Source organism: Aythya ferina (assembly GCF_964211825.1).
Source record: "Aythya ferina genome assembly, chromosome: 21".
Taxonomy (NCBI): domain Eukaryota; kingdom Metazoa; phylum Chordata; class Aves; order Anseriformes; family Anatidae; genus Aythya; species Aythya ferina.
The window spans coordinates 2,287,124-2,409,019 of NC_140319.1; the positions used below are offsets into that span (position 1 = coordinate 2,287,124).

The window sequence follows — 121,896 nt, forward strand, 5'->3', positions numbered from 1 at the left end:
TTTTTGTTTAAGGTAGTAGTTTAAAAAAAAAAAAGAAAAGGAAAAAGAATATGTCTTTGATCTTGAATAAAGCTTTTATCACAGAGCCTTCAGTCCCGGTGAGCAAAGGAGATTATCTTTCTTTCCCACAAAAGTTCACCTCTCGGTGCAGGTCACAGGAGGAAGATTTCGCTGGAGCGGGAGGCGTTTCTCTGGGGCATTCACCCCAAGTCCGGTGAGCAGCCGCTCCTGAGGAAAGCTTTTCATGAGCTAACCTACTGCCTCAAATCCTTCCGTCCATTTCCTTTCAGATGCAAAGGGAAAGAAAAATAAAATAAACCCTCTGAAAGAAAGAAGAGGGTGCAAACTCCCTGACAATTGCCTCCAGCCTCATTTAGCAGGAGAGATCTCAGCCCAGCATCCCGCTGCCTATCCTAATTCCCCAGGAACAGCCAGGACTCAAAGACATCACCTAGGAACACATCCTGATCCCGGTGCCAGCTCGCGGGCAGCCAGAGCAGAGGCTGAATTTAGTACTTCACAGGGCTTGGTGTGGATCTGACCAGGGGTTATCACCTTGAGGCCACCCAGGGCAGCCCGGAGCCACGAGCATCGCCTCTTTCCCTGCCAGGTGAACCCAAAACGTGCACAGCACCCACGCTGCAGGCAGCTGCTCTCATTACGGATGCACAGGGCTGCTTCCCGGCTTCCAAGGCAGGACCGTGTAAAGGGATTTACAGACAGAGCCTGGAAGCTCCCAGGGGCCAGCAGAGGAGGGAGCATCCCCAGCACACTGCCCCTCTGCTCTCCTGCACAGCGCTGCCAGCCTTGGCCAGGGCCATGGTCGGGACAGAAGGGTGCGGGGCCAGGGCCAAGTTCCCGGCTCCCAGGGCATTAATCAAAGTGACAAATACGCCTTGACATCAATTATGTTGCTTTCTTGTTCAGCCAAGAAGTAATTAACTTAAGTGAAGCAATTAGGTAAACTTATCAAGTGAGGTTAGCGGTACTTTAAGCAAACAGCTAATTGGGCTGTGAAGGGACCAGAGGAGGTGGGGCTGGCTGTGGAGCAGGGATGAAAGGGGTCGGGGACAGGGATGAGGACAGGGACACCCCACCTGGAGGGGGATCGGGGCTGAGGTTGCCGTGGCTGCCAGCTCAAGGGCAGGTCCTGCAGGAAGCACATCCAAAGTGAAGCTTGCCCTCTCCTCCCTACCTCCGAAACACCCTGCACAGCACACGCCAAGAGCGAGTCATGCCCCAGCCCCAGCCCCCTGTCCTTTCTGCTCTTCTCAGGACACAGACAAGAGGAAAAGACACAGCCTCAGGGGCCTCCTAAGAGCTGGTGGAAGGAATAAAGCGATCGATGGGGAACCCCACTGTGAACAAGAGATTCACACAAACAGGCCCTCAGAGCGTTTGCCAATAATAGCGGATGAGGCAGGGGAGGGGGACGGGCACTCAGTGCTTTCGAACTCCCTGCAGTGACAGCAATGCTGCTCGGGCTGGCAAACCTGCCCGGCCCACCTCATTCCTGCCCTCCTGCCCCCAGGGAGAAAGGTTTGGGATGGGATGCTCAGGGGATGCTCCGGGAGCTGGCACTTTGTGTTGCACGGGGTGGTGTGGAGAAGAGGGAGAGGGGCTGGGGAAGGAGCTCCTGCAGCCCAGATATGCCCCCCAAGGAGCCCCTCCTCTGAGCGAGGATGAAGGGCCCATCTCATTACCAGAGATAAAACTCTGCAAAGATGCATTAAGAATGACAGAGGGTCAGCGTGGCTGTGCCAAGCTCCAGCCCCCTGTCATGCGTGGAGATGGATGCCGTCCCCTCCAGGCCCAGTGCCACCACCTCGGGCAGAGGGTGCATCCACGAGCCAGGCTGGGTTACAGTCACTTTTAGAAGACTTTCATACTTTTTATTTCTTTTCCTTTTTATTTTTATTTTTTTTTATTTTCATGGTGAATCTAGCTCATTTTCCTATCTTTCAAGCCAACGAACTACTACATTTTGAGATTTAATTTCCAGATTTCAGCAGAATACACGGCACAAGCTGCTTTTAAAGTTTGCTAAGGTGTCGAATCAAAACGCAATACTATAAATGATTAATGCACTCCTGTGTCGCAATGAAGCTGGAATATTTTAATTACTGAATAATGAAGTCAACACTCACAAATCTCAGCTGTCATTAAAGAATCTGTGTGGCTCCGTGTGCCCGGTGGGAGAGGAAATCTTGCAAATGGACAGGATTCGCTCACCAGAGGTGCAGCCAGGAGCACCACGGTGGTGGCAGGCATGAAGGTCTGGGCTTTGCAGCCCTGATTTGTGCTGGGCAGTGAGACTGCACCCCGTGTGGGATCTGTTCTTTCAGCAGGGTGACTGCTAAAGGAAATACATTCAAGCTGCCCCAGCTGGGTAGAAATAATGGTGACCTGAGCCCATTACAGATCAGACTTCCACGAACACCCAGGTGAATACCATTGCCACCATGACAGCTTTCTCCAGCCCCAGTAAGGACAGACTGGAGCTACCTCGGAGTGGGAACTGCCTGTGTACGAGGCCAGATTGGAGCTGGAGAGACCCTGGAGACAGCAGCGTGGAGCAAATTGGAAAGGGCAACTCTGGAAGACGGTGAACAGAAGGCAGAAGGGTAAAGTTAAAGCAACCTTGTGTGTGCTGGGATGTGCCTGCAGGCAGCAATAGGCACCGTGTCTCCAACACAGATGGAGCATGTGGCTTGGAGTCACAGTGACAACACCGAGGGAAGGGTGGTTTGCCCTGCCAGGGGAAAGGGGGACAGGCATCAAGCTTTACGGAGTATAAACGGCTTCCTTGACGAAAGGAGAGCCCTGCAATGACAGCAGCAGGCTGGCAAACAGCCCCGGAGGAGCTGGAGGCTGCCATGGAAGCTGGACACAAAGAGAGAGGTGCTCTCTTTGTGGGAATCTTATACACGAGGGATAACTAAAAGGGTTGGAGATGTAGGGCCAGGACCTCATGGGGACATGCTGGAGTGGTTCCTGTAGCTGGGGTGCTGGGATGGGAGAACACAGGCTCATTAGGAAGGACAGGCAGGGGACACAAGGAGCAGGTGTCACTCTCTGTGCCAGGGAGCCCCTGGGGTGCACGGAGCTCTGCCTGGGGATGGGCGAGGGGCTGAGAGTTTTGTGTTTGGTCAGGGTTATGGTGAGAGCAGGGACAGGGGACATTATATTGGGGGTGTGCTGCAGGCCCCCCGATCAAAAAGATGAAGCAGATGAGGCCGTCTATGGACAGATAGAAGCAGCCCACCTTCACAAGGCCTGGTCCTCATGGGGGACTGCAAGCACCCCAATATCTGTTGGAAGAGGAAGTCAGACAAAACCACCATGAGGTCTACAGGGAAGGGCAAGATGCTCCTGGACAAACTCAGACAGAAAAAGGAGGCCTACAGACGGTGGAAGCAAAGACACGTAGTCTAGGAGGAACACAGACATCGCCCAAGCAGACAGAGAGCAGGTTAGGAAAGCCAAAGCCCTTTTAGAATTAAATTTGGCCAGAGACATCAAGGTCAAACAGAAAGGTTCCTGCAGGAGCGTCAGTGATGAAAGGAAGACTAGGGAAATTGTGGGCCCTCTCCAGAAGGAAACAGGAGACCAGGTCACCTGGATGAGGTGAAGGCAAAGGCAGGGAAACATTCACCTAAATGCTGAGGGGGGTGCAGTGCCCTGAGAGGAATTCTTTCCCCATCAGGCTGTTACAAGAAATGTTTGAGTGCCTACCACAGGATTATCACCTTTGGAGCACGAGACTAGCTGCTTCTGAAGAGAAGACCCTAGGCGAGCCAGACCAGCATGGCAAATCCTGTTTCCTCATTGATTTTCTTGAAGGACGCCCGGGAAAAAGCTGGATGTATGTATTCATTTGAGCAAGGGATATTAGAGACTCGTGCAGTGAGATTATAAGTGACACTAAAGGTTGTTCTCTCCTAAACCTCTCTTTTCAGGCGTTCACAACTTCAAAAAAAAAAAAAATTAAAAAAATATTTGTGCTGGAGATGTCTTGGGCTTCAACACACACTAAAGGTTTCGGGGGAAAACTAAACCTGAGACAAAATCTCTGTGGATGTGTTCTGCATTATTTGAGCTTACCAAAACAAAACAAAACAAAACAACAACAACAACAAAAAGCAGAAAAGCAGGGAGAAAGTGCTTCCTGGTAATCGTTTGTCATAATCCTCTTCTTCCATCGTGCTGCCCACCTTGAGGACACCTCGTCTGCAGCACGAGAGGAAGCAGAAAGGCAACGGTGGGGAGTGAAACCAGACAAATTCAGGCACTTGGACATGCAGGCAGAGATCATTGCTGGGGGAACCTCCTGAGGCAGGGAGAAAAAAAGGGCTCTTCAACTCCTGGCATCCACGGGCCCACACAGATGCCCCTGGACTGGCCACGCAGGCTGCACAAAGGGCCAACCCCACAGAGGGGCTCTGGAGGAGGCACGGAGGCTCCTGGAGGTCTCAGAACACTGCAGAGGACAACGCCTGAGTCCTAAGGACTCAGCCAACATCTCCCTGGGCTCAGGTCCTACAGCCCCTGCTGACGCCCATCCCCAAGTGGGCGTTCAGCTCCCCGACCTGCAGCCACTGATCCCAGCTGCTTACATTTTCTTCCTGCTTCCCATCCAGGAGATGGGCTGCTTTCGCGTTTAAACCAACACCCATTTGTCCCTCCAGCCTCCAGGACTGAGTGACCTGCCTTGGGGGAAGTGATTATGGCCTGATAGGAGCCCAGCCTGCTGCTCCTCTCCCCGTGAGCACCCAGTGTGAGCAGATCCGTAGGAAATGGCTGAGGACATGGAAAAGGAAACCGTGTTGGATCACTTTGGCAAGGTGAGCTCGTGTCTGTAATGAGGGGCAGAGCCATGGTGGGGGAAAACAGCCAAGAAGCCACCAGGAAGGTGGCAGCCCCGTGGCTGCATCCTGCACCTGCCTGGCCACGCAGGGACACGACTGCCAAATGGGAGAGTGCAGGACCCTCATCCACCTTGTTGCTTCCCAGAGCCGCTCCAAGATGCTCAAAATAATATCTCAGGCGTCTGCAATCCTCCAGGTGCTGAATCATCCGTCTGCAGTGCTTGCATTAGGCATGCAGGAGAGGTAGAGTTGTTTGCAGCGAGAAGTGGGGAGGGTGGCAGGGGTGGGAGGCGAGTGCCGACACACGACCAACAAGAAGTGTCAGCAGCAAGGCTCTCGTTGTGCGACTGCCCCGCTGGCCTTTCGAGGACTGAGGGGAGAAGGGGACAGAGCCTGCCAAAGCTTGGCAGTCATGTGTGTATCCTACAGGGTTTTGGGCAAAAGAAAGCTTGGATGCTCAGCAGGGCTGACAGTTTGGTTTCTTCAGCCTGTAAGGAAGCCAGTGTGAACCCCAAAAACAAGTCCTACCTGTCCTCATCCTTCTGTACTGCTGAAGCAGACCCAAGCCAATTACACAAAGCTGCTGGCATCCTACAACCCATCACCTGGTCCCCAGTGCCATCAGCTGCACGGCGCTGCTGTTCTCTGCTAAAAAGGAAAAGCCCTCTCCTACCACTGAGGAGAAATGGATGAGTGAGAATGGTTTATTTATTTGGACTTCCAATAAGACTTTGACAGCATCCTGCACCGGGGGATATGAAATCATACAACCCACTCTGGTTATGCACAAGGACACCAGAACTTTTGTGTGTTTAATAGGTCTACTGAGATGTAGCAGATAGCAGAGGATTATCTGGGTTAGTCGATGAGAGAGGCTGTGAGGAGCTGCAGAGGGATTTCACTGCTAACAGAAACCGGTTTCACTGCAAGGGAAACGTGGTGTTGATAAATGGAAGTTCATGCATGCCACAGGGATCGTCTGACCTACTCCTGTGTATCACCGAACTCTCTATAATCCATAACCATGCTGGAAGAAGCCCTACCTGTCACTGGACAGCTCAGTCACAGCAGCTGCTGAATGCTCAGGGACAAAACAAACACCATAAGGTTTGATGTGCAATGGGATAAATGAATGTAGTATTATTACTGCATTAAGTATCAGCTGATGGAGCCCCTCTCCAAATTCTCTCTTGATGTGGCCTCCGGACTGGAAAAAAGAGCAAGCAGCACAAATTGGGTCCAGAGAACTGTCCGCACATTTTTAATTGCCAAAGGATCCTTCCAGATATCCCACCTACCTTCCACCTGGCACACAGCCTTCCCTGCAACCCTTCCAGGAGGCCAGAACAGGAGTTATTTACCAGCAACCAGAGACCTTCCAGATGTGCACCTGGGTGTAGTCTCTCCACACAGCAAAACCCTGCATGGGGCTGAGTGTGTACCACAGACCCACCCCAACCAACCCTCCCCAGTCACAAGAGACTCTGGGCTCAGTGGGAAAAGGTCAGGGAAGCACAGAGACCACCACAAGCACACATCCTGTCTGGACCAGGCTTCCCATATGCTGCAGGGCTCTAGGTATCCCTGACCCAGCGGATGACACAAATACTGTCCCGTAAACTTGACCCCCAGCTCCCCAAAAACAAGATAGGGATCAACTGCTCCTGTTAGACTTGAAAAGGTCACTGCCTAGGTTGCCCTCAGTGCTGGGCATCTCAAGGATGTTCAAGAGAAGAAGGGACATAACACAAACCCAAGCACCTGTGCCCTGTGCAGATGTACCTTTACTGGCACTGATGCCCCTCAGTGCTTTTGCTGGGCTACAGGTCACGTTCCCCTGGCACAGGGAGGTGAAGGCTTCCACCCGGTCACTCCTCAGCCATGCCCAGCAGCTAGAGCTCCTTTGCTCTCAGACAATGAGGCAGCCCTTGATTTCTGCTTGTTGTTGTTGTCTGCACTGTCTCCAGTTTGTTGTTTGCTTGTCATACACTGCTGTGGGTGAGCAGCTGTACAGGAATGACATCCAGTCACAGCGCTGCTCAGAGCATGGGGCAGGAGTAAACACCTCCGTCTTCTGCCAAAAGCAGCTACTAATGCCCCCAGATGTCACTCACAGCTCCACGCCCCTCCTGTGATGACCAGCAGTCCTCAGGATGCTTTCAGACATCACTTTCCTGACTGCAGTCCCCTCCCGTCTCCGTGAAGCCAGCTTCATCTCTTCCCAGACACACAGCCTGACATTTAGCGATGCTGAGATGCGCACAGCTCGACTGCGCCCACATGCTAGGCAATTTGGATCCCCACTGCTCCTTATTGCTCCTCCAGCCTCTGTCTCATCTGCTCACTTTTTCAGCAAGGACTTTGTGTTTCCTTGCAGGTCACAGAGAAACAGGTGCCGTCGTGCGGCTCATGGGTGCTTCCCGGCCCTGCTCCCATTTGTGGATAAGTTAAATATAGCAACTTAACAGCAGGCTCTACACAACAGCCGTGTGCCTCATATTAAATGGATTAAGAGATAGCTCACTTTATCAGGTTTGTTTAAATATGATTAGAAACCTGGACAGATTTCCTGCTTCGAGTAATCACAAATGGGGCTGGGAAGGCAAAGAGAAAGCTTCTGTTTGCACTCCCATCATGGCTGGAGAACTGATAAAAGGAATTCCTGTTTTAACAGAGGAAATTAGGCCGCACTGCAACTTACCGCACCATAGAGCAGACTGTGTTGAGGGATTAGACGCATTAACTGGTGCTGGAGAGGCAACGGAGCCCTCTCCATTAGCCAGCCAACCCTTGCCATTACCAAAGGTTGCTGAGCCCATCTCCTGGGGAAGCGCTTTGGCTCCTGCTTTCTGCAGCAAACCACGAATATTCAGGAGAGGGAATTCCCTCGGGCTGCCGGAGCATCTTGTCTTTGCCCTGTGAATTGCAGCTCAGCATTTGCTGAGCTGGAACCCGTTAAAAATACTGTTTTCCCTTTTCAGCTTTGAATTCATTGGGGGACACGCTGGCAGCCCGCCAGGCTGATAATGAAATCTGCCAAAACATCAGCATCAGCTGCAGTGCGGGGACTGGCAGGGCCTGCCTGCCGAGCAGGGCCAGCTGCAGGAGAGACAACCCGTGCCGAAGGCTTTCAGCCTGCTGCTGCCCTCTCCCTTCTCCTCTCTCCTGGGACACTGCCTGGGGTTGGAGAGGCTTCAGCGACGTCCAAGCAGGCTTCCTAAAAGCACAGTGCTCACTCCTTGCCCCCGCTACCTCCATCCCTTGCTCCCAGGCAGGGCAGCCGTATCGTTGTACATAATCATAGGTGGGTTGGATTAAAAGAAAATAATAATAATACCAGAACACAGAATTTGCACGTGCTGTGTTAAGATAACACAGTGAGGCTGCACGTTACACTTTGCATTGGGAAACTCTGAGTGAGGGCTGCAAAGGACCCTGCTGTACACCGTGGCACCCTGCCCTGTTCCCAAGGTTCCTCCCTGAACAGGACAGACACTGGGGCAGAATGAAAATTGCACAGAAAACAGACATTTCCTAACAGGCACAAGCTTCACCCTGCACCCTAAATGGCACTAATTAACACAAGGAGACACACAAGCCCACCTCTCTCAGGCATGCACCAGCTGGTAACTGATCCAGTCCAGGAACCAGCTTCCTCCATGGGACGTTACCCTGCAGGTTTCTGTCACAAGCACTCTGCCTTTTTTTCCAAAAGCAGCTGGCACCTGCAAGAGTAGGACACAGCAAGGGACAGGACAGTCTCGTGCTCCAGCCTGACCTGGCAATAGGTTCTCTCCTTCCTGACAGAGAATGGCACAAGTCAGTGCGTGAGATCCCACATGGGTCACCCAGCACCCGTGAGATCTGCAAAAATTATATTGTCCAAAATGGGGATTTTGCCTTGCAATCAGCTGATTCAGATGACACACGAAACGAGGCACTTCATTCCCTAAGTTTTATTCTTACATAGAGAAAAGGGTATGCAGCATTAGGAGAAATCAGCAGTGACTGGTACCTTTGGCACTGCACATACCAAGACAAGGCTGTGCCCTGGGAAACGTGCAGGACAAAGACGTCACTAACGCTGCACTTTGCTCTGACACGTGTATTTCACCAACCAAGAAGAAACTGGAAAGGGAAGAGGATCTGTCTTATCTCCTTGTAATGACAGAGCAGTGTCTGATGGTGTCCTTTACAGCTCTCCCTCAGTGTGTACTGCTAGCAGGACTCTGCTGGGGACACAGCCACCCAGGCTCTTGCAGGCAGATGTGCTGTGCCACTTCAGTTCCCTGGATGCCCCACAGGGCACTGGAGCTGCACTGCACCTCAGCTGGTGTCCCCAGCCAGCACCAGGCCACCCACGGGTGCACAGCTCCTGGGGATTGGTGCAGGCAGCTCTCAGATCTGGGCCTCAGACAGGAGAGATGGCCCTAAAACAGGAGACGTGAGCCTGAACAGCGCCCAGTGTGTGATTTTTGTTGCCTTACACGTCACCGAGGCAAGGCTTGGCCAACAGGGACCAAACAAATGAAAACCAAAGTGCTCCATGTGCATGCTCTTCCCTAGCCAAGCTCCCTGTGCCTTATTAAGAGGGCTATAAAGAAGGTAACTTCCCACCAAGCCCTGCTAAACCTTTACTCTTCCTCCTGCATTTTTCAGCCACAAAAGGAGATCAACTGCACCAAGAGCTCCCTACAAATGTTGGCTTCCAGATGAGGGCCAGGACATCTGCAAAGCAATGACAGGGTCTGCTGTGAGCTCCCACCTATTTTCCATCCTCTGGGGAGGAATAAAGATACCCTACAGTTCTGTGGGTTAAGCATCCTCACTGTCACGCCAAAAGCACACGCACCAGCAAAGGCTCGAGGAAAATAAGGTCACTGCAGCCACCAGAATAGCGCAGACAGCTTGCCATGGGATGGCCAGGCACAAGACAAGTTCTTGCAGTGGCAGAGGTCAAGAAGACAAGCGGTGTGCAGGCAAGGGGAGAGCGATGAGGAAAGAGTGAAGGACTGGACACTGGAGCTCAGGTTGTAGCCTAGGAAATTCACCTCCTGCTCCACAGAGCACTCACAGGACCCGTGCAAGATTTCTGTAGCAGCAAGTCCCCATGGAGCCAGAAAATGGGGATTAGCTCCCACCTCTCCAACCTGTGGGGCAAAATCCATTATATACCTTCCACACACACTTCTAGGCATGCTTGTCTGTGCTGTCTTTGTCTCTGTGCTCAGCCTGAGCACCGTGCACAGCTCTTCCTACATCCCTGTGTCTGGACAGATGCGTGATGCTCTCCAGCAGCCTCCCCTCTGCTCTGCTGCAGGGAGTGTGGGCTTCCCAGGCTTTTTCATCGCTTCACCTCAGCAGCACCTGTGTTTTGCTCTCTCCACAGGTGGGCACAGCCCAGGTTCAGGCTCTCCTTTAAGCGGTGATGTCCGGGGCTTGGTGCTGTGCTCTGCAGCCTGGCACCAGCTCAAGGTCTCTCCGTGCCTGCCAGCCCAGGGGCTGGGGCTGGCCCTCAGAGGCTCAGAGGAGCAGACGCACCTGGCCACTGGCACTACTCAAGACCTCGAGCACCATCTCCTGGTCACTCCTGGTTTCAGTGGCATGTTACCTTAACGCTTCCTCCATTTCACTGTCACTGCAAAGCCCTGGGGACAAACCACGCACACAGCTGAGGGAGAGAAAGGCTGCAGCACTTCGCAACATTTCAGCAGGGTCATATGGTTGCTGGCTCCCAAAAACCTGAAAAAAAAAAGATGTAAAGTTAGCTCCACCAAGCCATGGTGCAGTCCCCATGGCAGGGGTGCTCCTTGCTGTTCACTCCTACTCTTCAAGCTGTAACAGGACCAACAAACTGCCTTGCTGGCACAAAAGCTCCTGCTTGTCCAGCTCTGCCTGGTGGCTACGAGCAGCCAGCAGAAGATGCTGCTGGAGAAAACTCCAACCTGTTCATCTCCTGCACCCCTGGGGCTCTGGGCTGTGTGATAAACCAGATATTGCTCCCTGCAGGGTCTCGGGGTGCAAGATGTGGCAGGGATCACTGCTCAGTATGTAAATATTGCAATGGCAGAGTTCAACCTTTTGGCGTTAGGGAAAGGAAGATAAATGCTATCAGTCCCCTCTGAGCCACAGGAACCCTGCATCTATCTAATTGCACTTCATAATGGATTCAGCAAACCATTAATTATCAGATTATATTTTAGGAAACTGCAGATAAAAAGGCTTTATGAAATTTATTCTTAAAGGGCCCAGTGTGCTGCAACGAATTTGTTGCATCATCCTGGCACCAAAGAGGCAAGCTTTACTTCAGGTATCCAAATGCATTTTACAAAGCAATGTCCTGCTTTGTAAATGTTTTACAAAGCAAAACAAGGGGCCCTGGCTTACAGGCACAGCTCCTTCTTCCTTGGATGTGGCAGCTTTGTCACCTCCTCCCTGAATTAGGGAAAGGGTGGAAGGTCTCAGGGCTGTTGTCTGCTCAGAAAGAGGATGTGGTCGCCCAGCCCATGCTCTGACCCTTCTTTGTAATGCACAGTCACCTCCAAAGTGTGGATGAGATTAGACCTGCACTGCACAAGGTGTTACCCAAATGGCTGCAGAGCCATTTAACCCAATTCCCAAAGAAGACTCCACTCGAGTAGAAAAGCCCAAACAGCATCTCTGCACTAGGGGACTTTTTGCAGCTGGCTCAGTGGCAGCAAGATGGTAAAGGGGAGAGAAACAGACAAAACAAAGCAGCCCTTCCTCACCCTGCAGAGTAACAGGCATCTGTGAGAATATCACTGATTCAGCCATAAAATCTCCTTCTCTTCCACTCTAAATTCTCAGGACAGCTTTTTCTTTGGTCTCACAAGCCCACCCTACCTCAACTTCATTCTAGGCTGCACTGGTCTCCTCCTTTCCGCCCTGCTCAGGGCAGTGGAAGACCACACATGAAGAAAACCCATTTCCCATCTTTCCTGCTGCTTTATTTCTCATGAGCTAGGAGGGTTGACTGGTCCCACTCACCCAAGCCAGCAGCTGCTGGCTGCAGGGACAGTGAAACTTCCCAGGTCCTTATGAAGATCTACAAACCTCTCCTGTCCTTGGCCATGCTGTGCTTGCTACATGCCATCCAGACTTGCTTTTCCACAGAAACCATGAATCTCCCAGCTAGAGCACCATGACTAGGTATGGCTCCTGAACTAGTCCACTGGATACCAGGTGCCACACATGGGCACCTACTGCTCACTTTCCTTTGGTTTCTTCACAAATCAGACATCAAACAAGTCCTCCATAGTCGCTGTCACCAGCTCCGAGCCAGCTTGCCTCACCTGGGATTCGGGCAATGTCACAAAGACTTGGGAGACAGCAACCTGGGCTTCCAAAAGAGATGATGTGTTCTGCTGCTCCTTCCCCTGATGTCTGAATCACCTGTATAGGAGATGAAATGGAGTGAGACATTTACAGCATCACTTTCTTTGCAGTCACTTTGCTGCACACATCTTTCCTTCTTTCCTGGCCCTGTTCCGGCAATAACATTTAGCTTCACACCAGAGGACTGCAATTACAATAGGCGTGAGACTAATGGCAAACTCTAAGCTAAACACACTAATGATGCAAAAGAGAAAACAGAAGAACAATTTAAATATTTCTCTCCACAAAATTGCTATAATTTAGCTCCACAAGCAGTCATAGACAATAAACACACTATGATTACACACTAGAGGAGTGCCAGCCCAGGGGATCTTACACACTAGGCTCCCTCATCCAAGGAGCTATTCTCCACTGATGGCTGAGGTCTTAAGAGAAAGAGTCTGGGTTCAGGCCTAGCATTTGGCCTCCAACAAAACAGCTATCATCTCACGGGGTGTGTCATCTGGCTTTTAGCAGCCTCTGAGTAACCAGGCACCTCTGCACACTGTCAGTCCCTCTCCCTCAGTTCCCAAAAACCAGTTTATGAATGTGAGTTGCAGCCTGTGAAGAAGAAAGCGTGAAGGTAAAGGAAGGGACACTGATGGCTGGCATTCAGCTGGGTTGGAGTCTTTGCCCTTCCCCACACAGACTGCAAGGGCTGCAGCAGCTGAGCACTTCAGCACAGAGCACTCAAACCCTAAAGCACTCTGGGCTTAGGGGCTTATGTACTGGTTCCTTCTAAGAAGGTGAAGTCAGGGAGCAAAAGTGGTGACAGGAACCACAGAGTGGAATTTGGGGCACAACAAGAGGGTTGGAAGGGGTGGAGGGATGAATCCAGGGGGATGCAGCACAGAGCAGTCCTTACCTGCACAATCTGGGCTGTGGTGGCTCAGGCCTCTGTGGTTTGGTGCTGTAGGTAGGATTATTCCAAAGGAAATGTCGGAGTGGCTTCCAGCATGCCATGGGCCACTGTGAATCCACCACGGGAACCTATAAACGAGTGGGGTATCAGGGAGAAGGGACTCACATGATGCAGTGAGTCCCTGCTGGGTTTCAGCCCTGCACATCCTGGCCATTTGCAGCTCCCAGTGCCCTTGGGCTGACCCTGACCCTTGCACCCCAAGCTCAGAGCCCCCAGGTTCGCTACTCGTACTGCTCAGCCTCTTTCTGCTTCCCAGGGGCCCTGCAGCACCATGTCAGCACTGAGCACTTCAAGCAGACAGAGAGCACCTTCACCTGTGGGCTCTGCGGGGAACTCTTCACGTCCCAGGGTGAGCTGGAGGGGCACTACAGTGCTGAGCATCCCAAGGTGGCCACAGGTGGTTCTTCAGGGTGGAATTGGAAGCAAACTTGGCCCCACACTCCTCGCAGGAGAAGGGCTTTTTGTCAAAATGCTCCATCAGCTTGTGGTACTGCATCCCTGGGGACATCAGGGCAGCACCAGTGCCCAGCACAGGAACCCAGGGACAGCTTCTGACAGCCAGGTGCCTCCCGCAGCTTCATCCCAGCCCACCTGGGCACCACGAGCTGGCCACGAGGAGGGCAAAGAGACACAACACCTCTTACTGGTCCTGCTGTGCCAGCCACAGAATTGGAACAGCTCAGTTATTTTTGGAGGCTTTTAAATTTGCCAGTAGCCCCACTTTTCCTTGATGAGCCAAGTGGAAAACCAATTAGGGAAGAACTAATCAGAAAGTAGTTGTGTTCAGTGGGGCAGGAGAAACAAGCTGAGCTGCATTTCCCTCACATGGCACTCTCAGAGCTGCAGGGAGGAAATTTCAGACTATCACTTCATTATGTTGTCCAGCCTTCTTCACAGTATGTGCACAGGGCCCTAGGATAAACCCCTCTTTTCCCACCCTGCTATCACCAACCCTACCTGAGGCATGAGCAAACTCTCAGGCATAGATGCCACATGCCACAAGGAGACACCTCTTCTTCTTGGCTATCCCCACCACTCCATGGACCTCCAGCTGATGTTTCTCCAGCTCCTTCTTTGTAGATTTGACTTCAGTGCACCCCTTACACTGGATTTGCTTTCCTCTGGCCACCCAACAACATTTCATGTGCACCTTTAGGCGGTAGTAGAAGTGGAAGCTCTTATCACAAGCTTTGCAGATAAAACTCCTCTTGGAAGAAGCTTTCCCTTGTGGTTCCTTCGGTTCCTGCCCCATCCTCTTCTTTGTCCAGAGCTTCAGCTTGGGACTCACTGTTCACCTTCCACTTCCTGATCTCAGCTTCCTCTCTATTTCCTTCCATCAAGAGCCCTGTGTACAAAACAACAACTGTTTCAGTGGTGACCAGCAGGACTGAACACCAGCCCCCTGGTTCCTCATCTCCTGAATTCTCCCATGCAGGGAGTCACCCCTACACAGCAGGAATGGGCATGAATCAGTGGACACACTGAGACACCACAATGGTGGCACATGGCTCTGCACAAAAGCAGTTGTGGCAATGCATGGTACAAGGCACAAAGAAGCAGTCCTTTAACTTTTCCACCCACACGTACCAGGGGCTGGGTTAGGTGACAAGAGAAACATCCAGATTTTCCAAAGAGCTTGCTCCTCACTTGGTGAGGACTGGAACAATTGTTGCTTCTAAGAGTCTGCCTCTTGCTCAAGCGTGTGAAGTTATGGCCATGCTTAAATGTTTGAACATCTGAGCCTCAGGGATGATGCTGTCTCACTAATTCTGCCATTGAGAGTGGATATCCAGCTATTAATTACAAGAAACCTCAGGAACACTTCCCAAACACAAACTCTTTGAAAGAGAACACAATCTTGCTACAACCTTTTTGAGTCTTCTGGTTAGGGCCCTGAGGCATTTTAAATCACTCATTACATTCACTTCTTACAAACTCTAATGCTTTTCTGAGTCCCTGTAACACCATCATCTCAAAAAGCAAAAGCTGGAAAACTCACCTAGGATCTCAGTCTACAGAAAAGACCCACAGGGAATACACATATGGAAGAAATCAAAATACAAACAGATATATCTGGCTTCTTTGTTATAATGAGAACCATGCATTGTGTGGCCATGGAAACCACTGCAGACTTCTTTTGCCAATGCACAGGAAATTCATCCTGTATTTGAAAAGCTTCATTTCTGCCTTCCTCACTACGGGAAGAGCTCAGACAAGTTTTCTCCCTGCATGGTGATACCGCCCCGAATTTCCAAGCAGCTAGAAGCTAGTTGACATAATTCCAATGCACACTGACTCAGAAATCTGAAGATGTCAAGCGGTGACCCACCAACCCCTGACTATATCAAGGGAGAAAAACAGACCATAAGATTGTTTTCCAGTTTGCCCCCCTCTGTCAAAACAGCACTACGCACCCTTCACCTCTAAGGTCTCTTCCCACATTCCTGTGACCCACTGTCAGTTTCTCTGATCTAAGCAAACAAGAATCTTTAAACCTCCCAGAAATGTTGAACGTTGAAAAGAGTTGAATGTATGTGAAGATATGAGCTTTAAGGAAACCAGAACTGGATATGTCTAGAAGTGCTACAGCAGCAGGAGCTTAACTTGTGTCCGGCTGAAGCAAATAAAAGTTGTGCCACAGAGTGCAGTGGGCTACAAGCCAGCCCCTGGCCCTCCTGCTCTTATGCCTGTGATGCACTGTTCAGGATTACAAGGGATGTCAGCACGGTAAAGCTGTCAGAAGCACCTCACGACAAGTGACTTCAGAGTCACACCAATCTTCAAGACACCCTCCTACCTGTTAGGGGGCATGACCTTACAGGAATGTAGATTTCCAGAACCAAAACTGCCTTGGTCATGCCCATGGCTGACCCTCCGGGGAGCCCACAGATCCTGAGGGTCTGTGTACATCAGCAATGCCTGAGACAGGAACTGCTGACTGTGCCCTCCTCTGGGACTCGGGCACTTTGTTTCTCTGTGTTCTCTGGTGGCAAAGACATCCAGCACTGGAAGAAAAATCCTGCTGTTAATTATGGCGTATTTCACAGTGAGTTCTCTTTCTCTTTCATAAGTGGTCTGCTGAGTTTGTAATCCTGGTGGATACTGGAGTATGTGACTCCAGAAGCAGAGACCCCCTTGATGTATGACCAGTCTCTTCTACTTCTTAGCTTAAGCTGGAAGAAAACCCTGCCTACATTTTTGCATCTATCCCATGTCAGGAAGCACATGAAGGTCAAATGTTTGCCGACATGCATGGAGCCATGGACAAAAGTTATACAGGAAAGAACGGAATTTTACTTGCAGACCCTCCAATTTAAAAATTGTAATGGCTGACTCAGGCCTAAGTTAAATGCCAACTGCCTTTCTTAAATGCAGCATTATGCAGACAAAAACCCTCTTGTCTGGAGTTCTTGACACATCTCTGAGATCTGAAAATTACGCATATTTTGACAAACCAGATCTCCCAAGAAGTGACTCTACAGAGACCTGGAAAGCAGCTAGCTAGTGAAGAGATTGTGGAGTTGGCTGGCACAGACAAACCTTGTCCTTTTAAGCACCAGCTGCCAATAGTAAAAGCAACCCAGCTACAGAAGGGACCTGAGGAAAAAACAACAGACTTCATATTGTACCTCCATCAGAGAAGCCAAGCCATTACTTTGATGATGCTGAGTGTGGCATCAAAGGATGAAGCTTCCTCCACAGGAAGTCCTGGTGCTTGTCAAGTGGTTCAGCTCACCTACATTAGGTATCAGAAATATATTTTCTTTCTCTCTGTGATAGAGATGTAAAAAAAAACCATAGCTTTCAAATGGAAATGCAAACTGCATGTGTCTCCATGGGGCACATATGTTCTTCAGAAATGTGAGATTTCCTCCGTTTTTAGTGCAAGCTCACATCTCTCAAACATGAGGCTCTCAGTTGTCATTCACATTTCATGCTATGAGCCACATGGTTGTTGATCCATAACTGCAATCCGCAACATTCAGGGCTGGTAAGCTGTGATAGCAGAGTTAAGGAGACCAGTAGAAAAACTAAGATAAGGAAGTTCATTGTAAAGATCCCAAATGCCAAAGAAAGACTGGTAACTGGCAATTCTTCTCTGATTGATTCATACAAAAACGGTTTTACCAAATAAATACCATTTTTCCAGGGCTCTTGTTTTTCATGTTGCTTCTTGCCTGATTTTGTCTCAACTTTGGCTTGAAGCCCTGCAAAGACTCTTAGTAACAGCAGTCTGCTCTCTTTGATATCAGGGCCAGAGAAGCAGGCATCTGTCAGAGCGCTTCAGCTGACTCCCTCTGCAAGGTATCAAAGAGCTAAGGTGGTCTGCACGTTCAAAGATACATGCAATTTTTGTTGGCTTACACACTCTTGAATGTTAGGAGGAAATTCTTCACTCAGAGGGTGTGAGGCACTGCACAGGTTACCCAGAGAGGCTGTGGATGCCCCATCCCTGGAGTTGTTCAAGACAAGGTTGGAGAAGGTCCTGGGCAACCTGATCTGGTGGGTGGCATCCCTGCCCGTGGCAAGGGGGTTGGAACCGGGTGATCTTTAAGGTTCCTTTCAACCCGAACCATTCTGTAATTCTATGATCTCATGGTTAGACAGGGTCAAGAGAAGTGAAGCAGGTGACCAGAGCTTCAGTGGGGAACAGAAAAGGAATGGCAAATAAGAAGGAACCAGCTTTACTCTGGAAACCTTCATCAGAGCCATGACCAGGCAAAAAAACCACACGGATTGGCAGCAGCTCTTTACATTATAAGGGGGAACATTATAAGAGGGAACCTAAATCAGAACTGAGCACAAATAATGGATCTACAGTATAGGACATCTCTCAGGGGACCATTAAGGCTAAGGAAGTCAATACGTAGGAAGAACTTGAGGAAGATGAGCAGAGTGTGTGACCTTCTGAGCCCTATGGCTGGAGCAGTAAGCCCAGTCCTTGATTTCTTCTATGCATGCACTTCTCTGAGCCACCTAATCCCACCTACCACTCTTCAATCCCCTACCACCTTTCCCTATTGCTCAAGAATGAGACAAGCTAATGAATGGCGCCTCTCTCTCTACCCCTTCCTGGCAGAGAGAGAACATTTCCTTTGCTTGTTACTGACAAACATAAAAAAAAAAAAAGGCAAGTGTCAAAGCCAGGAGGCTTATGTTCATCCATAAAGACCAATCATGGCTCTGACTTAAATTGTCAAACCAACCAATTAAATTTCCTACCCCTAAAAAAAAGACAAGACTTTAATAAAAGCCATTTAGTCTAACTAGCAAGCAGTCTGTGAGTGTTCCCAGCCTGCACTGTTAGCTATGCAGCTCTAACACCACAAGTAAATAGGGATGGACTGAACTGAACGTGTCTGCGCTTGGATAAAAAGCACACCGTGCACATCCATCAGACTACGCAGCCGAAAAAATCCATACCTGGACAAACTGGGAAATATGATGGCATAAAAACATGTGAGAAAACGGAATAAGCAAGTCACATTTGCATTCAAGAGAATGCAAACCTGCAGTTACTTTTCTAGTTCTCTTATCTTTTCCATTAAAGCACCAAATCCTCTTAAGCGTTCTTCCTTCAAATGACGGATGCAGAGGCACAATTCAGCTCAGCCGGAAAGCATCCCACAGCTCAAGGCAGGGTCTCACACATGGTTATTGCTATGCATTTGTTTCTGGAGTTCAGGAAATTACCTTTGCCAAACTGGTACAGTATGTAACATTGCCCTACTGCTGTGGGACTCTCCTAGGGGATCATTTGCTTCGCAAAGTGTATATATAGCAAAACCAAATTAAGGCATGGTGAGACAATTAACTCAGAAAATAGTCTGGGGCTACAAACTGCACCATCACTGTCATCCTTTCACAAGATAAGTGCACTCAGATGTGAGCTTTTCACAATCGGCCTGTGAAGTACTCACACATATACAAAGTCAACAGATTATAATGGAAGTCCAAATTCATATAGATCCAACAGTATGCAACAAGGAGAATCAAAGAAACCCCACAGGTATGGATAAAAATTCTGAGAAATAGCCTAACATAGATATAAGCAATGTAAATGAGTTGCTTAAATGTCTCCAGAGCAAAGGCTAGCATGGAGAATTGCAAGCACACCTAAGGAATACCAGTATGGGGTCAGTTAGTCTCCACAACTCTCAGAAGCAGACACATTTGTCTGATTCACTTTAGCAGCAGGAGAAATTTGCACTCCAAGGTGTTTATCCAGAGATCACCCCTGGGAATTCTCCTGCAAGTACAACCCCAACATTAAGAGCAGTTCTGTGAAACAATCTCAGACCACCAGGATATTGAGGTCCGCTACAACTCAAACTACCCAAAACTCCCAGTACTGGGTGTGAATGACCACAGAAGGACGAAAGCCTGTGCATTTCTTACCCACGTCCCCAAGCTCCTGCATCACTGGCTGCAGGTCTGGGAAATATACGTGGACATTGCACAGCAGCTGACAGATCTTGATGGCCTGGACAGTCTTCTCCTGTGCTGTACTCAGAGCTGACTTCAAGGAGGCCTCAGAACTTTCCTTCTGAGCAGAAATACTCAGTAGCTACAGAAGTAAGAAGAAGAAAACATCACATGGCAGAAATTTTGGGCTGTCAAGGGATGGATGGTCTGGGAGCAAGGGCATGTTCACTTTTTCTGTTTCATCTTTTCTGCTGGGAACCTGCTCTGAGAAACCAGCAAAAAAAATCTTTCCAAACAAGTCTTTACCCTTCCACTGATACATGTGCATGAGCTGAAAGAATTTCAGGACTAAACCAAGTTCCAATAAATTCATTCTCAGACTTTCTGAATTGGTATCAGCTTACTTAAAACTACTTCTCCATAGAAATAGAGTTTACAAGTTTACCCAACTTGTAAATCTGTCTTTCATACACAGCTTTCCCTGGGCTTTTCTCTCGCTTCCAAATCCAAATCCTCTTCAGCCAGCCACTGCAAGGAGAGCCAAAGTGAGAATCTGTGTATGCCACTATGCACCTTACACTTCCAGATCTCCAACAGCAGCTAAACAGGACAGGAATGTGCAACTGCAGATTACTTCATGGAGAAAGCTCACAGCTACTTACTAATGAACAGAGACCATTTGTTTTGCCAGAGGGCAAACAGGCAAGGCACGATGGTGATACAGAATCACAGCATCCTCAGTGCATTTTCTAGGAGTATTTCATTATCGTGTTAGATAAAGTCCTCAAACAACTGACTCAGAGGGAAACCCTTTCAATCCACTGGCAGTTCTGCTTTCTCTAAGATTTCAACACCCATCCAGAACAGACACGAATTTTCTGTATCTGCATATCTGCATTTTTACCAACTGAAAAGCTCACTGGCAATTTATTTCACCCAGAACCTCCTGCAGATTTATATAAAACATGCAGTATGCTCTCACTTCAGCAGAGGGATGCCTCCAACTTTGAATGCCTTGCCTGACCTAAGTAACATCCCCTGATTTCAGTGCATGCTAGGGCTTTTCCAGATTCTGAGCACCAAATTTTGCTGGCTTCAAAAGGCAGCTGGGGTACACACTGCATCATCCCCTCATACCTCTTTTACTGCTTCTGTGAGTCCTGCTTCCCCTGGAGCCAAGCCCTCCAGGTCTGCTCTCTGCCTAATGATCTCCAAGATCAACTTGCTGCGCCGCAGGATGATCTCAGTGGCTGTGCTTTCACTGGTGGCCACTGAAGAGGAAAATAAAAAATTTAAAAAATATATTTACAAATACAAACCCCAAGGAGAACCTAAAGGCCTAACACCCATACCAACAGAATCAAGAACTGAGTGGGCTGAGTCATCATTGGTGCAAATGTTAAGGGAACACACACCAGACTTGTGACTGTACAGTGGCAGTAACACCTTCTTCTCTCCCTTACACTAAAAAAATGCAAATTCAACCTCATTCCTTCCTCTCACATCTAATTCCAAGCTGAATCTGCTGAGGCTTGACCTGATGAATCTGAGAAACAATGACTCTAGTGTAAAACCACAACCTTTTATAGATACCACAGTATGAGAATACAACAGAATAATTCAAGAAAGAAAAAAAAAAACAAAAAACAAAAAAAAAAAAAAACAAACAAAAAAAAACAATCCTTACTCAGGGTAATGAAGAGATTTGGGGAAAATACACTATGTACCAAAAATAATTGTACTTGTCCCCCAAAATTATTGTACTTGTCCCCAGACTAGTTTATAAATAAAACTGGAAATTGCCAAGTAGATGAACCTGATTTTTTTTTCCACTGCTAGAGTTACAAACTTGGAGAAGATGCATAGTGATATTTTCATAGGAGAATCCAAAATAAAAAACTATAGTTCATCCAAGACATCTGTGCATATTTTTTGTTTGCATGCTTACATTTTCTAATCATTTTGGTTCAGTTTCAAACAGAAAGATCAATTACTCACAAGGCACTACTTGGGAGGAAAGCAGTGAAAAACACACAGCTTGGTGAAAAGAAAATACAGTCCCTGGGACCTAGGAGACACACAGTGTCATGTAGGAAGAGAAAGCTCTCCAAGGTGGTGAAGGAGGCAGTGGAGACTGTGGAATAATCAAGGGATGATTTTGAGCTAGTATGAAAAACTCCTTGGAAAAAGACTTACTGGAGACATCTTGGTGAAGCTGAGGGAAACCCATCGAGCACTTTAGCACTGTAAGGTTTAGGTATGACTTGTATATGCCCCATATGGATCAGGGAGTGGTTTACAAATAAAAATATTTTTCCCTTTATCCTATCAAAATGTTTCTGATTTTATTACACAGACTTGAGTTGTCACAAATGCATTCCCTGCATCCCACCATCATACCAAGGTGAGCTCCATAACCAGAGCATATTCCCCACCACTCCTGTCTCTTAGCACTACATTACAGGACAGGCAAGGGCTACCACTAGCAGCTCAAATCGTTCCCTCCCTCTTCATTTTCATGATAAGAAATATTTGTGCTTCTGTTTGTTCAAGCTGCAATTTGAGGAGATTCAACTCTATGTAATTAAGCAATGCTCCTCCTCAGAATGGGTATTACCACTAGATAATTAACCATGTTGGGAGTCTGGTGTTTCAAGAAAGCAATCATGCTTAACAAATGACAAAGCAAACTGCCTGTCGGGAATGTTTGCTACAGAAGAAGTTATCAGCATTATGAGTGCAGTTTTGCTTTCTATTAAACAATCATTTACATTTCACTGCATATTGATTTAGCTTTTAATTTTCAAGTCACTTAAGAGCCAGGGAAATTTGCCACTCTATCTGAATTGCTCAGACTTGTGCCTAAATCCACCCCAACTCGGAAGGCTGTTCCACCAACTGAAAGCTGAGGACTCCACGTCCCAGTACCACCATAGGCAGGCAACAAAAACAACGACAAAAAAAAACACCAGAAATAAGAAGGGGACTAGCTGTCCATTGCAATGATGTCTACTGGGGACACTAAGTATGGGACACCCATCAGCACAGTCTACTCCAGCCAGGAGACCACAAGTTAATAATCATGATCTGCAGAAACACTACCTGGATCTAGGGGAGGACCAAAGCCCAGCTAAGTTTCCCTGGCACTGAGTAGATTAAAACCTCAGAACCGCATGGTCACTTTTAATGTGAATGGAAATTACAAGGCAAGAGGCTAATTGAGCAAAAATACCGCTCTAGTAATTCCCACAGGAGGGCAAAATGGTGATGATAAGATAGCCCTCAGAAACTACGTTCATATGTCAAATATAAGATCTGGAAAAAGCCCACAATCTCTGCGAACCAAAAAGAAATTCACAAAGACAGCAGCCAGGTAGGTCACTGCCTACATTCAACGTCAAGACATCTGTGAGTTTGGGGAAGTTTTAGATATATGCTTTCAAAGCCAGCCAACATATGTACCATGAGTTAATGTCACCAATGGATCAGAGTTTGGCAAAGATGCTTTCTCCTGTGAAGAGTTTATTATGTGAAAATTGTTCTGTCCATTATGGAGAATCATGCTGCTGCATTTAAGTGACTCAAACACGGAAAGTAACTTGACACTAGCAGGAGGAGTTCTCCTGTTTTCCAGACATGATAGCCTAGTTTCAGCATCAAACTCAAGGAAGGAGAGCAACAGGCTTCTGCCCAACATCGCTCATTTCATTGCAAAGCAGCAGGCTTCTTTCTGGCATAGTCCTCTCACCGCAGTGTTCCAAATCAGTTTTTATTTGAATAAAATGGCCATCTCATTCCCTGATACGAAATTAAGATTATAAGAACACAATGAAGTTCATAAAAAGCAACCAGACTTCCTCGCAATTCCCTCAACCAAGCCCCCATATATCTGAACGTAGTGCACCCATCATACCTTTGTCATCAGAGACATTTGCTGCTACCACCAAGTTGTCTAGCAGAAGGTGGAGACCAGGGAATGATGCCTTCACAACCCCCAGAAGTTTGACCAAACTTTCAGCTTTCAAGGTTTTCTCTTTTTCCAGCTTCTTGAGCAGATTTTTGATGGCTTCCCTCTGAGAGCTGCCTTCACAGCAATCCAAAACTGCCTGTGACAAAGAAACAGACAAGAAACTGCGAGTGCTTCCTACAAACTCATAGACCTGGATAGCTCTAATGAAACAGGGACAGTATCACAGTGCTAAGAACAGCAGCAAATCCATATTCACTGCTTCCTTTAATTTGATTAACTGGGAGATGTTATGGGGTGCTAGTTACAGGAGAATTTAAACACATCCCAGAGTATAAGAACATGAACCAGCAGTGTGCCAAGGAAGCCCAATGGCATCCTGCATCAGAAATAGCATGGTCAGGGGGACTAGGGAAGTGGATGTGGCATTTAGGGATGTGGCTGATGGTTGGAGTTGATCTTAAGGGTCTCTTCCAACCTACATGAGTCTATGATTCTAAGCAATTATCCCCTTGTACAGGGAACTGCTGAGACTGTGCCCTGTATACTGTGTTCAGTTTTGGGCCCTTCTCTACAAGGACATTGAGTTGCTCGAGAGTGTGCAAAAAAGAGCAACAAAGCTCACAAAGGGACTAAAGAACAAGAGATAAGAGGGGTGGCTGAGTGCACCACGGTTGTTTAGTCTGGAGGAGACTGAGGGGAGACCTTATCGCCCTCTACAACTACCCAAAAGGAGGTTGTAGTGAGGAGAGTGTTAGTCTCTTTCCTCAGTGGACATGAGGAAATGGTCTCAAGTTGCATGAGGGGAGGTTTAGATTAGCTATTACGAATAATTTCTTCATGAGGAGGGTGGTCAAACATTGGGGCAGGCTGCCCAAGGAAGTGGTGGAGTCCCCATCCCTGGAGGTATTTAAGAGACATGGGGAGGTGGCACTAAGGGATGTGATATAGTGATAGGACTTGGTTGCTCAGGTTGATGGTTGGACTTGATCAACGAGCAATAAGACAAGAGGAATTGGCCTCAAATTGCACCAGGGAGGTTTAGATTGGATATTAGGAAACATTTCTTCACTAAAAGGGTTGTGAGACATTAGAACAGGCTGCCAGGGAAGTGGTTGAGTCACCATCCCTGGAGGTATTCAAAAGATGCATAGATGCGGTGCTTAGGGACACGGTCTCATGGTAGACTTGGCAGTGCTGGGATAACAATGGGACTTTATGATCTAAGAGGTCTTATCCGACCTAAACGAATCTATGGTTCTATGATCTTGAAGGTCTTTTCCAACCCGGATGACTTTACGATTTGAAACCTTGAAAACTATCTGGGTGGTTTCTTACACCAATTCTTGCTCTTGCAAGTTGTTAACAAACAAAAATATTTCAAGGACAGAGTTCAAAACAATTTTTCATTTAATATTCTTAGCAAATACTTTTTAAATTGGCAGTCTCTTTTCCCTCATTTCCCCCATTTCTTCTGTTTGTCACTTGAAGATGAGATGAAAAAAAAAGATGACTCATTAAATAAACACTCTATTAATTGAATGATTATTTCTATGATGAGGCCACATGAGACATCTTATGTGTGAGACATAATCAGCGTAGCTTGGAAAAGCTCTAGTATGCCACTGTAACACCTCTCCAGCTCAGCCAGTACAGACAGATTTGTGGGGAATGAGAGGGGATCACAGAAGTGTGTACACACACACAGACTCCTGCACAGGGGTCTTACTAAATTTGTGCTCAAGGTTCCTACAAGGGAAAGCCATCTCCCAAATACATGTTGACCTACTCTCTGTGTTCCTAAGCATTTATAATGTAGAACTGGAAGGAACTTGGTAGGTTACCAGTCCATCTCACTGCTGTCATAAACACTACGTTATACAATCCCATAAATAAAATTATTAAGATCTATCCTAAAACTAGTTATCCATTTTGCTCACTTTCCTCTGGTTGGAAAGCTCTTCTACGGTCTCATTCCCCTGTTGATTCTTCTAATTTTCAGCTTAAATTTATTCATGGCTAGTGTATACCCACTAGTTCATGTGCCAACGCTATCTTTTAGCTTAAAAAGCTCTTCTAAACTCTGTATTTACTCTATTCCTCCTCTCCAATTTCTTTATAAGAGCATGATCATATTCCTTCTCAGTCTTCAGTATACTTGTCTAAATAAAGCAGCTTCTCTTGTAGAATAGCTTCTCCGCTCCCCTGATCTTAACAACTGCAGAACTGCCTCTACTTCAGTACAAATTCATCCTTTTTGAACACGACTAGAACTGCACACAGTATTTCAGACAAGGTACTACTCTTACCTCTTGTTACTGAACTTTATATGACTGCATCATTCAATTCTCACTACTTACATCCCCGTACAGATAATTCTTCTCCCACTTGCAGATCCTCCTCTGTGTAGGCAAAAGTTCCCAGTTTTGCTCATCAGCAAGTCCTCCTAGCATGGTTTGATATTTGTGTCAACAACATTAGTGATACAATTAATTGACTACCAAGAAAGCCACTGGTAACCTTGCTTCAACATGTCAGTCCTGCCTTCAGCACAACCTGTAGTTATTTCCCGATCAGCTACATCCTCTTTTTAGGATCACCATTTCCTTTAGTTTAACAATTTCCCCACATGAAATTCAAATGCTTTGCTCAAGTCTAGATTGAGGCAGAAAACCCCATTTTTATCTCATCAAATAAAGATTCCAGGTCAGGCAGAAACAATTTACTTGAACACCTTTGCTTCATTTTATCCCATTTCTTTACTTACATGCAGTGCTTCAATTACATATGCCTTCCAGCCTTTTCCAGTGCATATTCCTGTGCAGCCATAGCTCTGGTTGCCTGATCACTGCTTCCCACTCCTACACACATGTCCTAGTTTTAGCCCCTTTGTAGGGACTACTCCCAACTTGAAAAATGCATCCATAAACCTTGCCATAGCTCTCATAACTATGTGTGTGAGCTCCCCCACTTTGCTGGATGATGAGCCAGAATCCCCTTTGCTCTCAGAGTTGGGGTTTCACTTCAGGAAATTTCTATTCTTGTATCTCTTCACCAAAGCTCTCCTGGATTTGTCCTTTGGCTCAGCCATGAGTTTGTGGGTCATCTCCTCTCATTATCCTTTTTCTTTACTTGATCAAACGTTTGTTACTTATCTCAGTATACACTGTGATTCCCAACAGTCTGACATGCTGCAAGCCTCTCTAATTACATACATTTTCAGACCTCTAAAGTAAATTTCTTTGTCTGTCTGCTGTTCAAGCCATTCCTGGCAGGTTCTTTACTTGGCCTAATATTCCTCTTCAAGTTATACATTCACTCAGGTCTGCAACCTCTCATACAAATTCTCCTCTCTTGTTGGGGATGCAAACTTCAGACAGTTCTCATACCTTTAACATAAAAGAAAAGAACCCAACAGCTCCTCCTGAGCTCTTATGAGCAGCTGAACTCATTAATTAGTTTCTCTCATTTCGAAAAATCTGTCCTTTTATAGCCAGAACTCTGTTAGTGAACTTGTTGGTATATCCTTCCGTCTAATTCACACTAAGCTGACTTTTGGTCTCTCAGTCTGAAGTCATCTTTTAAGAGAACACAGGAGGGGTACAAGAATAGCATCCTTTTGGAGAGCACATACTGGAACCTGTTGCTGCTCCCTGGCAGGTATCTGCACTGCACTTCAACCAGCCTGTATTGGGGTTATGTTTTGGTAAGGAGGGCTGCAGGGGTGGCCTTTGTAACCCATGTTAGGTAAGGGCCAGTTTCAGATAGCTAAAAAAAAAAAACAAACTACTGCACAAAAGCAGCTGGGAGAGCCAAGAGTGAGAACCAGCCCTGCAGCGCCCAAGGTCAATGCATATCCCAGGCAGAGAATATCTTGTGCAGATATTCTTGCTTGTGTGGTCTTTAACACTTGTCCTAGCTCCAAGGCAGTTTGATTTGGGCACCAAGTTGTGTAGGCAGCGGAGCTAAAGGGGAGGTAAACGGGAACAACATAAAAGGCCAAGAGGGAAGAGCAGCAGGAGCTCATGCAGGGGAGCTGGAGAGGAGTAGAGTGATGGAGGGATGTTGCGAGAAGTAAGCAGGAGCCAGGTGTGCAAAGCAGGAAGAGGAAGGTGGGGTGAGGCAGGCTGGAAACCGTGGCAGCAAGGTCTGCAGTCACCTGAGAGCCCTGCCTTACCACAACCAAATGTGAAGGGGGAATGCCAACACTTCAATGAGGTGAGATATCAACATATAGACCAGACGGCTACCAGCTGGTAAAATGCCCAGTCCCTTCTAGAAGAGGTCTGGACAGAAGGAAAAGATGGGTGGTGTTTTTTTTACAGCCACTCTACTGCTCCAAGTTCAGGGCTGCACCATGGACTGGTGACTTTGAACTATGTGACAACCTAAGCCAAGGGACGCCATGCACAAGGGATTATCCCTCCCTTCCATTTCATCCAAATTTGTTTTTCTTTTCTTAAGATTTTGCACCCAAGCCATACCCCAGATCCTCCACTCTACCTCCTCTCAAACACTAAAAAAGACACAAAGTTAAGCACTCAACAAATGGAATTGCTAGATAAAAAGTTCTCTACAAAACCTGAGAGTTGCAAAGGGGCTTCACTTCACCATGTAGTGTTTTTTGAGCAAAAAAAAACAGACTTGCTCCATGCACAGCTTGGAATAGGCAGAGAACGATCCTAGTTGTCTAGAAAAAAAGGGTATTACATGTAGGACTCATGTTTCTCTTGATGAATAAATGTGTCACCAATGAGGCAGTAACTGCAAGAAGAAAAATAAAAGTCTCATCTTTATGAAACCTTGGAGAACTAGATCGTATCTCTGCCAGCCCAGAGCTCTTGTGTGATTCTGCAAGAATCAGGTAAGATGAAACCTTCAGAGGTGGCAGCTGAATTCCATGTAAGTTTTCCCAGTGCCACACCTAAGACACCAGAGATCTCAAGCGCACATATGCCACAGTTCCACCGTTGTAATCAAGTTAACTTTGAAATAATTATGCACATTTCCACTTGTCTAGGGAAAAAAGAAAAAAAAAACAAAACAAAAACAAAAACACAGCACAAACAAATAAAGCAGACCTTAAAATAAATAAATAAAAGACAAAAGAACCCCTAGGACCCCTGTTCCTCAGTTCAGTCTACACTTGGCAATTTGCACCTGACTTCCCTGTGCCTCACCTCCCAGTGCAGCTAAAACAAGGGCAAAAAGGGAACCCATAGAGAAGAAGAGAATTTTGTATTCAGAGCAGGGTTTGGAGGCTCTGCAGCAAACAGTCTGGGAGCAGGCAGCAACTGAAGAGGATAAAAGAAATATTGAATAACACTACCCCTTCACCAAGGCAGAAGTCCTGTGAACACCAGAGCGTATGATCACGCAATTAAATACCGGATCCTATGCCCAAGGGTCAGAACTATGACAGCAGAATGGTTTTTGTTGTGTTTTTTTTCCGCACATGGGAAGGGAGGTAAAAAATGGCTGTGTTTTAACTACCTGAATTTATGAAGGCCACACACACAAAAAAAATAAAAAGAGTGCAGGGAAAAGGTGCAGCTTTTAAAAGCAAAGGCTGGATTCCGATGTGAACAGGGGTGTGAGAAAAATTCTGAAGTCCCCACTTTTGATGCAGTTTTTATGGCTGGGAGCTCAGCACCCTTGCAGACCTCTGCTGACAGCCACAACAACCCTGGCATATTCCAAGTCCTTTGCTGCACTCACACCTCTCTCCCTCTTCTCACATCCCCTCCCAGGCTCAGACGTGCTGCTTTCAGAGGAGAAAATTCATCAGCTGCTACTCACCCCCCAGCCCATGAGGACAAGGTGGATGCTCTGCTGGCAGCACTTTCTCTGGTCCTCCTGCAATCAGCGGTAGCTATATCCAAGGCTGCCCTGTGCTGGAAACCTTGTCAGGGATTGCGTGCAAGGGAGCAAGACAGAAACTGAGGCATTTACAAGATGAGCAAGGGTTTTCAAGCAGCATGTCGTGGCTCCGGTCAGGCTCACTCAGACAGAAAGCAGACATCATTCATGTCACTGAGCACAACAGTGCTTTCCAATCCCTATAATCCTATGTCAGGGGAACTAACCGATGTGACAAACTAGGACAGGAGGTCTGCAAGCTATGTGCTGAATGCAGCACGCCAGGACACCTGCAAGTTTCAGCTGTACTGGCAGGGTACAGCCAGCTCGCCTCAAAACAAAAAAAAAAGAAAGCAGGTTTTACACTGCTTTTTTTTTTTTTTTCTCCTCTTCATGGCTTCTTCAAATCAACATACATAATGCAACTGCTTACAGGAAAGCAATAGTCCTCCACACCAACTGCTGCATTCAAGACATCAAACAATAAGCAAATAAATAAATAAAAATCAGTCAATGGGTCTGCTACACTCGCAGGCAACTGTGTGCCCAGAGTTAAAGAAAACAGATGCTGGGAGAGCCAGCTGAAAGATAACTGAGTACACAAGGACGTGATGACATGCAGGCAGCACAGGGCTGTAACGGTTCTGCTGAAAACAAACTGCACTGCAGAGTCTTCTAGAGGCTCACAAAAAGGTATTTAAAGAGACTGAGAAACACTGGGTGCCTCCTCTGCCCCAGTTGCAGCTTTTGGGGACAATCTGCATACTGGCCAGTTCACCCTGAGGCACCCTTCCCAGTTCAGCTCTCATTATTCCCACAGCTCACAAGCAGTCCATGCTGTGCAAAGGGAAATCACCCTGTGAGGCTAGCCCCTCGCTTGGCAAACCACGTGGAAAGACAGTGCCTTGCAGACACACACGTACACCCCTCGCCCACAGAGCTTTCCTTCTCACAGATTTGTTACCCGCTTCTCCGAGGCGGTCAGGAATCCCTCTTCTGCTGCCTCCAGGAACTCTATGATGGGGCTCAGCTGTGTCATGCTCTGGATCAGCTCCTCCCTGCATCCCAGCAAACGAGCAGTCAGCATCTCTCCCTCTTTCGTGCTCTCTGGGGGGAAAGGGATTCAGAAGCACAAGAGAAGAAACAAGTCAGTCTGAAGGAACTGACAGGCTCCTGAAGCGAGTGAGACTTTGTGAAAGATCTAAGTGAATAGCAAAGCTCATCCCAAGCACAAGCAGCAGAGAAAAACCACTTTATGATTCTCTTTAAACTCTGTGAAAGGAAAACGTCTCATTTATCTAACAGAGCACAAAGCCATAAAGCAAGCTGGAGGTTAACACCAGGTTTGCAAGGCCACTACTTTGTGTCAGACTCCACTAAGAAAGGAGCTTTCAATCCTGAGGCTCAGCTGTGCTCTGGCCCACGTTGGCTGTGCAGCCATCGATCCAAACCTCCAGGCAGCAACGGGGAGAGCCCTGCACTGCCTGCAACCTGCTGCTGTGGAACAGAAACACGCCAGGATCGTGGCCAGCACACAATAAGCCTCCTGTATCTGAGTAAGGATACAAGGATTGAACAAATGCTGGAGCACTGCAGCCTGCCAGGGGGACGTGACCAGGTTGCTGAAGGTGCTTTGTCTGTGTGGTTACCCACTCATTTTGCCAGAACCTTGCCCAGTTCTCTACCTGTTTGCTGCAGGGCTTCTCCACCGTCCTGTTCCCTCTCCAGCAAGGCTGCTCTCAGCTTGGGATTCACATCTTGAAACAGCTTTGGTGAGGGCACAAGGGTCTGTGCATCCTTCACTTTGCCCAACAGCTTTGTGAGCACCGACTGTTCCCCTGCCTCTGCCAGACAGGCAACCAGAGCCTACAAGAGAACAGGCAAAGCTCAGGGAAGGTTTAACAACACAGCCAACTGCCTGATACAAGCAAAAAGCAGAATTCTGGGGGTTTCCTTGAGGAGAGGAAAAAAAATAAAACATAGAAACCCATATACACATGCACATCAACAGAAGTTGAGCTCGCTGAGGCCCTGCCTGCACTGAATTCAGCCCCAGGAGATGTCAGGGCTGTGGCCACCAGCCCCAGCAAGGAGGGCAACAAGCCCTGCCTGCCAGCTCTTCTCCTTGCAGTGAGTCCTGCCGATGGGAGCCGGTGAATGGCCCCGTTCCAGCCCCAAACACACCTCTTCAGACCAGGGCTCTCCTAACAGCAAAATGCCAATAGCTAGCTGACCTTTTAAGATTGTAAACACTTATTTAAGAAGCCCAAGACTAGAGGAGGGAATACAAGGTATCAGTGCAGAACAAGGAGAGCACTTGCATAGAAAGCAGAGAACATTTTAGGTGGGACTTTTAGGAATTCCCATCCCCAAATCACAATGGAGTCGTATCTCCTAGCTTTGGGCACACGCTTTGGAGATAAGGCACACAAGTGCTGTCTGTTGTGGGCTCTCAGCACACCTGGTTATCAAGCTCAGAGCTCCAAAATCCACTCCAGTGACCCAAAAGAGCAACCAGAGGCAAACAAGCCTGTGCAGTTATGGAAATAAAAGGAAAAGAAATAAGCTGGAACTCTTGCTCCCATTTCCCTGGAGCCCTTTAACGCTGTAAATATTGCCCCTAAAGACACACGCTCCCCAGCTCTCCACAAGAGATGCCAGCCTTTCAGAGCAGGCATCCTTTATTAGAGACTCCAGGGATGCTATAAAAGCACCTTTGAAGTGGAGAGCTTAGCCCAGCTCCTGAGATAACGGCCATTTTCTGCTGTCATTGTCATTTTTATTTCTATGATAAAAAGACTGAATGTAACTGCTTGAGGCCACACCAGGGGGATGCTGGACTTGCTTTTCCTAGCAGGTGTAAATGCTCATATTTTAGGGCAGCGTGACAGTGCAATGACCTATTGCAAGGAGCGTCCACAGAGGGGGAGCTGCAGGAGTCCCAGTTCTTACCCACTAACGGCATTTTTCCTGCCAAACAGAGAGACGTAGACATGAAGGGCTCTGTTATAAATGAAATAAATAAAAAAAAAAAAAAAGAGAGAGAGAGAGATGCAGCAGATGTGCTGAAGAACAAGCTGAAAGGTATTTTTTAATCCAAGCATCGATTTTTAATAAGACTTGATAACCAGATCGTGTTTGTTCTCAAGGTTTGCATGTCTGGCCCCTACCAGATGAGGCTGATCCTGCAAAATATCTCGAGGCTCACCTTCCTAAAGGTGCTCAGCACCTTGCCATATGCATGTTTTTAATATGTATGAAAAGTAACTTGCATTGTTGTAATTTATTTATTTATTTATTTTTAATTAAGATCAGCACAGCATTACTACCTAGAGATCCACTTAACATCCCTTCCTCGGTGCATGGTTTTTGTTAATGGAAATGAGTTTTCAGAAACTGAAAGGCTCTGCTATTTATAGTCTGTTTCTGGAAGACCTTTCCTCAGACACGTTGCTCAGTGGGAGCCACAGCCTTTTAGCATTGTTTTGAAGGAGTGCATGGTGCATTTTAGACTTACTTTGAAGCACAAACAGCTCCCAAAGAACCTGGAAGAACTGGAAAAATAGTGATATGAAGCTGGAATCCCAGCTTCCATTCAGTGGTAAGGTGCCCACGTGTTGTAGCCTCATCTATCAGGCTTTCACTGCATGGGACACTTGCAAAACCCTTCATGGCCAAATCGGCACAAAGCAGCATGCAGTCAGCTTCCAGACTGGGGCAAGAGACAGGCTGAGGGCAATTTCCCTGGGGGCAGGGAAACCAAGTCACTAAGAATGGACTTCAGCTTGAGTTGTACCACCAAATGGCACCAAAGTCCACTGAGAAGTTCAGCCCTGACTGCGGGTGTCAGTCGTGGTGCCTGCAATGCCCCAGCTGCTCACAGCCCTACCAGTACCTCAATGATCACACACCATGAGAACGTCCCCCCAGTTCATCTTAGACCTCCCCAGTTCCACAGCAGCCCCGGGGTAAGAAAGACCACAGAAGATATGTCTCCGATCTCCGTATCAACTTCCACATTTGGGGGATTTCTTTCCTAATACCTTCAGTTCCTATGCTGCTACATCCCCTCATCCCGCTGCAGGATCTCTTGCTCTTCCCCACTTCTCCTTCACGCTTCAAATTCTTTTGCTTCTTCTAAAATTCCCTGGAGTAAACCAGGTGGGAAAGTGGTGAATATCCCACGTGCAATGACCCATAACTGATCCTGCAGATTTCACACAGGGATGTGGGGAGAGAGGCAGAGCAGCAGGCGGTGCAACCACAAATCCAGCTGGCTGCTAATCCACAGCCTCACCTTTTTTCTGTAGGTGGATTTTCACATCTCATCCGTGCTTCTGCTCCCACTGTGAGACATGCCTCAGGTGCAAGAGATCTCTGCAAAAAGCCACTTGACTACTGCTGAGTGATCTCCCTTAAGCAGCAGCTTCAGCACTAATGCAAGCACCTAGAAGTGGTGGGAGGGTTCTTCAAGAGACGGGCTGGAAAGCCAGGAGGCTTAGGGTGGCAGTCGAACCTTGCTTTAAACCCTTCCTTCATAATCCTAGACACACTCAGCTCCAAGACTCACCCCTGAGCACGGTAAATTCTGCGTCAATAACTCAGCCCTAGCTTCCTTCCCTGAGGAAAGCTGCACAATCCATAGCCAGCTGCAAAGTCTCCAGCTGCAGGCAGCCAGTTCAGAGATGTAACAACCAGGCCTCTGCGAATGCAGGTTGGTTTAGGTTTTGGTTTGTTTGTTTTTACAGTGTACTTTTTGATGTGCATAACATAAAGAAAATATAAAAAAGCCATCAGAAAACCACAGCCCAGCACAGACAAAGCCAATGCCTGCAATACCAATGGCATGAACAGCAGTGTCCAGCTCACATCTGGCCCACAGAAAAGCTCCTCGACTACAACTGAGCCATGAAGTCAACCAGTTACCACTGGTATAATACATTATATATATGATATATCATTGGCATACAGTAATCAGGGGAAAACTATGTTCCCACTGCTAGTTCAGCTCGCTGAAATGTTTTGTTTGTGGTTCCTCCCTCACCAAATCTGCATTTGTAAGTGACCTACGAGGGAGACTCCAGCATCAGGAAGGTGCCATGGAGGATGCTGGTTCCTGCTTGCCGTGCACAAGAATTAAAGCTCAGCCAAAACTTCCATTCAAGAAGACCAGAGCAATGAAAAAGTTTCTGCAGCTTTGCCACCAGGAAAACAGGCAAACCTGCAAGCTCGTGCTCCTAATCAGGATGCAGAAGGTAACAGCAAACCTTTTTCCTTCGCATCCAGAAATTCCTGCAGCTGCAAATGAAGGACAGCGATAATTGGACAGGCCCATATGCAGTGGAAATGATCCACAAGCACAGTGACATTTATTCTGCACTAGAGAATCAACGCTCCCCCACTTCATCTGAAACCAGTAGAAGAGGGAACAAATGAGCTGTGCAATAATTTGAATTGAGTTTCTCTAAGAGAGCACAGGAAGATAAGAGTTGACACCAGCAAAGCTCTTCTACGCTTCCCCAAATTACTGCAATTTCAGTCTTGTTCTCATTTCCAAGCAGGTTTCATCCAGGCCAGAACCAAATTAGATAGGAATAGTTTATGTGAGTTACACAGAGAGACTTCAAAACAAAAACAACACCCCAAAAACACATCATCTTAAATAGAAAACCAACTTATAAGGGTACATCTGCATTTTTCAGCCCAGGGAGCAGAAGGTAGCAACAATCTTAGAGAAAAGGAAAAATTCTGACAAAAGCAAGGCAAAAAATCCTGCAACTTAAACTTCTGCTGGAGGTACCTGGAAATAAGGCAGCAATGCTGAAAGGAAGCACAGCACAACCCTATAAAACATAGGGCAAACATGAGCAAAGGAACAGAAACAGGGAGATGTCTAAAGCAAACTCTCACTGAAACCTAAGGAGCTTAAAGCCAGACCAGCCTCTGCTCTAAAAGCAGCTGATAAAACCCCCACCAACACTCCCGAGCCCCAGTGCTGTGCGTCAAAAACCCAATACTGCTTGCATATAGGGACAATACACCCAGAAAGGACTCGTGAGCAGGAGGACAGGCACGAGGGATGGGAACGCTCCTCTGCAGCACGGCAAGCACTCCCCACCAGACCGCTCAGCATGAAGAAAAGGCAGCTCCTCGCACTGCGTGGTTACATCTACAGCCATCTCACTGGCTTCCAAATTGACTTTACTTATCCTGAGGCACCCAAGAGACTTCAAGCAAGTAACTGGTAAAATAATATGAAAAGGAAACAACAACAACAAAAAGAGAGGAAAAAAAACAATGATTTCCTACCACTGACACAATTTCAGCCCTAATTACACATCCCGAGCTGGGCTCTTCTGAGCTGAACTTACACTTTAAGCATCAAATATACCACTGTGTGGTGGCCCCCCAAAAAACACAGGGCCCTTAGGGGTAAAAGCAACACCCTCTGCTGAAAACAGAGCCCAGCCCGGTGCCAGCGCCGACAGATCCTGCTTATCCCAGCAGGAGCTCAGAGAGCAACGGAATAGGCTGAGCTGAGAGTTTTCGCCTAAGCCCTTACTTACACTGAGCTGCATCCCCCCTCCCCACTGCCTTTGGGGCTGACACTTTTCATGCTTGTTGCAGCTGAGAAGTGATTTTTCTGCAAGGCTTAAAGAAAATCCATTTCTCATTTATTCAGCATTTATTTACAGCTACAGAAAAATTGTCCAGGTGCCATTCTGCAGTCAGATACCCAGACTGTCTCTGAGCTCTGCAGCTTCCCCCATTTGGGCCTTACAGCTCATTTGGGAGCAAAACGGGCAGGGCATATGGCATATAAGGGCCCACCAACCTCATCTGCCAGGCCTGAAGAAACTCAAAACATTATAGTTACTGCAAAACAACAGAAAATGGGGCTCCTAGGCCATTACAGAAGTAAGGCAGTGTACTTGCCTACCTGCAGCAAGGGGTGTTAGCAGGTGAGGGGGACACACTGGCACAGGATGCCCCCTGGCAGCGCCTGTCCGTGCCCTGTGAGTACAGCACCCTCTCTGCAGCGCTGCTCCAGTCAAGCTTCAATTATCAATGGGTAAAACCTTAAACCTGACATCATTTTCTAATCTGGAAGATGAACAAACACACAGAAATGTAATCTTTCTGCAGGCATGCAGAGAGCAATGCACTCAAAGGTGCTCGTCAGCCTGACCAGGCTTGCAGCTGCAACCATGAATTAGGACCTACATCTACCTCCTGAAGCTCCAGCATTTTTAAATTGAACACCATCAAAGGGGTCAGCCACTAAGAGAACACAGACTTTCTTCCGGTGAACATTTAAAGGCTCATCAGAAAATAAATCTGTATTCCTCAAAGGAATTCTCCTACCTGCTGTCATACTTTTTTTTTTTTTTTTTTTTTTTTTAACCCTAGTAAAGATGTTGACTTTGGTTTTCAAAAGCAGAAAGCTGTCTTGGCCAAAACATCCCATGTCACGCAGACATGCTGGTACTGCTGGGCCCTGGTAACTGAAACCCAGACAGCTTCCCTCCCAGTGAGCTTGTAAAACCTACAGGTCTCAGCCCTCTAATCTGGGGAACATGAGTTCTCGATGTCAAAAGTCAGGCTAACCACAGAGTCTCCAAAATGTTGGCAACAAAACTGCCATGCTCTTAGTTCATTACATACAGAAAAGCTACAGAGGGCAATTCATGCAGCCAGGCAACCTGGCCTGAAAACAGCTCCATCAGAAGCAGCCCAGGTGAGCTCAGCAAATGCTTCACAGCTGCGGCTCTTCCCCAGACACTGTGCTCAAGCAGTGCCCCCAAGTCTCCCTGCATGGCCACTACACAAATACAGGAACTTCAGTAGTGCCACTGCAGATGAAACCTGCTGCTTCTTTGGTGGCTTTGAGCTACTACGATGGCTGGCATCTATTGTTCAGAGCCCACAATATCCTCCAGCACTAACCAAGCCCTAGATTCAACTATCTTCCAACACCCACCTGAGCATCATTCACCTGCAATGACTGCTTTTAAAGTGGCACGCCACCAGGAGAAGCGTCATGGGACAGCAGGCTAACATGCCACACATCCGTCCCCACCTGTGACACTCCTGGTGAACAGCCTGCAAAGCAGAGCAGAGCAGATGCTCCACAGCAAGCCTCCGCCAAGGGCTCAGGAAGTCTGTTTGGGGATCTCATGTGTCAGTCATTGCCCTGTTGATACAGTTCTCAAAGCAAATGCCATAAACAGAAGGAGTGCCAGAGCTGTCCTACCAGGCACTGAAGATGTCTTCAGGGCAGGACACCTTACCTGCTTACTTACCTCCTTATCTACACGCAGGAGCAACTTGCTCTTACAGATGCTTCTCAAGGGTGTTGTTCAGGTGAGCACGATTTGCCCTTCAAACAACAAAGCACCAGAGCCCCAGTTTCCCCATGAAAAGATTTCCTAAACAGGGCCCAAACTATTCTAGCCCTCAGCAGGGTGGAGAAGAAAAGACTTGTATTATTTTTCCAATAAACACACCTACCTCCCTTTGAGAGGCATCAATTTCTCTGCACTCTTCTAGTCTTCTCAGCACAGCCTGGGCATTAGAATGGGCCTCAGAGAAAACACTTTCATATCAGAGAAAGAAATCCAGTTTACAGCTTTTGCTCTCTGCTGCTGTGTGAGAGAAACAAGATGAGTTATTTGCTAATTGAAGGGATTCACAAAAAGCATGATGTGATTGAAAAGCATCAGTTTGTAACCAGCACATTGGCTGTAATATGAAAACTGTGACTCACAAATCCCTTCTAAAGATATCACGCAGCCTGGAGGAAAAACCAACAGTTTATTTAACACTAGTTATAAATGGAACATTTATTTTAAATCCATTGCAGCCTCTGTTTTCCTCCCATGCTGAACACAAGTTTAAAAGATAAGGTGGTATTAGCAGGCAACCCTGTGCACTTACTGTTACAAAGATTGTGTTAACACCCCATGTTCTGCACTAACACAGATCCCACTGTACATCAGATGCAATCGCATGGATAGAAAAGTTTTGCTCACTACAGCTCTGGTAAAGCACTAAGAGAGAAACAATCACGAAGGCCTAAGGAACGTGCCAGAGGAAGAAAGTCCCTACAGAACAAGGGTACACACCAATGCTGCTACCAACCCAGGGTAAACTAGAATGAAGAAATGCAGAGAAAAAGATCCTGCATACCAAGAAAGTGTAATGCAACTGGGTTGTAAATCATTAAGAGGCAGCACTGTGCCCAGACCTGTAACGTCTCACCTAAATCATTCTTCATGTCTTCTCCAGAGGCTCAGCAGGCTCCTCTTCGGCACAGACACAGATGAGAGCCTGACTCTGCCCTGAAGGACCCAGAGCTGCTCAGCATCATGTCCTGTGGAACCCAGGTGTGATTTGTGGTGAGCTCCTGGTCAGGAAGAGAAACGTCTCCCTCCATTTCTGCTTCTACAGAGCCAGGAGAAGGGGACACTCTCTGAGGGTGCAGGGTATCTGTTTTTTTCTTCTGCAGGAGTTTTTTCAGACTGGGGCAGATTATCAGCTTCAGTGCTGTTTCCAGATGACTCTGCTGTCTGACTGGAGTCCTCTCTCACTATCTGATCCTGACTTGAGCAGCTGAGGAGGTCTCTAAGGAGGTTTTTGCAACTAACAGCCACATCAAACATCTGCAGACAGTCTGACACAGAGATGACTTTGGTGAAGTTGTGTTTCCCCATCAGGAGTTTGCCAGTGTACATCATCTCCAGCAACAGCACAAACTCCTCAGGTGTCACCACAGAAGCATCAATGGAGATGGTGCCTGTGCTATCCAACAAGGATTTAAAAAGCAGACTGGCAGCAGCCAAAACAATCTTGTGCGCTCTAAAATGAACAGTCCCAATGAAGACGGTGCAATCACAGAACTGCTGCTCCTTGCAGAGTGTGTACAGCTGCTGCAGCAACTGCTTGCTGTAACTGGGAAGCTCCATGGCTCTAGGATCTAGTGGCCTCCTTTTGCCTTGGTCTCCACGCTGCTTTCACAAGGTCCAGCTAAAGAAAAAACAAAGGATCCTATTAGCAAAAGGGAGCAAAAATCATTTTTCAGTTTACACCCCCTAGTAGTTTATTACACTGCGGTTTAGTGGTTACAGCAAGAAGAGGCTCCATTCTTAACTGAGACTCCCCAAATTCAGCATCTTACCCAAAAAAGAAAAAAAAGCTGCAGAGTCCAGACACTGTTCAAACATAAATATTTCAGCAAGAGCTTAGGTGTGAAAGTTAAGTCCCAGGAGTTACAAAAAGGAGAAAAGAAACTCCCAGACATGACTCCTACCACAGAGTTCTAAGATGTGTGAATGCTCTTCAGATCAGGCACTGCAGTGCCACACACTGTCTGCACCCAAGAATTAGATGAACCAATGCAGGAAGACCTGCTCAGACTATCTATCAAATGCAGAGGAGAATGTGAAGTGTTGGTTTTGACTTACAAAGCACTAAGCAGTTTGGGAGCAGTTAAGTTTCTCCCCACATCACTGCTACGATCAGCAGGAGCATCTGAGCAGTGAAGGCAGGTGACTGCTTGCAGCTTGGGCTTGTCAGCACCTCCCTTCCTGGCACACCACAATCCTAATACGTTGATTTATCAGGGACATGACATGGTCCACGTCTTCCCCCCAGGCTTTTTCTCCGGTTCCCAGAGAGCAGAGCTCAGCTCCTACCCCTCCACTCCCCTCATGAGGGAGCTGCAGGCTGCCATGAGGCCTCCCCTTGGCCTTCTCTGTTCTGGGCTGAACAAACCTGGGGACCTCAGCCGCTCCTCATACATCTCCCAATCTAGACCCTTCACCATCTTTGTAGCCTCCTGTGGATGCTTTTTAATAGTTTATTGTACTTTTTATACTGTGGTGCCCCAAACCGTACACAGTACTGGTGTGTCCCACACCAGCGCAGATCTCTCAACCAGATGGCAGGCATCTGACCTCTCGGCTGCTATGCAAGGATTAATTCTTGGGCAGAGAGAGTCAACACTGGATGAATCCCCCAGAAGACAAATGTTTAAAACAATAGGAGGCCCCCAAAATAGGTTATCACCTTATTTTTCTTCCTCTGCTTCTTTTTGAGCTGCAAGGCTTCCAAATCACTCCGGACTCCTGAAGAAGAACTGACATCTGAAGACAGCTCTGGGAACCTGCGAAGCAGCCCTTTGCCTGAGCTGGTACAGGCTGGCACAGGCTGCCACCACCTCCAGCAACCACTGCCAGGAGCAAGCCCTACACTGCTCTGCAAGTGCTGCCACAAAGGATTTTCAAGCATGGTTTTAGCATTTGCAGGGAGTGCCAGAGAGCAGGCCATGTACAGCACTGAGAGGCAGAAGTCCACAGGCCAAATCTCATCTACTGGAGCATCTCTTTCTTCTTTTTTTTTTTTTCTTCTTCTTTTTTCCATGTTGCTGTAGGGAGAAGTGATAAGACATCTGCCAGCAGAATTTTTATCAGCAGGGTATCTAGAGTTTTTGTGTATGCTAGACAAGATAAAGATGTTACTGTCTTGTCTATACATTAGGATGCCTAACACCGGTGCTGGCAATGATGCTGAAACAGAACAGCATGAGTGCTAGAGGAAGAGCACCTGGATAAATACCATTTACATGACCTTCATCTGCTTAACATCTTTGCACCTAGCTTCCTACTCTCTCATAGAGAACAAAAATAACATTGCCTATCACCAGGGCATGAGCTTTAATGAGCCGAAGCGCATATACCACCCTTAAGCACTGCCTCGCACAGAAGCAAGCTAATAACACCCAGCTTGCACCAAATTCCTGGGGGCAGAAAAGCAGACACTGGGCACAAGTTGAGTTGGCAGCTCACTCCCACAAGGCACTGGCCCCTTTGGAGTTCAGACTTTGTTGGAAGCAGGACCTCTTGCCCACATGCAGGCAGGACTCAAGCTGTCCTAGTGCGTGGTGCTGCCTACAGCATCTGTGGAAAGGCAGAAGGAACCAGAAGACATCGCTTTTACAAAAACTACAGATGGCTGAGTAATCTGACGGGTGGATACCACCCATCCATGACAGCAACTCCGTCTCAGCCAAAAGCTCCCCCATGTTTTAAATGCCGAGTGCAATGCACCTTCCTTTTCAATCATCAGAAATTCAGGCTAAAATGCCAAATGGTTTTGGCCTCACCTCAAAACAGAGTCATCATGTTCTCCATGTGAATACCACTGAGTAGGAGCACAAGGTAGGTGGGTCCTTCTCCTGAAGGTAGGGAAACCTAAGCAGTCACTGATACCCCATCCTCCTGCTTCCCAGGACCCAGCACTCTGCTTCTCCAGGAACATCATTACCAAAGGCTGTCTGGTCTGTGGCTCATCAGCACTACTTTGCAAGTCTCAGATCCAGCCCCTCACATAGGACTGGCCACCTGCACCTAGAGCCTATTAAACACACAGGCTCTGTTATCCTCCCACACTGTTGTAAATCACAGGCAACCAAGTTGATGTCAGCTGAGTTGCTACTGAATGTGGGAGAAGAAAGAGACCTATTTCGTTTGCCAGGCTTAGTGTAATAGCAATTTTAGTCCGCCCACTCCTTGCCTGGAGTTAAAGGACTTCCAGTATCTGAGATGAAATCAGGTCTGCTGGTTAAGTGATAATAGCTGTGGATCTTCCTACAAAAGGACAAGCAAGAAACATCAGTGCCCTGGAAGAAGAGATGTCTGCTCACTTTGCCATGAATAGCCTTATGCATAAAAGCTATCACTTCCACAGTTGTAAGCTGGAAGAAGCAGCAGCACCGTCTGCTCACTCTGTTCCTGGCAAGAATATTGAAGATATATTTGCCCATGACAACGCAAAACAGTAAAGCCCTAAGCAGCCTAAAATCACCTCCCCTTCTTTATTATAGCAATTAAGAGCAACAGAAAATGTGTTTTCTGTTTCTAATTCTGAGCAATTAGACTAGATATATTTGTTTAAATACATTTTATTTCCTTCATTATAGGGACACAAGGATCCCCTATTGCCAACGAGAATAAACATTTTCTTAACGGGGGGTGATTGCCAAGACCATTGTCAAGGCAACTGCCTGCCACTTATAATAGTTTTCAAGCTTTTATTCAAAGCTTAGGACCAGAAAGGACCACCACCAGCAATCTGCCTTCTCATCTGTCACTGCCTCCTAGAGTTCTGGGCTTAATACCTTGGCTCTGGCTAAAACTTCTCTTCCTGAAAGGTGCCCAGTCATGGTAAGAACTGATGCTTAGGGTGAGAACCCTCCATTGCCATACTAAGTTATCCTAACTGTTGAAATACACGCCTCATTTTTTACCTGAATTTGTCTGGCTTCATCTCCCAGCTGTCTTCTAGCTGACTTTTGGGAGATATGCCTGCAGAACTGGGCTGAACTAGGAGTCTCTCTGAGAACAGATAACTGATACTTCAATAGTGATGAGTGCTTACAGAGTGCAAGCTATCTGCCTCTGCCAGCTCTGCTGGGGAAAAAAAGCCATTTGTCACTTTTTCAGCCTAAAACTGCTTTTCCGCATCCTCTTTGAGCCAGGCTCAAAGATAAGACCACTGCTTTTGTTGTTGTTGCTGCTTTGTTTTTCCTTTCTGAATTTTAAAGTTACTGTCCCAGCCAAGGGCTGCTAGCTTCTCCAGGGGAATGCAGAAAAAAAATAATAATCATGTGATATTAGGTGGAAAAGTATGTGATAGAGGACAGTCAAAAATATATATATATTTGATGCCGGTTAGTCTCCAATAAATTAAGTAAAATCTCTTGGAAGCATCCATTATATACAATATATATCTAGTCGCAGTGTTTTATGCTATAATATTGCTGTGGTTTAGTTTTGGCAGTGCCACACAGCCACTCGCTCACTCTCCCAAGGTGGGATGGAGAAAAAAATTGGAGAGGTAAAAGTGCTAGAACTCATGGGTAGAGATAAAGACAGTTTACTAGGTAAAGTAAAAGCCATACATTCAAGCAAAGCAAAACAAGGATTCATTCTGTACTTCCCATCAGCAGACAGATGTTTGGCCATTTTCAGGAAAGTAGGGCTCATCACACATAATGGGTTCTTGGGAAGACAGATGCCATCACACTGAACATCCCCCCTTTCTTCTTCTTCACCACAGCTTTTACTGCTGAGCATACCATAAGGTATGGAATATGTCTTTGGTCAGTCTGAGACTGCTGTCCTGGCTGAGTCCCCTCCCGGCTTCTTGTGCACCCCCAGCCTCCCTACTGTGTCAGGACAGTACGAGAAGCAGAGAAGTCCTTGGCTGTTTCCAAAGACTGCTCTGCAACAACGAAAAACATTGGTGTGTTATCACCACTATTTTCATAAAAAATCCAAAGTACCACATTGTGTCAGCCTCTATGATGAAAATTTAACTGTGTCCCAGCCAAAACCATTACAAATACCAATTTTAGAGGTAGAAAAATTAGACCAACTTTTAGGCCTGTGATTTTCCATCTTCCCACTCAACAGCACTCTCAAGACTTTTTTTTCTTGTTATATTTAATACATTACCCCAAATCCCCTTGCTTATGTTATCTTGCAGGCTTCTTATTGCTAATTTCATTTACTAAAGACAGGGAGAACCATCATTTTACCAGCACAATTTTAATGCATACAGAAGTATAATATATAGCTTTTATTTGCTTTCCAACTTTAAGCTCTGTCTTTTGATGATTTTTCAGTTGAGGAATATTTCCCTTTACAGTCTCTCCTAGGAAATAGCTGCTTAGAGTCACCTTAACCTTTCGCAGGGAGTTTTGAGCAGATTTCCCACAAATGAGCGGATAAGACTTCCCTCTTGTGGCTAACCAAGAAATAGGTAGGAAAATAAAAAATAAAAAGTTTGGTGAAAAAGAGCTTACTGCTGTCCTTATTTCAGCCAATTGCTTTTTTTTTTCATTTTCTCATCTCTTCTTAAAACACACCAAAAAGCAGCTGCCCCTTTCTGCATATACATTTGCCTAGCAGTCCCTTAACTTTTAGTACACTTTATCATCATTGAACTTTATGGATTTGAACCTCCAGATCTTCTCTAAATCCTTGTGTTTGCACGTAGACGACCAGGACTGACATACTCATATTGGTACACCAGCTGCACATGAGTCAGCAATGTTACTGCAAGGTGCAAATGCCAGGAAGAGTTGGGGATGTGAAGAACCATGGCCTGCAGAGCACATGAATTAACTTTTACTTTCATTTATCCTGTTAAGAGAACTGCCTTTCAGAGAAGATATGGGCCGGATAGTACAACTCCAGTGGGAATCACGTGTCGAATCCAGTGGGAATCATGTAGTTCACACAGTGATGTGAACTACGCTGGTTTCATATGGGCACATCCTCCCTATCTTCTGCAAGATAGCATGCACCCTGCTAACACTTGCTAACAATTTCTATACCTGCCCTTCAATTTCTAATTCGGCAGACCAAGTAATTAAGACACAGTAATAGCACTGCACATTTCTAAAGGTGATCTCCAGAGTTAGACTGGTGGGTCTGTGTGTCTGGTTATCTGGTTCCATGCTGGTGTTTAACCTCACAGCACAGTTTCCTTCCTTATTTTTTCCTTTCTTCAGATGATTCTGTCATGCACATGGACTTTCTTATTCTCTAGGCTCATGTGATTATTAGAGGCTAACTGTACTTTTCTGACAAGCTGCATCTGAGCTGTAAGTTTCTAGAGATGCTGAAGAAGTGTAATCTAGGTGCACGCTTAAGAGGGATGATGATATTCATGGTTTGCTGACTGCTGTAGCCATGTCCAGGTCACCTGGCAGAGCTTTCTGGAGGCATCTTCTGGTATACCCAAAGCACAGTGCTGATGCACATTTGAAAGATGATGCAGGAGTTATATGCAGAGCTTTGTTGGACAATAAGTGTCAATTTCTCAGGCCTGATTCCCAGAGTATTGCAGGAATTGATATGTTCTTAGTATGGAAAAGGTGGAAGACTTGTAGGAAAGAAAGAAAGTGTCTTATGCCCCAAGAGCTTGAATACTGCCTGACTAGGTGCAGCAGCCCTTGTCCACACTGTACCATAAAGCTTACTCATACAGTAAATGAGAGCATTTTGTTATGCCACTTTATCTGGCCTTTTGCCAGGTTTGACCTTCAAGTGATTAGCCAGCCTCAGGAAACAGGATCTTCAATTACTCCTATTTCACACTGTGCAAACATTATTCCTGCCATAAATTCTTTTAGGCAGGGTTTATATCTCCTAGATTTTATTTAATCCCAAACATGTTGATACTTATCAAACAAAGGCTAGCTTTGCTGTGTTTAAGCATTAATCTGTCTAGTTTCTTTTCAAACCCAGCTATCTCCTGACATCCTGTACTCACAGATAGCACATGCTGTATACTTCCTTGGAAATACTCTGGTCCCCAAGTGATTTACCTGCTGTTTTGGTATCTGCACCCACCTTCCATGTCAAAGGCCTTGCAGAAGTCTAGGTAGATGACATTGGTTGGTCTTCCTATGTCAACTGATGCAGTCACTCCATCCTAGAAGTCCACCAGATTGGTCAGGCATGATTTGCCCTTGGTGAAGGTGATCTGTTTACTCAGATCAACTTCTGGTCTTGTATGTGCCTTGACTTTGCTTCCAGGAGGAGCTGCTCTGTGAACTTCCCAAGCACAGAGGCAAGGCTCACCAGTCCTTAGTTCCTTGTGTGCTCATTTCTACCTTTTTAAAAGTGGGAGTGATGTTTCCTGCTTTCCAGTCACTAGGGACTTCACCTGACTGACAGGACTTTTCAGTTAGGATGGAGGGAGGCTTGGCAACTCAATCGGGTTGTTCCCTCAGGACCCTGGGATACACATCACTGGTCCCCATAGACTGCATATATATGCATAATTATGTCTCTTTATATATATATTCATACATATTTGTGCACATATATACATTGTGGGTTCTCAGTAGCTCTCCCTGAATACCAAGTTTCCCCAGTTGCCAGTGGTAGAACATAGAAGCCCACAGGGCCACAATCCCAATCCACAGACCTAACAAAGACCTAAACAGACCCCTGTACATACCTAAGCAGACACACACACACACACACACACAGTCTCCACACACAGGCACACGCATACAGACAGATCTCTCTGTTGATTGACCACCTGCACAACCAGGCCTCATTGACCCTCCAGCAGGAGGCCTGAAATCCCCCCTGCCTCTGTCAGCCAAATCCTCCTGGTGCCTCATCCCCAGAGACAGATACATGCGGACTCCTGGCTCTCAAGCCTCTTAAGCTGCTTGCCAGCTACTCTGGCTCGATAACTCTAGCGATCACACACTCGCATACCCACACTGCTGCAGCGGCTGGAGCCCCCATGGGCCCCCAGTCCAAATCCAGCAGCTGTCACAGAGACCATGAACAAACATGCACACAGAATAAACAGCTCCTGAATCACAAAAAGTGGTAGAAATGGAGTTTAATAAGAAGACAAGGCAGGCTGTGCTGATCAGGGCATGGCACATACTGACCAGTATTCTGTTTACATATGGCCAGTCCCTCTTATCTGTTTATCCATCTCGTTTCCAAAGTTTATCCTTCTCCAAACCCCATTGAGCCCTATATTTCCCCACCTTTGGTTCCTATAGTAAGTTTCATGAGATCCTGAAATTTAATTCCCTTGAACCCCATGATGTGTCCCATACCCTAAGCAAAGATAGGAAGGGAGAGAGAAGAGAGGGTGAAGATCACGATATGTTTCACATTCAGACCATGGTGCTGAAGCTCTCCTGAGACAGCCCTGTGAGGAACCAGGACATAGGATCTTTTCCCTGACTTCTTATGGTTTCCCCACCTGCCATTGCATGTCTGTGCTCCTGTGTGTCCTGTGTTGGAGCATGAATAGCTGAACCTTTTGTGGGTTGCCCACCTCCCTGTAATGGGCCTGGGAGTATCAGGGGCTGGATATTATTCTGGTTCTCCCACTTGCCATTGTTTCTCTGTCCTATGTTGTGTGTATGGAGGCAAGATCTTTATAACATAAACCAACAGTCTCTACTATCTCAGGTGTCACATACCCAGGAAAACATATTAGGAACACAGATGCATAGTGTAGCATTTACATATATTTTTTTTCCCAAACAAAACAAACAAAAAATGTTCCTGAAAAATATTAACTTATTTTTACATAATGTTGAAATTTCAACATGGGATCTGCCTTTGGATCTAGCTGCTTGCCCATGTTCTCCATCTCCCATTAGCAAAATGCTTTTGTCTGTGTTAAGACTGTATGCATAATTTATTGAGTGTTATAGGCAAATGTTAAAATAAATTTGCATCCAATACTTACTCTCTCTCTCTCGGCAGTCATTAGCTCATTCTCTTTATCAAGTCACCTGTCAAAGAGGGGATCTACCACTAGACATCAAGGGAATCAGTTGTCTGGACTAAATGAACTGAATCACAATTAAATACAGGTGCCTAGATGTTAGGAGACACCAGTTGCGTTTTGGATATTGTTTAAAGCAGATGAATGCCAAAAGGAGTACCAGGAATCAGTATATCTCCTCATCCACTGGAACAAGGAAAGAGAAAAGTTGCTGAGCTGATCAAATAGTATCTCACAATGACTAGACAGAAAACAAACAAAAAATGCCTATGTCATCAATTCTGATTCCCATGTCTGGTAGTGAAAATATTCCAGCAAGAGGAAAAGTACACTGAATGTGTCTATCAAGTTATTAGGAAAAAAAAAAAAAAAAAAAGCAAGATATATACCTACAACTAGATAAGCTACAGAAAAGAGCAAGAGCTAAGGCTCTTTCTGTCTTAGACCCTAGGCTGTTTTCTTCTTTTTTTTTTTTTCCCCTTTTTTTTTTTTTTTTTTTTTTTTTTTCGGAATCCATGGCAGTCATACAAGATATTTAATGTAAATACTCTTTTTTATGTCATTGGTTTTATAGGTTTTTATTGCTTGCAAACCAAACCACGTCATCATCGGTGCTTTCTTTGACCTTTGCTGTAGTTAAAATATTACCCAAAGGACAGTCACACCTTTGTGTGTTCAGTGTTTGCTGAACATTCATTTTGGATCCTTTCATTTGTGTGATTGGTAGGAGTGTGAGCACTATCCAGGGATAAGACCAATACCACCAAAATTGCTTGCAATTGTTTTGCACTTCTCGTGACCACAGGTGTTTAGATCTTGCTTAGCTAGCACATAACTAGCCATGTGTGCTAGCACACCAGTGTCAGTGAATGGACTGAACACTCCAGCTGCTTTACAAGCAAAATCAAACCAACATCATTCACTAGTGGTGATGGGGGCTTACACTTTTGTAGGTTATATATGGATATCATTAGGTGAAGCAGAAAATAGAGTCAATCCCACAAAATATAAGATAATGCAAGGTGGACGCATCTGGACATGAAAATTTACAGTCCGTTTGAAGACTGCTGTTGTGACATAATGTGGTAGCCAGGCAGATATTTTGGATTTCAGGATAAAAAATACTCCTGAAATGGAAGACAATGAGTACTTCATCCTGTACAAGAAAATGTAACAGGCCTTCATTACACAGAAAAAGGCTTGGCTGGTTCCTGGAAACCTGTCCCTTGAGAAGCAAAGGACTCTTTCTAGGATTAGTTCCTGATCAATGCTTTTGTGTCTCAGCTGGTGGGAAAAACATGGACAGAGAACAGATAACTCACAGGTTCCTGGCCTGTATTACCCAAGAAAGTAGAAACAAATAGGTAAGAAATGTGCTTCATAGTAAGAACACAGATTTTAAAGATTTATGTGCAGAGTTACATGTAGCTAGCGGAGAAGTGCTGGCTGATGTTCTTCTGGAGAAAAAGGCTTTTACAATTCAAAATGTGAGTAACCTGTGCTGAAGACTGTATTAAGACACAATTCTTAAGTCAAAGTGGTAGAGATTGGTAACCTGTTAGTTAGGAGCTAAAGTGTACTGGTTGACAGCAGGCTCAACGTCAGCAGTGTGTCCTGGCAGCCAAGAGGGCAAACCACCCTTTGGGGTGCATTAAACACAGCATAGCCAGTTGATCAAAAGAGGTGATTCTCCTATATTTAGTTCTGGTGGGGCTTGAATATTGTCTGCAGTTCTGCACTTCACAATATAAAAAGGATTTTAAGGTACTTGAAAGTATCCAGAGGAGGCCAACAAAGCTGGTAAAGGGGCTAGAAGGGGAGGCATAGGACACTTGTTTAGTTTGGAGAAAAGGAGGCCAAGAGGTGACTTTATGACTCTCTACAACTTCTTGAGGTGGGGAAATGGAGAAAGAGGTGCTGGTCTCTTCTTGTTGGTCACCAATGGTAGGACACAAAGCTGCACCAGAGGAGGTTCTAAATATTGAAAAACATTTCTCTACCATGAGGGTAGGCAAACACTAGAACTGGCTTCCTGGAGAAGTGGGTGATGCCTGATGCTCTTTAGTGTCCAAGAGGTATTTGGATAATGTCCTTAATAATATGATTTAAGCTTTGTTTAGCTCTGAAGTGGTCAGGCAGTTGGACTAGATGATCTTTGAAGATTCCTTCAAAGGGGGATGAACTATTCTATTCATTTCATTTCATTTCATTTCATTTCATTTCATTTCATTTCATTTCATTTCATTTCATGTTAGGGTTAAAAACTGTTAGGTTTGGTCCGATGTGAAACAGGCCTTCTTGTCAGACTAGCAAACTCTGACCTTTCAGTGATACATATTGCTAGCTCAGCGATATGGCACCAGGCCACAAGTCATCCAGCATGAGACAATGCTGCCATCAGCATGGCATGCATCGGCCACATGGCTGTGTGTGATCGCAGCAGCCTGTCAAGGATTGCCCAGTGTTCCCCTGGGGCTGGAGCCACCAGTCGTGCAATGCCCCAGGTTTGGGAGCATGCAGGGGCAAAACGTATAAACAGAGCAAGTCGCTCTGCATCGCTGAGGCAAGAGCATCAACTGAGGTCAATGTTGCCTCTGCAGGAATGCCTGCAAGATGTTGAGACCTACTGCACTGACGGAATGCTGACTATGACCTGGCTACGTATCTATGACATTGACGGTTCGGAAAGGCATCGTGCTCGTTGGTACACTTGTCATCACCCTGGGGTCAGTATGTTAACAAGTGCACTCGTTGGTAAATTCCTTGTCTTTTTTATTGTTGCTCAAGTGTGTGTGTATGAGTGCATTTGACATCCCCAAATAGCTCACTTGCTTTATATATGTATATATGAATGTGTGCGTGTGTGTGTGTGTGTATAGTTCTTGTCTAATCCTTGTTGGGCTGAACCAATCAGTTTCAGCCCCTGGAATCTAACTAGAAGCTGCACCAGAGGAGGTTCTAAATATTAGGAAAAAATTATTTACCCTGAGGGTGGGCAAACACTAGAACTGACTTTCTAGAGAAGTTGGTGATGCCCAATGTTCGTCGGTGTCCAAGAGGCATTTAGATAATGTCCTTAATAATATGCTTTACGTTTTGTTTAGCCCTAAAGTGGTCAGGCAGTTGGACTAGATGATCTTTGAAGGTTCCTTCAAAGGGGGATGAACTATTCTATTCTTTCTATTCTATTCATTTTAGAAAAGCTCCCAGTGTCTGTCAAGAGCCAGATGCTGATGCTTGGCCTGAGATAATTGACTGTTTCAGTGTCAGGTGCTTTGCACAGGTCACCTGTGATTTTCAGTTCCTGGTGTGCTTTCCCTCATCAGCAAAAGAAATTGGGCAAGACCACTACAGCCCAACATTTGACTCAGCCGAGCATAAGGCTTCTAATTTTATTTGTGATATTTCTTTCTGTTTGACAACTACAAAATCAGCTATACCTATGTCATGAACATGAAAAACAGACATCAATCCTCTAGGACAGGTACTGTGTATGAACTTCATTTTTCTGCCTGCAAACTATCTCATGTTCTCCAAGTAATTTTTTTTTTTTTGTAGTTAACCTGTACCTTGACTACAGAAAACACCAAACTGGGCAGAAGCATTGGTCTGACACAGGGTAGGAACGCCCTGCAGAGGGACCTGGGCAGGATGGGTCGATGGGACGAGGTTCAGCATGCCCAAGTGCTGGGTCCTGCACTTGGGGCACAGCAACCCCATGCAGCACAACAGGCTTGGGGCAGAGTGGCTGGAAAGCTGTGCAGAGGAAAAATATCATAGAATCACATAATGACTTGGATTGGAAGGGACCTCAAAGATCATCCAGTTCCAACCCCCCTGCTATAGTCAGGGATGCCACCCTCTAGATCAGGTTGCTCAGGACCTCATCTAACCTGGTCTGGAATGCCTCCACAGATGGGGCATCCACAGCCTCTCTGGGCAGCCTGTGACAGTGCCTCACCACCCTCTGAGTGAAGAATTTCCTCCTAACTTCTAATCTAAATCTCCCCTCATTTAATTTAAAACCATTCACCCTTGATCTGTCATTATCCAATTGAGGAAAGAGTCGTACTCAATCTTTTTTTATAAGCCCCCTTGAAGTACTGAAAGGTTGCAATGAGGTAAACCCGGAGCCTCCCCTTCTGTAGGTTTAACAGCCCCAGCTCCCTCAACCTTTCTTCACAGGAGAGAAACTCCAGCCCCTTACTCATCTTTGTGGTCCTTCTCTGGACCTGCTCTTAGAGATCAACCTCCTCCTTGTGCTGGGGCCCCCAGACCTCGACACAATACTCCAAGTGGGGCCTCACAAGGGCAGAGCAGAGGTGAACAATCCCATCCCTCGACCTGCTGGCCATTCCTCTTTTAAGGCAGCCCTAAACCAGGTTCAGCACCTTGCGCTTTGACTTCTTAAGCTTGTCCAGGTCCCTTGGGATGGCATCCCTTCCTTCTGTTGTATCAGCCACACCACTCAGCTTGGTGTCATCTGCAAACTTGCTGTGGGTGCACTCAGTCTTGCTGGAAACTGAGGGTGTTGGTCAGTGCTGGCCTGAACATGAGCCAGCAGTGTGCCCAGATGGCCAAGAAGGCCAACAGCATCCTGGCTGGTATCAGGAATAGTGTAACCAGCAGGACCAGGGCGGTGATCGTCCCCCTGTGCTCTGCTTTGCTGAGGCCACACCTTGAGTGCTGTGTTCAGCTTTGGGCCCCTCACTACAAGGACATCAGGGCCCTGGAGCGTGTCCAGAGAAGGGCTACGAGGCCAGTGAAGGGCCTGGAGCACAAGTCCTGTGAGAAGTGGCTGAGGGAACTGGGATTGTTTGGTCTGGAGAAGAGGAGGTTCAGGGCAGACCTCATTGCTCTCTGCAACTGCCTGAAAGGAAGCTGTGGGGAGCTGGGGGTCGGCCTTTTCTCACAGGTAACCAGTGATAGGACCAGAGGGAATGGCCTGAAGTTGTGCCAGGGGAGGTTTAGGTTGGAAATGAGGAGACATTTCTGCTCAGAAAGAGCAGTCAGACACTGGAATGGGTTGCCCAGGGAGGTGGTGGAGTCACCATCCCTGGGGGTGTTCAAGGAAAGGTTGGACGTGGTGCTTGGGGACAGGGTTTGGTGGGTGACATTGGTGGTAGGAGAATGGCTGGACCAGATGATGTTGGAGGCCTTTTCCAACCTTAATAATTCTATGGTTCTGTTCTACGATTCTATGGCTTAATGTGACCTTCACTAAACCCATTTTGATGTTTTAAATCACTTTGATTTAAATCACCTTTGAAAACATCTAAGGCTAATTCTCTATGTAAAGTACAATTTCTCTGTGTTCTCTATACGAAGTTCACTTTGGTTACACTTGCATGTAAATCTGATGCTGACAAGCACGGAAATCTGGAGATTGCTGCTGTCCTATACTCTTCAGAATGCCTACTGGCAGTGTAATTCAGCTGACTGACATCTATTTGTCATTGATGACACGCTGAAATGCATAATAAATTATCGAATACGTTCAAAAAGGAAAAAGGACAAAATATATGTGATCATCTAAAATGATTTAAATCGTATTACATCAATACTCATTTTAAATTATTCTTCTAAAAGTCCAGTCTGCAGAAGACTAAACACTTCTGCGGGTGAATGAGCAGACCTTTGAAGTCTGTTTCTCATCTATGAGGTGCTCCTTGAACTTACTGTTATGATTTAATGGCAACTAAATCAGCAACGTTGGCAATAAAGTGAGATTTATAGCTAAATCACATATCCTTCTGATTCACAGTCTTCCTTCATAATTCTGATTAAACCCTGCCAAGTCTATGCAGGCAGAATTCACAGGTAGAGGTCCTTGCTGGACTTTAAAGAGTTTAATACTGCATAGAATACCCCAGTGACCCAGTCTGCGCTGTGGTTAAAGCTGAGAGGTGAACAGCATGAAGTAGCTTGGAAATACAACATAGATACCTTGGGGGATTTGTTCACAGAGCTCCTACATGATCTCTTACCTCATTCTGTCCTTTGCCTTCTTGTTACATGTTGTCCGCCTACAGCAGAGTAGAAATATGTTTTTGTGTTTGATTTTTAACAGGAGCCCAGGAGTTGATATTCTGTAAAACGTGTGAGATAAGGGGAGAAAGATATCAGCAACAGTCTGACAGCTATGCTGTCATTAGTAATTAAACATTAATGGAAAATTCTTGCAGAAGCTACCATTCACTCATACAGAAGAGCCTGGAGATGCCAGAGTTAGCCTTGCTGGACTGCACTGGGTATATACTGATGATTTGATTCCTCAGCTGCCGAGGGTGATAAAACAGTTGTGTAAGGAATAGGCAGATCTCTGTAATTTATGCCAAATCCTAGCTGTTACTGAACAAAAAGAGGAAGATGGAGAAGGGCGCATGCTCCTGTTATCTAGGCAGTATACATGTGATGCTATGGAGAAATACCTTGGGACAAATACCAGTTATCAGCTGCAGACTTTGAAATCCGTTCTTAATCTCCCTATGTGACCTTTTGGCCTTTAAAAAAAAAAAAAAAAAAAAAAAAAAAAAACTTGTGCAAAAGTTAACATACATTATGACTCTCTTATTATGTTTATGTAATACAGGCATAATTGTTTAATAAATAATTTGAAATTGAATTTCAAAATGTTTCTATTGCAACTGGCTTTAGTAGATTTCAGAGAAGTGTTTCATTCATGTCTCGCATTCCCTTCCCTGAAGAGCTGATATTTATTACAGTAATTTGAGCATTCGGTCAGGAACATTTCAAAAAGTCACTCATTCAGCCAGACAAAAGGCGTTGAAAAGGGTTCCCAGTTCCCACAGTGAAGGAATTTTATATTGAATTAGTTTTTACATTTTTACATGTTTAATCACTTTGTTAATCTATTCCCCAAGGCTAAGTACAAACAAAATCATTAAATATTCACAATCATTACAATCACAAACATAACTACGATTTAACAAATACCACATTTTTACTAGATGGCATCTGTCTTCCTTGAAAGGGTTTGCAGAGGATGATGAACATGTTATGAGAAACAACTAAGGAAGTTCCTCTAAGTGAATTTCCATGCTGCCAAGGTCAGAATCAATGGACAATGCTATATTACACCCTTTTACAATCCCTTCCCAGGTTTGCTTCAAAAATGCAGACAACACAGAGGAAGGAAGTACACTGGATACAAACTACAGTGAGAAAAAATTTCAGTAATCATTCCCGGCCTTCATTCACTTATCCAACGAAGCATAATACTGGTCAAGAAGTGCCTCAAACAGATATAGGTGTGCAGTGCGTCACTGAAATATTTGAGAACACGGTTACAGTAGGATGATGTTTGTTAATAATGCACTGTATAAACTGTGACTGTTTATGATACCAAACGTGAAGGAGGCAGAGGTGAGTGAGAATTATGACTGTGATGTTTTGTTTATATGTTTATAAACTATGACCTTGACTTTCAAGTAATACTTTGTTGAAACTCTCAGAGTCTACCACACCCTTCAGGCTGCATTCTTTGCCTCTCTCAGAGTCTCTGCACATGACCTGATATTGAGTTGACCTTAGTCTTCAAAAGTGCTTATTTGGAAGAGTGTAAAATGTAGCCATAGGTCACAGTCAAGGTGTAATGACTGGCAATCCTGCTCAGTAAGGTATACATTTATTTTTTCATATATTTAACTCAATATTATAGCATTTTGCACCAATTATAGGCAAAATGGAAGGTTGAGCACAGTAGCATGAGAAGGTTGGTTTTATAACAACATAAGATGAACGCAATGTGACTTTAACAGAAGAAACTTCATTGTATGCATCCCCTCTGTGACAGGTGACTAGATGAAGAGAATGAGCTAATGACTGCCTTGAGAGAGAAAGCATTAGATGCAAATTTATTTTAACATTTGCCTATAACACTGAATAAATTATGCATAGAGTCCTAACAGAGACAAAAGCATTTTGCCAATGGGAGATGGAGAACATGGGCAAGCAGCTAGATCCAAAGGCAGATCCCATGTTGAAATTTCAACATTATGTAAAAATAAGTTAATTAATATTTTTCAGGATCGTTTCTTTTTTGGCTGAAAAAAAAAAGGGGGGGGGGGGAGGGAAGAAGAAGAAGAAAGAAATGTAAATGCTACACTCTGCATCCATGTTCCTAATATGTTTTCCTGGGTATGTAACACCTGAGATAGTAGAGACCATTGGTTTATTTTATAAAGATCTTGTCTCCATACACACAACATAGGACAGAGAAACAAGGGCAGGTGGAAAAAACATCCCTTTGACCACTCTCACACTCCATTTTAAGAGTGTTCACTCATAGCCAGAGACAGCCTTCTTCAGAACCAATTACCAGCATCATGCTGTGAGATCTGCTTCTTGCCTGTGCATCACGATCCTTTATGAAGCAGGGAAGTATCCCTTTAGCTCTGTTCACAAACACGAAGGCTCTGTTCACAAATATGAGGGACATTTAGCTCCAGGCACAGCCTGTAGTCCAGATCTCCAAAGGTTAAAAAGTCACATTAACCCATTAAATCCATATTTTTGGATGTAGAAGCAAAAGTGACTGGTTTTCACAAACTGTGTATAGTCAGAGTAGCCATCTGCTGAATCTACATGGTCAACAGTCTCAAGTGGTCAAAGAGTCCCTTCAGAATCTTCCTGTGGGACGATTTATGGGCCCGTTTGAGTATTAATTTCCATACCTACCTGACGTGTAGGGCTAGCTTGTATCCAGTACACTAAAGTCTTTACAAAGCAGATACACTTTGGGACATGATAAAAAGTATGCCTCCTTGCCAGTGTGTACTCCTCCAGGTAGTGTGCTTGTTCCTGTGTAGCCCTCACCAGAAAACAAGTGAACTTCTTTAACATGATCCTAGACGTGGTACATGCTAGATGCCTGGGTTACCTGGGTACAATGATATCTGGACCATCATGAGCTCAGTAACTTTTATAACACTGCAAATAACAGGCAGGAAAAGAAGGAAACATGCAGCCCATAAAAGATCGCAGGTGGCAGTCCTGACTTCTTCAAAGAGAATGATGCGTTATAAAGCTTAGTCTATCTTGCCTCTTAGAAAAACACAGGACTGATTGTCAGAAACAAAGAAGAACTCTGAGATGTTTCTGGCTCACTGTAACAGGCAGGATCTGCTACATGTCATGCAATTATCTTCTGAACTCTTCAATACAGCCAAAGTAAATAACTGGATGAAGAACACAAACTACCTTCTGATAAGGAAATGATAGGAATGTACATGACAAGAGCAGGTGTAGAGTCCTGCCCCTGGGAAGGAACAACCGCATCTATCAGTACAGGCTGGGGGCTGACCTGCTGGAGAGGAGCTCTGCGGAGAAGGACCTGGGGGTCCTGGTGGACGACAGGTTGGCCGTGAGGCAGCGGTGTGCCCTGGTGGCCAAGAAGGCCAACGGGATCCTGGTGGGCATTAAAAGGAGCGTGGCCAGCAGGTCAAGGGAGGGGATCCTCCCCTTCTGCTCTGCCCTGGCCAGGCCTCACCTGGAGCTCTGTGTCCAGTTCTGGGCTCCCCGGCACAAAACAGACAGGGATCTGCTGGAAAGAGGCCAGCGGAGGGCCATAAAGATGATACGGGGCCTGGAGCATCTCCCCTGTGAGGAGAGGCTGAGAGACCTGGGGCTGTTCAGCCTGGAGAAGAGAAGGCTGAGGGGGGATGTACTCAGCTCTGGTGAGGCCGCACCTCGAGTACTGTGTTCAGTTTTGGGCCCCTCGCTACAAGAAGGACATCGAGGTGCTTGAGCGGGTGCAGAGAAGGGCGACGAAGCTGGTGAGGGGCCTGGAGAACAAGTCCTACGAGGAGCGGCTGAGGGAGCTGGGCTTGTTCAGCCTGGAGAAGAGGAGGCTCAGGGGCGACCTTATTGCTCTTTACAGATACCTTAAAGGAGGCTGTAGAGAGGTGGGGGTTGGCCTGTTCTCCCACGTGCCTGGTGACAGGACGAGGGGGAATGGGCTTAAGTTGAGCCAGGGGAGTTTTAGGTTAGATGTTAGGAAGAACTTCTTTACAGAAAGGGTTGTGAGGCATTGGAACAGGCTGCCCAGGGAAGTGGTGGAGTCACCATCCCTGGAAGTCTTCAAAAGACGCTTAGATGTAGAGCTTAGGGATATGGTTTAGTGGAGGGCTGTTAGCGTTAGGTTGGAGGTTGGACTCGATGACCTTGAGGTCTCTTCCAACCTAGAAAATTCTGTGATTCTGTGATTCTGTGATTCTGTGGGATCTCAGCAATGTGTATAAATACCTGAGGGGTGGGAGACAGAGGGATTTGGCCAACCTCTTTTCAGTGGGCTGTGGGGACAGGACAAGGGGCAATGGCCACAAAATGGAGCCCAGGCAGTTCCACCCCAACGTGCGAAAGAACTTCTTCACGGTGAGGGTGACGGAGCACTGGGACAGGCTGCCCAGGGAGGCTGTGGGGTCTCCTTCTCTGGAGATATTCAAGGCCCATCTGGACCTGGGCAACCTGCTCTAGGGAACCTGCTTTGACAGTGGGGCTGGACCCGATGGTCTCTTGAGGTCCCTTCCAACCCCACAGTTCTGTGGTTCTGTGATGGCATGGTGAACATGGGGTAAGCAGGAGCTGACCAAACAAGTGAAGATCTTTATGAATCTCTGTGAGCTACCTGAGAAATGTGAAGCTGTTGGCTAACCAGCTCTCAAAATTTGCACTGCAGTATTCTGTGACCTTGATCTTGAAGAGGTTTAAGTATCTTCAAAAGCCAAAGTCAAAGGCTGAGTGAATTTTCTTGAGACACTCACCTGTGTAATCCTTGCCACTAAGGAGGGTAAAAGCACTTTTGGCTGCACGAGGCAAAGAACTGCCAGCACGTCAAGATGGGTGATTCTTCCACCCTACTCAGCGTTGCTGAGGCTGCACATGGTGTGCTGTGGCCAGTGCTGTGCTGTGCTCCCCAGTACAAGAGAGACATGGGCATACTGGAAAGGGTCTAGCGTAGGGCCACAAAGATGATCACAAACCGGAGCATCTCTCCTATGAGGAGGCAGAGATCTGGGACTGTTCAGCCTGGTGAAGAGGAGGGGCTCTGGGGGATCTCATTAATGCGTAAATAACTGAAGGGAGGATGCAAAGACAGAGCCAGACTCTTTTCAGTGGTGGTCAGTGACAGGCCAAAGAGGCAGTGGACACAAAATCAAACATGGGAGCTTTGCATGAACATCACAAAGTACTTCTTTACTGTGTGGGTGACGGAACACTTGCACAGACTGCCCAGAGATGTTATTGAGTTTCCCTCCTTGGCAACTTTCAGAAGATGCCTGGATGTGGTCCTGTGCACCTGGTTCTATGTGATGTTGCTTGACTGGGGGAGAGTGGCAGAGTTGGACCCTTCTAACCCCAAACGTTCTGTGATTCTGTGATTATCAGTTTAGCAAGTCAGCTTGGGGTTTCTGCACAAGCTTGAAGCTTCCAGGATGTTTCCCACAGGTGACAGTGGATCAGTGGCTAGGCAGGGAGCCCACCCTGATGAAACCTCTCCTCTGCTCTGAATACACTGTGCTACTCCCTACAGCCCTGATTCCCAGGTTCTGTTGGGAAATGCAGTCCTCAAGATTTAGTCTGCAGTAGACTTCTACAAGGTACTATAAAACTGAAGCTTTCAGTCCCACTCCTGCCACTTCTTTCTTGGTTTCCTTTGTTGTTTCTTTTTGTGTGTGCGTGTCCCTACTTCTCCCATAGATACAACCTTAAATGGTACAATCTTCCTGTTATTAGAAATCTCATAAAGCAAATACAAAATGGAGATTTGGTTCCCTTCTTTAACCCTCTCTTACACAAGAGAGAAGGAAGTAGACAGACTACCAAAGAAGATAAATAAATAAATAAATAAATAGAGTAAAATAAAAACACCCCCCAAAAAAAACACAAAATTGTCATGAGCTTTTATTTCATGTACAGTAGCATACAAACATGGGCAGACTCTTTCTTCACAATATTGCCACCAAAAACACACACACCACACAACAAAATAAAATGACAAAAACATAAATCCCGTCAAGTCAATGTTGACTTAACGAACAGGAAAATCCATTGAAAAAAGGGAACTTCTATATAACTATGAGGAAAAGGTTACTAGCTACATTGCTTGTCTGCCTCTATTCCATAAATTGGCAATAAACTATTAGTACAAGTAACAGATGGAGAATTTCCTGGGTGTGAAAGTGTAGCTAAACACTTCTAACTTGTCCCCAAGTTGCATGCTACAGTTCTGTTACAAACGTACATATACCACATGCAGACCTACTGGCACAGGCACTTATCCAACCAATTGGATAGTATGTGCTGGAAAAGATTATAAACCTATGCTGCTAGGGGTATGTGTGTAGGAGAAGGCAGATCACAGGTAGATTTAAATATTAAAAGGGAGAAGACTACTCAGTTTGACCCATCATGTTCCAATCCAGATAAAATAGTGAAAGCCAAAACAATGAACCCAGAAAATTTTCACTCCAGTCAAGCGTGACACAGCTCATGTAGACAGAGGCACAACCCAGGAAGGGAGAGCAGTCAGCTCAAGAAAAGGCTCAGCTCAGGGTGAGCCGATGCTTCCTCAGCATCTCAGATAAGGCTTAGTCTTCTTGTTGCCAAAACTGCCCTGTTGGTATTACCTGATTTACTTCAAGATTCCCCCTAGCATGTCTATGTGAGGCAAGAGCTTCAGTTTGACTATAGTGGAGGTGGAGACTAAATATTGATTTTTGAGAGTATGTGATCTTGCAACACAAATGCACAAACTTGGCACATCTTCTTCGGATTATTTCATCCTTTTTCAAAAGCACCCAGAGCAGGCAGCATTGGCACAGATTTCGCACAAATCAGCGTCTCTGACAGCCATGCCTGTTAGAGAGAAAAGAAAGTGTTTCACTGGGATAGCAAAGCAATATATTGGAGAGCAGAGCCACACATCAAGTGGCTGAGAGGTTCCTTTCTGTTGCTGTTCAATGAATTTTGATGTCATTGAAGTTATTGTTGGCACAAGAAAAACTAGTTCTTGAGAAAATCTTGCTTAAAATCATGAGATCAAACCTGAAATCACCAGGAGAACAATGGTAACATGTGGAAACAAGAGAACAGCAGGGCATCTTGTGGGAGGGTGGTGAGGATGCTACCTTTTTCCGCTAAAGTGGCTAAAGTGGCTTGTAGAATCACAGCTTTAGTCATATTGGCAGCATTTCTTCCTAAGGTTTCCACTGTATTGGACAGTAAGTTAATAAAACATAATAAAATTATATATATATGTATAAACTCTGGCTCAAGAATCACTCCATATGCCTTGGAGACACAAAATGCTGAAGACTAATTCACCTCATCTACATCTCACACCTCTTTTAGGGTATCCAGAAATACACAGCTACTTGGAAGTAACTTTTGTGGGTTTTGTGTTTACAACAGCGTGGTCTGCACAGGCTACAATTAAGCACCATAGCAGTGGTGCTACAATTTCAATATTTGAGGTTGAAAAATGTGATTAAAAAAAAAAAAAGGAAATCATGCAATATGAACTACATACTCAGCCTCTCGAAAATCATGGGTGCATCTTCTCTTTTACACACAGCTTGGAACTCCTCAGGAAGATCTTTCTCGTTGCATGGAGAATAGGTAGTCTTTGAAACCACCATGCGAGGATTAATGCTTCTGTTCTCATCCATGAGCTCCTTTAGCTTCTTCACAGATTCAAGGGAGAATTTCAAGTCGCCATCCTATGTAGATAGAACAAGAAAAAAAAAAAAGAATAGAGGCATCAGGGAGTTAGTCCTTAGGCAAATGTATTCCATTTCAACTGAAGACTGCTAAACTGGGAGCTCTCTCCACATACCTCTACTATAGGGAAAAGGGAATGTTGGAACAAAGCTTAAAGAAATTTGGGTGCTCAGTGAAAGTAAAGGGATCGGCAATTCAATACATACACCCTTCAGAGCAGCAGGAAGACCTGGCTGGCTTGTCAGGGTTTTTGTTAAGCACCTCAGTGGATGGAGGCACAATTAATGCATTTCCCACTCTTGTGAGAGAGACACATAAAATCTAAGATAGAAGGATATGGATTGAGAAACGTCAGCCTAGAAAGGAAATGATTGGGTGATATGTCATAGAAATTTACAAAATCATGAGCTGAATGCATGTGAATGGGGATTTATTTTGTTCACTCTTTCTTCTAATACATTAGTAGAGAAGTTCAGGTCTTGGCTGTCACGTGGCATGCTCAAAACAGAGAAAATTCCTTCGCATTCAACATTAAGAGCTGAACCTGCTCATCACAAGATACTGTGGCGAGTTTCCATGAACTTAAAACTTGTCCATACGATTTATGGAACACAAGTTGAGAAAAACTAAATGCATCGCTTCTGACTCAAAGATCATGCCAAAGCTTTGGGAAGCTTGAAGTGTAAGTATTACTCTTCAATAAGGAAGTATTACTCCATGCTATATACTGTTTGATCCTGTGTGTCTGTTAACGTCCATTCCCTCAGTTTCAAGAGAATCACTGTTGAGGTAATAAACTTAAACTGAACGTGTTGCAATTGTTAAATACATATAATCTGTGTTAGTATGTAGGCAATCACAGTCTGGCCTAAAAGAGGAATAAGCATTTTCAATTTGTTATTTAGCATTTGCTTTATCCTTGTTTAATGAACAAGAAATAATCAGAAGTATGATCAAGTGACACCTACATATTCAAAGAAATGAATTTAATAGAGCCTGCTATGGCATACGATCAAATGTTTTTTGCTTCATAGTCTCATTAGCTTGATGTTCAATTGTGTGAGAGTGGTTTTTTTTTGGGGGGGGAGGGAGAGGTGTTGGTTAAAGAATACTAATAAAAAAACAACCATGGACATGCATTTATTTAACAAGTCAAACTCTTTTTTACTCCCAATTAATTTATGATTTTTCTCAGAATAGTTTATCAGACTGGCTGATTGTGAAAAGTTAATTATTTAGAACTCAGCTCTAAATTCAACTATCAGATGCAGACTCTAAAAGCACAAAACAGAGAAAAAAAAGGAAGAATTTCCACGAGAATAGTTCCAGAGAAAGCAGAAAGGGGTGAAGCGAGCTTTATTCAGTCCTTTCACATAGGATTTATCCTTATTATCACTGCTTAGTAAGGATGAACATTTATGAGAGATAGATTTATGAGGTGCATTTATGTCCTGGTGACAAAATAAAACAAAACAAACAAACAAAAGCATCAACGCCATCTCAGAAGAGAAAAGTGTGTCAGAGAGCTGAGTCTGAGCAGCGTCTTCTCTCCAAGGTAACAGTGCGTGCTGTTCTGCTGAACTAGCAGATTTTATCACAGAAATAGTCTAAGCCAGCACTTTAGGTTTTTTTGTTTGTTTGGTTGGTTGGTTGGTTGGTTGGTTGTTTCTTGAGTTTTTCTGGGTTTATTCCACAATTAGCTAGCCATCCTCTTCCAATTTTCATCCCAGTAATTCAAGATCTGTGCAAGGAACTGTCTAGATACTGATATTCAGCCTTTAAAAACACTCTACAAAATCCAATAAATATTGCTTGTGGCTTGCAAACATTTTGTTAAATCGATGCTTTCTGTGACATAGTATGGGAAAGGAAAGAAAAGTCTTGGAAAGATTTTTCAGAGAAAAGTATATAAGCCAACTTTGTGCACTGAGTTAGTCAGACATCAGGGAAATTAAGTAGTCCAGCTGAAAAGAGTGCAACACACATGCACAGTACATGTGTGTCATGTCCTATAAGAGGCAGAGAAAATATAAATGTAGTGATTAATGAGGAAAGCATTTGAATTACAAAGAGGAGCTACAACTTCAGAGCTGAACTTTGTACATTTTTACCTCAACCAGAAACAGCTATCCTCATTTGGTTATTTTCTACAGTTCCAAGTGGAAATTTGATTTTTTTTTTCCTTATGTTGGAAACTATTTTTTCACTCCTTCAAAACCTACCGTGCACACATAAAGAGAATCAACTATTGCTTAAATAATATTAGCCCTTTTGTTACTCCAAGGATGTCATTTACAATGCAACCACACTGGAATCTCCCAAACTGTTTCTAGGGATGAGTGCAGATAGATCTGGGAATACCCAGACAGGAATATCAGAGCAGTGATATGCCTGGTGAAGCATGATGCTAGAAACACCTGGAACATTTTACAGACAGAAAAACTGAGCAACAAGGACATGATGTCAGACAACAATCTGGAGAAAAGAAAAAAAAAAACAGCTCTATTAATTTAGTTCAACATTCCTGTTGTAGCTATAACTCTTCAAACAATATATCACTGAACTTGAAAAAAAAAAAAAAAAAAGGCAGAAAACTCACCTGGACATAGACTCCCTGGGAGCTGTGCACCAGTGAAAGGAGTATAAGGACTGTAAAGGACAGAAAGCCTTTCATAGCACCTGCAAAGTGTAGCCTCTCCTAGCCTGAATATATTTTCTCTTGCTTTGGTATTTCACTGTCCTTCCTTTGTGTCTCTCAGATTTGCTCTAGTTGTCAGAGCGCTATCTCCCCGGTGCAAAAAAAATAAGCTTTATAAAGCCTTCACACAGCACTTGCTTGGTAATCCATTAACCTAAACTCCTTATAGGCATACAATAAACCTTCAGTGGCCTACCAGTTATCTACTCCTTGGAAGAGCAGGACAGTCACACCCAGGCAAATACTGGTGTTTATGACTCTCTCCCACTTTCAGAAACTGGCCAAGACAGGCAAGAAAATCACTGCGGCCTCCGGCACATAAATAGGAAACATTGGTCTTAGTTCTAACACAGCATCCAAAACCAAGCCTCCATGTGGGGAATGGATGGGCAAAGATGGTCCTGGAGGTCATTCCCAACGTTAATGATTCTATGATTCCATGGCTTGGAAGCAGGCAAATTAATAATCGATTAAAGAAGTTGCTCTCTTGCACTGATTGGTGGCCAGTCAGTTCTGAGCTGATTGCTGAGCACGCAGTTCTCCTGGGACTGCAATCCTCAGAGGGGAGCAACGCTCTGGAACAGATGAACACAGGGTGTGCCCGAGTGTCAGCACATCCACGGTGTCATCTTGCTTTTTGCAGCACCTAATTAAAACGCACGCATTACAGGGGTTGTCATTAAAGATAACAACCTCCAATTTGCTGCAATGCAACAAATCTGTTTCTCTGTGGCTTTCAATCTTATCCAGAAACATGGAAATAGCACGTGGATATTTATCTTCTCTTATTCTCTAATAAGCAGACATGGACTATTAATGAGAGTTTCTCAGTCCCCTTGTGCCCTGGTTTTACAGGTTTCTGGGGTGCCCTCCTAGTGTCTCTCCCGACCTTTCCTCTAGGCTCCCTTTGGGTACAGGAAGGCCGCTATAAGGTCTCCCCAGAGCCTTCCCCTGCATGAAGGGAAAGCCCTGCACGCTGCGATCCCCAGCTCTGCTGCACAACACATCTGCCCTGGAGCCAATCGCCCTACTGTGTCTGAGGGAGTTCTCTAAAAATGGAGCAGCAATTTTCCCAGAAGAACCCCCTTTCATAACTGTTTCCCTTGCAACTCAGGTCGGAAACTCGTTTCCTTTGTACCACGGTTGACTGTGATTAAGATTTTCTGTCCATTATCTTGTATGTGCTCTGATAATTTGTGCGACTCCTTGTGCTGCATTCGCTTCTTCACTAATGTAAGGTTCATTCCAATAGGCATAGGCAAAACTCAAGTTATATAATTTGATTTTTAACATTTGATGAGAGGTAATCGGAGCTGAGTAATAAAGTCACATCCTATAATCACAGTAAAATTACAAATATAGATATTGAAACGATTCCTTGAATTGACAAGAAGGGCACTGCCTCCTTTCTCCTTCCCCTGCCTGCCGTGGAAGATACCAAGCCAAAACATGATGTCAATTCATGTCTATTTGCAAGTATTGAAACCTGCCCATGAAAAGAATCAATCTACACAGCATTAGAGCCTTCCAACGTGTTTTATGAACCCTGATATTGCTAATTTTAATTGCAAGACTCCAGGCAGTCTTTTAGGGCAACAAGCTACAGCAAAACTCCATGGTCTTACACACAGCCTGTGGCAACCTTAGTCCTCTGTGTTTGGAAAGTGCTGCTGTCCACATTCCCTACTATAGAAGGGACACTGAGAGCACCTTCATAGTCTTAGCAAATCTAGGACCATTTTCGGTTCAGGACAATTATCTCTTCCTCTTGTGCATTTTGAAAACTGACCACTGAGGCACATCAGATTTCCCTCTCCAACCCCACTCACCTGGGCCATGGTGTCCCAACAGGTGAGAGGGCAAACACTGCTCTAAAGAATTTCCTGCCCAGGGCACAGCCCTCTCAATCCCAGAACCCCCACAGCTTGCAGGGTTACAACCACCACCAAAGCTTTCTTCCTAATTCTTCCTAATTCTCAGGCTGATTCGCTCCACGTACAGAGGATGTGCCTGGTACAGCTGGCTAAATGCTGCTGCACAGCCACAGGTGCTGGGTTACTCACAGCCCAGCGCTCCGTGGGCATCACTGACCCATGGCAGAGTGGGTCAAGAGCACAGCCATCAGTGGAAGAGCACCCGGCAGGCTCTGCTGGCAAATAGGTTGGCACCTGAAGAGACAAAATAAATACTTGGAGGAATGGGCAAGGTGACCCAGGCTTAGGAGATGTCTGAAGGATGATTAACTGAGGAACTGCCAATCACAAACACCATTATATTGACATATTGAGTACGTGTGATCAGGATTCCACCAACACTCACATTTGTAAAGTCGTCAGTGGGTCCTGTGCACTGACAGTCCTGATTTTTGAATCCCTTGGAGGGGAAACTCCAGCATGCACACGTCTCTCAGCTTCTGAGTTCCAGAAAATGCCATGTCTCCAGGGGGTCTAAGCCATTTCTGTGCGATGCTCTACCAAACTTCAGCTAGTCTAGTAATTCCACAGAAACACCAGAGCTGGAAATTATGGGATAACCTCTCAAGTTGGGAAGGGTACTTTCTACTCCCTGCTCTTCAGGAGCTTAGATTTATTTATACTTGCACTGTCAAACAAGCTGTGTTTGACACATACGGAGTGTTTACCTGCAGAACCCCCACAAGTGCAGATTTGGTCTCACTTTTCATGACTTGTCATTAAAAAAGTCAGCTATTCATGGCTGACCTTTTGGAATCCTTCTGGCCTCTGTGAAAACTGGCAGCAGCTCAGACATAAACGACAATCTCATTTAGAGCTTTACTAGAGAGTAAACGTGTTTATGGAGTTGGCTCTAAATATTATTTTCCTGTTAAACTCTTTTATGATCGGGAGCAACTTACAGGCCTCTAATGTGCTATTGTGCTTCCTCCATAGTTCTTTATCTCATTTGTTTTTTTCTAAAGACTGATCACTTTTTAAATCTGATAATTTTATATTAAAAAAAAAAAAAAAAAAAAAAAGGCAAGGGCCTACAGCTAGGCTTAGCAAGCCACAATTAATACATAACTCAGAGCCCTGCCACAAGCCCTGTGAAAATGGAGAGATAGAGAGCCAAGAACCACATGAAGTTAAGAGCACGCACACCAACGTGGCTGACAGTTGCATGTAGTCTTCCAGAAGGTGTGTCAGGCTCTAAACTACTTTGGGAGCGAGGCCTGAGCTCTCTCTGGTGTTGGACGGGCGTAATTTGCGAGAAGCTGTGGTATTCAACGCAGCCATAGCGCCACCAGAAGAGCACAACACTGCACGCCGCCAGGCTCCCAGAGCAGATTGCAGGCACAGGGAGGCAGAACAGGCTCCAGGCAGGGTGAGACCTGTCTGCCACCACGGAGATGGTGTCCAAGGGCTCTGAGCCCAGCTAAAGCCCTGGCACACCAGTGGCGTGCTGTAATATTATGGCTGAGCACAGCCACAGTGGGGTCTTTTAACATCATAGCTGTGCACAGAGTCGCAGTATGTGGTAACACCATGGCCAAGCACCAAGTCACCACAGGGCCTTGTTAACATTAGTGCTCAAAAGAAAGTCACAACAGGACCTTGTGACCTCGTGGCACAGCACAGAATCACAGTAGGTAACATCATAGGGCTGCAGTGTCACAGAAGGGCCTTGTGACATCAAGGCTCGGCAAAGAGTCATAGAGGATATTAAAAGCCTGACACGGTGTAAAAGCTGGGCTTTGTGACCTCAGTTCCCAGCATGAATTCACAGTGGGATTTTGTAAAATCATGGAATGGCAAAGAGTCACAGCCTTTGGATACGATGCCATGGCACAGAGTTGCACGATGGTGTTGTAATATCACGGCCGAGGACAACGTCACAGTGGGTTGCTGTAACATCATGGTCACGCACAAAGTGCAATATTGTAACATCATGGCCCAGCAGAAAGTCACAAAAGGGCCTTGAGCCCTCACAGCCCAGCACGTAGTCACAGCAGGTTGTTGTAACATCACAGCCCATCACAGCAGGGCCTTGTGACCTCCCAGAACAGCACAGAATTGAGCATTGTAACATCACAAACCAGTACGGTGCCACACGAGGGGCTTTCTGACCTCGTACCCCAGCACAGAGTCCCAGTTTGGTGTTTGGTGGCAGAGGACAGAGTCACAGTGGGGTCTTGTAACATCATGGCCCAGTACAGCATCACAGGGTGCCACTGTGACACCACGACAAGGTTTAGGGTCACAGTGGGGCTTCCTAACATCAGTGCCCGCCACAGACTGACAGGAGGCCCAGCAAAGTGTCACAGGGCAGTACTTACTGTAACATCATGCCTCCAAAGAGCGTCACAGCAGGGCTTTGTCGTATCACAACCTGACACAGCCACAGTGGGGCGTTGTATCACCACGGATCTGCAGGGCTTTGTGAAGTAGCCACAGCTTCATAGTGGGACTGTGTAACGCCATGAGCCAGAAGAGTCCACGCAGACCCTTTGGACATCATGTTCTGGAAGAGAGTACAAGCAGGGTGTTGTAATATCATGGCCCAGCATAGTGTCACTACAGGGCCTTGTGACTTCACGGCCCAGCACAGTCACAGTGGGGCGTTATATCATCACGGCTTTGCAAAGTGTCAGAGCGGGTCTTCTGACTTCATGGCCGAGCACAAAATCACTGTGGGGCATCGTAATATCGTGGCCAAGGACCAAGTCACAGTGTGGATGTGTAACATCATGGCCATGCATAGTCACGGCGTGGAGTTGTACCGTCATGGCCCAGCACAGCCTCACAGCAGGGCCTTTGGCCATCACAACGCAACAGAGTCCCAGTAAAACTTAGGAACATCAGTGCCTGGCACAGGGTCACAGGAGGGCCGTGTAATTTCACGGACCAGCACAGAGCCACAGTCGGGCATTGTAACATCATGGCTCATCTTTCTCTTCTCAGCCCTGGGGAGGCCACACGTGGAGTATTGTGCCCAGTTCTGGGCTCCCCAGCACAAGAGGGACACATTCAAAACCCCCCTGGACACATCCCTGTGTGACCTGATCTAGGTGTTCCTAAGGATTGGATTAGATGATCTTTCAAAGTCCCTTCCAATCTCTAAAATCTGTGTTTCTGTGTTTCCCAAGGACCCTTCCTCTTATCTTCGGGTCTCTGGAGACCTCACAGGGCTCTCTAGTACACTCTTGGGCACACTGGAGGCCCCCAGTGGCCCTCTGCTTCACTCTAGATCCTCCACATTTCCACCAGGGCCACACAGTGCACTCTACCTACCCCTGAAGTCCTCCCAGTGACACCCAGTGTCCTTTAGGATGCCCTAGAGGCCTCCCAGTGCAGCCTCCAGGCCTCCTGTGGCCTTCCAGTGTTCTCTGGGACCTTCTGGAGGCCTTGCAGGGCCTTGCAGTGTACCCTAGCACACCTTGAAGGGCTCGCTGGACACTCCAGTGACCTCTACAGCCCCCTACAGCCACCCCAGTGCCCTCTGCTGTGCTATACTGTCCCCAGCAGGCCTCCCAACACTCCCAGGACACTCTAGCATGCGATTCTGGTCTCCCAGTGCACCCCAGAGGCCTCCCAGGGAACTCCTGTGCACTCTAGGGTGCTCTGGGAACCTCCTCTTGCACCCTAGAGGCCTCCCAAGGCCCCTTCCTCTTATCTACTGGTCTCTGGAGGCCTCGCAGGGCTCTCTAGTGCACTGCAGGGCACACTGGAGGCCTCCAGAGGCCCTCCGTGCCACACTAGATCCTGCACATTTCTACCAGGGCTACACCGTGCCCTCTAGCTCCCTCTGGAAGCCTCCCAGTGGCACCCAGTGTCCTCTAGGATGCCCTAGAGGCCTCCCAGTGCAGCCTCCAGACCTGCATCAGATGCTCTAGCTTTGGATTGATGCAGAGACCCTGGGGGAGCCACGGGCTGTAATCACAGAGGTGAACCCCATTTTGTGTCTCCCCTAGCCTTTGCTCAGAGATGGTTTCCAGGCCAGAATCACCCATTCATCTCCTAGGAAAAGCAAGACAAAGTTGTTGGAAAGGGGATTAGAACATTAGATCTTGGTAAAGAGACAAATTCCTGTTCATTCCCTGCGCTCATATTCGAGTTTCCAACTGGCAGCACATGAGGGACAAAGGCTCCTCCTCATCGCTCACTCATGCTCTGGCGCTGGTAAATGCAGAGATGTCACATCTCTCCAAAATCACAGCATGTCTGTGCCTGGGGCAGGCAGCTGGGGCAGTGGGATAGGGCCTGGAGCTCACCCGTGCATCCCCAGAAGCATCCTCCCAGGGGAAGTGTGTCAATGAGAGCCGGCTCTGTCCGACCCTGGGACTGCAGTGGGGGTGCACCCACAGCTCTGGTTTGTGCCAGGGTCAGTGGCGCTGGCACTGGTCTCCTCCATCAGAAATTGCAGCTTTTCTTTGGAAAAAAAATAAAAAAGAAAAAAGAAAAAAAAAACTTCAAGTAATAAAAAATAATAATAATTTAAAAAGATATCAGGCTTTGCCAAGTACTCCAAGGTATTGGCTCTGAAAGGTGAGGTGGTAGTATGGGGTGCCTGACACCACTTAAATATTCAGAAGTGTCTTCTGAACGAGGAGAAGGGACGGAGAAGCCAGCAGGTCATGCTGGGTCTGCCGACTTCTTGCCTCCCGCCTGCCAAAAGGCAAGTTGCTCTGGGTTCACCCAGGGTTGCGCCTGCAAAGACTGAGCCCAAAAAAAAAAACCAGAGTGGAGGGGCAAGACCCCTGGCTGTCTGAGCGAGGCTGCAGCCCTTTTTTCCCTTGACATCACTCCCTGGCTGTGGATGACTAGAAAACCACCCAGCAAGTCCTTTGCATGCCTCTGGCCGCTTTCTGAGAGGGCAGCTCTGAGGTGCTGAATGCAGGTTTTGTTGCTCTTTATCTGGCTATGCAAAATTCGTCTCTTATCAGCCAACACAGGGGATGGAACCCCGTGCTCGGCGGTGCCTGCTGGGCTTAGCTGCAGATTGCTGCTGACCTGCAAAGAGAACACGGGGGGCTCCCCACGTTAGCAGAAGCAGCGGCCGAGGGGATGCAGAGCACGGTGCTGGCAGAGAGGGAAACTCTGTCTGCCACTTCACGGAGTTTAGACCGGATCCCCGTTTCCATTAGGACTGTGTTTTCATTTCATTTCATCTCCTCCTCTCCCCCCTTCCAGCCCCACCTCCTCCGAATCAGCATTTCTGCATCCTTCTCCATGCATACCAGAGCAGCAGGTAAAAGGCTGCCTGGCACCTGCAGGCACACACACACACACCCCTGCGCCCCGGACGCACCTCTGCAGGGGGACAGACACCTCCGGGTGGCTTCCTACACTCCTGCGTGTGGCATCTTCCTCTCCATGGGCGATCTTGGCTGGCAGCATCCCCGTGCCTGCCTCAGGGCTGCTCTGCCTCTCCTCGCTGCCTCCTGCTTCAGCAGCAGAGCTCGGGCACGGAGGAGCTCAGCGGAGCCCCGCTGCCCCAGGGGACAGAGCTCTGCGGGTGGGCAAGCACAGCTGGGAGGCACAAGCTGAGTATCGGGGGTCCAAAGCATCCTGAGCATCTCGTGGTCCTCCTTATCCCACAGTCCAGAGCATCTGGAGCATCGCAGAGCGTCCTGACACCCAGAGCACCCCACGCATCTCCAGCATCCCGGCATCTGGAGCATCCCCAGCACCCAGCAGCGCAGGGGGATTTGCAGGGATGAGGAAACGCCTGGCTGTGAGTAACGGGGAGGGGAACCTTGCCGCTGCTGGTCGGCTCCTGGGAACGTCTCTCTGCCCTGATTATCGGTGAAAAGAGAGAGCGGGGGAAAGAGAGGGAGAGGAGGAGAGCAGAAAGGAGGGCAGAGAGAGGGAGAGAGGTGGCACTTCTCGCCCTGGGGCTGGCTCCAGCGATGATCACCTAGCACAGGTGACAGCTGGAGGGAGTCCCCAGAGCTGCAGAGCCAGCCCTGCCACCCGGCTCCCCATGGAGGGTGCTTTGGGGTCCCCCAACGCCAGCGTGCTGGGGGAGCGCTCGCTGCTGGTGGGCAGCAGCTGGCTGGCTGCCTTCCTCTGCTTCATCATCCTGCTGACCACGGCGGGGAACTTCCTCCTCATCCTCCTCATCGTCACCCAGCGCTCCCTCCGCAACACCTCCAACTATTTCCTGGTGTCCCTCTTCATGTCCGACCTGATGGTGGGGCTGGTGGTGATGCCCCCGGCCATGCTCAACCAGCTCTACGGGCGCTGGGTGCTGCGGGGCGACTTCTGCTCCCTCTGGTACGCCTTCGACGTCATGTGCTGCAGCGCCTCCATCCTCAACCTCTGCGTCATCAGCTTGGACCGCTACCTGCTCATCATCTCCCCCCTCAAATACAAGCTGCGGATGACCTCCTGCAGGGCCCTCTGGCTCATCCTGGCCGCCTGGACCTTGGCCGCGCTGGCCTCCTTCCTGCCTATCAAGATGGGCTGGCACAAGCTGGAGTTTGAGGTCCGCTCCCCGAATATCACCTCGCGGGGGGACGAGGAGCAGTGCCGGCTTGTGGTCAGCTTGCCCTACGCCCTGGTGGCCTCCTGCCTGACTTTCTTCCTGCCCTCCGCCGCCATCTCCTTCACCTACTGCCGCATCCTCCTGGCAGCCCGCAAGCAAGCCGTGCAGGTGGCTTCCCTCACCTCCAACGTGGCCACCGCCACCTCCGACGAGGTCACGGCACAGGTAAGGGAGCAAAACAGCCCCGGTGTCCCCTCCAGGAGGACAACAGGCAGGGCAGGGAAACACTTCATGCAACCTGGGCTTCCCAAATGCAGCCTGGGAGCTCCTCTCACCCGTCCTGCAAACCCCCAGATGTGTGCCAGGGCTAAGACTGAGCACTTTGCTCTGCTTTTCCCCATCCCAGCCTTGTTGTGGGGTCCCCCAGAAGGAGCAATTACCCCCAAAACTGCCACCACCACGTCTCGGCCCTGAGATGCAGGTGGGGATGGGGTTTGCATGTTTGAGCCACGTGCTCAGGGCACCCGTGGTGGGACAGGAGCAGGGAGGCCTCATCTTGCTCTCACAATTCACAAAGAGCCAAGGCTGTTTCTGCCGGCCACCAGCATCGTCTCTCGTGCTCCTAGGAAGCAAAACTTTGTACAGGCAGGTGCCGAAAAGACAGTAAATAAATGGGTATTAACACAGCGGGTGCAGCCGGTGCAGGAAGCACAGCCGGGCACCTTCCAAAGCTTACCGAGAGGAATGAGCCCCTGAATTCCCAGCACATGGATGTGGATGGCCTCAAGGCTGCAGCCAGGGAGGGGTTTTGGCAACTGGAGGGAAAAATCTACCACCACTGTGGGATGAGAGCAGCTCTGCGGTGTCCTTGGAGGTGCCGATGCCTTGTCCCAGCAATGGTGAGCTCTTAAGCAGCTCAGGAGCACAGGAACAGCAGGACTATGACCAGCAAAATAAATTAAGATCAAGGCAAAAATGTTCCATGGTGCAAAATAAAAGCAGTTTTGTCTCCCTCTTGACTAGCATCATCCCAGGGGGGTTAATCTTATCTAACTTTGGGCTCGTAACTCTTGGCCACGGTGAGCGTGAGACATCTCAGGGAGAAGTTTAAGTAAAGGCAAGTACAGAATTCTGAAAGGCGCCTTATTTTGGACATCCAGCTTCTATTTTTGTTACCTGGTCTACAATAGGAACTTCAAAGTACCTCCTTACTCAAGACTCCTGCCTGAACCAGGCTGTGTGCTTTTATAATCAAAACGTGGCTGCACTTGGGGTTGTTTGTATTTGTCCAGGAGAAGGCAACTGCTATTAAACCTAACAGCTTTAATTCCTTGTAATAGGTTTATTGACCTCATATCCCACAGGGAAAATACAAAGTTAATTGCCTTCAAATACCTTGATTTAGCTTGTTCTCTCTCTTTTAAGAAAGGAGCCAGAACTCTGACCCAGCCAGCCCTCCTGCACATGATGAGATGTACCAGACATTCAAAAGGAAAATGAGAATCAAAGAACAAGCAGCCAATACCATTAAAATGTTTGTTTTGTTTTGTTTTGTTTCCCCCTGGATGCCAGGTTTTTGGACTCTACAACCTAAACCTTCTTTGGGCTTTAGCTCCCTTCAAGCATTTTAAACTGGATTTTTTTCTCTTTTTGGGCAGGAAGCAGCAATAGGCCTCACCTAATCACAGCAGAGGGCTGAGATAATTATTTTGGATGGCAAGAACGGGAAAAGGAATGGGTTAGTTATGGTGTTTGTCAGCTGAAACATTTGGCTTCCTGCTTTTAAAATGCAATTAGTTTGCTGCTCTATCAGCAGCTAGAGATGCCTCTTCAGGGCATGCTTTATCCTCACCGAAACACTGACGGAGATGGCTTTTTCTGTACAAGAAGCATCTCAATGATAAAGTCCCTATTTTACAGGGGAAAATAAAATAAAAACCTCTCAATGTTGAGGGTTTCTATTGCTTCCTCTGCCTGCTTTATGATTTATGATGGCGTGGGCCATCCTCCTGCCCCCGTAACAAGGGAAGTAATAGCCCTTTTTTTCTGTTTTTTTTGCAGGTTTTTGCAGCACCAAATGCCACTTCCCTCGGGCAGGAGGCTGGCGCCAGTGCCAGCAGCTCCAGCCTGGGGTGAAGCAGTCTCTCACCGCCCGTGTCCCGCTGCAGGTTCCCCGTGCCCCCAGCCAGCCCCCGGCCGGCAGCGAGAGCAGGAGGTTTGCCAGCAAGCACAGCAAGAAGGCGCTGAAGGCGAGTCTGACGCTGGGCATCCTCTTGGGCATGTTCTTCGTGGCCTGGCTCCCCTTCTTCATCACCAACATGACACAGGTAAGCACGCGTTTTGTTGGTTTTTTTTAACCAGGAAGGGCTGTTTTTCAAAAGCATTTCACAGCCGGGCTCGAGGCTCAGCTGCCTGCAGGTCTCGCCAGAAAGCTGCGGTTTCCTCGGGGAGAAAATCCCTTCAAAAGCAAGGAAAAATGCTGGCATACCTGGGAAATGCTCATGGTCTGGGAAATGCCACTAATCCTTGCTGTGTCTCCCCACCAGGCAGTGTGCGAGTGCGTCCCAGCCGGCTTCTTCGACGTGCTCACCTGGCTGGGGTACTGCAACAGCACCGTGAACCCCATCATCTACCCGCTCTTCATGAGGGACTTCAAGAGAGCCATGGGCAAATACCTGCCCTGCTGCCGGCGCTCGGGGCAGCCCCGGCCCAGCGCCATCTCCCTCTCCATGAGGAACTCCAACAGCGGGCCCCGCGTGGCCACGTCCCTCAAAAACGTCCTCACCTTGCAGGCCGACACCGACTCCGTCGACTCCGGGGCAGCGGTGGACGAGCACAGCCTCCCGCATGCCTCTGATGCTGCCCAGGCTCTCCTGGCCCCCCACGTCCGCTTGGTTAATATTTTTGACACGGAGTCTCACGAAGAGGAGCTGCAGCACCGGCAGCTCGGCACGCCGGTGGCCTGAGAGGCCGTCTGTGGGGCTGCAGATGGGGGAGGCACAGTTTCAAAGCCTGGTGTCCCAGGTAGAATTGCCCTGGCACAATGCAAACCCTCCGGGAGGACAACCACAAGGCATTTCCCTGCCCGCACTGAGCTCCTCCATACCTTCCTCAGTGAAACTCGCATCTCCTTGGTGCTGTTGCTGAGCACTTCTGCGGGTAGGTTTAGAGCGCAAAGCCACGTTTTACTGCTGAATTAATCTGCCTTGTTTCTCCCTCTTTCTGTCTTTTTACTCACCAATTCCTCACCCTTCTCCACGAGCTGCTTCTCACGGCCTTTTCACAGCCCGTTGATCTGATCCTCGCACCTTTTTGCCTGAACGTCTCCCTGCACTTCAGCCAAGGGCAGTTTCTTCAGCTTCCACTCATACAGCTCAGCACATCCCCTCTAACTCGTGCACGAGGTGCACCAAGGGAAGAGGAAACACATCCTGTGACTCACGGGTAACGGGTTTGGGGCTGCTTCAGTCCACAGAACATCGTGTCTGCTTGGAGTTTAATTCTCTTGCCCGATTTGGACCGTAGCTGTCAGAGTTTCCTGTGAAAGCAGCGAGCTGCAGCACGCTGAAACCATCCGGTTTAATCACGAACAGCCTGCACCACGGGGGATTAAATCTGATGCAAAATGTTCAGCACTGCCTTTTGGATATTCCAAAAGGGCGTGGGTGTTCGACTTGTTTGTGGCTCTCTGGATATCCTGACAGTAGTAAGGAAATCAGCTTCCCTTCAGCTCTCATCCTACAGCTTCCTATTTTTGGCATGACCGTCGTACTTTGCTCTTGACAATCCACGAGTTTTAAGATGATGCAATTAGAAAACAGACATTTCTGTTCTTCAAACCAGAATATTGACTTCCAAACGATAACGCCACCCCCCTCAACCCTCCTCAGAGCCATAAGCAGGGAAAATAGCGAGCAGCATGGCCAGCGGGCACTTTACAAAAGCACCAGTGAATGCTTGCAGCTAATTCTTCCTCAAGTGCCTTTCAGATGCAGAGTCGGGTTGGTAGTTTGTTGCTGTGCCCTCCCTGAACTCCTGTCCTACTAGCCTTGCTTCAGAGCTCATGATTTTGGTTGTGCTCCTGAAGCCCCCAATCACACAGACAAACCAACACGATGCAGGGAGAAGAAGCTGCATGACAGGCAAAGTCTCATTAGTTTTCTTTCCACGTTGCCCACATATGCTCCAGAACTGAACAAGAAGTGCTTCAATGACTAACTTGACATTTATTTGCTACAAACACACTTGCAGCCGATGGCTGGCCCTGTGGTCAACGATAAATGACCTCAACTCATCACAGGTTCAAGTATCAAACTGTTTAATACATTTTTTTCCTTATATCTGTGGCCAGATATTTAGCTTGGTCCTGGTATCAAGCATGAAGATGAATGTGTTCATCTGTCCACAAATAGTTCTATATAAAAACATCCATGGGCTGTAACTCCAGTTAAACCAGAGTAGAAAAACACACGATGGACTCCCCGGTCGCTCAGGTAACCAGTTCAGCAGACACAGGCTCCAGGAGATGAACAAAAGGAGCGTGCTGCCAGCACCCAGCAGCACTCTGGAACAAAGCTGTTCACAGACACATTTTCTCCACGAGCAGAAGTTGTTCAGAATTTCAGCTGGTGAACTCCTTCAAGCCAAATTTTAGGAAGCAGCAATACCGTTCTCATCGAGCTACTTCTTTGTGGGAAGGCGTTTGCTTGTGGACAAATCTTCTGATCCGGTAGAGGAATCGTGCCCATTTCCTACAGCCAACACCACAAGAGCTGACTGCGACGGGCGGGCCCCTGGGGGATCCCAGGACTTGCCTCCAACAGCCCCAGCCCAGCCACGTGCCCATCGTGCGTTGGAATCTGGAAGCTCTGAGCCCTCCTCGGTGGCAGGGCTGGGGCAGAGGAAGAGCCAGGCCCCACACCCAAAGCACTGCCAGGTCACGCTGCCGCCGCGCTGCACCTCAACTGCCCGAGGAACCTGAAGGTAAGGATTGCAGAAAGCTCAGGAAAAAGAGGAGAGGTCGGTAGGAAACCAGCAGCAGGGAGAGGGAGGACTCCATGAAGCAAAAGCAGAAGCTGCGATTGCACTGCTTCCCCTCGCGTGAGTCAATGAGGCCTTCCCGATCTGGAGGTGGGAGAGTATTTATACACAAAGGCACTTGGCTTAACCTAAAAAAGAACAAAGGTGCTCTCAGAAGGGGGTTTACCCTCTTGCCATACCCCTGCTAGGTTGCATTTTCCTGGGCTGGGCAGCAAAATAGGCCAGAAAAGGGTCTTTTAGGGAAGATGTGATGGAAGATGCATGGCAGGGGATATAAAGCTGCGTCCGTCTGGTTTGAGACTGGGGGAGAAGAGAGTGGATGCCAATTCGCTTTATGGAAGGAGGTAGAAATCAAGCAGACTTGTGTTTATCCTACGCCAAGTATTAGTTTTATTTTAAGCCAATTAAAATATGTTTAGAGGGGGCTTTTGAGGCTGGAGATGTGTGTGGGACACAAAAACAAAAGCCTCTGTGGGTTGCTGGCTTGCGAAGCCTGGGATGAAGTTTCACAAAGTAATAAATCATGAAAAGCCCACTCTGCTTCTCCTGCTGTCTTTCACACCTAGGGACCCACAGCACGTTTCTAACAGTAATGAGGCCTCAGCTACTCATCACCCTCAGCTCGCAGATAGGGAAACCCTCCTGTCGACTGGAAAGTGCCCAAGCCATGGCAGCAAACCTGCAGCAGAACGGGGAAGGAAGCCAGGTGCCCTCAGCCTTTCGCCTTCCCGGTTAGCAGAGCTGAAGCGTGGACGCTGAGACACGCAGAGCTGGGCACCTGGAAACCAAAATCCAAATCAACCACTGGGGAAATCGGTGAGAAGGCATCAGCCCTTTCTCATCTCTGGGAGATGTCGTGGGCAGCTGCTCCCAAAGCTTGGATCCAGTGACACTCTCTGGGCCCTCAGAAGGGTCTGAAAAGTGCAGGTGCAGTTCTGCCAGCTCCGCTGATACTCCTTCAGGAAGCAATGGATGGTGCTTTCTGAGCGCTTTTCGTGCTGGCTGAGCATCCCTGCCCATCACAGAGCGCCAATTCGCCTCCACACAGGCCAGCTAACGCGTGGGCTCGCTGAGGGTTCTGCTGCCTCTCCCATCCAGCCAGAGCAGCCCCGCAGCTGCTCACAGCCCTCATGTGGAGCCCACCTGGTGCTGAGCACACAGCATCCACGTGTCCATGGGCCTGAGGGATGCCTCTGTGCAGCTGGAGCTGGATAAAATGTGTGTGGCAGCTGGCCTGCGGGGAGCAGAGGAAGGATTGGGGATTCGGTTTGGGGACAGAGAGAGAGAGAAAGAGAGAAAGAGATGTCTGCGCCAGCTCTAGAGGTTCAGTCTGTGCCTGTGCCCGCTGCCAGCTCCCCGTCTCTGCTCGTGTCAGCAGGCACAGAGCTCAGGTGTCCAGAATTCAGGCTGCTGCTGGCCGTGGGTGCCCAGGACCAGTGGCCACCGCCAGCTCCATCCTCCTCTTGCACAGTGTTTTCCTCTGCCTGAGTCTCGCTGCCTGCTTCCTGCTGTGATTTCTTGGCTGGAGGGGGGAAAAGTCCGGCACCAGCCTTCTCCTCCAGCCGACACTCCTTGGTTTTAATGCCCACAGCTTTCAGGATCGTGTCCATTTGCTTCATGTAGTCCAGGTGGCCCTTGACCTACAAGCAAACGAGGAGTCTGGTTAGTGGGGAAGCTGTGGGGAACCCAGCTCAATTCCAGCCTCTGTCCCAAAAGCCTCCACTGCCGTGAGATTTGGTTTCAGCTCGGAAAAGCTGAAAGAGAGAGGTCTGAACAACGCAGTCCTGCATGGAAAAACCCTAACCTTGTGGCACACGCTGCTCCTGGATTACTTTATCTTTGGGAGATGTATGTTTGGTGCTTGGACATTGTACAAAATGGGACTCGGTGCCACGAGGGTAAAAGCAGAGGTGATCTCAGGGAGAGACTCGCAGATAGGAGACGACTTGACTCAGTTCAGCTCCCTGCTCTCTGGTAAATCACATGTTCTCCCTGCGCCTTAGCTTTCTCATAAAAGATTACCTTATTTCAATTAAGATACAGTCATTAGATCAACAGCTACCAAGTGTGTAAAGGTTCCTGGCTGGAAGGTGCTGTGAGGCACTATGTGAATGTCCACTGAGCTGTCCTTGTGGGCACCATATAAAACCGGGAGGCCAAGAGTTTTAAGTTCATAAACCGAATTAAAGTCAACAGTGCACTGTTTAAAAAAAAAAAAAAATGACATTAGACTGTAGGGTGATTTCTGTGATAAGATAAACCCTTCTGATGCAGCTCTTGGAATGTGTCCTTCCAGTCAGGGCACAGGAGGGAGAGAGAAAAAAAAAAACCTCCTCGGCAGTGCTAATTATTGTTGTGTGTTAAAGGCTACCTGGCTGGAAGGGCAGAGCCTGCCTCCTCTGTTTCAGGTGTCCTGCTCAAGCCATGTGTCTGAAGTAATTACAGCCAAGATCCTTCTGCAGACCAGCCTGTAGGTCTCCCTTGCTGTTGTCCTTGCAGCCAAAGCACCTTTGGTAAATTATTTCCAGCAGTTTAATTCCTTCCTGACCCAGCCAGAAAGCTGTCCCAGGCATCACCTCCTCTTATTTTGCCAAAGCTTGCCAGAAATTAGGGAATTTCCACACCCAGCACCGCAGTCGCAGTTTCCCTGGGATGGGCTGTGCTCACACGGATGGTAAGAGCTCTTGGAAGAGATTTCCAACACCCCTCTGCCCAAAGGTGCTGCGAGCCTCCTCCTCTGCAAGGGCAAAATCCAGAGCTCCTGGCCCATTGGGTGAAGTAGCTTGTGAGCGGTAACATTTGGAGGCATTAGGACTTGGAGCAAACTAAAGGATTTAATCAGCACATTAGTAATGCAATATGCGACTTTCATCAGTCCAGATGGCTCAACGGGCTCGTGATGTTTCGAACAGATTAGTTCATTAAAATAACCACCGAAGGACGAACGGACTGGCTGTTAAGATGTGTGCACTGTTCTCTGAAGAACTATGAACCTTTTACTGCCCCACAGGGGAGCCTGGGGCTAAAGAAGGCAACAAACACAGCGCTGGACAAGGTGGAGAGAAGTGAGAAGGCGATGGACTCACCGGGAGGGGTTGCTGAACCTCTTGGTTTGCTGGGTTCGGAAACCCTCCCAGTCATCACACTCCACCTGTCCCGGCCAGTGCTTGAGGATTTGTAAGGGGCTCGTTGTGTTACCCAGTCAGTCAGAGAGAACAAATTCCCTTTGTCACCCTAAGGACTAGATTTTCCTAATTCCTTGGTATCCAGCAGCTTCCACTAAAGCAAGGGGGATTCCTCTTCCTTGAGCACCAGGAACACTGAGAGGTGATGGGTATGGGCATGCTGAACAGCTGAGCCTTTCCTCACACAGCTGGAAGAGAAGCTGAGACCTCCCAGAAGTCTGCCCCTTACTGCAGATCTACTAACACCACTACATCTCCTCAAAGGAAACTCCCTTCCCTTTCCAGGAGAGTCCTAGGAAGGATTCCACACAGCCAGACAAATAGGAGCACCAAGAAGCTCAACGGCTCTTCTCAGAAGTCTGCTACCCTGTGACACGAAGCCCTGAGCCCTCACCAAACGAACAGCCAAGAAAACTCCTTGCTACTTTCTGTGATACCATCTTGGTGGGAAAATTCAGCACCTCCATCTCTCGAAAGCCTGCGCTCAGCTGTAGTCTGCAGGGCTGAGTGCTCCTGCTGGGGGGGCTGCGCTGGGGGAGGGATGGGAATTTCCAAGCTGTCCTAAGGGACAATAAAAGCTTTAAAGAGAATTAAACGATTGCTTGAAACTTTGTCAGAGCAAAGTGCAGGAGGAACACCAAAACAAAGGGAATGAAAAAGCACTCTTGTAACCAAAGCAAATATATTGGGGCTTGTTACAAGGAAATGAAAACAGAGAGTTAGGTTTATCGGTGTGCTAAGGTGACTTCTCTCTTACATCTGCTTTTATGGTTGCCTTGACTCATGGCAAGACGCAAGCTGACTGTTTATACCCCTAATTCTGCTGCAGGACTGCAGCACGGCACAGAGGGATCTCCAAAGGACTAAAGCCCACAGCAGTGTTCAGGTGGATCTCTCAATCAGCTGAAAGGAGCCATCACTCCAAACAGTCCGGAAAGGTTTTTAACATTACATCAAATCAGAAGTGTCCCAAATGTCCTCGAGCACCATCATCTGTCTCTACAAAACTCACGTGGAACTCATCTTGTTCGTTGCAGCAACTGCCTCTGGTTAGTGGCACAAAAGCACGGTTCGATTTATGGGCACTGAAAACAAACCCCGGGCCTGAAAGCAGCCCGCTGGTGGTCTCTGCATCACGGCAAGGAGTGAGCTCGGATGCTGCTGTCTCTGTTAGTGGGAGCAGTTCCCCGTGGAGAGGGACCGGTAGGTAGAAGTCTTTGCTCATTGCAGAGCCACCTGTTTTAAGATCCTGTTTGGCCAACGTAAGAAACAGCTTCTTCACTGACAGCAAGCAACCAAGGCAAAGAGCGTGGACCTGCTCTGAAGTCCAGCACAGGGGACTGTAAAAGCTGCTTGCTCTGCAGGCTGTGTGATTTGCAAGAGCTCAGCTGAAAGCCCCCTGGCCTTTCTGCTGCCTGCAGAGAGAGATAAAGGACAGGGCAGCTGGACTCTGCCTCCCTCCTGCTCTCCTTGACAAACACCCAAAGGATTCAAGGAGAATTGCAGAGGAACAAGTGAGGAATGCAGCACGAGCAGAGGGTTCACAGGTACTCTGCACAGCAGTGCAGGTCATTAACATGGCTGAGAATTGCAGTTCTTTGACTTGCTTTGAGCCTGCTACACTCAAAAAGCAACCTTATAATGCTGGAAAAAAATATCCCCAAGTTAACTTTTCTCTCCAGAGCTTCCTCATCTCAGCAGTAAGAGATGCCCATGAATGGCATCACATTTACAGGACTGCTTTCAGCTAGATACTACCTGTTTTAATATAAAACATGACTTTGCACGGAGTGAGAAGAGTTAGCAGAGCAAGCTGCAGTTCCCGAGGCACAGACAATAACCACAGCTCACTTTTCAGCAGCCCTTTCTTCCCACCAGTCTGTGTGCACGTAATAAAATGCAACCTACCTCTGAGCAGCACATCGCGACGGAGCCAGCTCAGCAACGTTTGCTGTCAGGTCAGCTGTTTGCTTTGCTCTCCACATCAGACAGCGGCAGGGAATTTGTTGTTCACAAAACAACAGCGGCAAAGGCTGCCTGATTGCAGGACTCCCAAGCCATGCCAGGTTATCAATCAAAATGCAGTCACCTTTGCCAAAGCGGCAGGTGTCCCTGGTCAGAGTTTCTCCCCACGTGTCAGCGTGAGCCTTAATTCAGAGTGCTGAGTGTGCCTTGCCTGCCAGAGGACTTTCAGTCTTGCAGAAAATTTCCTATCCTTTTTTCACAGCTTTTTCTGAAAGCTTACGGCAACGACCTAACACTGCTCAGCCAGAGGAACGGGGCTGGACTTGGGCACGCACACAAAAGCCGGTGGGAGAGCAGATTTCCACTATGAGCACCAGCAGAACACGAAACAAACCACAGAAGAGGCTGGGACTGAGCTAAGTTAAAACAGACGTAAAATTCCCCTGTTTTCGTTCTTTGGAAGCAATGATTTCCTGAAGTGAGGACATGAACAAGTCCAGTAGCTGAGAAACTAGAATTTAAATGGATAATTAGAAAATGTGGCCTGGGCATCCGTGACAATTCCTCCTTCCCACTTAGAGGTATAACCAGCTTTAGCAATTCTGGTTTCCAGCAGAGGAGAAGCTAATTACATTTGAGGAAATCTTTATGGAGCTCAATTTATTTTGTAAAGACTGCCAATGTCATTTACGTTATTCCCCATTCATGTTTCTATTTCTGCTCTGAATAGCTGATGGAATAAAGATCGGAACATGATTCAGCCGCAGCTAACAGGCTTTCCTTCTAAATCATCCCTTTGCACAATCACAACTCTTGTGAATTGAACACATTGACCTGCCTGGGAAAAGTTCTTTAATTACAGTGACATTTCTCGAGCAAGACAGTAATTTCTTCACGCAGTCAGCTGGGACGTTACCCTCAGACAGAGCTGAGGCCAATTCCACGGCAATGAAATAACTTTTACCAGTGACTTTTTCCTTCAAGCTTTGAAATGCTCTGTGGGAATGTGCCTGTGTTGACCGTTCTGAGTAAACACCACTTTTTTTGCTTGGAGTCGTGCACGGCAGAAAACTCAGGCAGCTTTATTCTCAATTCACCTCTGCCAATTCCAAGAGGACTGCAGGGAGAGGAGAACCAGAATACAACGAGAAAATGGAGGAGCAAAATGGGGGAAATAAGTTTTAGATGTCTGAAGCCCCACCAGGTTGAGCAGGGAAAAGCTGTACATCAGACAGGACTGACTGGACATTAGAGGGAGCTCTGTAAGTGGAGAATTAATAAGATAGCTCTTGAAAGAGGTTCAAGGGAAAGGTACCTCCACAAATGTCCTGCTGACAGGCAGTGCACTCCACACCAAGCCATCGAGCCAAAGGTAATGGCTGCTTGCATACATTTTTCAAGTGTTGCTGTGGATTATTTCTTTTGGATTTGCTGTGGATTATATCTTTTTGCTGGTGCTCTCACTGACAACTGCCAGAAGTGGAATCAGCTCTTTTTTCTTTGGTTTGTGTGTGAACGTTCCCAGTCCTTCCAGCCGTATCGAAGTTGCAAAACATGCCACTTACTTTTAGGGTGGCATAGTCAAATACTTATCTCTCTGTGCTAAGTCAAGTAGAAATTATTTAAATTAGATGGTGTAAGGAATGTCTTAAGAGGCCTGGAATATACTGTGCATATAATTACAGCAAGGAAATAATTTGATCAGAATATCTTAGACCTCAAAGGAAAAAGGATGCCCAGAAATAAAGACTAGCTCGATGTATCAAACTGGAGTGTTTGGGGGACCCAGATATCTGACATTGGAAACTACAGCAGCCCAGTGGTGATCCAAAATATCTGCTGCATTGATCAAGTCAGGATTATGAAGAATGTTTAGAAGGGTCCAGCTTCTGCAAATGAAGACACTGAGATGAGATTCGGTCTCCATAATGCAATGACAAAACAGCATCTGCCTGCAGCAGGGGAAGACTCCTCCTCTGGAGCACTGACAGGGTCTGCTCACCCATCCTCTCCCCTCCTTGCTCCAAGAATACACAAGATCTGGCAACCAAAACCTTTCCATCTTTGCAGCTTTCAAAACATATTTGCAGCTCAGCTCCATGAAACAAGATCGGTTTTTACCAGCTGAGCCCTGGGATGCAGGGCAGACTTAAGCATTCTCCGAGTGGCTTCCCCAGGTCCTCTTCTTCCCTACTTAAGTGCCTGCAGCACCGAGACCATCCCCTACAAACCTCAGACCCAAAAAGTCAACCACCAAGCAGGCTACCTGACTGTTTAGACAAAACTGGGTCACAAACACCACGGATGGTAACCCCGCTAGAACAGGCATCGGTGGGCGAGGAAACTGCTCCAAAGGGTGTGCAGCCACAGGCAGCAACTCGCCTTTGTGACGCTTTTTAACACTTAGGGTTAACTAAGGGAACTTTTGCCATATTTCAAGACAATGTCCTGTTCTCAGCTCATTCATACCTTAATCTCCTTTACAAATCGATGGTGATATTACATCTAGGCGAGAAGTCTTGGCCATTTAGGAGATTTCACCAGCTGAAATAGTGCAAGCTCTCTCCTGAGCACCTCAGTCTCCTACAAACCCATCGCACCTGGATATGCTGCAAGTTTAAGATCTGTCATGACCCTAACGTCCCTGGGGCAGCAGGCAGTGGTAAGCTTCACGGTATTTCAGCTAGATTATGAATATCAATCATACGTGCTGCTGTAATTGCAAGATCTCCAACACAACTGCTGAAACTGTGCTGCTACAGCAGAAAACCTCGCGTACACACTGTGTCAGCCAAGTCAGCCTTCTCCTTGATTAACACTCATAATTGGCTGTTGATACAGAATTTTCTTCCCATGTTAGCTGAAGAGGTTAGAAATGAAGCTCAAAACTGAAGACAAAAATGATATCGAATTGTCATTCGTGTTCCAACACAAGACATGAAATAGAAAGATAAATTCTCTCCTCAGTTCACCTGTGTGTGTTTTATATAGCAACTCCTGCAGAATCAAGCATTATTAACAATACTTCGGGAACACTCCCACTGCTTCTGCTGGCGGCTCTGCTCACGTAACGGCTGTGTGATTGGGATGGCTGCTGGCAAAGTCTGCACCTTAGAAACCTGTTAACTGCAAACCCGTCAGGAATGGAGCCTGCACCGTCTGGCTGTATGGGAACAGTCCTATTTTCAAACTCAAGGTGCTCTAATGTGTAAAGTGTAAGAGAAAAATCTAAAAGATGGCAAGTAGTAGTCAGAGACCAAACACTGCACTCACTCACTCAGATATTGTAGAAACCCTCTGCAAAATGATACCCACGTGTTCCAGGCACAATGGAGGAAATGAGAAAATTCCTCCTATAAATCTGCAGCGAGGCCATGTTGTTAAGGCACCACGCTGCTTCTCCACGGCAGTGCGTATGCGAATTTTGGCACCAGATTTATGAAATAAAGGCTGAAGGACTGCTATAGAATGGTTCTGCTTGCCTTTTAGAAGCAGCTAAACATCCCCTGCCTTCCAAGGAGTATATCAAGATCAAGCAATGCATCTGTGCTGAAGCAAGGAGCGACACCAGCCTTTGAATTTTTGTCTGTCACCAAGGGAAAACAAACTGCAAGTTATTAATGGGTCCATTTGCACTCGTTTTGGAGAAAGGTTATTCAGTTCTTTCCTCCGTTCTAACGTATTGACATTGCCAGCACACTCTGCTTGAATCCCAAAGAGAAAAATGGATTTAATATGTATTTAATGCGTGGTTATCAGAGCTCCCAAATGGGAACAACAGCAAGAAGGATCACAGAAAACTAAGCCACCGACAACTCCAGGGTTGCATGGACGTATGAAGAGGATGAAGCTTTTCCTTCCCAGCCAAAAAATACAGGAATACACCCCTTATAGCCTCGCAAACCAGTAGATTTGTTTCCACAAAGGAAAGGGAAGGAAATGCCCTCAGGGAAGACATCATCATCAACCTTGGCCACCAAAGAAGTACATCAGCAGTGAATGACCACAGCACTGCCCCTGCTGCCAGCTGACAAGGGGATGAGAAGAAAAGAAGCATTTGCATCTCTGGGACACTGAACAGGTGGAAAAGAAAACCCGAGCTGGTTCCTTGGGAGGCGAGCTGGTTCCTTGGGAGGCGCTAAGGCCTCCTTTCAAATTCTGATTTCTGTTCTGTTTCTTTCTTCCTCCCACCTCTTTACAATTTACCTTTTAATTGATACTTGGAGGAAACTTCAGACACAAGAAGAGAACTTTTCTACACGAAACAGCTGGACGTACTGGAGGTGCTTCATAAACAAAATGGCTTTCCTTTGCACAAGTCCTTGCAGAACGTGCTCACGTTCTCCCTTCTCTGCTCAGAGCCCACCACTTCTCTCCTGAAGCAGGAAAGAAATCAGTTGGACATTAAATGATACTATGGATTTTTGTCAGGGGAAATCAGTTCCCCTCATCACTGAAGAGGACTGGATTTGTCTGCTTTTCTGCATGCAGATGTTCGAGAACCCTCTCCAGCCTCCTTCGGGCCACTGCCTAAAGCTGAATTCTGCTCCTCGCTGTTGCTCTTCTGATCCTGTTCATTCCTGTCCCCAGGGGAGGTGGCACTGCTCATTTGAAACAAGTGGAACAGCGGGATAGTGAGACAGAGGCAGCCTGTTGCATTTTGAACTTCCCAGGATTCTTAACTAACCCACATTTTGTAACCACAATTAATTCTTTGTTTCAAATACTAGGAATACTAGAAATAAAAACCAGTTTAAAGTATTGTTTGCAGGGAAAAGCCTAAATTACAGATGTGCCAAATCAGATGGATTTCACAAAAGTCAGACTTCTCATCTGCTTCTGCTATGTATGTACCTGGCTGGTTGAAGACCAGACTGTTTGGAGTCAGTTTGCATTCCCTCATAATAGGAATACTCAGCTTCTCTTCTGAGAGTGCTTTGGGAAAGAAAGATCAGTTATTCTTGTGTTTTGTTTTTTTTTTCTTTAGTCGTTGTCATAAAGAGAGCTACTCCAGTGTTCAGTTACAGCAGCAAAGAAAAGAACAGGCTTTTGAGGTAGCTCATATTTAAGAAGCAAAAGTGTGCTGGGGTATGATCCTGATTATTCTAAAAATGAGCTCTGCTCTTCTTTCACTGTGCTGAGATGCTTCAGGAGAACATGGCCATGAAATACAGCAGCATGTTTTGCTGCTATGCATCGTTACAGCAATGCTCAAGAGATTAAAAAAAAAAAGTACTCGTGTCTGTGAGTTGTACAGAACCCAGAGCTGGCTTGCCACGTGTTTCTGGAGGGGTTTACTCTCAGGTGGTGTTTTTGTCTTGCCTTTATAGGAATTTATGAGCACCAGCATCAGGTAGGCAGCTGCCATCTGGACCACGTGTGGATGAAAATTACAAACAGGAGAACTGAGCTGCCAGCATGCTCTCTACCAGTTTTCCAGCCCTGCATTCCTCCTTCCCCCAAGCTTGCAGGTTCACCCCGAGTCCCTGCTGCAGTGAAATTGTCCAGAGAAACGTAAACTCGACTTGTGAGGCTCTGTGAAAATGCTCCGCCTGAAGCGATGACTCTGAGCATTTCTGCAACATTCAAATGTTAATGCAAAACATAACCCACAGCATCCCACTTGAACAAGCAGCAATCTAATACACCACAGCTCAATTACTTCCTCGGTCTTTGTAACAGGTGCTGTCAAATAAATCTACTGAATAAATCAGTCCCATTGTAACCACCGGGAAGGCTTTCATAACTGCATTTGCTGAGTGGGAGGACGTTTTTTTTCTCTGTTTTTTTTACTGACAGTCAGATAAAAAACATGCTAATCAAGAGAGATGTGCAATAAATGCCTTGGAAGTGAATTCCTGTTTATGCTGAGGTCTCTTAGCCCACCACTTGTTCAAAGGCTCTGATACTACCACAGCAAAGAGAACCAAGCCCTCTGGGTCCTGTCCATTTTTCCCCATGGATGGACTGTAAGATGTCGAAAGTACTGAAGCTATTTTTATATTTTCACACTCAGCACTTTTGCATCATCTGTGCTTTATATTCCTAGCCCTGCTTGTTATTCCTAATCCCTGGCTGAGTTTCAGTGGGACCTGAAAGGCTCCATCCCTGCAGATGTCCTTGCTGGAGGCCCCAGCAGGTGAGTGGCTGTGCACCTCCTCTTTGAAGGCGCACCCAGGTCCTCTGCAGGGTCCCAAGGTCTGCGAGGGCTGGTGACAGAAACAGAAGTGAAGGAATGACAGATCCGCTCATCCCGGTGCCTGCCCATTGTGGTGAAAAGCCTGCAATTAAGTCTCATCATGATTGTTCTTCAAAAGCAGCGAGAGCTTAATTGAAAAGCAACCCTGGTTTTTTAGATGCTGAATTTCCACTGAAGCTGAGAATCAGCTGTATTTTTCTGGTGATGTCAGGATGCAGCAGAGCCCTCTGCAATCCCTTCAACAAGCCAAAGCTCAGTGAGAATCTCCTAGAGGGACGTGGTAAAGCAATGGTTCCGCTGGGTTACCCCACAGCAGCAGGCACTCACAGGATAATACTTCTCCAGCAACACCAAGCACTCTGCATCACTTCAGGACCCTTCTATGGAATCAGATGCACATTTTGGGTTCCAGAACTTTCCAAATAAGCCATCTAAACTCAAGGAAACCTCATATGTTTTTTCTGGAATTTAGGAAAAGTCAAAAACAGGCTTTACTGGGAAGCTTACATTCCATTTCTCTGAAACATGCACCAGAATGACAAGTCTACTGCAAGGCAGGTATCTAATCTACACGTGAAAAGAAGTGTATGCGTTACACTGCATATATGATGATCCCCCCTCCCATTATCTCTATTTTGTAGGAAAGGCGGTAGGATGTTCTCTGACAGGCAGGAGACTGGGCTTGATGGATATTGGTCTGAATTACTGCAGATGTTCTGATGTTTTGTCTCCTTTACCAGAAAAGAGTTTTTTTCAGTAAAGGGCCTCATATTGAGCAATTGTTTTATCAAAAATATCTGTCTATATTTCTATTATGCTGCTGCACTCTATTTGCAGTAAAATCCATTTTTGCTTTCTTGCCACTTCTTACGTAGTGCCCCTGAATATTCCCTTCCCCCTCCTTGCTCTCCCTTTTTACTTTTAAAACGTTCATCAGAACGCACTGCGTTTCTCTTCATACAGCTCCATGCTCAGGAAAATGGAACAAGAGAATGACAACTACTTAATATAGGTGTTCCCCGCCGCAGAGATTGCTTTTTTCTTTTCCCGGCGCTTTGCAGTAAGATTAAACAAGTGGAAGTGTCAGCTCTTTCTGAAATGAGAACAGTCTGTTGGCATCCTGCAGCACGAACACAGATGCACAACAGCAGAAGATAAGCAGACAGCAGCTCTGCAACCATGATTCCTTTAGCTCAGATGTAAATACTGCTCCTTTGGGGAAGAAATGGAGAGGCTGCTACGAGCCAGGCAGGGTCAGGTCTGCAGGACTTCAGGGGGGTTTGAAGTTCAGGAAGCAGAATGTCAACTGCAAGAGGGTCTCTGAAGAGAACTCAGAGAGAGGAGAGTAACATAGACTAACCTAACAGGGAACGTCACCCTTCTGCCATCACCATTTGAATTCCTCTGCCATTTTTCTTTTAATGCCATCGACAGATGTCACTGCTTGCAAGCCATGACAACTCCAGGGACAGTGAAAAGATGATTGTGGGAGACTGTGGAAATGCTAACCAAGAAAACCCAGTAAAACGCAGATACGGGAACAGCCACAGTGCTGGAGCACATTTAAAAACCCTCTACTTCCCTATTACCCCCCCACTTCCTTTTGGGAGGTTTATATTTTGGTCTGTGAAGTCTATATCGGTATGGCATTAAGCCCCATGTTTTCTGGCAAGGGCCGTACATAGCTCAGTTATAATGAATGAAATGAGCTGGTAACAGTTGGGTATTTATAGGCTCAGCAGGCTGGTGCTCCAAAAAATCTGAAAGCATTTCAAAGCGCCTTTGGCTCCAGAGCAACATCGATAATCCCAGCAGCCTGTGGGGACATTCAGCAAGGGTCACAGCAGGAAGAATGACCGTGGAAGTGCCCTAAGCTTTCTGCTGAGCGTCTTCCAGGCCAGTTCACAAGAAAGTGAAAAATAAACTGAATCATTAAGATGTGGAAAGACAAGATTGCACATCCAAGATTCTTGTGAATATGAATACAGAAGCCAGGTTCTGCATGATGTGCTCTCTAAGAGCTCACTCATGAGTAATGATGAGGCACTGAGCTCACTAGGTTGCTTGCGATAATCGAGTTGAATATTGCTAATCATTAATGACACCAGATAGCTTTGAGGAAGCCAGGTGCCTATCACGTCTACAGGTGAAACTGGTGAAACGCTTCCTGCTTCCTGAAAACCTACCCTCCAAAACCCAGCAGCCCCGCAACCTAGCAAAGCAGCCACTGACACCGCAGAGCCCTGTGCCTGCCGGCAGGTTCCTGCACCACGGTGTCAGTGTGGCCCAGGGGACCAAGGTACGAGGGCTAGGAACCTGCCCCCGCACGAACTCGAAGGGCACGGAAGGCACCACCCAGATAAGACTGCAGGTTTCACCTGCTCTGAGGTCATGTGTTTGTGCTACACGTTTCCCAGCTGCAGATCCTGCCTACCTGCCAGCCCGAGGCTTGCAAGACAGCAAGGACTTTTTTGGGAGAATAATGATCTTTTCCATCTCCGCTGTGAAATATCTTAGAACAAAAAAAAGAGAATCTAACAGCAAAGGCAAATTCTAGCTGGTTACAGTGCTGCAAGTGAAGGACAGATGGAAAAACTGAGACTAAAGCAAGTTGTACTTACGACAGACGAGAGGTCCATGTTTACCATCCTCCTGTCATCTAAGTCGACTGGCTGGAGGCCGGCAACATTGAGCTGGACGGAGGAGGTTCTGTACACAAAGCCCAGCAGCCAGTCCCCCCTAGGAGCAGAGCAAAAGAAGAGCATGAATAAACACTGGTGCTAAACCCGACACAGCACGTGCTCACTTGGAGCATGGGGAGAACAGAGGGGAGAACACAGATTCCTGGGACATAAGAATGTAAATCTTAATTTAGTCCTGATCCATGGGTGTAATTTCATTACATTCGGTGGGTTTAAGAATCTGACCTTTCTATTTATTTCTGCATCAGCCTGGAGACATTAATACATTCACGTTTCATCTTTTGAATAGGTAGACATTCTCCAGCCCGCAGAGAGCTGTGAACGTGAGGAGGTCTACGATGCCAATATTGCTGACAGAAATGTCAACGATGAAGCCCCTCGGAGTGCTCCTGATCTGTAGGTACTGCACAAACACACAGTTTCAATGACAAAATGAGCAGGGGTCTGTTCCCACTGTGAAGTATTGCTGTAAATCTTTGGGACAGTTGCAGGGTAGACTCTGGCATGAGGAGGGAAGGTGATGCATCCTTTGGAAATCCATAATCTGTTCTCCTGTGCCTAAAACCCAGACACTTAAACACCACTACAGTCTGCAGAGCAGATTTAAGCTGGATGTGAGTGGTATGCTTACTCTGTGACAGCAGCAGACGAAATGCACAAGCACAAGAGACTGTTTCTGGCTGCTCTTGTTCACTCCCAAATGGTCTGTGCTAAAAGGTGTGAGTGAAGGTTGCACAGAGCTCTGCAAAATCCCTGCGACACATCCACACTGCATCAGAGTCACTGTTTGATCCACTACCCCACTGCTACTGAGGCACGGGTTCCTTGAAAAGCTCGCTGAATCCTTAACTACAACTTTAGTTAAGGTTTTCCCCTAGGCATTTGTAATCCTGCTGTGAAATCGAGCGGGACAGCCCTGACAGCTGGCTTTCACTCCCCAGCTACTTCCAGATTTCAAAGCTGAAGGAGACGAACTACAGTGGACTCAAGCTCAACAAATTGTGCCCAAATGTGATCTTGCAGGAGGATTATTCAGTGTAATTCATCTGACCTAAATACAGTTACTCCTGAAGTGACAGAACGAGGACAAAATTTATATAAGCGAGAGATGGGAGAAGGAGGTGGAGATGGGGCTTTACCAAGAAAGGTTTGTATAACCCATCTCTCGTATCTAACATCCTCACACAAACTCTGTCTCTCAGTTACCTCCTCCAGCTGCCCCTCGTGCTGAGTAATGTTCAAATTCAACAGTTGATGGCAAAGCAGAGAACTAACATGGAATTTTTCCTGGCAGTCTCCTCACCTGTTTTGTTGTTGTTTTTTTTTTTTCCTATTTGTGAGCAGCAAGCTGTGTTTTCTGCAGCTTTTTTTTGTTCAACATTCAAGTCAGGGGCTAGCCAAAGCCAAGATACTAACCAAACTGCTGCACATGCAGAGCTACAAATACACACGCTGTGTTATTCCAACAGTACGTGCAGGCTTTGAAACTATAACAAGAAGATTTCTTTTATAGTTTAGAAAATGGAGAGGTGGAGCTTTTTGCACTGAAATTGATATTTGTGAAACACATGGAGGAGCAATATTCCCCAGGGCAAACTCAGTTATATGCAACAGATATTCCTAAATCCCAGTCACTAACAGACAGGAGGCAGCAATTGCTTTTTCCCTGTGTCACGTGAAGAAAGACTGTAACTGGTGTGCATACCCAGCACCCATAAGATCTCCTGTGAGCCAAAAAGGACAAAAGCAACATTACTCAGATGTTTCAGCACATTATTCAGACGTTTCATTATTTCAGATGGGATTAATGATTTTTTTTTTGTTTTATTTTTGAATGCTTTTAAATCCTTTAATTCTTTCTTGTAAGTTAATACACTATTTCAGGTGCACAGTAACAGTAATTTCTCACCTTATACACATGTAAGACATACCTATGTGTGTATGGAAAATGTCAACAGCATTTGCAACTGTCCTTGATCTCTAGGTTTGTGGCTTTATAAGCTGTCTTTACTCACAGTTACACGTTCTTTGCTAATCTTGCCTGGTTATTTCTCAATTTATTTTCCCATGCTCTTGGTCTTTCCTGCTTCATTCCTTCATTTTCATTTCCCTCTTCTAATTGTGCTGGTAAGCAATGTCCTTGGTCCTTGTCACAATTATCTTCCAATACAGCCATTAGGTTTGGTACTATCACTTGAATTAATAGCTTTTGCATGATTGCTTCAGCTGCTTCTGGCCTCTGAAATTCCCTCTTTTCAGCCAGCAGCTCCCACAGCTCTGCAGAGCAGTGGTCTGCACAGTTTTAAAAGGCTGACTTTTAGTTTCAAGGTAACCTTTCTATTCTTTCACATCTGTAGTAAATTTGCAATGGCTATTCTAGCTGTCCCTCCTTTGTAGGTAAAATATCTCGTTCATGTGGGCTATCTTGATGAGAAACTGAGTCTAGATATAAAAACTCCAGTTTGCTCAAGCTCCTTCCCTTGCATGGCAATTTTCACATGAGTTCTCCATGAGCACCACCTAATGAATCGTACCTCAAAGCTTTAACAGATTTTAATTCACTTTCTTTGTTTTTAACTGTCAGTGAACTTAAAGGCTGCATTTGTAGACCCTTACATAAAGGTGAGATTTAAGGGGGCAGCAGAACATGTCAAATTATTCACACAAACACTGACCCAGCTTCAAACTGCCACAACAACACAATGTTGCCACAGCATGAACAGGACCTACATACTGATAACCAGCATCGCTGTGCAGCACAAAGTCGAAAGCTGGATACAAAACAGCCTCAAACTGTCTCTTGCAGACTGTCATCTCCAATTAATCTGATGGAGAAACCTCTGGAGGGAAGAGACTGGCACTGTTGTCTCCGGCACTACTGAACCAATGCACTCACCAGCTGAACAAACATTGGCTTACAGAATGTTTACAAGGGATAAATGCACAAAATCATTTCAAAGTGACACTAGCGTAAGGAAGCAGGGAACTACACACGTACTGACCTGCAGTAACCATTTATGATCCTGCCCGACACCACTTTTGTGAGAGCTTTCCAGTACTTGGCTTCACCTTCCACTGGAGCTCCCAGTAAGACCACATCTTCAATGATCCCCTGCGAGTCTGTCAAGGTGAAAACAGAACAGGTCAGATTTAGAAGCTGGATCAGAGAATACACTTTACACATACGTGAAGGAATGGTGTATTCAGAAGTGCACTACAGAAAAACCATATTTCTGTGGTTTAAAAACAGAAACAATGAAAAGGAAGATCTTAAGCAACACTTTACATAATTATTAAGTGTCTGCAGTTCCAGTAGCAATCAGTAAATGCGAAAATTAGAGACCCTGAGACAGTGAAAGGAAGTGGGCTGATGGCAAGAGGGAGAAGTGGCCCGGCCTCTGTCCAGAAAGAGGTAGTTCAAGCAGCAATATATGGAAAGTTGCTTCCACCAACCTATTGATCTGGGTTTGTGTAAAGCTGAACTATCACATTTTGAAACTGGTGAGAGGGACTGACATTCTGTACAATGAGAGTGTGTTACAAACGAAGCACAATAAACTCTTCCCACAGCCAGTCCTCATCTCAGATGAGGAGCATCTCAGCCCCTGCCATTCTTAAGACACAAAAAGAGTAGATCTAGGGTCAGATTAGGATCTGGGTTCTGGCTTCCGTATAACTCCATTAGGATCGTTCTGGATTTGATTTGATTTATTCTGAGAACAGAATTCCTGTATTTGAGGACTTCCATCTTAAACCAGAAGTTAAGTTCTGGTATACAGCTGTCAACAGTAAAAGTGCTGACCTTCGCTGTCCTCACTTGACTTTATTCCCTCCTTCCTGGACTTTATTGAACAGTTTCTTTTATAAAGCTCCTTATTAATTAGACTTTCTGTGAGGATGAACAGTTAATTAATTAAATGAGCTACGTAGGGGGGAAGGCGGGCTGCATATGCACACTCACTACTGACTCAACTCCAAGATGCAATTTACATCAACTGATCATAACGATTTTATTCTTATTCTAAATTAAAAATAGAATCTATTAATAAACAGGACCACAACGGGTAATAAATTGACAGATGGTTTTATACTTGACTTTGGGGGAAAATTACCATGAAAATAGCAGATGACAGCGGTATTTCAAAGACTTAAATGGAAGGGAGGACTCATGGAACCAGATACAAGAGATACAGAGAGCTGCCAATACAGGCAGAGCATCCTCTGCCAAGATCACAGTGGCTGTGGGCAGCTCACAGACTGATCTAGGAGTCCAATGGCACAAAATGTCAAGGTTGTTGTACAGACTGCTGCCCAAACCATGCTGCCAACCACACTGGAAGATAGCAAACTTAATCTACTGAGCTGGTAGATCTGACAGGAAAAAAAAAAAAAGGTTCCAAATGCATTTCACAAACAGATTTTTAGGTTTCTGTTTCATCCTAAAAAATTCAAGCTCTCTTCCAGAAGAATTTCTCCTGTTGGAAGAAAAACGTCTGTAAGGAAAATGAAGAAAAGGATTAAAAGGTGAGGTTTACCTTTTTCTTGAGCCATCTCCTGCAGACAGAAATAAATGACTCTGGCGCCCAGACTAAAGCCAATCAGTGTGACAGGTCTCTTGCCCTAAGAACAAAGGGAAAGAGGAAAGACCATCAAATACTGTACTAGACCAGGAAAGAGAGTCTGGCCACAGGATCCCTAAGACCCTTACATTCAAAGCTTCTGCTTGTGCACGGTCTTTTAAATGTGAGCAATTCTGTCCATTGCAAAGGGATTATCTATCCCTCAAGTTTTGCACAGTTCCATATTCAGAGCATCTGTGTATTTTGTATTTTTTTGATACTCTGAAAATCAACTGAAAGAACCCAGTGACAAGACGTTACTCGAACAGAAACAAACCAGACACTCACAGTTTTGAAATTTCCAAATGAAGTCTAATTCAAGAAGCAAAATGTTTTTGGAAATGTTTTGATAAACAGAAAGAGAAGCTGTAATACAAAAATATTGGTCCCCTCTAGATTTGAGACTGAATTGCAGCAGCACTGTGTGACTGTCATAAAAATGATGTGCAGAAAGCTTTTATTTTGAATAGCCTAATAAGATTTTCTTTAAGATCAAAGAGAATTTAATCTCAACAACAATGAAAAACGGTCTTTGTATTAACCAGGGAGCAGGTGTGATGTCTAGGACTCCCTAGGCATCACGCTAACTAGTTGTAGATTCTGCAGCACACTGAAATGTGTCTTTTCACAAAAGCTAATGCTTAAAAGGCAGTAACAAATGCCACCAGCAAAACAAAAGGCTTGTATGAAATAAAGTTTATTGCCTTTCCCAGGATTGTATTTTTATGAGAAATCGAGTTTGTTTCTACTCTGCTGTTTCACATTGTTATCGATGACATGCAGCTCTGGAGCCACAGCTCCTACAGGGCTCCTCTGTAATACATCCTGGACTGGCGTGGCTCTGAGACTAACACGGGGCCAGCAGAAAACAGCTTTCCCCTCCGTGCCAGTGGTAGCCCAGCAAATAATGGCAGGCTTTTGTGGGGCAGAAATGGCTTTTGCAAACTTTCTCAGCAAGGCTTCTCAGGTCTGTCACTTCTTACAGGTACCAGCCCACTCCACTTGTCTGTTTGGGGTATTTTATTTCACCTCTACTTCAAGCTTGCATCCCATCTGGACACATTTCTTCTTCCTTGACAAGTCCTCAATACCCTGCTGTTTCCCTTTGCTCCCTTTGCAGTTTGTGAATGCCCTCTGCTTTTCTCTCTCTCATTTTAGCTCATACTCTGCCTTTTGTTTCACAGGCTTCCAAGAGAAGCACAGAATTACTCACCATAATTGTGCCTGTGCACCTACAAAGTACTTACTTGAGTCGCCTGAAGGGCAACATCCATGTGAATCTGTGCTCACAGCCGCTTTCGTGTTGGTGCTTCACAACTGCAGCAATGCAGGGAAGTGCAAGTGCGTTTACCATAATGGGTCAGTGTGTGCTATCTTTGCTTGCATGCCTGATAAAAAGACTGCGAGCTACTGAGATCCCTTCCCCACTACTCCCCCAGTTTAATTCATCCCAAGAGAAGAGAGCTGTCAGAAAGAAAAAAAATCCAGGTCTTCTCGTTCTGTTTCAAAGGATTCTGTTTGCTACCTTTCAGTGCTGGATTTTCCTCCTTAACTTTGTTTGCAAGAACACTACATGGACATTGTCATAATTATTCTAGAATTAAGGCTAATGAAAGCCTGCGTAGTTAGAGCTGAGAATCAATAAAAGTAGAGAGAAGCTGGATTCTTCTATTAGATTATTCTATGTGTGTTCTGATATCATTTAGACAAAAACACAGCTCATGCTGCATCTGATGCTAAAAAGTATTCTCTTATACTGCTTTACTGTGCTTCTGAATTCTCAGTGAATGCTTTTACCACTCTGTATTCTCCTTTCCACCTATCTTACTTCTGTTCTCAGATTTTTCACTAGGTGAGTTGCCCGGCTGCTTTGTGACATGCTCAAGCTATTTATCAACTATGACCTGGATCTCTCCTTCATTCAGGAAAGCTATGGGTTAAATGTAACTAATTCCTGCTAATGTAATCTTATCAGGAATTCTCTGATTAACTTGGGACTTCCTACTTTTCCTCACTGAAATAGATATATGCAGGTCACCTTCACGCATCATTTTTTTCATTTTATGAATAATTTTCTTCTCCCAGGAAAGATAACGTTTGAGAGTGAACTAGCATCACTAGAAAACCTCCTCCCTGTGGGCCAGATCTCCTCCAGACATTATTCCTGGATACCTTCTAGCCGATTACCTGCTGCCGGCTGAGCAGTATATGTGCTAGGTGTTTGCCTACTTCAGCAGACCGATGGAGACACACTCCCCAGGGGTTGTCGATGACACTGGCAACAGTCAAGAGCGAAGTTGGCCAAGTCAAGGCCGTGACGATACCTGCAACGCACAAAGCAAACAGCGCCGCACAGTCACAAATCTGGGCTGCTCTTAGGAAATGTAAAAGGCAAGACAGTCCACTGAAGTTAAATGCTAAACCTAGGACCTTTTGTTATTTTCTGTTCTTCTTTCTCAAGAGCTGATCTGAGAAATGTTTTGCTAGACTGAAGATAAGAAAGAATCTGGTGTTCCGATATTGAGGCAAACAAACTCCATACATGAATGTATCTTGGATGTTTGAAAGGTTTATGTAAAGCACTAAAACACAGGGTAATAATATAGAGAAATAAACACAGACACACGTAAAGAAGGGTGTTTCCAACCGTAATTTTAAAAGACCAAGTCAATGACAGAAGCAGAGCAATCCAGGAAAAATTATAGGTGTGGCAGAGAAGGTTCTTTGGTGATTTTTGCAGGGCGATGCCAATACTGCCAAAGGAAATGCTTTCCCAGATACCGTCCTTGTTTAGGAAAGCTACTTTAAATAAACACCAATAGTGAAACTGCACAAGAGTAGATGTGATATGATTGAGGTTCTTACCTGACAAGACAGTAAATTTTAGGGCTTCTTGTGCCATCATGTTAACAAACCCATTCAGCAGGGAATCTAAGGCGCTGCCAAGCTCCATCAGGTACTTGGATTCCCAGGCCAGACAATACTGCTCACTCGACTGCAGCAGGCTGCTCCATGGTGCTGTGAAGCTCCCTGAGAAAAGTCACAAAGATGGAATTCGTGTTCACAGAAAAAACAACAGTGGCTGACTCCTGGCAAGATGAACCCAATAAAGAGTGAGAAAAGAACCTGCAGAGCACTGGAATGCCCTGTGATACTCAGGAATCATATTTGAAAATACTGTTAGATTTCAACTCCATTTTTCCACTATTTTACAATAAATTTTGGCTTTGTAAATAATCCCACAGCTTTAGCTGCTTTGGCAAAGGCTTCAGTATGGACAGAGATACTGCGTTCAGGCTTAGATTTTGTGACCCGTTCAATTACCTCAGAGACTGCCGAGGCAGATCACAGAATCACAGAATCACAGAATTTTCTAGGTTGGAAGAGACCTCAAGGTCATCGAGTCCAACCTCCAACCTAACGCTAACAGCCCTCCACTAAACCATATCCCTAAGCTCTACATCTAAACGTCTTTTGAAGACTTCCAAGGATGGTGACTCCACCACTTCCCTGGGCAGCCTGTTCCAGTGCCTCACAACCCTTTCAGTGAAGAAGTTCTTCCTAACATCTAGCCTAAAACTCCCCTGGCTCAACTTAAACCCATTGCCCCTCGTCCTGTCACCAGGCACGTGGGAGAACAGGCCAACCCCCACCTCGCTACAGCCTCCCTTGAGGTACCTAAAAAGAGCGATAAGGTCGCCCCTGAGCCTCCTCTTCTCCAGGCTGAACAAGCCCAGCTCCCTCAGCCGCTCCTCGTAGGACTTGTTCTCCAGGCCCCTCACCAGCTTCGTCGCCCTTCTCTGCACCCGCTCAAGCACCTTGATGTCCTTCTTGTAGCGAGGGGCCCAAAACTGAACACAGTACTCGAGGTGCGGCCTCACCAGAGCTGAGTACAGGGGGACGATCACCTCCCTAGCCCTGCTGGTCACGCTGTTCCTAATACAAGCCAGGATGCCGTTGGCCTTCTTGGCCACCTGAGCACACTGCTGGCTCATATTCAGCCGACTGTCCACCATCACTCCCAGGTCCTTCTCCGCCTGGCAGCTTTCCAACCATTCCTCTCCCAGCCTGTAGCTCTGCTTGGGGTTATTGCGCCCCAGGGGATGGACACTACTACTAATTATGTCAGGTATTAAGGACATTCCTCCTATCATCAGACATCAGGCCAAGTCCTGCAGCTCCATCTTCTCATGCAGACCAAAGGAATGTCTGTCATGAAAGGGATGAAGTGCTGAATGGCTGCATGGACTGAGTCCAGAGACATGGAAAACATGTGCAATCTTTTCAAAATCTACCACAGAGCATCTTCCAAGCATCTTCCAAGTTAGACGGGCAAGGACTGTATTAATGGCTTGGTCTGAAAAGAAGTAAGCTGCATTTGCAGATCTAGACTGCAATTATTTTTATTTTGCCATCTAACGTAGCCTCTCTGGTTTACTTGTGCTTGTTTTTTTCTTCCCTCCAGAGTCTAATCAAAAGTAGTGCCTGAATATTTGAGAAAGAATGGATATTTTACACTGTGCGAGTCTAATTTTTGCCTGAAAGAACGATTTTTAAGCCACTCTCTCTCCTGTTCATCTTAATTAACTAGACCCCTTCCTAAATTGTTCCTTCTCCAAACAATGCATGGCAAGTTGAAGAAGCTGCTGACCAAAGTGGCATGCGTGAGCCCCATGACAGATCTCACAACAAGATTCTGTCAGGTTTTTGGACATACAGACAGACAGCTAGTGAGAGGTCAAAAATCACAATGTGCTCTGAAAAAGTCCTGTCCTCAATCCCTCTGTGTTAAAGAGCCATGCAAGTGTGTAAACAGGCACAGCTGTAAGGAAGAAAATGGATGACAATTTTAGTTTAGTTTTGTGGTTTATTTTTAATCATTATAGCAGATTGCTTCTTATGGAAGAAGAATGCATGTCATTTGTAACCCCCTTTTAAGGGCAAACAGACACCAAAATGTTCCTGAAGTTTGTACGCTCGTGTTTGTAACAGTGCCTGGGAGCCCTCCAACCCCAAGGATTTGGACCCCTGGCAAAAAGACAATGAGAAAAGCAAAAGCACAGTGAAAATAATCTGACTCTGACAGCAAGCTGCAATCCAACAAGCAACAGGACAGACGTTAATGATATCCAATGTTAATTATCATGCTTCTGAATCAATTGGCAGCTGTTCAGTCAGGTTGCTGAACAGAGCAGACAGTTGACACATTTTATATGACAAGCTATACTGGAAACTAAAACACTACAAACTTTTCAAGGCTGTCTGTAAGTTCACTTCCTTAGTGTTCTGCTTAAGGGGATTTACTCAACCCAACTTTCTTGCCAATAAACTCATTAGCTGGCAGATACCAAGAAAACAATATTTTCTTTTAATTCTTGGGAGGATAAACAGAAGGTCTCTGAGGTAGGTGAGACACTTCATACTAGTGGTGGAAGTCATCAGCCCCAACCAGACCCTTCCTAACAAAATCAGACAAGATTTACTAACAGAAACAGTCCAGGCTCCTCTCAATTTCTTCATCTTGCTCTTACCGTATTTGCCAGCGCACAGCCACCCAGTAATTGCTATGGTGATGTGAAGCTGCTTTCCTTCAGTAAGTGGGAGGAATTCAAATTCTTCTATGGCGCCCACACGCTTCTTCATCTTGTATCCTACGCACAACAAGACAGAAACACAAATCTCAGAAATCGCACAGCAAGGACAGACCCTGCTAACAGTAGAAGTTGACAGGAAATGACTTGGGTCTTGGATATGTTTTTTTCCTTTACAAACCCCTCAGCAAGACCACGTATTACTTGGTATGGAGCCAACATGATCCTTCTGAGCTTATGTGATCTGTGTGCATCCCAGCAGAAGGCTTTTTTGCTGCAGACCAGACATCAGCTATAACAGCCACTGCCCTCCATAGTGGCAGCTTTCATTTCTTTCACTTTAGCTGCATAGCAAATATTATTTCCTGGCTGGGTCATCAAGGGTTACACAGTGTCTTAGGCAGCCTTGAAATAAAAGTCAGTTCAAAGTTGTCAGATCACACTGAATCACTTCCCTTGCTCATCAGAGTGAAGTCATTAGCTCTGCATTTTAGAGCACGATCCTGTGCCCCAGTAGCTGAGCAACATGCAGTCACTCTCTTACCAGTAAGGCCAGCTCCAGCGGCTCCAAACAGGGATGCCATGACAGCAATTCCAGCAGTTGAACCTAAAGCAGCTGCCCCTGCACTTCCAATAACAGTAGCAGCTCCAGCAGCAACCAGAGGGGCAGCAAGACCCCCTGTCAAGCCTGAAGAGGGAACAAGTGAGATCATAGGTCTAGTACCATGTACAAAAACCAAGCAGTCATTTTGCTGTGCTGCCTGAGTACTGCTAATTTTACTGAGATTATAAATGGTGGCCTATTTTGCATCACCAATAAAGGGGGCTTTCTGAGACAACCCCCAGGCCCTGAATCTCTGCACGGACTGACTTCAGTAAATATGAAAAATAATTTAAAAGTCAAAGGAAGAACGTGTGGTAGGGTAAGCATTGCCCTATTTGCTTAGGACACACTGATGTAGTCACATATTACTCAAATTTGGCGTTGAAGATGTAATCATTGTATAACACAGGAGCATAAAAAGGGAAAGAATCTTTTAAGGATGACAGCCTCAGTTTGGTATTTTTCCCAGCTGACAACTCGGTCTTGTGATTTTACTCCATGGTGTGCACAAACCAATGCTCATTAACAAGCCAGCTCCGAGTGAGCTGGAGCGTGTCCCAGAAAAACATCATCTGAAATTTTCAGTCTCCTTTTTAGCATCTTTACACTGATCCTCCACCATGCATTGAGAAGTGCTCCATCAGAGCCAATGGGTTTTCACTAGAATGACTTTTTCAGCTAATTCTTACAGTTTTATTTTTGTGTGGCTGAAGATACTTTCCATGCTTTTGAGAATTTTTTGGTTTTTGTTTTGTTTTGTATCTGAAGTGACATACTTTAGACTGGCAAAGAAAAGTAATGAACACTTTAAAGTTACAGCCTGGACTAAGAGGTATGTTGGCTCCTGTTGCTAAACGTGCAAGTCAGAACTGCCCTCCCTACCCCTATGCTGCACATGCAATTCAGGAGCAAGCCTCCAAAATGCCCAGAGCAGCCTCACCGATCACTGTTCCACCCCCGACGGTTGCCAAGCCGATCAGCAGGTATCTCTTCAGCTTCCTTCTTCTTTCCTTCTTTTTTCTTGAAACTTCTGCAGTTCTGCAAAGGAATTAGAACCACAGAAGCTGATGAAAAAGCCTGACAGTTAACAATGCTGCATTAAAATCTGCTTATATTCTTTTCAACGTCATTTTCCAACTGGGAACAGTAGGAAAGTACCATGCAGGTGTGGACTGAGATAACACATTCAGATTTATGGGGATTGTCATAAAGCCACAGATTTAAATTGAAACAACTGAATTGCTCAGTAAAGCTAACAGATGTTACTTACTCGGAAAACACTTCCTAACAGGAGTGAAGCTTGTAAAAAAAAAAAAAAAAAAAAAGAAACAAAGTCAGAAACATTTCAATAACTTTATACTGCCTATGTGTCTTAAAATCTATTGCTGCTCTTAGAATATGAAAACCATTTTTGCATTGTGCAGTTAATTGTTAATTCTGTGTGTCTAATGGAGAAGAACTGGTTCCTACATATGTGATGTGTTGGCAAACTGCATTGGAGAGACTTTCACCTCTAGGCTGCAGACAACCTGCCAGGCTCATTTGGCCCATTTTAACTAGTTATTAGCTGTGAGATGCTGCAAAGTCTGGTCAGACTGAAGGCACGCATCCAAAATGAAGGCAAGCAAGTGAAAGCTGGTGGGTGCAGCTCAAGGCTTCTGCCTTCAGGGAAAGAACCTGACAAAAAGGAATGGTCTGTTGATACCAGAGAGGGGAATTCCAGATCCTGCACCCTCCAGATCCTCTCAGACACAAGTCTATTTCTAGGAATTCAGGGCTGAAAAAAAAAAAAAAAAAGACATTTGGTCTGATTATGCATAAATTACTGCAACAAAGATGTTAACCTTTCTGATCACTGCACCATGCAGTTTGCAGTGCTCTGCCCAGTGCCAGCGAGGGATTCCCTACTGCCAGCAGGAGCAGCGTGTTCCTCCTGAACCAAACTAGTCACATGCTGATATTTACCATGTTGAGCCTCATCCCCTCTGCACTCTGTCAGCGTGTGCAGGAGCAAGATTTTACCTTGGGGACAAACAGCAGAGATGCTAAGACTGGGTTATCTCAGAGTAGCACTGATGCAGACTTGACATCACTGGGGTGATCTGCAGAACAGACACAAGGAGGCTTCTTCACTCCTTCATTTATCATTAAAGTCACAGGTTGCTCCTACCAAAAGCTCACCCAGCACACAGCTGCGTGACAGTACGATGGGAGCTGCTTGATGTCCATTAAAAGAAAACCCTGAGCGCAGACAGGACTTTGAGCAGCAGTTGTGATATCATCAAGCCGGAAGGTAACTGCCACAACTGCCAGCTCTCACTTTTTAGGGCACAGCCTGCAGATCAGTTCCTTGAGGCTGTGAGCACATTGGATCAGGGCTGGATGCAAGGACAGCAGGTTAAATAACGTCTGTATCATGTAAATCCTACACCACCGTATATAGACCTTTGGCACTAATCAGATATTCCTAAATGAAAGCAACCCTGCAAATGTAAATGATTACTGTTGTAATCACTTATGCACCGATAACATTTTTTTTTTCTAATGGTGCAGTTCTGTGAAGCTTTCTGGTTTGGGTTGAGCAACAGAGCATCAAGAAATCTACATAAAATCCGCCACAACTTTTGTCCCCTTATATTATATACCACACTTGTCCTAGAGACCCTATTACAGAGATAAAATAAATTCTTCCCTCTGACCGGTGCAGCTCTCCAATACACCTGGGAACATTCTGCTGAACGCTGAAGGTCACTGCCAGCTAGACCTACGAGCTGCTGTGTTTGATCCGGACTAAAGGCCAGATTCTCCAACTGTTCATAAACAAACCGAACAATGTTAGTATATAAAAAAAAATTAGAATTCAGCCCTGAATCCCCTGAAAAGCACATCAGAGGACATAAAAAAGCATCCACCTTCTCCTTTCAGGAGCAAGAACTAAAATGAAAGTAGGCTAAAACCACGAGAAAGCCAAGTGGAAGTAGGACAAGTTGTTTCTACTACTAAAGAGAAGAGGGGTAATTTGTGCTAACAAACAAGACAGAAGCAAATTATTTTTCAACAGCATTCTCTATATTCAGCCGCTCTCTAATTACACATCACAATATAATAATATGGTAGTTATTAAACACAGTCATTAGTTCATTTGTCTGTGTGCATTTAAGGTACACTTTAACAAGCTTATCAGAAACAGGTAAATAAACCTAAAAGGAACAAATCATTTATTAGGCACTACGTTCTCCTTCTCTCCTCTGTCTTTGGTTTATCTCTTACAAAAAATACTTTCAATTTCAGAGGAAAGTGTGAGAAACAGAGGATACTGGAATAAATTGCTTACAGAGTAAGTTTCATTCCAGCCTGCCTACGCAGTGGTTAATCGGGGCCCCTGAAACATGAGAACTTATCTTGCTTCCAAACTTGGATATTTTCTCTCTTAATCCTAACCTAATTGTGGATTTTCATTATCCATATAATTGCCTAATCCTTCCTGGAACCCTCTAAGCGCTCTGTAAGTTTGATAAAGGCAATTTTAGACGAGTCCCAAACAATACGCAGCTTTGTAAAACACAGCAGGAGGAGAAAGAAGCACAGTGGGTGAAATCCCTGCATTGCCAACGTCAATGGCAGAATTTCTACTGCCTTGCATGGCATGGAGAGTTTGTCTCCACGGTGATCCCCCAGAAAACACCATGCGTTACCTCCACTCACACATTTTGTGGTTGCAAACAGAGCTGTTTGCAGAGCACAGCAGTGCAGCCTGCAACGGCTACATCTTCTGCAATTTGTGTGCAACCAAGTGCACTTCTGTGACTCCATGGTCAAGCCAGGATTTGGATACGCACTCATCTGTGCATGCAGTCGCCAATCTGAACACCTGGCTTTGGAAAAAAATGCTTCTGGAGTTCTTCAGACAGCTGCTGCTGACATCTAAGTAGGCAATATCCAGCAGTCTCCATTACACACAGTCATTCATCAGCTTTTGTAGTCAATGGGCAGCCTTGGGCTGCAAACAGTAAGATCAAGAGAGCTGAAACATGGCTAACCTGCATTTAGCTGCAACTTGGAACAATTTGGGTTATGCTCATAGAAAGCCAGCTTGCTGCATGTCCTGTCTGAAGACAGTACGCCAGCCTACATAGAGCTTTTAGCTGGCGTTGCTTTCTGTACATAACTGCTGCCAACTGCTTGTGACAGTCGCTTTCCTAATAGCTTCTGCATTACAGTTGTCACTCCATTACCAGGCTCCTTTTCTCCACTATGGCCATGCACTGCCCCTTCTGATACCCCTCAGCCGTCAGTGAGCTTGGATTTGCAGCTTCTTGCCTGAACCACAAACCACATTTAGAGAAATGGTATAGGTGGGATTCCAGATCATTTTCCAATGATGACAAGCAGCATGCATACATGTTAGCGAGCAACTGGTATCCTATTTTCCAGTTTCCCACAGAACTGTGTACAAAAGAGAGGTTCATACCTGCAAATCAGAACCTGTTTGGCACCAGGAAGATGGATTTAAGTGTTTGGAGCATTGTCCTAGAGGCGACCATACTGAACACATAACTTTGCACCTGCTGGGCCACAAGCCAACCTGTCCACAGTAGCAAAGGCGAGAGCAAAAGCTTCTGTTACAAGTATCAATAAAAAAACGCCTAAACAGAAGGTGCCAAAAACCTGGTTGGTAGTTGCTGCTTTTCCAAAACCTCTTGCAGTGGATGGTCAGAGCTGGAAGGATACTAAGCAGAGTCATTATATAACCCTCTGCCCCAAATCTGTGAGGTCAAAGCAGCGATGAGATTATGTTCCCTTTCCTTTCCCAGTTGTGCCCTAACTCTAAAACAAACAAAGGGTCATCCCTGCCCTGCAAATCTCAGCCCTGTGCTAGTTTTGGTACTGCAATAATGAATGTGTTTGCACTGCGGTCTTGGGCTGCTCTCATTGTGAAGGTTTTATTTTCCTGCTTTTACCTAACAGTTATTTCCATGGCTGCGAGGTGGGCCTCTAAACAAAGAGCAAGGTTGAAATCTACGACTTTTGCCACACCAGGTATGCACAAAAACCACTGAGATAGCTACAGCATTTAAAAACCACACTCTAAGTACGCAGTGCAGCTTTGCAGTCACTCCTGCCACTATCAGACAAACTGCTATTTTTTGGGGCTGCACTGTGGTCCATTTCAGGAGCCACCGTCCAGACAACAGAGAATTAGGTCCTAGAGCATTTTAGCAAACACCGCCCCACCCTCAGATGCGTGTTGTCCCACGCTGCATGCCCCGGATGGAGTTTATTTTCACAACCCATGGCAAAACAGTGCCCATTAGCACCAACCCTTGCTCCTGCACTACAAATGGTGCTCTGTCTAGCAGTACGTGATCTTTGAGATTATTTTGACTTTCCCTTTTTACAGTGCGCTATAAAGTTAAGCTTTATTTAAATAAAGCCATAATGGAAAGGTACCTGTCACATGCTGAACGCCATGGGAATGTCTGAACATGTACTGCGTCAGAGACATCGATTAAAGTTAATCTCATAACGTGTTTGCTGACAAACACAAATATTCAACGGTTACTTGAAAGTCCACTGCAGACATTTTTACTGTTTTTTATATGGCTAAACCTTCACACAGTTCATGCCTCGCAGGCAAAGTAAAAACATTACTCTGTGTATAATGCCAACTTTGGGGCTGTTTTCCGTGTAAGAACTTGCAATTAATAGGCTTAATCTTACATCAATTACATAGAATTAGGAGTCAGGCATTCAATGGCCCACAGGTATCTAAAGATGGCAGATGGTTGCCCTCAGAGGTCTATCTCCAATAGGAGTTAGCTGTCTCTTAAATAGGCACGGAAAAGGCCAGATCCATAGAAAATCAGCAGCTGAGGATCGAACCCTGAAATTTTATACAAACTTGATTCTGCATGAAGCATTACTGCAGAGAGGTGAGTTAGGCTGAAATTGAACAATGAGAGACAGCCTGGCTTTAGGGCTCAGGCCCTTCATATGTTGACATTGACCAGTTCCCTTCTATTAAGCAGAGTAAAGAAAAAAAAATCCAAATTCTGTGCTGGTCACCAAGCATGCAGCCTGTTTGCCTTTCAGCTTTATGGTTCCTTCAAGATGGTCCAATCCACCTGTAAACCTGTTTGGTTCTATCTAAGGAATACTGGGCCAAGAGATAAGAAATACAAGCTCATTATGATGCATTTAAGCATAATCTATGGTCTAGAAGACAAAACTGAAACAAGGATGTGAGGCAGTTTGGTGCAGAGGAGCTCTAATCAGCTCGCAAGGTTGGGTCACAACTCTGATTTTAAGAGTGCTGAGCTTTCATGGTTCTCAGTGCAGTCGAAGTGCTGTGAGGGCTCTGCAGCTCTTATCAAGCCATAAATGATTAAGTTAAGAACCAAGGGGAGCACGATCAGAGACTGAACTTAGGCACAATCATTGATTCTAGACTTTCAAGCAGCAGCAGTGTTTTTTCATCCCATAGCCAACTGAATTGTTCTTACTCTGACTCTTCCTCTTTTTGTTCCTTCAGGCTCTCAAGCAGTGATTCCTCCAGGGCCTCCAGCTCCTCCAAGGGGATCCTCAGCAGCCAGATAATGCGGCAGATCAACACTCTTGCTCGAGCATCATAGTACCCTTAAACACAGGGAAGCCCAGGAAATTAAATCAGTCTTCATGACACCAGATTAAATAGCAAGTGGTACACCCAGCTGTGCTAGAGAACCGTATCCCACGCAAGCACAGCTCCGACCCTCGGGCCCTCTTTCTCTTTCATGTGTTTAAAACTATTATTCTCTAGAGAAGAGAGCTCTAGGTGGAAAATCCTCCCCCCTGCAAACCTCATCCTTTCAGCAGTCGCTGTCCCTGGTGGTTGTGGTTTAACTCAGCAGGCGGCTCAGCACCACACAGGCATTTGCTCACTGCCCCCAAGTGGGATCGAGGAAAGAATGGGAAAAAAGGTAAAACTCGTGGGTTGAGATAAAGACAGCTTAACAGAACAGGAAAAGAAGAGGAAAATAATAGTAATAATGATAAAAAATATATATACAGAATAAGTGATGCACAATGCAACTGTTCACAACCTGCTGACTGATGCCCAGCCAGACCCCGAGCAGCAGCCTGTCCCCCCTGCCAGCCAACTCCCCCCATTTATTGCTCTGCGTGACACCGCACGGTGGGGGACATTTGGCCAGTTTGGGTCAGCTGTCCTGGCTGTCCCCTCCCAGCTCCTGGTGCACCCCCGGCCTCCTTGCTGGCAGGGCAGCACAAGGTGCTGAAAGCCATCTGTGTGCTATCCACGTAATTCTCATCCTACATCCAAAACCTACATACCAGCTCCTAAGAAGAAAATTAACTCTATCCCAGCTGAAACCAGGACTCAGGTAATTGCCAAGAAGGCAGGTCTCAAATCTGTTGGTCTTCTTCTCCAGCAGAGGCCTTTGGGCTTTGGAGAGACCGGATTTCTCTTCTCAACATCGAAATGTTGCAGCAAGACCAGTCCTGACTGGTGATATCAAACACGTCACACACAGGCAACGTGGCACAGAACATCTCAGGTATGCACTGGTGCAAGATATGTCCTATTCTACAACTACACCTTCATAAAGCTTTATGCTCAATCGATCTTGTTGGCAACAAGAGGGACTCTGGAGTTTTGAACCACCTAGAAGCATGGGGTGACTTCAGTCCCGTGTAGCACTGATGATTGTTTGCATTTATTCCTCACTGCATGAGATGCAGGAGTGGACATTGCACTAAAACAACACCTGATATGATTACTCCCAGGCTTATAATTACATGTACTTAAAAAAAAAAAAAAAAAAAAAAAAAAACCACACACAAACAATAGTTTAAATTTAATAGATTTTAAAATGTTGTGTGCCAACTCTTTAGTTTTTAATGTGTTTCTCTCGGTAGCATCTGCTGCTTGCTGAGAGCGGGCTTCTGTAAAGGGTTCTTGGTGCATTCCAGGATGGAAAACACAACAGTGTTTCTGGGGTTGGGTTAAGATACCTGTAGGACAGAACTACAAAGAAGAGTTCTGATATCTGCTGCACATAGATCAAATACAGCCTTCAGCAATTTGTTAAGGTTGTTTATTTATTACCATCATTACCAAGATACCAAAATACTTCAGGAGGCTTTAATCAGGCCACTTTTAAAACTTGTGCTGAGTCGAGAACTAAGGCTAGGATTTATCTTCACCTCATCCCTGACGTGCCACATCATGCAAGTCTGAGCAGGTGTCTTAAGAAGCAGCCTTCCTGCTCCCTGCCTGCTAATGCACAACTTTGCTTTCTACTCAGCCAGCCTGGCAGTAATTCAGTAAGGCTTGAAAATCTATTTGTTTTAAGTTCCAGCTTAGCAAAATAAGCAATTTTGCAATAACTGACGTGTCAATTTTCCATTAAAAATAAAACAAGAACAAAAGCAGTACTTTGTTCTCAACTGAAACAGGCTCATCAACAACCAGCAAGTGCTTTCCTGTATGAACAGGCTACAGCACAGGGATTTTAAAAAATGCAGGTTGTGATAATAAACAGGCTTCTTTTCAAAATGAAGATTTTGTTCAGACGGCAGTCTTTATTTCATGATTTTTATCAGACGAATCAATGTTACAGATTGTAAACCAGAATTTTGTTGCGTGTGTGGTACAGTATACACATAAAGTCACATTTACTCAGAATAGGCTTCACATTAAACACACTAGAATTTATTGCCTGAATATATTTTTTTTCCTTTTAGACAACAAGTGGCACACAGAAGATTTGTGGGGCTGAAATTTTCATTTTCAGTTTCATTTTCAATTGAGGAGGGCTTCACTGCCCTCCTCAAGGAAGGAGAGGCCCCTAGAAGGGCTGAAGAATAAAGTCTCCCACCCAGGTATTTAATTTCAAAACTTTTTTTTTTTTTTTATCAACACATACAATTGCATGCCAATACACGATATGTGAGGCTAAGGAGGTGAATGATTGTTCAATTTTTAACGGGTATTATTAATCATTCCTGTTACAATAACTGCCTTTCCTGCAGTGGCCATAGGTGAGAGTATACCCCTTTTGCTAGAAATGAAGCTAGGATAAAGCAGGATGGGCTGGTACCCTGAGCTTTTTGAGCATTGTAAAGTATCAGATATGAACTCACCGATATTATTCTTATAAAGAACAAAAGCTGAATAAACTTACCATCTCTAAGAGAGAAGGACAAAAGATCCTAAAAAGACAAAAAAAAATATTCCAGTTAAAAGTGAAGAAGTACACCTAGACGTCTTAAAATGGAGGCATGAAAACCGATCGGACCATGATTAAATTAGTGCAGCATGTCCACTCCTAAATGTGGGATGACAGCAAACTGTAACTGAATGGAGCAGAGCAGAGCAAGACCAAATGCTTCCAGCAGAAACTGTGCCTATGTGGGTACAAATGGCTGGAGGAGTAGATCAGCACAGGATGGGAGGGCAGCACCTGCTTGGTACATGCTGAAGTAGACCACATTTTTTGTTATTAGCACTTGTGTTGCAACTGAAAGCCCCACGATTACACAGGACTTCAAATCTGGGAGAAACCAGGCTCTAAGCCTCTCCTACTGCTCTAACATCTTCTGTTCTTCCAGTTACATGTGCTGTATTTTCAACAGGAATAGGTTTGAATGCTACTCAGAGGGATCAGTGGCCCCTCTGGCATTCTGGGAATTTGTAGCTCTAGGCAGTAAAGCTGAACTGGCACAAAGTTCTTTTGGATTAAGCACTCAAAAATAGAAATCTCAGAATTTATCTGTAAAAAGATTGAGGGACTGTGTTGGCTTTCCATGGGAAAAAAAAATGGAAAAACAGATCAATCCAATAGAAGGCTTCTGTGGACAAATCCATGAAAAGAGGTCAGTGTTCTTTAAATGAGAAGTCCTAATGAACGAGGTAGTGTTTTTACTGCTTTGTTCTCCTCTTTTATTGTCACTGAATAACTGAATAAAGTTTAAGTTCTTTATGTAACTACAACGTTAAGCACTAGCTCAGTCTAGCTTCCCTCTCCTACACACACAAAAGTGAAGCCGAATTTTACAGAGAATCCTCAGCCCTTTGGGAACACAAGAAGCACCGCCAAAGATGTAGGATGCTGCCAAGCAGTTTATGATTATTATTCCCATAAGCCCCTAAGCAAAATTTGTATCATAAAAATGTCTCTAATCATTTCCCTACTGCACGAGAAGTGTAGAGCAGAGAACAAGTCAATCTTAACCTAGTCCTACTAGAACAGAAGCAAACTGTAGGTATTACCCAGTCCAAAGGGAGTGTCTGGACTGAAAATCATTTTAACATGAGGGGAGTCTACTACTTCATAAAGGAGAACAGAGAATTTCCACAGGACCATATAAACCAGAAGACCAGGGCAGCTGGATGTATGCATCAGAGTGGATGCTTTCTCACAAGGTACAGCCCTAAAACCTTTGCTCCATCGCTGACGAGTGTCTACACACAACAGCTTTCTCCAGACGTGTTGCTCAGGCACCTGCAGGCACACAACTGGTCGAGTGCTCTTCTGCTAAATCCCTGGGTGGCTGCTCCCAGCCACAGAGAAAGCTGCCTCTGCTTTCCTGCCCTGCAAGCATCTCCGGCAGGTTCTGCTGAGCTGGGCTCAGCACAAAGCAGTCACCACCACATCATCCTGCATCCCAGCAGCTGGAGCACTCACCCATGAAAAGGAAAGTCCTGGCTTATCTCCAGCCTACAAATAACTGTTGTCATTTAAGTTAAGCACCGAATCAGGTCTCCTCTGCTCCCCTCAGTCACCCCACTGCAGAAGAAAAAGGGCCTCAGCCACAATTCCTACTCCGTGCATGCACACTGCTCCCCCAGCTGTCGTTTTCTCCAGACTACTGCAGGCAGCCTCCTGAAGAGGGCTGCATTTTGCTCAGGGCCCGTTTATAGGCAGTAAATGCTCCCCAGGTGTTGCAAAGGGAGCCACAGGTCACGGCTCAGGCTCCATACAGGCCACCCAGCGTACAAGGTGGCACCCAATGGCAAAGAAACTCCTTCAAAAATCCGGCCTAAGCATTTAGGTACATGTGGTTCAAAAGGTGAGAGATGGATGCGGGTAATCAGGTGATAAACAAACTACTCTTCCATTGCATCAGTGACCATTAACATACTCAGCTCTTCCTAATTGCTTAAGGCTTTGCACGTACTGCTGGGTAGTCATCTGGAATCCAATCAGCACTGATTAGATTAGTTTACAAGTAGTGTCTCTCTCTCTCTCTCTGCAGTTGTTGTGATGTTTCATTTTGAAGCGGAGGTGGTTTTAATTTCTCTGTGGACTCTGAAGACTACCACACATGCGAATGAGTGAAACCTTACAAAGAAAGGAAGACAATCGTTATTTGGAGTCTTTGCCATGCACGGCTACAAGTTCAAAATGGATTTCCTCAACAACAGAAAGTTTCCAATCCACGCTGCAGTGCCTCTGTGTTGGGGGGGGGGAAGAAAAAAAAAACACCACAGGGCATTGTAAATGTGTTCAGAGAAAAAAAAAAATAAAGATTTGTAAGAACTTTCAATGTTTTCTCACCTATCATAAGGAAACAAAAGTGGGCAAAGTCAACTTCTTTCCCTCCCTTTTGTTGTCACTAAACGTATATAGAAGTATTCCTAACCAACAGGAATCACTGCTTTCTCCTACCACACCCACAACCTGTTTGTTACAACTCCTGTTGTCTAGAAAGGATTCAATTACCCAACATTTGCATGGATTAGTCACCTGCAATGAATGCAAACAAAGACAAAAATTCACAGGCCTTGAATATTCAATGAATCAGTGGTGAGCTCATCTCCAGTCTCCTGGCCATGTATCATCTCCTCAGCACCTCTGAGGTGGAGGGAGTCAGAAATGCAGGCAGCAGTGCTGGCAGGACCCTGCCACTGAGCACGCTGAACAATTTGAGGGTGTTCTTGTAACAACCAGGTAAATAAAAGCAGCTGAATGTAAAGAAGCAATACTACCATAAAGCAACAGATGAAGAATTACCAAAGCTTTGTCCCACAGCATGTTTATTTTCAGGTAACAAGGACAAAGCTCATCTCAGTGGGGTACCTTTAGGTTGCCAATGACACCCTGCAAGACTCTTGTGCCCTGCTCTGTGACAACTGTTAATTGTGTATCATTTTGACAGAAGGGATCACTTTGCATATATACACGACTGCCTGAGATCCAGCTGGTGAGGCATTAGACTGGTAACTACTCCTGATCTTTGCTTTCAACTAATCAAAGAATCATTATCTACGGCTTCTGTGTTCCACCTGGAACCATGATAAGTATCTCAGTTCTCGTAAGATATTGCGCAATCCCACTGACCCGGAGCCCCTTTTGTAAAAGCACATGGAGCCCTCATGCAGGATAAGCTCTAAGCAAGCACAAGTTAATTTTTGCCACAGTTTCACCCTTAATAAACTCGCAGCAATGCAGGAAGATTTGCCTTACTCTAGAAAATTCATCCTGGAGTAGACAGAACCAGGGAAAAAAGCCTGGGAACTACCAGGCCATCTAGATATAGAGAGACCCAAGAATAGATTTATTCTGAGCAAACAACATCAAAAGAGCTTTGAGAAGATCTGTCCTAGCTGACTAATTAACTACACTTAGATTGCCAAGCTATTTTGAGCCTAGTAACATAGGGATGTTTGGGGCAGACCCTTTTAAGGACTGCCTAGGAGACACAAAAGAAGGCTGAGATAATGGGAGTTGGTCGTGACCGAGGAAGATCCCTCCCGTCATATCTTTACTCACACAGCCTTGCTCTTGCATCTCTTGCTCCATCAGGTTGTCATTGCTGAAGGTGAGTGTGTGCTAACCATTACTCACCACCAGCGTACCAGCTGCTCTCAGGATGCCTCACCACTTCCTTGTGTACCGCAGCTCGGTGACCGTGGCCACAGCGTGCCTGGCAGCAACAGCTCTTCGCCCTCCAAGGCACACATAACGTGAGAGCGAATGAGGAGATATCTTCCACAGCTGAGACTCTGAAGCAAAGGTGAATGCCACCAAAATGCGTACTCTCTTATCTTTACATCAGCTCGAACATCAGAACATTACGGCTTCAGCCTCAATAACGCTTTATCAATGAAAGAAAGAAGGACCTGTAACTTTTTCCTTCCAGCCAAAGCTGACTCTGGAGAAAAGACTGGGAACTGTGCTCTTTGGAGCACCCTCTGTGCTGCAGAACACTAGCTCTGCCTGTACCAGCAGTCTTTCTGCCTGGTTCTCAAATATGTAGAGATATTTTGTATTACAGGGAGAGGAACCTTAAGCTGTGTAGAAGTTGGAGGATCTGGCCCCCTACACTCAAGCTACCCATGCGTATACACATTTCTCTGCTGCTACAAAATCCCCCTCGTTCAGAGTAGGGTGAAAGGTCTCTTAAACATACAAAAACTCAGGCCTAGCACGTTCAGTGTTTCACCGAAATCCGTAGAATGTCTGTATGAATCAAAAACACTGCAAGAGTACAGTCAAAGCAAAAAGGCTGATGGTTCTCTGTAGAGCAAAGGCATCAAAGACAAAATGTTATTTCAGCAGGAACTGCATCTCACGGTCATCACTTCCGTGAGCTGTTAATGGACAGAGAGAGTGCCAGCCACACAGAAGCACACGCGCATCAGAAACCCAAGTTTTACTTCCCTGACTGTACAAGCACAACTTCCACTGCAAACAGACACCCAGGAAAAATCTTCTTTGCAAAAGCAAACAAGGGCAAGGGCAACGCATGGACTTACTTGGATAATGACAACAGGATTATCTTTCAAGATGGGATCCTTCAGCAAAAGCTGGGCAAAAGTTTCTGTGCCCTCACCTCCTAAGCCACTGGCAAATGCTGTCATGGCAGGTAAGACAGCATCAGGCAGGTCCAGCCATTTCACCAAACCATCTATGAATTCTGTTCTGAAGGAGCTGTAAGGCAACAGAGGAGGTTAAGGCCCTGTAACTGGATGTTTTTGCAAGCTTTCAGTGGTCTCTGCTTTCAAATGCTGATCTATTGCCGTTCACACAAAAATCAAAGCATGCTAAGAAGTCAACAGAAGGTGAGCTTCTCACAAACAAGCTTGCTAAACAAAGAAGAAAGCAATCAGGATGAGGCCAGACCTTTCTTCAAGACATGCTTTGAAGCTTGCTGTATTAAGGGATGCAATTTGTGCTGAAGTACAAAAGTCCTAAAAGGTGTAACAGAAAGTCAGTATGATTAAGGAAATAGTTGAGAAAACACCTAATGTCAACGTGTCCTTTACATTTCAACAGGCCTCAGAAGAACACCAGCAAGGAAACGGCAGGAAAACATCAATGCCAGCGATCAGTCTGCAGAGCAGTCAGGTCTTACAGACTCAGTTTTGTGTCACCTTCCCTAATTTGAGCATTCATCTTCGTGAAGAGACCCAGAGCTAAAAGAATCTTCAAATCCTGTACCTTTGGAAGACCCCAAACAGAGCGGTATGCCGACACCAGCTTGGTCTGAGCTGCTACCCAAAAGCCACCTCCTTTGCTCGTCCCCATGTGCCCACGTGTAGTACCTTTGCTCTTTTTCAGGGAACAGCCCTGCTAAGGATATCCCACAAAGCGCTGCGTAGGCGAATCTTCCAGGTTCCCCCAGCTGCTGGCTCAGAAGCACGCACGAGTCCTTTTCGCCTGCCTGCTCAGCCCCGCTATGCTGTTTTGAAGTCCAACTTTTCCACTTCTCTTCTGCGGCCATTTCTACCTGCAAGTTCAAAGAAGAAAAAGGAGGGAAAAAAAAAAAATAAAACCAGGAAGCAAGGAGACAAAAAAGCTTTTTGACTGCCACACTTGCTGGTGTAGAGTAAGTAGGCCTGTCAAGGTCCAGCTGGTGCATCCTGCTGCAATGTGATGCTGTGATCAAAACCTACAACAGGAGGCCTTCCGTTCACCAGCTCTTAAATTTCTGCACAAAATGCGTTGACAGTACTTCTCACAGAAAAAGGAGAAGTCCTCTTCAAGGTGCAAAGAGACCGGGCTCCACTCAGCCATATCATTCACGTGTTTACTGCAAAAATAGCACGGAGAATAAGAGTTCTGAACCTCGTGCAGGGACCAGTACGGCTGCCTGGGAAATAATTTGCCTCTCTCCTCCTCAACCCAAACTGCTCCTCTGTTCATTTTCCTGACGGTGTTATAAAGTTGAGTCCAGCCACAGCCTCTGATTAGAAAGACTTTTAATGGGACTGCTTATTTCCCATGGCCCTTTCTGTGCTTTGCTTATAATATTCTCTGAACTGTGCAACCCACCACTGCATTTCCCAAAACATAACATGCCCACGCCACACGGGCCTTGAGCTGGGCCAAAATATTATCTTGGAGAGCACAGAGGCGTTTGCACCTTTTGATTACGAGCTTCCAACCGAACTGCTCAGAACTGCTCCCAGGAGCCCCCCTCGTTATACCGGGAGGCCTGGCTGCCAACGCAGGCAGCTAACAGAGCTGAGGGAAACCAGGCAGACACATTTCATGATTTAATTTAGGTAAGAGCCTGCTCCAAACCTCACTTACATCGCTGGGAAGTTCTACCGACCTCATCAGGACTTGATCAGTTTCCCAAGGGCAAACTGTGCATTTTGCTTTCTGCTTGCTCTTAGATGCCTCCTTTCTTCTGAGCCCTGGCGAAAGGAAGGTGACTAAATGGGAATTAGAATAGAACAGAATGGTCTTAGAATAAAGAAGTGCACCAGAGGAGCAGCTCCTCTTACAGATTTTATTACATCTGTGCTATCTGTCATGGTCTGCAGGAATAAATGAACCCTGTTATTTCCCCATCAATCGGAGAAGGGAACAGCCAGATTCTACTTCCCAAGGAGAGTGGTGCCTGGGATCAGGGCCAGGCCCTCCACCCTACCAGTCCTACCACACAGCAGCAGCTGTACCCACAGAACTGCAGCCCCGGGGACTGAGCAGGATGAGTCCCCATCCTCTCCAGGATTCTGTCCCCTGCCCCAGATCCCAAGACTTCCTTTTATTACCTCAGGAGCTCCAAAGTCCTTGTCTGGATGCCCAAAATCTATCTTACATCACTAAGTTCTGAGCCTCCTAAAACATCCACAGCCTGACTTACCAACCAACTTGCCTAGGAATAATCTAACTTGAAGTATCAGTAACTTCACAAACAATAATCCGGCGTGCCAGCTCACTCCTGGGCACAGATGTATTAACTCAGCATGGGAACCAGCACTGAAAATAAAATTCCCTTTGCTGCTGTGATAGATTTATTGATTTGTTAAGAAGCCAAACCAGCAACCCTCAGAATATTTTATCTAGCCCTAAAGTTCCTGAGATGTTCATAGACACCATGAGGATGTCCTTAAGGAAAAAATTAACAACAGATCTGAGGAAGAGGTAAGAGTATCCAGATGGCTAAAAAAAGAGAGCAGTGACCCTATTTCCACCCGTATCCTCGCTTTGGTTTAAGATGTGGCAGATTGACCCTCATTCCAGCATCATAAACATGTAACTCAACTGTAAAGAGGTGCCTGGATAGTTGGGTTGGGGGCTACACCAGCCTCACAGGCACACCCAGGGTTGCACAGAATTTTAATCTAGTAGCCAGAGGGTCACATGAAAAGTAAAGCATCTATAAAGAATCCAGGAAAAGTACAACTGCGGAGTTTAACCTTATTTCCCAATAATACAAGAGGTGACCTGTTACGGAGTGACACCATAGTGGCTTCTTGCAGGCAACTTTATTTCCATTATGCAGCAAATAATTTGTGATGGTGAGTATCTAGAATACCCCAAGAAAGTTTTGGAAAGACTTTTCTCTGCCACCTCATCTAGAAATGAGAGCTCTGAGGATGCTCTGATCAAGACCCTGGATGTGTGCCCTTCACACAGGTGTCGATTTTGCCATAAACATTGAGGAAAATGGGCTTGGTTTTTCACATGGCAGCATAAAAATAGCAACGTGATTTAGTACAAATACTTAGCCCAGGAAGCTTTGCCACTGAATTCAACAAGAGGGAATCAAGACCTGACCAAAAACTTACACTGAAAGTTATTTACAGCTTGTGACGCTGGAATTCAGTTCTCTGTCTTCAACAATGCAATTCAGCAACCTATAGCATTTCCATAATCTGAACTGCCATTTGAAAGAGAAACTTGTGTCGCTTCCAGTGCTTACTTTTCACACAAAGCCCTTTGTTTTCTTGAGAGGTGGTGTATTTTATATAGTGCTTCCTGCAATCCTATGGGGAAAGTAAAAAGATAACCCTTCCGTGGATCTAAAGCTGTACAGGAGAGGCATGCTCTCCACAGTCAGCCTTCACTTTTAGCCCATCAATACTAAGCGCAAACGTGGAAGGCAATTAATCCAGATTAATGCAGCCCTGGATAAAACCGCTTCTCACCTCACAACACGCGAAGGCAACGCAGGCCGCTGCCACGGAGACGTGTCCTAAATAAATGGAAATCAGAGATTAGAGATGGAGGGCATAGGGACAGGGGCATGGCAAGGCTAGAAGCTGAAGCAACTGCAAAATTGAGCGTGTTGGATGTGGTTAACGCAGACGCTTGTAGCAGCAGTCGTTTAGAAGCAGGGTCCTTACACGTCAGGTAGGCACATTACCAGCAAATAGAAAAACCCTCAGTGGAAAAACACAGAGACGCCTCAGCTCGAGGCTGACACTGCCACTAGGCTGCTGATAACACTCAGTTTTGTCGCAAATCCTTTCAAGTCCTACCACCACCAGCCACCCCCCCACGACACCCCCTGAGGAGAGCGACCCCCTGCAGGGGCGGGAGAGCCCAGGGGCGCGACGCTGCCACAGCCCTGCCCTCAGGAGCCGCACCACGGCCGGTCCCGGAGCCGAAAGAGCCCCGAGGAGCCCCGGGGAGCCCCGTGAACCCTCTCCCCACCTCCCCCGGCCCGGCTCCGACCTGCTGCCGGCCCGGCCGCCCTCAGGGGCCGCCGCGCTCCCGGCTGCCACCGCCTCCCGCCCCTTCCGCCCCTGTCAGCCCTACGGAGATTGCGTAAGGACAGCGGGCAGTGCTGGGCGGCCCTGCGCTCTCCTACGCTGCTGGCGTAGCGTAAAGAGGGCGGGCGGGCGGCGCGTTGTGCTGAGGGGGGATGTGTTTTGGGGCCGGGTTGATGGCGAGCCCCGCTCTCTGTTTTCGCCCCATTCCTGGTATTTGTACCGCTCCCGGCCTTCCTATGGGAGTTGTGATAGGGTTGTGACAGCGGTGGGGCGGCAGCGAGGCCTGGTGCTGCTTCAGTCAAAATAGGTGTCACAGCTCCTTCCTCACAGCAGCCTTGCTCTGGCATCTTGGGTGCCCTGCTAGGGTTTAGTGCTGAGCTGAGTGGCAGCTCTTCCGTCCCCCTTTAAGGCTCTTCTTTCCCTCTGAGAATGCATCTCTCTCAGAGAGAGGATTGCAGAGAGCGGTGGGGTGAGGTGTATTGGGTGAAAGCTGCTCTCAGGTCACCACCACTGAATGCAGAGACGTCTTTGTTGCCCCTGACATGAGACAGGTTGGGGGCTGCTCTGAGGGCAAGTGAAGCTTCAGTGCTGTCTCACACTGTGTGTGATCCACCATGTGGGATCCCAAAGGCATCCAAACAGGAGCTGAAGTAACTTTTTGTGATTATATCTATTTATATACATACGTATGCACACATCACAGGGAAGGTGAAGCTTCAGTGCTGCCTCACACTGCGTGTGATCCACCAGGTGGGATCCCAAAGGCATCCAAACAGGAGCTGAAGTAGCTTTCTGTGTGTGTGTGTGTATATATATATATATATATATATTTATATATGTCCAGGCAAACATGAGGACCATGGATATATTGCTTCTGATAGAAGCAGGGCTCCAGGCACAGGTTGGGAGGCTTTGGTCAGCCAGCTGTAGTTAACTGGCCCTGCGGAAACTCCAGGGCTACACCTGGGCTGTGGAATTAACTCAGCTACCTCAGCATAAGGCTTTTGCATTGTGTTTTATGGGTTTTGAGAAATGTTTTTGCTTTGAGAGGAGGCTCGAGTGGGAACTGCAAGTACAGTGCTTGCCAATTCTTAGTGAAATCCAGTTTTTCAGGGAAGAGAAGCAGTTTTTCTGCATTGCCATGTTTCATGAAAGCAAAACTTGGTTACTTGGTATCTGGGGTAACTGATTTATACTTAAAAATATGCTATTTTGGACTTGTAGGGTAAAAATAAATAAATAAATCCACATACTTTTTCTGTTTAAAAGCCCTTTCAATGTGGCCAAATATCCTGTCCCACTTGCTTGCAGCTTACATTAGGTCCTTCAGGTTTACTCACACAAGTACTCATTACCCCTATGTATTTTAA

At 46.2% G+C, this 121,896-nt stretch overlaps 4 protein-coding genes and 2 long non-coding RNA genes across 9 annotated transcripts; 2 read left to right on the plus strand and 4 right to left on the minus strand.

The window, feature by feature from the left end:
- Positions 1-12,095: 12,095 nt before the first annotated feature.
- ZBTB40 (zinc finger and BTB domain containing 40) lies at positions 12,096-39,402 on the minus strand (the record flags this gene model as incomplete). The annotated part of the gene is given in 19 exon segments (XM_084494776.1): positions 12,096-12,127; positions 12,130-12,233; positions 12,235-12,281; positions 12,402-12,408; positions 13,527-13,683; positions 14,143-14,161; positions 14,165-14,429; positions 14,431-14,530; positions 19,585-19,753; positions 20,749-20,882; positions 23,525-23,717; positions 30,402-30,544; positions 31,123-31,303; positions 37,949-38,041; positions 38,045-38,082; positions 38,699-38,713; positions 38,716-38,759; positions 38,761-38,936; positions 38,938-39,402. Coding segments are annotated over 19 exon segments (2,382 nt in total).
- A 20,286-nt stretch (positions 39,403-59,688) lies between these two features.
- Positions 59,689-64,409, minus strand: LOC311422273 (guanylin-like). Its single transcript, XM_084495156.1, has 3 exons — positions 64,122-64,409; positions 61,332-61,521; positions 59,689-60,658 (listed from the first exon to the last, which is right to left on the minus strand). The coding sequence occupies exons 1-3, from the start codon at positions 64,194-64,196 to the stop codon at positions 60,591-60,593; spliced, it is 333 nt and encodes a 110-aa protein (XP_084351282.1). The 5' UTR covers positions 64,197-64,409; the 3' UTR covers positions 59,689-60,590.
- Positions 64,410-67,969: 3,560 nt separating this feature from the next.
- LOC311422278 lies at positions 67,970-71,598 on the minus strand. Its single transcript, XR_014685252.1, has 3 exons — positions 71,487-71,598; positions 70,450-70,606; positions 67,970-68,699 (listed from the first exon to the last, which is right to left on the minus strand). It is a non-coding gene; the product is annotated as an uncharacterized lncRNA (long non-coding RNA).
- Positions 71,599-72,157: 559 nt separating this feature from the next.
- On the plus strand, positions 72,158-78,346 carry HTR6 (5-hydroxytryptamine receptor 6). Its single transcript, XM_084495160.1, has 3 exons — positions 72,158-72,890; positions 74,834-74,992; positions 75,212-78,346. The coding sequence occupies exons 1-3, from the start codon at positions 72,162-72,164 to the stop codon at positions 75,629-75,631; spliced, it is 1,308 nt and encodes a 435-aa protein (XP_084351286.1). The 5' UTR covers positions 72,158-72,161; the 3' UTR covers positions 75,632-78,346.
- TMCO4 (transmembrane and coiled-coil domains 4) lies at positions 76,967-120,568 on the minus strand. 4 transcript variants are annotated; one of them, XR_014685249.1, is made up of 16 exons: positions 120,489-120,554; positions 119,960-120,006; positions 117,122-117,306; positions 116,333-116,507; positions 111,756-111,783; positions 109,074-109,206; positions 103,511-103,608; positions 102,511-102,654; positions 101,907-102,026; positions 99,241-99,405; positions 98,563-98,699; positions 96,292-96,376; positions 94,759-94,876; positions 91,676-91,793; positions 78,385-79,345; positions 76,967-77,833 (listed from the first exon to the last, which is right to left on the minus strand). XR_014685249.1 is itself a non-coding variant. In XM_084495157.1 (15 exons), exons 3-15 carry the CDS (start codon positions 117,298-117,300, stop codon positions 79,031-79,033), a joined length of 1,815 nt encoding a protein of 604 aa, XP_084351283.1. In that variant the 5' UTR covers positions 117,301-117,306; positions 119,960-120,006; positions 120,489-120,554; the 3' UTR covers positions 76,967-79,030. The 4 variants fall into 4 exon arrangements, 3 of the variants coding, with proteins under 3 accessions (XP_084351283.1, XP_084351284.1, XP_084351285.1); XM_084495157.1 differs by having other exon boundaries at positions 76,967-79,345; XM_084495158.1 differs by lacking the exon at positions 120,489-120,554 and adding an exon at positions 120,468-120,484 and having other exon boundaries at positions 76,967-79,345.
- On the plus strand, positions 109,907-114,120 carry LOC311422277. Its single transcript, XR_014685251.1, has 3 exons — positions 109,907-110,126; positions 111,316-111,453; positions 113,830-114,120. It is a non-coding gene; the product is annotated as an uncharacterized lncRNA (long non-coding RNA).
- Positions 120,569-121,896: the final 1,328 nt, after the last annotated feature.

Excerpts from the sequence above, each read along its gene's own strand:
- LOC311422273 (XM_084495156.1), bottom strand. The coding sequence starts at position 64,196 with ATGAAAGGCTTTCTGTCCTTTACAGTCCTTATACTCCTTTCACTGGTG. Across the intron at positions 61,522-64,121 it reads CCCAGGGAGTCTATGTCCAG|GATGGCGACTTGAAATTCTC; the intron begins GTGAGTTTTCTG and ends CTATCTACATAG. Across the intron at positions 60,659-61,331 it reads CATGATTTTCGAGAGGCTGA|GCATGGCTGTCAGAGACGCT; the intron begins GTATGTAGTTCA and ends TCTCTCTAACAG.
- TMCO4 (XM_084495159.1), bottom strand. The coding sequence starts at position 117,300 with ATGGCCGCAGAAGAGAAGTGGAAAAGTTGGACTTCAAAACAGCATAGC. Across the intron at positions 111,784-116,332 it reads ATCCTGTTGTCATTATCCAA|GATCTTTTGTCCTTCTCTCT; the intron begins GTAAGTCCATGC and ends TTGTCTTTTTAG. Across the intron at positions 109,207-111,755 it reads GTCCTTCTCTCTTAGAGATG|GGTACTATGATGCTCGAGCA; the intron begins GTAAGTTTATTC and ends CCTGTGTTTAAG.
- HTR6 (XM_084495160.1), top strand. The coding sequence starts at position 72,162 with ATGGAGGGTGCTTTGGGGTCCCCCAACGCCAGCGTGCTGGGGGAGCGC. Across the intron at positions 72,891-74,833 it reads CCGACGAGGTCACGGCACAG|GTTCCCCGTGCCCCCAGCCA; the intron begins GTAAGGGAGCAA and ends GTCCCGCTGCAG. Across the intron at positions 74,993-75,211 it reads TCATCACCAACATGACACAG|GCAGTGTGCGAGTGCGTCCC; the intron begins GTAAGCACGCGT and ends TCTCCCCACCAG.